This window comes from Thalia democratica, chromosome 2 (genome assembly GCF_965202585.1).
Source record: "Thalia democratica chromosome 2, ktThaDemo2.hap1.1, whole genome shotgun sequence".
Taxonomy (NCBI): domain Eukaryota; kingdom Metazoa; phylum Chordata; class Thaliacea; order Salpida; family Salpidae; genus Thalia; species Thalia democratica.
Window position 1 is genome coordinate 19,557,780 of NC_139166.1, and position 144,179 is coordinate 19,701,958.

The following is a 144,179-nucleotide window of genomic DNA, read 5'->3' on the forward strand; positions in this document are numbered from 1 at the left end:
GTATAGCTTAGAGAAACTATCTTTAAGTTTGTTTTGTCTGTATTATTATAAAAATACTTTGAAATTATATACAGTATTATTAAAAGTTTATAGTTTAAAAAACTAAAAACTTAAAAGCAATTTTTTAGATATTTCTTTTCAGTTTAAAGAGCCGTAGAACGCTTATAATTTATAAGTTATATGTGAAGTTTTTTGTGGTTTTACCAGCACAAGGTTTGTTATTATATCGAACCGTCATTATTTTCAAACAACTTTGAGATACAAAAACTTTAAATTTACTAATGACTACAAATAAAATGTTTAAATCTTTTAAAATATTAAAAAATTGATAATTGTTGTACATGTGTCTATTATAGAAGTGTTAAAACATAATCTCAGATGCCTAGTCTTTTTGTAACCATGAAAGTTGTTTTGTGTTCCGCTCTAATTTTTATTTGATTTAGAACACTTACGTATAAAGTATGAACTTAAGCTAGAAGTAAGCAGCGTACGGTCGGATCCAGCTAATCCGTGTATTTTACCTTAAAAATAGGTTCAAGACAAAAAAAAAAGAACATAATAATTTATTTTGAAAGTATGCTCAGTTAGTTTAACTATCAGTTTTGCAGTTTGTTGAAAAAATTTTTGTTTTCATATTTACTTTTTAAGAGCTTTATTAAATTTTTGTTTTCACTTTTTTAAGTTACGCAGCTGTGAATTTTTCAACACGTCGGACCACGAAGTGCTTATTTTAGTATATCTGGAAACTAAAAAAGTAGCTTAACTCTAACCTATGTAATAAATAATACATGATAAAACTAAACTTAGTTTTTTAACTACATTCAATTTTCAATAATTAACTTTATTTTATTCAAGTAAGAAACTAAATTTGTCAGCATATTAAATGAAATTAATCTATTTTAAAAATTAAACCTACAATAAAAATTCATTAGCAGACTCTTAACTTCAAAAGTAGTTATTAAAACCTTGAACAAGTCTGATAATGCTTTTAAAAACCTTAGATGATAACTGATATATTAGATTTATTTAAAGTAAAAAAAAATTCTATCAATATAAATGTATTTAACTGAGTAAAGCAACAAAATAAACCTATTAAAGCCAAATTAAAATACTTCCCTCTAATAAAGAGGGAAAAGTGACAAGTATCGTCTTCAACAACTGTAGCGATTTTCCTCCCCCCGAAAATTTTCCTCCAGTTCTTCTGATTGAACTGATGTCCTTCTTCGCCACCTTCTTCTTTCGTCCCGCCGAAATCCTCGCTTCGGGATGCAGGTGCTCCATTAGGTCCTTTTCTTATCCTCGACCGTGTTGTCGGTCAAGGAGATTTCGCCGAAAAAGCGGTCGGCGGGGCTTTCTTCATTTTACTAAAAAGAGCTTTATAAACGTATTTGAACAAGAAAAATTTCCTATGAACTTTTTGGTCAGATTTTCAAAATATTTAAATAGCATTTTTAACTTCGGATCTAGTACATCAATAGTATAAAAATAATCTTGTTTTAAACTTAAAAAAGTATTCATTTATGTGCAGCCAGATACCGTAAAAGATTTTGAAGATTATGACTAAAAACTGAACTTAAGCTTAAAAATTTGTCTACTAAAGTTAAAGATATTAATTTTAAACACAAAACTTAATTAATTTTTTTGATAACAAAAAAGTATTACATAATGTTTAAAAGTTATTGTTTAATTATTTTTAGTACCACTAAAATTTGTCGGAACTTAACACTTCTATAAAGAACTCTTAACTTTTTTAATTAAATTAATAGTTTTTGTAACGAAGTAAACTAACAAACAAATAGACTTATTATGATTTTTTTATAACAAACACATGTTATTTATAGTTTTTGATAACTAATTTACTTACTAGAGTTGTATAAATACTAAAAAAAGATACAATTTTTTTATATATAAAAACTATTGTTCAAAACAAACCATTGAAAAATTAATCCTTCACTTCATTAAAAAACTGAATTATCTCTTACTGACAAAATAAATTAAAACATGAAATTTATGTTAACAAATAACTATAAACAAGTTCTATAATTTCCATTTTTTGTTTACTATAACGCTTATCTTTATTTTTGGTATTTTATTTAAAAAAAGTTAGATTTTTGATAGAGCTTTAATTTTACTAAACACTTCAAAAAGAGATGCTTAAATTAATCTGAATATATTTTTATTCAAAAAGAACATGCATATGTATAACATAACAATTCTGTTTATAAAGTAATTGTTAGGATTAAGTTTTAAACTTATCTAAAATATAGTTCTAAAAATTTAAGAAACAATTTTTTAATTTGTGAAAACTTTAAAAATTGTTGTAAAATAATTATTCAGAAAAAAAAAAGCTTTAGAAATGTTATGATTTAAAATTACTAAATCTTTAACTGATATAAAAATAAAATCTTAAACGTTACATACCATTCTACTTATTTAACTAGCTGTTTTTACTGATGAAAGTTGATTTTATCTACAATAAAAATACAGAAACGAAAACATAACAGATCAAAAAAAAAAAAAACACTTTGAGACAAATGATAAAGTTTTCCACTCTTAACTTTTACCAAATTTCAGAAAAAATACTCAAATTTCATAAAAAAATCTGTGTCTTTTATCCGCCACGTGTTGCCTTTTCTAAAATTTACTCGACTAGGTCAATAACAGAAGTCAAAGGTCGCAATAATAATCATCGAAAAACGAATTAACAGTTTCGTATAATGTTCAAAACAAAACTGCATTTATAATTATTAGAACATTTAGGATGTTAATTGTGTTTTAGAATAATTTGCATAAATCAATATATTTGAAATTTTTATCTCAAGCAATCAAATTTAATCAATGATTACAAACTAACAAATAGAAAAAGATAAAAGCTTAACCAGTTAAAGTGATAAAAGCTATTTTTCCCAATTTAATAAGCATTTCTAAGTTTTTTTTTCGGAACAACATCCCATACTTTAGGTAAATTTTGTTTTGGTAAAAAAACATGTTTGAAAAATAAGTTGTTATCTTAACAAATTTATACTTTTAAGGAAGTAAATAAAAGTTTTTTTTTTAAACTTATTTAGTAAGCAGTCTGTTATGTTGACCTACAACAAAAAAATAATAGTTTTCTTCTATAAATAGTTATTTTTTTTCAACAAAAATATACTAGTTTAGTTTATTTAGAATAAGATTTGGCAACGTGCGGCCCGCAGGCTCTGTAATTTTTTTTCAAATTTCAATGGAATCTGACTCGCGAAACAATTTCAAAATTAATAAGTAATCCGGCCCGCCAAAGTCAACTTTGGAAAAATTATGAAAAAATTTGCATCTTAATTTTCACAAAACAAAACTAAAAGAGTTTGACACTGAACACATATTCAAGAATGGCTTTTTAAATTTTGGATAGCTTTAAAACTTTTATCCTAACATTTTGTTTTGTTCCAACTCATTTGATTTGTTCCCCAACAAAGTACTTTTTAAATCTGATAATCTTACATGTTAGTGTAAATCTACCATGTCACTTATATTGTAAAATACAAAAAGACGATAGACAAGTCAAAACTGACTGTCCTTCCCGAACAAAAAGTAAGTTGTTTTTATCAAAATTAAGAAAAGTAAAAAGCTTTTGTTTATCTACAAATAATTGACAACTATTATAAATCAAACTGTTTAACTTTACATTATAACAAAAAACTCTAAGTTTAATCACAGTGGAGTTACTAATAAAAGTTGCTTGTCTAAAATGTCTAGGTGTTAACTTCCACAGAAGAAATTTGCTAAAATCAATCTTCATAAGAAAACCTGTGTCTTTTATCCGCCACGGGTCGCTCTTTCTTGTTCCTCCTAGTGCTCATCCTCCACGCCCAATCGGCATAAATCGTCCTCGGGAGAACTTCGGGAGCGTTCTGAGGCTCCACGACTTCGTACAACTTCTTCTTTTGTCTGATGAAGCTCTTGCGTAATCTTGAAGGTTTCGGGTCAGGGGCTTTTTTGGTTTTTGAGCTTCCAGGCCTGTTCGCAGCCGATTCGCTTTTCGTTCTCGGCCTCCTGCTGGACTTTAAAGTCATCAGGTTTCTGATGGTCTTCACAAACTGAGATCCTTTCGCTTGAAGGAAGTTCTTTGGCGAAGATGACCCTCTTAAATCGTCAAAAGTAACATCCGAAGGGTTTTTGCTGGTTTTGCTTCCTTTACTAAATTTTCTAGGCTTTGGAAGCGGTTTTCCACAACATAACAGGTTCTCCTTGTTATTTGCAAGCGAGTATCTCGGTTTTGGAACAGGCTTGTACGATTGTTCTGAATAAAAAGTTCCAAACAGCTCATCATTGTAACATTGCACAGACTTTTTTCCGTCTTTCACTCTGCTCCTGTTTTTGTTTCGATTCAGTGGCTTTGGCTTTCTTAACGGTTTTGAACCGGGAAACTTACCCTTGTCAGTAAACGCTCCGTCCTCGTTGGTGAATTTAAAATACTTTGAGCTTTGACCCTGTTTTCTGCCAAGCGGTTTCGCGTTTTGGTTTTTGCTGATTTTTGCGATTTTGTTGCCGCTGTCATGGGGTTTGAAGGCGCCCCAGACTTTTGCCGTTTTGGCGGCTTCTTTCACGTTTATTGGCTTTGATCGGTTGTCGCTCATAATTGGTTTGAATGTCTGTTAAAGTATTTCGAGTATTTAGTACAAATCTAATGAAAAAATTATTGCTCTGCTCAATATCAGAAAAAAAGAATCTGTAGAGATTTTTCTCAAGATATATTTATTAAACTTTGAAAAAATAATCTTAACTTAGTAAAATTTGTTCATTGTTTTATACTTTTACAAATCAAGTGCACAGTCCATGTTAAAACTATTCACTGGTTTGTTTTAATATGTACTAAAACCTAAGTTTAAAATAAGTTGATTCTGAATAAGGTTATTTGAACTGAATTTAAAATAATTTTAGCTCACATCAACAGTTTTGCTTAATACCTCATTTAGTATGTTTGTTATAAAACTAGTTTTTTATCAAAAACACAAAGGGTTTCAACAAAATATGAGAACATTTTATTAATAATTTTATTAGATAAAATAATTTATTGTTCAGCTGCTTAATATAAGACTTGACGCAAAAAACTAATTTATTCAGCTCAATAAATCTTAGATTTTAAAATACAAATAAACTTTTATAATAAGTAAGTGACAAAACTTTAAAAATTCAGTTTATTGCAAACAATCGTACTTTTATTAATTTACTTACAAAATATTGTTTAAAAATAGTTGTACTCAAATTATGATTAAACTAGCCCATAGATTATTAGCACCTATAAACTTGTACGTTTTTAAAAGTCAAAAAAAAAGACCTAAATTTTGTTTTTAAAAGCTTTTCTACTAAAAGGTAAATAGCAAGCTACCAAATATATCAATGACATAACTAGACAATAAATTCATATAGAAACAAGCTAGTTCAAAAGTTTTTTACTTTTATTATATTATTTAGAAATTAAAACTTTTGTCTTTATTGTGTTAGCCTATTAGTTGGGAACTAACATAAACAAAATACGAGCATACTTATTAAAACCAAAACTAGAATTTTATCTAGGAAGTATTTAAAATTTAACTTATTTTATTACGTAAAGTTACGTGTTTTTATACATATAATGACAGAAAAGAACATAATATATAAACCGAGCTTTTTGCTTTCTTTAGTATTCTTATTTTTTCATAACCGCTTTTAAACTAAACTGAAGCTTTCGTTAAGCTCTTTTTTTCTTATGAGAATTAAAGTTTTGCATTTATGCTAAAAAACAACCATTAAAAGCATTTAACTTGTTAAAACTAAATAAACTGTAATAAAATAAAGTTTTTTTTTCAAAATCGTGTTGTAACAGTTTATAAATTTGTAATACTCAAAAGTTTGTATAACATTAAACTTTTTTGTTCCTCGATAATTTAGACTTGTTTATTACAAATAAATTTAGAACTGTAATTGGTTACGTTTAGGTTTCTTATTCTTTTTAAATTTAGATTTTACTCTAAATAAAAAGCTTACTAGAAAAAGAATAGTTAACATTAACTCAAAAGTCAACATATGTTTATTTTTGGTAAAATGTAATCAAAAACTTTGAGTAAGTACTTTGCTTCAGAAGCTTAAAAACTCTTTTGTTCTTTTTTGTAGTTTAGAAATAACACTTCTTAAAACTAAGTATCAATTAGACTTATGCTGAATTAACTAATTTTTGAATATACTTTATTCTAGATAGCATAAACCTCTTTGTAATAACAAACTGCATTAAATAAATCTTAAACACTTAAAGCAGACTATACATTATTTAAAATTATTTTAATTAAAGCGTATTACAAATTAAATAGTTTTTAGACTAAAAAGTGTAGTTTGTTCAAGATTTCTTAATTAAGGCTTTTGTTTAGAAAATGATATTCGTGCACTAGATTGTTTTTAGAAAGTTTATGATAAAACAAATCTTAATTAAAATCAGTTTTATTTATATTTTATTTAAAAGTATCAAAGTTTGGAATTTTTAATCATCGTTAAGGAACTTTTCTATTAAATTTAAACTTTTTAAATCTAGAAAATTGAGCTATAAGTATTGTGAAGTTTTTTTAAAACTGTTGTAGAAATATTCTTCTAATTAATCTGTTTTACTTGTGTATGCCGCAGAAACAAATCGTTATAAACATAATCGTGTTAGTTTTGTTAAATTACTGTTTTTTTATCAGTTCTATATAAACACAACAAATATAAATCAAACAAAAACTATATTTTAATGTGTTGTTAGTTTCTAAGCTCTCTTGTAGCTTTATAAGTAAAAATAATCCTGCAGCACATTATTAGTTCTGTCAAGTCGTCAACCTGCATCTAAGCTGTGTATATAAACTTATAAAGTTTAAGCCTGAAGACTTTAACAGTTTACTCGTAAACGCAACAACTGGTTGTGTTTGTTTCTTACTTATAGCTCGTAAAATTTGGTTAAAAAAAAACAAGTCACCGAGGTTTGAAGAATATTAAAATTTATTAAAAAACTGGGTTTTTTTTTACTCATAAACCATACTTGTAAAAAGCTTGAATGGTTTTCTTACTAACAAAAAAAAAACAACATCGGAAACGTTTTCTGTATACATTAATTGTGCAACAAACTTGTTTATGAGACAATATCTAAAACTTTTAAGCCATTATCTAAACAATTTTGTAACATTTTACTTTCGAAAAAAAAAAAAGATTATGGTGTAAAGATAACAACTTTTGTTTTAAATTTTCATTAACATACTTTGCTGATTATTAGTAATAATCATTTTAGGTGTATAGTGTATACGTACTAAAGTAAGTGTTATCTTATAATTCGTTTGTATAAGTACAATAACTTAGAAATAAAACAACAAAAATTGTTAATTACTCAACATTTTTTTGACTTTCTTAAGTAATAGATATTAATTATGCTTAAAAATATGCTTTTTTTTTTCGATGATGAAAGTTTAAACTTATACTAAATAGAGTTAAATCTTTTGTGCAAGTAATTACAAATAGCATTACCAGTTGAAACTAACTGTTAAAATATATTGTAATTATATATACTTGTTTTCAATTGATGAAATTAAACGTTTATTATTTTTTAATAGATGTTTTTATTTTGTTTAAATGTAAGTTTCAATCAAAACAGGTTAGGTGACATGACAATTAATTACACCATTTTAAACTGTTTATAAAATTTAAGTGCAGTTTAGGTAACATAAACTTCATTTTTTTTCATATTTAGTTTCGTAAAAACAGTTAATTAAATTTTTCTGTAACAACAAAGAGGCAGATAAATTTTGAATAGAAGTCTTTCGTATGGAGACCCTGTAAAGAAGTTAATCAATTTAAGTTGTTAGAAGCTTAAAAGCTTAACGTGCTCTGGCTTTTCAGGGTCTTTTTTAAATTATTATCTTTTAAGTTACGCTGCTTATTTAACTAGTTTGAAATACAGTTTTACAAGTTTGAAACACACCAAATGTTTTCGTTTTTTCATTTATGTTGTTCGAACTAAAAAAGTTTAAGGTTTCAATTAAACTAAGCTTTCAGTAATCCTTTACTACGCATTTTTTTCCTTACATATTAAAAAGTTAACAATATTAATAACTACTTTACTTTTATTATTGCTAATAACATTTAACTGCGTCATACACTTATATTTTAATATAAGGCTTTAAATTCGATATATTAATGTTTCATACAGCTCATGCATTTGTAATAAGTTTTCCATTTTATCATTATATAAATTTTATAAACATGTTGTCATTTCACCATTTGATTGAAATGAGTACAACCTTAATTTATTCATGTATAAGTTCGCTTTTATCACTATCTTTTTAGTTTAAATAACTTATAAAATATTCGTTGTACTACTAGAAGTAAATGTAAAATATAAATGTATCTTATGAATTGTGACAACAAGTTTATGATTTTATGTTAAATTAACTTTTAAAATCGAACAAATTTCTTTCCGTATATACTTGCATTTTAGTTTTTACATCTAAACACATGCTGATGAAAAATTTCAATTTATCCTATTTTTGATCATTAATTTTATCCTATTTAAAGTTTAACCGGCTTTTTTCAGGTAAAAGGGGTGCACGGCTATTAAAATTCGAAAAATTTTAATTTGAAAAGTTCAAGTCTTTGAAAAAAAAATTAAGGGCCACAATTCAAAAAGTAATGTATATATTAAAAAAATAAAAAATATGTATGTGATCTTATTTGTATCTACAACCATTATTCTATTTTTGCAAATTTTCAAACATTTTTCGAGATTTGGCTAAAATAAGTTTTAAAATATACTAATTTTTAGTAACTTTTGAATATATCAATAGTTATTAAAAATTTTTCTAAATTTAAAAACTGGCTTGTAGATATTAATTAGACCTACATACGTTTTTTTAAATATTACTTTTTGTGTTATGGTGTATCAAATAATTTAAAAAAAAAAACGTAACTAGAAATAACAGAATTTGAATTGTCATTTAACAAGTGAAAGGTATTTTTTGTATAAGTCTTTTTACAGCTGTTAATAAAATTTAACATAAAACATTTATGCTGAAAACTTTTCTGTAAAATTATTTTCTGGCGTTGTTTTGCACTTATTAATTTTCAGCACAAACACACTATTACTGGTTCAAATTATACTTGTTTGAATCAAATAAATGACTTTTGATAAAAAAATACATCGATCTTGAAAATAGTTTTCTGACCATAACCAGAGTAACTAGTTGTAATCAAAAATACTTTTGATAAAACATTTTTAAAATCACATAAGTTGCTTTGCCGATAATTAAGCAAATAATCAGTTTCAATGCAAGATAAGCGCGGTACTACATCAAGGTTGTAAAAGTTTATTTAAGCTGATTTTGCGAACGATAAAACAAACAGTAAGTTATAGTAAAACAACACATATTTATTTTAAAACAAATATGTCGAAAGAGTGACATATATCACACTTAAATGTTTGTTCTTTGTGGTACTGAACATGCAATATGTGTCAAATATTTAGCATACTGAAATTATATTGTAATGTTTATTTAAATGATTGCTAAATGTTTAATACCGTACAAATTTAAAGCCTATTTTCAGGCAAAGTTGCCATTTGCTTAATTTTATTGCTTTTTTTTGTATGAAGAGATTGTATAAGCAACCTGGTGTAATAAAAAAGTTGCTAACACATTAATAAATGCATATGAATTGCTTTGTCAATAATTAGCAAACAATCTGCATTTAAGATACACATCAAATTTGTGTAATCTCATTTCAGCTAATTTTTCGGCTAAGCAATTAAACATTTTTGTCATACAGCATAATAATTAGGGGCTTAAATGGGGGGGTCTAATATTCATTACAACGACTAATATAAACTTTTAAACTACAACTTAAAGTATGAGGGATAAGTCAGTTTTTAAAGAGTACAAAAAATTCCCTTTATTTTTGAGTCTGTTTAGTTTTGTACGAAGCTTATAAAAAATCCTGTGGATTGCTGTTTTTCATTGTTAGTTTTTTGGAAACTTATTAGTTTACTTAAAGCCTGTCTACTTGTTATTTGGAGCTAAAGATCTCCAATTTTCAGAAAACGTTCCTTAATAGTAATTTTTTTTATAAATAAGTCTATGTTAATAAACTTTTGAAAACTTGAAAAATTTAAGAACAAAAAATTACTATAATTGTTTTTTTATTCAAAACAAACTTATTTAAAAATTCGTTCTAAAAAAAACTTTATTAAGGTTAGACTGAGTAAGTTAAAAAACGACTTCTCAAAAATTGTAGAAGGAGATAAATTTTTGGTAAAAAGTAATAAATTTTGTTTTTTATTTTTCACCTTCCATCATAAATCTATGTAACTGTCAAACAATAGAAGCCTTTATTCCAAAAGTTTTTATCTAAAAACAGTAAAAAGCAACAGCTACCTGGTAACATAGCTATGTTAAAAATAAGACTATTAACCCAGTACAGTTTGATCTACAAATATTAAAATGAGGTTATTTAAATGTTTGCTTTTTGTGGTTTCAAACTAAATATTTATAAGTTTATATAAACTGCTTTGTTGATAACTAGGCAAACAATATATTTTTCACAAAAAATAAAACCTAAATTGAAAAACAAACAAACAAGACGAAATGGTTTTAAATGTTGCAGCACAAATGTTATCTCAATTGATATAAACTGTTTTATGCTGATATTAAACAAACGTTTGTTTGAACGTAAACAAAATGCAATGTTGCAAAAATAAGTAGGTTATTTAAGTTTGTTGTTAAGTAAACAACATGATTTGTAATAACTAAATAAACGATTCAAAACGATAAGAAATGTTAGCAATTGATGATGCTGTCAATTTAAATATTTACTCACGCCATACCACAAAATAATCGTAAATTTTTTAAACTAATTTCAAATGCTAAATTCTGGTTTAACAGTTTATTAGTCAAAGTTTTATCATGTTAAAAAAAAAATTAAAATGGTTTAAAATGGTGTTTTATTTCAAAAATAAAAGTCTCGCGTTAGTTTAAAACAAAAGTCCCAAGTAAAAAAGGCTTTTATTTTGCCGCACACTTTACCAATAAACCGCGCGTCGCTTCTGCTGCATAAAAGAATTGGGATTAAATTGTTGTGGGAAAAGTATCGTATTGAACAAGGCACAATCATGTAACAAGCTATGACAAAATTAAACAATAAAAGCTTTTAAAACTTAATGCAACATTTAACAACAATTGAAAAGCAACCACACAAGTGACTTGGTGCGTAGATTTAACCGTCCTATTTATCACAAGCGTTTTTGTATTTTGTCGAACTTTACAAAAATTCCAGTTGAGCTCTTCAGCACGATTTTCGGCGAAAGCTTGGGTTCCGGCGACTCCTCGTCGATTGAAAGGCGGAACCTGTTCAGAGTCTGACCCATCACCGTTTTCATTTCGTTCATTGCAAAGTTCTGTCCCACGCAGTTTCTGTGCACATGATGGAAAATAATTTTCAGATACGAACATTTGTGAAAAGTAGGTGTCAGTTCTTTTCAAATGAGGGTCGTTTCGTTATTAAACTCGCGACATTTGCAGTTGAAACTAAAGAACGTAGGAATTTAAACAGTTTTAATGTTTAACAATGCAAATAAAACCTTTAAACTTTTCAAAAACATTTTGCTATAATTGTCGTGTTTCCTGTATTATTCATGTATAAATTTGAACAGTTAAGTAAGCATTCATGTAAAAACAGTGCACAAAAAAACCTTGGGCCAGACGAAAAAGGTATGAAGGCTTGAGACGGTATTTTTGAAATGTTTTCAGCAGAAAACCTTTCCGGGTCGTATACCTGCAAGTTTGAAAGATGTACAACTATTTTAGTGTATAGCATGTAGAGTTTTGTTGAGTATATATGTAAGTAAGCAACTGAACTTAAAAACTTAACATTTTTACAAAAGCTTCATGTAACGTATAACAATGTTTAAATACAAATGAAAAGTTTAATTTAAAAAACTGTAGGTAAAAAAAATCAATTTGAAATCTTCTTATTACAGTTTGACATTTTTTAAAGACTAAAAGACAACACATTTAATCATAAAACCCTTACCTACACAAACGAGATTTTATATGTGTTCATCTACTTACACATTCCTGTATTTTTCACTCTTGTTCACTTACTTCGGGGTCCTTCCACAGGGCGGGGTTGCGATGCTGAACGAAGATGCTGGTGCACATCTCGGACCCCGTCGGAAACTTGTTCGTGGCCTTGCTGAAGGGGCACGTGAACTCGAGGTCCTTTTTCAGCTGCCTGCCGATGTTGTACACGGTGGCGTGCAGCCTGAGGCTTTCCTTGATGCACATCGTCATGTAAGTCAGCTTGCTGAGATGCTCTCTGCATGAACGTATGCGTAAGTTAGTTTTTGTTTGAAAAATTTCTGCAAACGGTTTATACAACGCTAAATTTGTTTGAAATACTTTCAAGCACTAGTTACTATCAAAATGTAAGTTTTTACATGATATATTTTTGAAACTATTATGGGCATAACTTTTTAAAGTAAATTTGTATTTAGTGTCAATTTATAAAGCTATATGAAAATTTACGTTTTAATTTTGCCATCATCACTTTCTTTCAACACCTCGCTAACTTCATCTCTGCATTTCTGTTGGATCTCTGGATGCCTTGCTAAGTTATAAAACAACCACCCTAAAGCTGTAAAAAAAATTACTACACTTTTCCATGGTTTTTCTTAAACAAGAAACATGCCGATAAGAAATGAATCAAAATACATAAAATTTCAACAACTTTGTTAATACATCTTACAAGTATTTTTGAACATTGTTGAAAAAGTGCATAACAAAAATGTCTTTAAATTACAATAACCAGAAAAGGTTTAAAAATTCAGTTTTGAATAACATAAATTTTTATAAAACAATGTTATGAATAAAAATATTTAAATGAAAACACCTAAGTATTACGTTTTAAACCTTATATCAACTTATTACATTATAAATTATATTATGAGATACCTTGCCTTTTTTATATAAGTTTAGTTTTAGCATTAAATTTTTACAATCTAGTAGTCCTTCTTCTAATTGCTGATCTGAGCTATTAAGCACTTGTTTAAGTCTAAGTTAAAACACTATTTTTCAAAGCAACAAAGTTACTGATGCTCATTAAGGAATTTGATACATATAATGAATGTTATCACAAACTAGTCGCAGTAGTGTCGTGCCCTGCGAACAGAAAAGTTTCAACCTCATCCCGAATTTCTTTATCTGTTAAACCGTCACCTTCCTCCTATGAAATAATAAAAATAATTAATTATTAATTTCTTATGTTTGTCTAGGGCACACTAGCATAAATACAATAGATATATTATATGAATAACACTGCTTTATACTTTTATACAAGTCGACTTTTAAAAAGTTATAACTTCAGAAGCTTTTATCTAATTTGTTGATACTGACAATATCAAACTACTAACATAAGTTCTACTAACATTATCGAAATTACTTATTTAAATTTTTTTTCACCTAATATCAGAAATTTATACAGGCATAGATTTAGTGTATGCAGTAGTCTATTAGTATAACTATATTAGGTTTAAAGCTTATTATAAGCTTTATTACCTGGGTTTTAAGAAGCATGCCAAGAAAATCTACAAATTCATCCTCATTAAAAACTTTGTTTAACTTTTTCTTTTTTCTTTCTTCAATTACCTAAGTTTTAATGAGACTAAGAGAAGTATTTAACAAAAAATTTTCAGCTTGTTCCTAAAAGCAAAGAAAAGCCATTTCTAAAAACAATTTACTAGATTAATTAACTTAGAGTTTATCATACCATTTTTATGAAGTAAGCAACAAATATGTAACTTGAAATTTATTGTTCTAGAGAAAATAACTATGTACTTTAGAATAGTAACTATAACAAAAGAAAGTTTTGTGTTAAGGTCCTGTATACCTTTAAATTAATATATTACTTCTATAGCACTTTAGTATCTTTTACTATATATATACTTTTAAGTTTTTGTTAAACTTACTGTGTTTATTTTGTTTTTGTGTATATAAGCAGTTATTTTTTAAAAACTTTACATGCACGAGTATTTTTGTACTTTTTTTTTTTTAATTTTAGAAGCTAAAAGTGTTTTCTATAATTTTTTTACACAGAAAACAACGAATGAAAATAGTTTAGTTTGTGTTTTTAAACTTTTGCTGTGTATCTTTGCATTTCGTCCACGCTCTTGTAAAACTGCCTGCCAATGCTGGAGAGGTTGAACAAAAAGTTGAACTTGTAAATCGGGCTTTCGATTCTCTTTGTGACGCAGTAAAGCGCGCTGCTCACCGCTTGCAAATACTCGTTGTCCTTTATACTGTTTAAGAAAAGTACTTTGGTTAATAAAGTATTCATGCGAGGCAACTTAAAGCGATTGGGATTGATTAAAGCTCAAAACTTTTTTTGTACAAAAGATATGTTACATTTATTGTTAAAGTTCAATTGAAATTATTTATCAAAACCTCAAGCTGCAAAGACTTGATTTTTTCGAACCTTTTCAGTTGACAGCCAGAGTTGTAAGAATAAGCGCATATCAGAATGGCGTCCAACGTCATCAGGCCCAAATGCTCGCACACGTCGATGGGTTGTGACGTCATTTTCTCAAATTTCTCAAGCATCACATCAGCGCAGCCCGAAAATGTTTCAGTGTACCTGAACACAGAGTTTAAAATAGTTTAGTTTGTTACAAAATGTTGTGTTTATAAAAATAAAATTTTACATTGAAAAGAATTACTTTTATGTTTGTTATTTAAAACATAACTGATCTATTGCATACTGACTTCAAAAAAATATCATAATTTAATTTTTGTTAATGGTAGAATACTTAGTATACATACCTCGAATAGTTTTTCAACAAAAATTCAAACAAAAACCAACTGTTTTAGTATATTGAAATGAAAAGCAGGTGTGACTAATTTTCTGTGTTTTTTCCACTTTTCTCCGTCCAACAAAGTTATTCCCTCTCCGATCCAGGGCCGAACATAATCGTACAGAAAGTCAGACTTCGGTCCTAAAGTGAGTGTTGATTACCAACTAAACATGACAAGTGTATCACAAAAAAAGTACTAACCTTGCAGTTTAAGCAAAACTTTGTTTATTTCTGGGTGGTACACCTGCTGCATTGACGACACCGGGCCGATCCAAAAGTTGAACAGCGCCGGAAACTTTTTCACGTCTTTCAGTATGCCAAGCATGCCTTTCTCATGCACATCGTACTGTGGTGAAGAATTTTTAAAATTTGAGTTTTAAGATTAGAAAAAAAAAGTTTAACAAAATCTTCAAAGTTTAAAACCTCATTCAGGTGGCCGTACAGCCAGTGTCCCGTTTTCGTGTTGGAAATTTTCGAGTTTTTGACTTGATTTCTGAATGACTTGATCGCAGGCAGAATCGCACTGTTCAGGATCCAAATTACGAGCAGGGCAATGGCGCTTGCGTAGAAAGTCTTTGACGAAAGTTCAAAGTGAAAGTTTAAGTTTTCAAGCATTGTAAAGGCAAACTAAGTCAAACCTGTTTTGAGAACAAAGAATTAGTTTGGTTAAGTAAAAGTAGAAAGTTTATGCAAGGGCTATCAGCTTACGGCTGCAGGAGCTGTCTTCACAAATTTCTGGCAAACTTTTTGATTCAAAAACAGTTTGTGTAAAACAAATAAAGTTGAGATTTTAAAAATAGATGTTTATAAGTTGTGCTTTTATTTTAGTTTTTAGTACAACTAGTGCTTCTCATATCATTTTTAAGCACTTTTTAATGTCTTCAAAGAGTTTTTACTTATAATACATCTTTTTTTTAATTACGCGGCCTTAAAAAAACTTTTTTTAATAAGTTCAGTCAGTCAAAAGCTTTTTCAACAAAATCTGGCTCACCGACTAAAAAAGTGCTAACCTTTAAACTTGTTCAAATAAAATCAAACTCGTATATAAGATTAACATAAAAGTTTTAAAAAAAATATAGAGATTTAAGAAACTTTTAAACTAAAAAAAGCTTCTTTACAAGTTTAAGCTTATAGCTTTCTAGTATACAAAAAGCATTATAACTAGAAGCTTATTCTTTAGGTATAAAATTTCATTAAGAAAGAATGAATCGACTTATCATACTAAACTGATTTTTACAGCTTATTTAAAACAGTTACAATAAATGTTTTTAATCAAAGTACTAAACAAATTGCTACAACGAATAAATTTTATACTAATTTAAACTTGTTTTTCAACTTAACCGTTTGATAACACATATTAAGCTCTAAATGGTATAAAATATTTAAAAAAACACTAGTGGCTACTGACCAGGTAAGCATACGGCTAATTTTTTTTTTTTTTTTCTTTAATTTGAAAGGAAAGTAATACTAAATCGTAGGAAGTGAAATATATTGATTCAAAGTATACTTGTTTTATAGCACCACCTTTTTGTGGTTTAAAATCATCGGACTTTCATCAAACCTCTAACCACAAACTTACCTACAACTTTAAAGTTTATCGTCGAATTAAATTAATCACTCGAAATTGATCTTTTATACAAAAAATTGCGACACGTCATTTGGCAAACATTTACGAGTGCATTGAAAACAGCTAAGTGCGGTAGAATACTTGAAATCCACAAGCGAGCGTTTACCGACAACGCAAGTAAAACTTACGACTCAACTGCAATCAAAAATCTACAACCAGTAGTTGTTTGGTATTTGTTTCAAGATTGTAAAAAGAATATCAAAACAGCGTTTTATTTAATCCTTTAATTCGATCTTAATTTAAGCTCAATGCAACCAACGTACGCAATGTCATTCAGGTTCAATAATCAGTGTTGCGTAACCCACGAACGCTATCGGACTCTGGACAGAACAAAGCTCATGCAAAGTAGGTCAATGGCATGTTTGCTATTTTGATAAATTTTAATTTCGAGGTTATGGAGTCCAAACAGCGTTTGTCTTATCAGCTCGTTGCAATCGATGCTTGCATTGCTGTTTATGTTCGATAATCAAGGCTAGGTGATATTTTAAATAACTAAAATAAACAAAAGCTATCTCACCCAAACCTAAACTGCACAAGTTACACTTTTTAAACGGTTTTCAAACAAAAACATTTATATGTTACTTTTTTAAGTCATAAATGGCCTACATACAAATAAAATTTGCAGTTTTAGACTTTCTTTATAAAAATTTTTTGTTTAAAAAATTAGTAATCTGCTCGGTAACATTTCTAAAACAAACAGCTTAGGCTTACTTATGACTATTATACTTTTGTATAAAAGAAAAAAAAAGTTTATAAGTACCACCTAAACCAGTATTTCCAAAACCGCCCTCCTTTTACGTTAAAATAATATAAAATATTAAATGTACCATTAGTTTTTTTAAACATCTACTACAGTATCTAATTTTTTTTGTAGTTGAAACTTTTAATGATTTATCTTTTTTATAGAAAGTCAGGTTAACTACTTATGCTCTCTTAATTAAGTAAAATTTTGATCAAAGAAAAAACGTTTTAAAATAATGCATTTCCAAAATAGCTATGTTCTATGTTTTGTGATAAAACAGATTATGTTTATTTTTTATTTTTAAGTAACCAACGTTTTCGGATACATACTGTAAGTTTATTAAGCAACCTTAAATTAAAATTGCGTTCTTAAAATCTATTTAGTTTATAAAGTACAGAATTTAGTTGGAATGATATCCAGCACTTAATAAAAGATTTTTTTAAACACTTTAAACTTTTAAAAGTTCCAAACTAAAACAATTTCCTTGTTTAACTTTATAACTCATTATTAAAAAGAGTATATTTTTTGATAATAGACAAAATTCTAAGAGTCTTTGTTTAGTAAACTGGACTACTCTTTCATTTATATTAAAAAAAATATAACCAGGTTTTAACACTAACAACATCTTAAAAACACAAAGTTTTGTACAAATTTTTCTTATAAAAAGATGATTTGTGTTTCTTGACAACTAAGTTCAAGCAAAGTCTTATTATGACGCTTCGGTTTTTTAAGTTCGATTTCTTGAAGTTTGATATTTTTAGAAAAATATAAAATTGTTGGTTGGAAAGTTAATATTTTTAGCAAAACAATAAGAATGCCGAAAAAAACTTCCAAAATTTTTGAGCTGCAAAAACAAATCAAGAGCATAGAAGTTAGTTTATTTCAGTTTTTTTGTATATAAATACGAAAATGTAAATTAAAGATAAAACAAATTATACATGCATATATTTTGATTGTTTTAATGTGTAGTAGTTATTATACCAATTAAACTAAATAAAACTTTAATCTTAACTTCACATCAGTTATAAGTAGTATGACTAATGTGTAGTAGTTATCATACCAATTAAACTAAATAAAACTTTAATCTTAACTTCACATCAGTTATAAGTAGTATGACCACTGGAAAAATTTTTCAAATTTTAAATCTAAAGCGGTTTGTTTTTACATAGTTTTTGTTTTTTATAATTGTATTTTGCTGAAATTAAGAGGTGTTTTTCTAGTTTTTATAACTCTTTCTAAACAAAAAAGTCAAATTTGTCTAAACATACTCATTAATAAATCGGATTATTTTACAAAAAAATATTTCAAAGGTGGAATACGCAATGCACTTGGAAAAAAGCGATAAAGAAATTCAAAAGCTGTGTGAGGAAAGAAACAAGATGCGTAAAAAAACGCAGGAGGACCTGAAAAAACACAATGAGAAGGTGGAAAACCTGGGAAGCATGATAAAGAGGCTGGAAAAAGAGGAAAATGAAAGCATACAGAAGCTCAAGGAGGAAACAATGCTCAAAAACGAGAGCCTGTCCCGAGAAAACGAGAGTTTGAAGAAAAAAGTAAAGGACATTGCAGATGAAAATGAAAAACGTGGGGCTGTCGCTGAAAACTTGAAGAAGGGAAATGAAGTTTACAAAACGGGAAACAAAAAGATGAAAGAGACCAACAAAAAGTCCCAGCACGAAATTTCTGTGGTGAACAAGCAGCAGGAAATTTTCGATAAAAAGTTTAAATCTTTGAGCAAAGACTTTAAAAACAACTTGATTGAGAAGCAGACCCTGTTGAAAAAGCTGAAAAAATCGGAAGCTGAAAGCAAGGATTTAAAAAAGTTGGTTAAAGGTAGTGAAGCTGTAGAGTTGCAAAAGAAGTTAGAAGAAACAGACAAAAGTTTAGAGCTGGTAACAAAAGAAAACGACATTCTCAAACAAAAATTGTCTAAAACTGCCAATAAAATGGAATACAACGACCTAAGAATTAAAGCTGTTATAAAACAGTTAATTTAAACTACAATAGAGCTTTGCTCCACTGCTGGAATAAAAGATAAAATAAAAAGATTTTGTTATTTTTTTAGCTACAGCTACTCTACAAACTTTTTTATGGAAAATTTATTTTTTGCACTGTTTTTTTAAGGAGTTTAAAATCAGCATTCCACCTGAAAAAGTTTTTCTTAAAAAATTCAACCAGGTATAAAGCTTAGCTGAAAAAGGGTTTGATTTGATTTACAATTGAATATTAAAACACAATTTGTAAATTTTCCATATAGTTTCAAAGTGGGCAATATTGCCCCTTAACGTATTTTTTAACCTATCATTTGGCAACATGCAGTAAATTGATGAAATTATCATTAAAACTCTCGATTAGTAAAATAACTGTGAAGCATTGTAAATTACTTTGCACAAATTAATTTAAAACTATGCTAAGATTTTTTGTTTTTGTTTTAATATGCTCTTATTACAAGTTTTATTTTTTACTGATAATGTCATTAAATCTTGCTGTTCATGCCTAATATAAAAACTAGTTTTTATAAATGTATTTTTGTTGATACAGAAAAACTCGGTTTGTACGTTTTATAATCTAAATAACTTTAACTCTATAATGCTGGTATCTTGGTATATATTAAAAAATATTTAACTATTCGTTTTATAGTTCTACAAAAGTGTTTTCAAATATAAAAAGTAGCTAACCTTCTAATAGAATAACTATAGAAGCTACATTTTAAGCATAAAGCTTTTACTCACACAATACACATTAATTCCTTTATTAAGTCTAAAATTTATTTTTTTGTTATGTTGTGATATAAACCTTTCAAAATAGCATAAGCATGTGTTAACGTTTTAAAAGTTACGAATTAATGAAAAGAAGTTCAACTAAGGAAAAGATACAATACGTAAAACTATTTGATATATTTAAACTTTTTGCACACCAAAGAAAACTTTTAAAACCAGTAAATACTGTGGTTTGGTAATGATTAAATTGGTAAAAAAATATTCATATTTAAAAGAAAAAATTCATATAAAAGCATAAATGGCTCCTATTTTAAATATGTTTTTAAGTTATATCAGAGATTAGCTAATACATAAATACTTTATATTTAGGTCTTTTTCATCGATATCAATTGTATTAACGAAGAACATCGTTATTGTATTTATTGTAGAAGTTCAAAGTACTTTTAGACAACTTAATGTTTAAAGATTAAAAGCGATTTGAAACAAATGACATATATATTTTTTTTTTTTTCATCTTAGTAAATGTTAAATAAAATCAAACAACTTTTAACCATTGAAACTTCTAGATTAACAAAACAAACAAGTTTTCTATTTCACAAAAGCTTACAGTTATGTTATTTACTATGTGTTTTGTCTCAAAAAGTTTCAATTTTGCCTGGACGGTTAAGATTTCCTGATTTTTTGTTGAAATACAAAAAAGCACTCAAAATATTTGGTCTAAGGACCTTTCGGTTATCGAGTCGCACACCACGGATACCTTTTAACGTTTTGTTCAGGACAATCGGTTTGGGTTAAGTCAAACAAACACAACCTATTCAGCAATTACAGAGTTTAAAGTTTATTTCGTGATACAATTAAACTTGTACAATGCTTCTATCAAGTTTTTTTACGTAAGTTTTTATGGAAATACCTGCTTAGGCGAGCTAGTTTTTAATTTAAAAGTTTGTATTTAAAGGTCATAATGTAAATGCTAAAGGTATTTAAATTTTCAAAAAAAGTGTTATCTATAAAACTAATACTTTGCTAGCATAAACAAATAGTTCTATTTAAAAATATTTTTCCTTAGAAACAAAAAAAAACTTTGAAATATAAAAATTAGTACTTTGTAAGAAAAATGCATAATTATTCCTTCTTTAATTTCTAAGGTAAAAATAAAATTAGTCATGAGCTTTAAAAAGCGTCTTTTTAAATTTTTTGTACACAGCATTCATAAAAAAACGTTTTCCTCAAGGGCATTATAACCTATAAGTTTTACCTTAAAAATTTTGTGTTTTACTTAAACTTTTTTTTTTTGATGTCTTACTTTGAAAATTTATAAACGTTTTTCTTCAAAGAAGTAGTTAACTTCATAAGAATTAGTTGTAAGGAAACTTAAAACTATTCTAATGTAAATGAACTATGTTTCTATAAATATGTGCTATGTTTTTAAAGTTTAATATTTATTAATTGATATTTCAAACACAGAGTGGTCTAGTTTTAATGTTTTAGAGACACTTAAGTTCAATAAAAGCTTATACAACTAAAGTTTTTTTATTGTTTAAGTTTTTATGGTAACTAAAACTGTATAAATAAGCTGATCAAAGTATCAGTTTAAGTTTTTGTAGATTAAACTATTTATATGTTTTTAAAAGAGACTTATTCTTTTATACAAACAAAATAACATGTAAGGAAAAGAAACTGAGTATAATAAACTAAACATTACAAGTTTATCAAATTTGTACTAGTTGTTAGAGATATATTTTTCATAAATTTTAAGTATTTAAAAAGCTTAGGTTTATAAAAAAAGATTCATTAATTCAACACTTAGTAAAAAAACAATCAAATCTACTATTTAACAAAATTTTTTGTACATCAAAGTCTTAATTTAGATGTTCACGTTGTGCATAGAACAGTTAACAAGAAGTTATTATGTCTTTCAATAAGTAAAATATTCTGTATCATTTCATATTCTCATCTTGTTTATTAACTTTTCTTTACAAATATAAACTTAAAAATTAGTGCAGACTGCAGATACAATAAAAACAAAATATTTTGTGTAAGTTCTTTAATAGCTATCTGTTGTACAAGATTTTTTTTCTTTACTGTGCAAACTGCACGTCTTTATGGTGTAAAATGAATTTATATCTATAAATAAGGCAGAAGTAGTCTCAAAAAGCATAACCATTTGTTTTAATTTAATATTTATAACTTGAAACAAAAAAGTTTCAAACAAATTTAAACAGTAATACTTTCCGAGTATAACATTTTTTTATTCTCAAGTTTTTAGTCTTATAAATAGTAGTTGTTTAATTTGAAATAAAACATTTGCTCGTAAAACCGTTATGTTTATAAAAGTATTTAAAATAAATAGTTATTTTTTATTGTTGTACAAAACTGGTAAGTAATTTATTTAATAGATCTATATAAAGATTTAAAATTAAAGAGCTATTTTTCATTTGTTTAGTAGCTAATGCAAATGTTAATAAACTGTTTAAGTATAAAGTTTTCAGTTTTTTAAAGTTTGACTTTTTCTCACTTATTATTTTTTCATAACTATTTGTACAACGTCAAAGATGTCGGTGATAAAGTTTAAAGATAACTTAATAATGTTTATTGTACGAAAAAAAAGCGCTCAAAATACTTGTTCCGAGGACCTGGTGCACGAAAAACCTTTCGATTATCGAGTCGCACACTACGGGTCCTTTTAAAGTCATGTCCAGGACTATGGTTTTACTAACGTACAAAAATTTATTAAAAAAAACTTAAATTTAGTTTGTGTCAAATTTACTTTTAAAAGTTGATAGTTATAAGTAGTATTTGAAGTTTACAAATTGTTTATACTTCAAACTTTTCTTCTTTTTTTTTGTTTGTTTATTTAAGTTCTGGTTAAAAAAATAAAGCTTGTTCATTGCACATCTCGTTAAATATTATTTGTTTTTAATTAAATTTCAAACCACTAAGTTTCTTGATATACTTAATTATATAATTAAGTTTCTTTACAAACTTAATTATATACAATATAAGTTGTTTAAGTGTTTGTTATTGTTTTTAATAAAAATAGCGGAAAGCTTTTATTATATCAATTATATCAATATCAGTTAATAAAAAGTATTACTGAGTATCTAGATTAATTCTCAGTAATCTAGTCTTCTAGATTAATTTACAAAAACATTTGAACAAGAAACGTTACTTTTCTTTATATTTACTATTATTGATTTTTAGGTGAAACACTCGATTGAAAATCAAATTTTGGTAAATAGAACAAAAGACTTGTAGGAGAAAAACAAAAAAAAAATATTAAGAGGGTTAGCAACAAAGTTGTACAAAAGAACGACTTTTTGCTAAAAGAACGTTAGAAAAAAAAGTTTTTATAAGCGAAGAATGAAGCAAATGAATTGTTGAGAGAAAATTATAGAGTTAAGTTTATCAACAAACTGATGAGGCTTAAAGTGAAAGTTGTGTTGAAAGTAATGAGTTAAAAGACATTATTGAATTTTTTTTTGATATTGTTGATTGTTTGAAGAAGGAAAATACAAAGATACAAAGTGAAATACGGTCAAAGTAAAGAGGTCATGGAAAATCTTCAGCAACAAATACCCACTGTTAATAAACAACACGAAGACTTTGATAAAACAAGTTAATTAAGACTTAAAAAGTAATTTGGTGGAGGAACAAGGCCTACTGAAAAATATGGAAACTAAATATGATGGGTTGAAAAGATGGTTGGAGAAACTGAAACTACAGAGTCGGTGTTGCAAGATGAAATAGCAGAAAAAATAGGAATTTAGAGATGGTGTTCAATAAAAACGATTACTTAAAAAGCAGTTATCAAAAAAAAAACACAAGAAAGTATAGACTATTTTGCTTCTAAAGAATAAATGTTTTAATGTAACAATGCAATATAATCTAAACTCTGCACTTACTTATGCATTTTAAAATATTTTTTAAACAATGAGTACGATTTTTTACCACAACACTTCTAAACTGTATGTTAAGCCTTTACTTTTTTATGTTAATTAAGTAGTTGAACGTATTTTAAATATTTGTAACAAGTTAATATTACATTTAAAAAGAATGTAGTTATGTGGTTTAGTTACAAGAAGTTTAAAAAATACTTTTGTTATACAAATTTTACAAAAATGTAATACATTTTAGAGCCAATCAATTTAACTTTATACTTTTAATCGTCGATTAAAATGTTTGTGAAAAACTAAAAATTTTGTTACATAAAACTACTATTAAATATAATAAAAGTTGAGATAGTAATTAGTAAAAAAGAGTTAGTTGATTGTAAATTTATTTTTCTATTAAACTACGAAAAAATTAAATAGCTTTAATTTTTACAGTTTTACTGATACAACTAAACATACCAATACTCAATTAAATGCGATGAAAGTTATTTTCAAACTACTCTAGAACTGCAGGCAAACGCAAAATGATAAATATTTCCATGCAACTTATATGGTTAAGGTTTTTTGAAAATAGGAGCTTAAGTTTGTAAACTGAATTGTGTGAGAGTACAAAAACAACTACATTTCATTATAAAATTAAGATTGCGTCAAAACAGAACTAGTATTGTTTATAGTTACTTGAAAAATAATTATCCAACACAGACTTTTGAGCTGAACTATAATACTTAAGCTTTAGGTTGAATAAAATCGTTGCAATTCAAATTCAACGTTGTTCAACTTAATAGTGAACTAATATTGTTAGCTGTTCGTGAAAGTAGCGTTTTAGATAATAAAAGTAAACACTTTTTAAATGTTATGTCATGCAAGATCATAATTCACTGTTTTAAAAACCAGCAACATATGATAATACTAATTTGTACTTTGGTTGTGAAAAAAAATTATGTTGACAACATGCAGTATAAAAAACCCGCCATGTTTTTGAATTTTTACTTTAAACAATGCAAAATGCCTCTACTTTTACAAATAATAATGTAAGTCCGGTAGAAATTTTCATAAGTGTTACATTAAAATATAATCTTTGTTGTAAATTTGTAGTTGTATTATGTTTGACTACAAATTTAAAAACATATTTCAGTATTAAATAAAACTGTGAATGTGTTTAAACTAATTTGTAATAACTTTTACTTGCAAGTGAAAGTTCTGTGCTGTTTAGTTATTATTATTTTAATTTAAATAAAATAATAATTTAAAAGTTTATCTCTGTAAATTTTAGAAAAATAACATGTAAACAGGTTAAGTAGTTTAAAGTTAACTTAATTTTAATCATAATGATTAAAGTTTGGTATATTGTTTTTCTTTCGTTACAGATCATTAGGTAAAGCAAAACATTTACAAAAAACTTTTTATGAATACAATTATTTGTCAGTAAATCTTAAATTGGTATGAACAAGTTTTATTTTTTTTCTGTAATAACTAATGTATAAATTAAAAAATAATATACAGTTATAAATAGTTATATAACAATAGCTGGTAAAATTACCATTACTGATGTTAAGTACAGCATAGATTAAATTTACATAGACAATTTTTTGTAGAAAAAAATGATTATTTTACAAGTCTTTTATTGTTATTTTATGATCTACATTTCCTATATAAGTTTAAAAAATCTAAACCAATGGTATTTATCAATTATCATTATAAACTATTATAACATTATTGAAGTATTACAACAAACAATTAACTCTATATTTTATTCACACGCTTTAAACAAGAAACTATATTATCTAGATAATGTCATCTAACAATATTTACAAAAAAGTAACAATAACAAAGGTACACAACATAAACACCACAAGATAAGAGTAAACAATTTGCTAGTTTGTTAAAAGTTTGAAACTGAATGTAAGTATTCACTATGTATGATTCATGTGCTGGTGAATAAACTAAAATAAAACAATTTACTTCAGTACGGAATATTTAACTTAATTTTTTATTTTGTGGAAACTAGCTTTGTAACAGCAAATTTATAACAGATTTGTTTAGTAAAAATTGAATTGTAGTTCTTTTCTAAAACAATATACTAGTCAGACTTTGTAATCAGGTAAAAGCAAGTGTTTATTTTCTACATATGATTTTCGTTTTAATTAACTAAGAAATATAAAACTGTAAGACCTTTGGTTATGGAATATTTAAATCAAAAACATCTTTATCTACTTTTATTTTCAATCGAAAAACTGCAATTATTTCTGACAAAACTTTTACACTTTCAACGACATAAAAACACTAACAAGCTTGTATAAGCACATAGTTTGATAGATGAAAAAGAGCAAATTAATTCGCTAATTAAGATCTATTTCCAACAATAAAGCATTTTTGTGAAAGAAAATTGAAAACGTGAAACATTTTATAACGCAAAACTCAGTCAGATTTTTTTCTCGAGCCAAACTGTTATGATTTAAAATTTACTTAGAACGCAGTTCACTACTTGGATTTAAAAGAGGCACCTATTCATTTGTTTTCAAGCAGAGACTTTTTTATTAAAACAAAACCAAACGCTGTAGAAAAATTCTATGTAAACTTATTTCAAGCATTTTTGACTATACAGCAAGGCCGCACCAAAAGTTTATACAGCATAACTCAATTTAACACTCGGTTGTCAAATGAATCTATAACATATTTGAGATTCAATTTCAACTTAGTTTGTTTGGTTTAATAGAGTATAAAGAACTGTAAACAGAGAAGTTGCTCAAGAAAATTTACAAGGTTCAAGAACAGAGGCAAATACCTACGTTTAAACTAGAATAAAGCAGTAATTAACTATTGATAAGCATCCCTGTTTAACTCGACCGCCAAATATATTTTACATCTTAGAGCTGGTACATTTAGCATCAAGAAAACAAGAAGAAATAGCATTTCAAGAAAGCATTGACTAATGAAAAGAACAAACATACTTTTGTTTGATATTAAAAGTAGAGCATTCTTTGACTTGTATAAAAAATATATTAAAGTTGCTTTAAATAAAATAGAAAAATATAACAGTTGAAATTATTATAGTTTCATGCACGCTTTCAATAAAAATTGTTCTCAAGCAAAAAGCATTTTCTAAAACTGACAAAGAGCCTAGTTGTTGTGTTGGGAGAAAATACGTAGGCAATGGTCTAGAAAGAAAGTCTTGTTCTAAAAATTATCTAGAAATTCTCTAACCGCGGAGAAAGTAAAGTTCTGTAGGTAAAGTTTGGTTCTAGCATTTATGAGATACTTAAAAAAAATGGAAAAGTTTTTTAACCAAAACTGATTGATCAGTAGCAAAAGTAAATTTTTTTTCAACAAGGTAGTTTTATTTACCCTTTTATCTAGTGGTTTATAGGCTTGTCATGCTAAAAGTGTCAGATAGGTCCATTAAAATCAAAAATAAATTGTCTAACATTTTGACTATAGGAAGTGTATGAGAAAAAATAACGCGCAAATAAATTCAAGCTAAGTCGCCAAATCGATGTAAAGTCTTGAAAATGTTGAGATAAATCAATAAAATGAAACATAATATGCTTCGAAAGTACAGTTTGCACGAAAAAATTCAACTAGCGAAATAACATAAATTAATACACTACGTTAAATAACATACGCATATGTCATGCTCACCTATTAAGGCTGAGACCGAATACTTCACCACGCAATTTTCTATCTGTCTATTGAAATTTTTCTCTCGCATTTTTTTTCTTTCTTCTTTGAAGCTTTCACAACCTTAGAGCCTATTCTTTCCTTTATTGACTTGGATCCTTTGACCTCGCCAACCTTCGAATGTTTTTCTCTCAGCTTTTTTCTCAAGTCGTTCTCGAGCAGATGCTTGTGGTGATCTCTGCTGATGGAGTCCCCGGACTCGCAACTGCTTTTTGAAACCTTCTGACCAGCCATGGTGATCACTGAACTCAGTTTCTTTTCGTTGTTTTCAACCATGTACTCTGACTCGTCAAAATCGCTCTTGTCTACCGAGTTGTCTCGTGAGGTCTTGTTCTTGCGCTTTTTCTTATCAGCTTTGTGTTTTTTCTTGCTCTTCTTCTTGCCCCTCTTCTCATGCTTTTTCTTCTTCTTCTTGGTCAACTTTTTCGAGACCTGGCTGGCGAGGCTACTGAGCGAAGAACAACTTTCCGACCTCTGAGCTCTAGAAGCCGACCTAGAGTTTCTCTTCTCTCTCTGGTCGCTTCCTCTGGAAACAGACCTGCTCCTGGACATCTTGCTGCGCCTGCCGACTCTCTTACCTTTTGACTTCTCTGTTGACAAAGAGCGTCTTGATTTTCTACATCTAAACACTTCTCTGGACTGTGACCTTTTCTGGACTCTGTTATCAACTGATTTCACATTTCTTGATTCAGTTTTAGTGTTGCCTTTTGATCTACTTCTAGATCGTCTAGACTTCGTATTATCTCTTGAGACGCTTCTAGAAATGGACCGTCTGAATACTTTATTTCTTGAAGAGTTGCTTGATCTCTGATTTGCGTCTATTAATTCAGATCTTATATTAAACCTTATGTTATTGTCAAATTGCTTCACATCTCTTGAACCAGATCCTTTGTTACTTTTAGATCTACTTCTAGATCGTCTTGACTTCGTATTATCTCTGGAGACGCTTCTAGAAATCGACCTTCTGAATACTTTATTTCTTGAAGAGTTGCTTGATCTCTGATTTGCGTCTATTAATTCAGATCTTATATTAAACCTTATGTTATTGTCAAATTGCTTCACATCTCTTGAACCAGATCCTTTGTTACTTTTAGATCTACTTCTAGATCGTCTTGACTTCGTATTATCTCTGGAGACGCTTCTAGAAATGGACCTTCTGGATCTTTTTTCTCTTGAAGAGTTTCTTGATCTATGACTAGATTTTTTCACAGACATTCTGCTTCTTTGATTATCTCTCCCAACGTCTCTAGACTTGGACCTGGCTCTAGACGCCTTTGGATCTCTGGACTTTGACCTGTAATAGTCACTAGACACAACAGTTTCTTTTGAGTTTGACCTATAGTACTCTTTATTTTTACTTTCACAATTCAAATTGCTCACGACCCTGGACTTTGACCTGTCATTTTCTCTGGACCTGCTTCTGCACATAGACCTCCCAGATCTATTGTTATCCTTTGAAGGGTTTCTAGATCTTACGCAGGAGCTTCTTTGAGACATCCTGCTTCTTTGAGGTGACCTTTTTCTTGCAGAGCTTCTGAAATCATCGCTGTTCTGACCCCTGCCGTTCTGATTCCAGTTTTGTTGCATGGCGCTCTGCTGCTGGTAATAGTTGGCCCACTGATTCATCTGCTGCTGCCTGTAGTAGTTCTGCTGCACTTGAATGTACTGCTGCTGCCGCTGATGCTCCAGCATCTGCTGGTCAAGCAGCTGCTTCTTCTGCAGGTAGTAGCGCCACTCGTTTGCGTAGTTTGTCCTCACAAAAGTGGAGTTTTGATTTGGGGGAATTTGGTTGTTTTGTGATTGCGCGTTTGCTTTGCATTCTTGTTGGTTTGTTGTTGTAGGTGCATTTTCTTGCTTGTCGTCTGCTGCTTTGTCTTTAGTTTCTTTGCAGCTAACATCTTCGCACTGTTGTTTGTTTGTTACTGGTTTATGCTCTGTTTCTTTGGTATTATCATATCCAAGATCTGCAGACGATCCATCTTCACCCGTCTTGCTCTGACCACTTTCACCCGCGTCGCCTTCATCGAGAGCCTCGATGACTTTGCTCTCCATGGAGTCCGGCACCAGGTGCTGCTCGCTCTCGATCTCCTCCGCGCTGTCCTCGTTCAGCTCCAGCACGGACTTCGACACCACGATGTTGCCGTCGTCGACCTCTATCGTGTCGCACTCCAGCAAGTCGTTGTTGTGCAGCTGGTAGTTTGGAGATATTCCCGCGGAGGAAGGCACGTTGGAGTCCTCGTACGCGCAAGATGAGTACTCCGAGGTCGGGCTGACTGACGCGTTGTCCTTGCTCGCGTCTTTATTGCTACTGACCACATTCTCACATGTTTTGGCGGGAACTTTGGCTTCAACGAAAGTCTTTGTCTTGGCAAAGCTCTTGATCGCCTGCTCAATGTCGGAGTTTTCCTCGACGCAGCTCCTGCTGCTCTCGAAACCCGAGCTGGAGGACTGGCTGCAAGTGGACAGCTTCCTCTTCTTGCACCGGTCGTTCCTCCTGATGTGCCGGTCCACGTCGAAGGTCGACGAAGTGCTGACGACGAACTCCTTGCCCCTGACGATGCGCTTCGATTTGGTCGGCAGGTAGATGCAGCCCTGGTTCGCTTGTTTCTTTCTGTTGGTGTTTTTTTTGTAAATAAACTATTGTTCAGTATTTATTAAACACTTGAGCTTTGATAAAACTTTAATGAATAGTTAATCTTATTTATGCACATACATTTAATTATATATCTTAATTATACAAAAAACAACTTATTTTCGATTTATTTACTATAGATTAAGGATTTTTGTGTTTCTACAATTTTAAGCTAGTCTTAAATGAATAAGAAAAACCAACTAAATTACGGATTTAAATAGTATTTGAGGTACTTTTGTTCTTGAAAACTGTTGGTTGACTAATAAATAGTATACTTAAATTCACTTTTTTCAATGTATTTTTAAGTTATTAAAAGTTTGTTCAAAAGGAATTTTTAAAGCATTTAGGGCGGTTCAAGCAAGCTGAAAATTTATTTTAAATTGAGTAACTTCAGTGAAAGATTAGGTAACAAAAGGAAATAAAAAATGTTGAAGTTTTTTAATTGATTTAAAGCTTCTAATTATTAATATTGATCTTTTAATTTCTAAAAATATAAATATTTAATGCATGGTTTGTTTGTTACTTTTATGCATCAAAATAAAAAAAAAATTTAGTTTGCCAATACACAATTTTAAATATAGGAACGTAATATGTTTGCATACAATTATTAGTTGAAATAGTTAAAAAAGTAAAACAAATTTTAGACATAAACACTCAAAAATAATAAACTTAATTGATGAACTACTTTGTTTCAATATTTTTCGATCTAGTAAAACGTTTAAGATATATTTAGTTGTGTCAATAATCTGAGTAATATAAGATTTCACCACAAAAAGTCAAAACAAAAATATCAATATGTGATTAAAGTATTTATTTCAAAACTTAAACAACGGAAAACATTAAAAGATTCATGTAATATCAATTTACAATTATTCATTTTACTATTTAATACATTATGATAGTACTAGCTGTACCACAATACTCAAAAAATATATAAGTTTCCAGACCATTTTTTTATGTTTACCTTATTTTTAGGTAGATACTCAAAATCTCACTATATTTTTTTTAGTTTTTTATTTTTCATGCACTAATTTAATAATAAAATTTTGTAAAAAAGATTTCCAAATGAAAAAAAAAACTATATGAACAAAAGAAGGTATTTCAAAAATACCAATGTTTTTATTTAAAACGAAAGAAATAGAAATAGCTAAACTTTAAAAGTTTGAAGAAAACTTGTTAAAAATTTTATCAAAAGATATATTTGTTACATAATAGTATATTTCCTTTAGTATCAAACCTGTAAAATTTACTAAGTTTGATCCCTTATGTTATAAAAGCATTTTTAATTTTATAAAGTTCTAGAAAAAGTCTGGTAGCTGACATAGACTTTGTAAAGTAAAGCAACTTAAAAAAATAGTAAAATTCCTATCTGGTTTAAATAATAAGTAATTTAAATGCATTAGGGGGAAATGGTCCTTTTTTTTCAACTTAACTTAACACCGGTTCTTATATAAAAGCTACAAATATAAACTATAAACCAGTTTTTATACAATATGAATACTTTAATTAGTTTTTGAGGTATAGATGTTTAAGTAAAACAATATGGACCACAATTTGTTATTTCATATTTCTCAAAAATTTGAAATTTCAATAAAAATCTATCTTATCCTTCATTTTTGAATGAGCTACAGACCTTTTGTTTTCAGAAAATGTTCCTTATATAGTTTAAAAGACTTTGAATGTTGTGGTTTTTAAATTATCTAAAAATAAAAAACTAGATAAAAAAGACAAAAAAAAGTGGGTTTAGTTTATAAACAAAATTATCATTCTTAAAATTTTTTAAATTCCCGCATCCAATCAATCTAAATAAATTAATGGACTTTATGTGAAAATTTGAAAAAGATCAGCTAATAAATGAAGAAGAAAATAGGTTTTTATTAAAGTATTTTTTTTATGTTTTTGGTTTGCGCCTTCCATTAGGAACCTGTTGAGCACACCAACTTCGATCGCCTTTATCACAAAATTAACTTTGAAATTTTTGTCGCGTGGGGTGGCACACTGAAGCTGTAATTCCACCTAGTCAAAAAAAAAAAAAAAAAAAAAAAAAATTGATTTATTTCTTTTTTTTTTTTCATTGAATTTTATGAAAATTTTATTTGTTTTTTGAGTTTTACTATTGATCTTCAAATATTTGGTAAAATGGAGCTGCAAGCTCAATCTGTGTCAGCTGCATTTTAAACATATACAAATTTGCCATACAAAATGTTATTGAAAAGCTTAATTTTAAAACTTCATAAACTGTGAATTGAAAATTAAGTTTTAGAACAGTATATATTGAAAAACCTTCTGAATGTAAACTAACTGATCATACTAAATGTAAAGTTTACTCTCTGAGTTGAATGTTGCAGATTCAAAACCAAGTGGCCAACATATATTAAAAAACTATCAAAGCTAAAAAGTTATAACAAGTTCTTATAAGGCATTTTTGTTAAAAATTACAAAACTCTATAGTTTTGTGTGTGTTTCATTGACAAATCTTTTAGTAGTTGTTCATAAAAAAAATAATTATCTTTTTAAGATATCAATATTTGTTTATTTCAAAAGTTTTAAATAATTAGAGAAAATAAAAGCTACCTAACTTATTTACATATAAAACTTATTTATTTTTTTAAGACTAATTAACTTTGTTTTTTGGTAAATTTTAATATTCTAATAAGCAATATGTAGCTAACAAGTTACATGTAAGTTTTAAACGTATTTGCTCTATATTGATAATACAAATTATGTAATAAAAAACTTCAAAAAAAATATTTAATAAAATTAAGTCTGGCATTCACTTAGTAGGATAAATTCTATGTTGAAAATTAAGGCTAAAGAGAGATTAACAACCTTGCATTAATTAAGGTAGGGTGGTGAAAAAATTATTTTTAAGTTACTTTATAAATCTTTAGCTAGCCTACAAACTCATTTTACTTACTTAAAAAATTCAAATTAACCTTTTAGATAAGGCCAGTCAAAGTAAGAGCCGCTTATCGGAGGAGAAAACAAAACAAAATTAAAAATTTTTAAAACCTATCTCTTCTTTTATAATTTAAGCTAGCAAACTAAAAACTGCATGAAGTGTTTCTAGCTTGATTTAAAAACAAAATCTTGACATAAATTGAAAAATTAAGGCCATAGGGGGATAATCGATGTTTTTACAAGTTAATCTTATTTCATAGAGTTTTTTCAAGTTGCTTTTTACCGTTTATAAAAATGGGTTCCTTATGGGAAGGGAAAAATAAAACAGCAAAAAAAGATTATTTTATTTAAAATCTATCTCCTCCTACATTTTTCAAGCAATCTTCTTCAAACTTTTACAGTCTAATCTGTATACAAAAACAAAAAAACGTTATTTCGGAGTTTCAAAATTTTTAAGTAAAAAAAAAAGATTTTTTTTTATTTTTGTCCAAAATTTTTACAATATAAGGAAAATTTCCTAAAAATTTGAAGTTGATTGCTTAAAAAATGAAGGAGGAGATAGATTTTTAGTGAATTTTAAAATTTTCAAGAAAATTAACCCTGAAAAATTTGCAGTCAATACATTTGTATTGGAAACCTTTTACAAAAAATAAAATATTCCAAAACTTAAATGATACTTTGAATTCTATAAAAACTGGATCGTATTTTGTACTTAAAGCTTTCATATAAGAGCCAAAGTTAATTTTTGTAAAAAAAAAGTATTGGACCCTCCCCATTTTCAGCTCTCAAAGTAAAAAGCTTATCTGAGAAACACTAGGGGCCAATCAAGACTTAATTAGTGGTTGAGATAGTTTTAATTTGAAGGTATTGGAGAGGTTTATTAAAGCCAAAACAAAAAAAGCCATCTACAACATAAAATATACCAGTTGGCACAAAGCAGTTAGAAAATTTTTGGCATAAATAATTTTTGAAGTCTCTAAAGTTTAAAATCAATCTTAAAAGATAAAAAAACATTTAAAAGCTTATTTTTAAATAAAAGATTCAGATTTATTCTAGTTGATTAGTAATCAAGTAAAAAGCTAAAACATAGTTAATGAGAAGCTAAAAATAAATTTTAAGTATATAAGTTATTTTTGTTCATAATCATTCAAACATTGTGAAAAACTGGTCAACATCAAATTATAAATGTATATATCAAATTAATACTGTGATTTTCTTAATTAAATATCAGAATTTTGTCAGTATTAGCAACTTTTTTTATTTAAGACTATATTTATTAAATGCTTAACTCAAAAAAAAAATTGAGATATAGCCAGTCAAAGTTGGAGACTATAATAGGTTCCTTATGGGAGTTGCTAACTAAAACAGTGATTAACTAGAAATCACTAAAAATGTATCTTCTCTTACGTTTTTTGAGATAACCACCTCAAATTTTCAGGAAATGTTTCTTGCAATATTTAAAAATTCTGTCAGAACAAAATTTTAAAAAATTCCCTGCAACAGAATTTTCTAAATAATGCAAGGAACATTTTCTAAAAATTTGAGGTAGTTATCTCAGAAAACGTAGGAGAAGATACATTTTTAGTGAAATAGTCTATTTTAGCAGTTTTAGTTTGCGCCTTCCATAAGGAACCTATTGTTGCCTCCAACTTTGACCGGCTATAACTCAAAATTTATTTTGAATTTTTAAAATTTGCAAAAAGCATCTTGTAGCTTATTTAAAACTATATAAAATACAATCAAATTAAGAAAAAAGTGATTAATCTCCCCCTACCCCCCTAAATAAATAATCTTTCTTGGTTAAGTTTATTCACAAACTAATTACAAGAATGACAAGTCTGTTAAACAAAATATAGTTAAAACTAGGTAAATACTTATACATCTCCCCCGCAGATTTTATCTACAAAGGAGATAAAACTATATATTTACCTAGCAAAATAAAACCATTTCAATACAACTTAAAACAACTTAAATACAGTTTTCAGGTCTAAAAATCAACAAAACTAAACTTAAAGACAAAAACATTGAAAAGTTACAATTAAATTAGTTTACTATTTAATAAAAATGTTGAAAAAAACTACAGTTTAAACAAATATAATAATAGTATAAGAAACTCACAAGCCTGTCTTTACTGCTTTGTAGACGAATGTAAACTTCTTTTTGTCTGCTGAATCACACACAAAATGCTTTATTGTTTTCGATTTCTTTGCAATCGACTTGCCACTGTTTAATTTAAAAGGCCTGGACATTTTTTATTTCAGACTTTACCTACTATTACTACATTCTGCAACCATATACCAAATTATTATTTTTAAAATAAAACCATACAATGGTTTCTATACAAACAAATTCCAATATTATGCTAATGCAAAACAACATTTAATATAGTATTTAGTGTTGCCAAAGGTTTTTTGAACTCTTTTTAGGTTTTCTAATTTTCTTCCAGGTTTTTAAAAGTGTATTTTTTTTGTTTATTTTAAATTAAGTTTATAGGCATAGGGGAGTCCAACTTTATTTTAATAAAAATAACATTAGCTCTCATATGAAATTTAAGTAAAAACTAAAAGCCAGTTTTTATAGAATTTAAAACCTTATTTGACTTTAAGGATATTAAATTTTTGTAAAAGTTCTCATTAACAACATATGATCCACAATTTTCTTGGAAATTTAAAAGTTCTAAATATATATCTTCTCCTTTATTTTTTAAGCTTGAGACATAGTTTAAAGAACTTTTAATATTAATATCTTTATAATATCAGGAAATAAATATTTTATATAAAAAAAAAATGGTGGTTTTTTTTTATTAAAACTTTATTCTCAAAAATAAAAAAAATCCTGCAGCATATATTTTTTAATTTATTATTGGACTCTCTGTGAAAACTTTAATAAGATTGGTTAAAAAATGAAGGAGAAGAAAGATTTTTAATGAAGTAGTATTTTTTGTGTTTTTAGTTTAAGCCTTCCATTAAGAACCTATTGAGGTCATTGACTTTGATTGCTTATATCTCTAAAATTACATTGAATTTTTTAAAGCATTTAAAAATTACATTGAATTAAAAATGTCTGATAGCTTAGATAAAACACTGTAAAATTATATCAGCTTGTAAAAATCAGGTGGACCCCCCTTTATGCTCTTAAGGTATAAAATATGTCTTAAATAGTATAAAAATACTGAAAAGATACTTTAAATATTTTTTAAAATAACTAACAAATAATTATTCTAAACAATAAAAAAAATTGTATAAGATTCTTTTTTTTGTATTTAATCAAAATTTTATCATTTTATATGTAAAAATGTTTAAAACTTCTGGAATTTTAGTGTAGTTTGTTCAAAACTTTAGGTTTTTCTAGTTTTTATTATGTTCCAGGTTTTTGACAACCCAATAATCAGAACATGTAATGTGTACATAAATAAATTAGTTTAGGTTGTTAGTTGAAATTGCTCCTGTAACTTACTTTTAAAAAAACAAATATGTTTTTTTTTGTATCTTAACTACTTAAAATAATAAACTTATTAGAACAAAACGTTTGGTATTCTTATTTTATTTAAAGAATGCTGAATATATAAGCATACATTTATCAATTTTAGTTAAGGGCATAGAGGGGATAAATCAACTTTTTCACAATTTGTTTATACTTTATTGAGTTTTAACTAAGCTACATTTTGCTTTTGACAGATTTTTTAAACCAATATATTTTTTGAGATATAGCTGGTCAAAGTCGGAGACTACAATAGGTTCCTTGTGGGAGTATAATTATTTTTTTTTAATTAAAAATTAAAAATTTATGATAAAATCCGAAAAAAACTGTTTTATTTTTGTTTTTTTTCTAATTTATATTTTTCAACTTTTTTCAATAATTTTTGACAGAATTTTCTAAATATTGCAAGGAACGTTTCCTTAAAGTTTGAGGTAGTTATCTCAAAAAACGTATAATAAGATATATTTTTAGTGATTTCTAGTTATTTGATGTTTTAGTTTGCGCCCCCTATAAGGAACCTATTGAAGTCTCTGACTTTGACCTGCTATATCTCAAAAACTATTTTGAATTTTTCAAATCTGTAAAAAGCAACTTGTAGATTAGTTAAAACTCAATAAAATAAGACTAAATTGTAAAAAAAAGGTGATTTACCCCCTATACCCTTAAAAAAACATATTAAGATTTAATTACTTTTTATCTATAATCAATTTGATAAATAACAATTGGTAGCTTAGGTAATTATGTAAAAAAAAGGTAAGTTTTAATGTTTTGACTACAACTGCAAAAAACAAAGAATAGAATAAAAACAATCTGATGAACATACATATAAAAATTAAAACATACATGTAAAAAACTAAAACATAGAACCAGAAACACTCCAATATTTTAAATTTTCTGAAAAGAAGTGCATATAATTCTTAAATATAAATAAAATTTATAAAACCAAAAAAAAAATGTTGGTTATATTATCACAAAAATTTCAATCACCAACCAAAAAAACGTAATTTCTAAAGATTTTCACATACTTATCAAATTTTTCTATGGATTTTTAAAGTATTGCAAGTTTATAGGGAAGTGGGATCTCTGTTTTGATCACAACTGGTATGTGTAAACTTTTTGAATAAATATATAAAACAGTCAAGTTTAAATAAACTAAGAAAGAATATTTTATATCAAAAGTTTAAAAAGTATGGTAGAGTATGAGACTAATATTTTGTGAAATAAAAAAAAAAATTTAAGTTCAACTCTATATTATTAAGTTTTAAAGAATATTAATAAACTACTATTAACTAATTTCTAAAGTTTTGAACTAAACATAGATCATAGAACATTTACAAATCTATAAAACAGTTAGACAATTTTTTTTTGCTCTATTTTTATTTACCTACAAACACATATACTAGAAATTTAAAGACACTTTTTTAAAATACATGGCGCTCTTTAGTTTTATGACATTACTGAATTTTTTATGTATACTGACATTACTAACTCTCCCCAGTTATTCAATTTTCAGATACCTGTTGCATTTTTTGGGGTTGCTCTTGTAGAAAGGGTAACAAGAAAAATGTGAATGTACATGATCATAAAAATAGAAATCTAGGGGAGGAGACGGTGTGGAGCCCATGGTAGACTATGGTTTCCATGGTCAATATTGGCAGTAATGGGTTAAAAAAGGGTGCTTACCATTTTTAACTTAAAAAAAAAAAAAAATTGTATATACAGTTACTTTCAAAGTTTTTGTTTTTTTTTATATTGTTTTAAAGTTAGCTCAAAGAATTAGTTACAAGTAAATGGTGTGCAGCTCAATGACCGAAAGGTCTTTCTCCACACCAATCCATCAACCTTAGTTGTGAGCGTTCACATTTTTCTTTCTTTCTAGTCAGTTCTTTTTTATTATTAAATTAAAAATTAATAAAGAACTTTAAAGAGTTATCACTTAATTAATTATAGTGTGAAGAAAAACTTCTTACATGATTAAATTAAGAGTAAATTAATTAATTTATAAACATTAAACAATAGTAGTTGTACTTTTCCACATGTTCAAAAAAACAATAGATTTATTTAAAATTCAACATTTAAATTCAAGTTTTAATTCCAACACTAAAATAAAACCAAAGACAAATACAACTATTATTATACGATAGTTTTCCTCTGTTATTTGGGATTAATAGCAACAAAGATTGTGTTTTTTCAAATATATTTTGTTTAATTAATCTCTACTTGTTTTTAATAATGTTTAAAAGTATTTAAATAAGTTTAGTAACATACTTTACAAAGTAAACAATCAAATCATATTAAGATTAGAATTAAAAAATAATTTAAAAATTATTTAGTTTGCACATATTTTGCTGCAGCAATTTACTTTGTACCATTAAAATAATTTTTTAATTCAAATTATGCTATATTACTTAACAGTTTTAAATAAAAAATTTAAATATTAGTCCTGGACAAGACGTTAAAAGGTATCCGCGCCTTCCGTGATGTACTAATCGATATTCAAAAGGTTTTTTTGTGCACCAGGTCTTGGGACCAAATATTTTGAACGCTTTTTTAGTCGTTTAATAAACTTAGTGTAAGTTTCATAATAGTAAGCTCCATTATTAAACGAGTCTTGTTGAAACGTTGGTGTGTTTCCCCAAAATTTGCTCAGTCAGCAAATAAAAAAACATGCAGCAAATCATGATTTTATTATTTATGTTATTGAAAATCTTTTTTTTAATAAATTTATTTATAATAGTTAGGTAAGTGGTTTAGAAATAAGGGTAAAAGTTTTTAAAATTTAAAATAAAACTTTGAAAAATTTTACTGACTCATAAAGTATTACGGGAAACACCTTAAAAATACAATCAGACTATAATTAAGTCTGTTTACAATGTTTTCATGCTAATAATTAACCAATAGTTGGCCAAACGTGCACAGTTTTTTAATTTTGTTTTTTTATTGTATACATTTCAAGCACACTAAAAAATAGCAAAGCAACAAGCTTATAAAAGTCATTCGATTACAACTTTTATATTGCTACAACGGTATATCGCATGAATTTACACATAATATTGTTAAAAGTCGTAATAAGGTTCGCCTGAAAGTAATTAAAAACTAGGAATATTTTGTTTGAAAAAAAATCATCAGTATTAATTCAATATATTTTTTAATTTTTTAATTTGAATTAAAGAATATTTTTTAAAGATAATATTAATAAATTATAAAAAATCATCAAACATAAAGACATAAATAATTCAAATCCTAAAAACAAATTAAAAATTGAAAAATTAAAAAAAAAATTAAAAATTTTTGTCAAGGAGATTTTTACATAGTCAACATGACAATATGACCGTATGCTTCCAGTAAACTTTGGAAGTAAAAGTTTGCCATGACAACAGCAACGAGTTTGCAGTCCAAATCAAATGATCCAACATTCAGCGTAAAAATCTAAAATTCTAGCAACCATATTTGGTAGGAATGTGTATAACTGTCTACAAGGCACGTGGTGAAAATCTGAGCTATCGCGAGTTTGTAATGCTTTACGTTCAAGTATGCAGTTGTAAAAATTAAGTTAGGTTTGAGAATTTAGTGGTAGTTTATGGTGTTCAAGGTACATCTAAGCTTTTGAAGTTTTTGTTTCCATTGTTATCTCTGTAAACCTTTTTTTTGGCAAATGTAAACTTTAAACTTTTTTTAAAAAATATAAATTAAAAGTTTATAAATGAGCGTTTGTGGCAAATAACTGTGTTGTGTCTGTGTGATCATAGCGCTTTTTTTTTGCGTTTATCAGTAGAATATAATCTCGTACATCTTTAACGTAAAATATAGTTATAGTAAAATGAGTTGAGGGCTCTAATTTTTTCTTTTTTTAAACAGCTCAAGATAGCTTCAAGATAAGTTAGTTATTATTAACAATTTTCTTAAATGTTGCTACTTTCTCTTTTATATTACAAAAGAAAACTTTCTTCACATTTTTTTCTTGATCTTTAATGTAACTTTATACTTAAATTAGCTGTTACCAGATTTTTATTTATTAAATTTTTACTTAAAAACCTGTTGCACCATCATTTTTGAAAAAACCGTTAACATTTTTCTACGAGCTATTTTAGTTGTTACTTAAGCATGTATAAACATCTTTAAGTTGTTTAATCATTTATATTTCACATTAGTTGTATATTTCATTATAGCATTATTAAAATTGTAATTGAATGACTTTTATGAGCTTGTTGCTATGCTATTATTTGATATATTTGAAATGTATAAATGTCCCAAAAAATTTTTGGACTATAAAATCTAAATTAGAAGTAAATATAAAAACACAAAGTATATTTTGGTAAAGTCTTGCATTTAGTACCAGCAGATGCATTTGTAAACTTTATGAAAAATTAATTAAGGAGTCAAATTGACTGAATTAATACTACACATCAAATATGCAAAGTGTGTACTTTATTTTGTTTGCGGTATATCATTGCGAGAATAAATGAGCAAAATTTATAAAAAATATTATTACTTTTTAACTTTTATATTTTATTTTTAAATATAATAATTAATTTTTTAACTTTGTTTATACTTTAGACTTACTATTCGTTTCAATAACTATTGTTGTGATTAGTGAATACTGAAATTCAATAAAATTTCTATCCAGGTAAAAACTGGTAAGGAATAAAGTTATGTTGGTCAAAAATATAAAAAATGTATAATTATTTTTTTATTTTTAAAGTTTTATAAACTAACTTTGTTATGAAATAAATAAGGTAAAAACATTCTAGTAAATTTATAAACTACAAAAAAAGTTTCAAATGATTAGTATTGTATATATTTTGTCAGTTTTGAGTTGATGATATATTTAACTTTGTTTATTTGTAGTTAAAAAAGCATGTTAAGTTTATATCATAGTCTTCAATATTTTATTACATGACCTAATCAACTATAAAGTTAATCCATCTTGTTTTTATTTTTCTTATTACAACCACATATGAAAAATATTTGAAGAGACTATTCAAAAACAAACTTTGCTTTTACAGGTTCATGTTCATACTTGACATCTTGTGTTTAATATACCAACTATAAAATTAATCCACCTTGTTTTTATTTATTTTATTACAATCATATATAAAAAAGATTCAAAATAAGACACTATTCAAAAAAAAAATCTTCTACAGGTTGCCTTTCTTGTTTGATATCATAATAATTAGTGAATGTTTATTGTTTCTCTTGTAGATAAAGTGTAACAGATTGTAAAATCACAAGCAAAGGGGAGAAATGGTAAGGTGCCCATGTTAGACTGGTAGACTAAAGTTTCCATGGTCATCATGTTAGTGGATATAAAACTGAATGCCTACCATTTTTTGAACTAAATTGATTCAAAAAAGATACATTGATTAATATATTTACATGTAATTTTTAAGTTTTATACTGCTTTTAACATTTAAGTAGCTTGAAAAATTGTTTAAACACCAAATAATTTAAAACTTAATAACAAAAAGGTCTTTCTCTACAACAATCAATTAACAAAAGTTGTGAGAGTTCACGGTTTTGATTCTTTTTTATAAATGATATAGATAAACATCTAAATACAGTAAAAACTTATCTTTAAAAAGTTGGTGTTGAAATAAATAATTAATTAATTAATATTTTAAATTAAACTTATTTTAAATCTTAAAGGGACAATAAAAGTATCAAATGTGGGCCAACCTTTTACAAAATTTATTGCTATAGAAGGAGATGATGTTTTTTTGATTAGGGTTTAGCTAAGGTGAATCCTTATCATAGTTTTATTCTTCACAGGAACTTGATTTTCAGAATACCAAAACTTGAAATTGCTTAATAACTATCAACAGTGTTCATACAATTATGAAATTTGTCTTTTTAACTCAAGTTGATGGCATTATAGTGTAACTTTACAAAGCAATTTTAATAGACTAAATATGTCGTTATAAAAGTTATACTTTAGCTGCTAACCCACCCCAAATAAAGTTAAGAGTAAACTGAATTTGTATATTTAAAATATTTATTAAGACTTAAAAAAGATTTTAATAATTAGTGTAAATTTTTGATTAAATACAGAAATAAACTTAATCTGATTTTTTGCAGCATCTGTATGAAACTTAAATTTCCTGTGAAAACAATATTAAAATAATCATAAAAATTGAATGATCGTCATTAAATTTTAACCTTCAGAAGTAAAGTAATGTCCAGAGTTCTTATTGTACAACAGAGATCTATAAAAAAACTTCCTTTTTTAAACTCCTTAGTTTCTTTTATTTTAAACTTTGATTAGTTTTTTGTTCAGGGTGGTTATTTAATCTGGAATAATCCTAAATCAAAAAAATCTGGGAAAATCATAACTTTGATACTTATAAGATTGAAAATTCTCCAATGTTGAACAATTTTACATGTGAAATAATGAATTTTAGATTGTAGAAGAAAAACACAAAAAAAATGATTAACAATTTTAATTAATATAAAATATGTTTAAAATTAAGTAGCATTACCTTAACATTTCATTTTAGTTTCCAGAATTTAGCCAGCTGGGAGCCACACATATTAAAACAGAAGCATTCTGGCCACTCTGCTTTTTAGTAATTTAAAACACATTCTTGACCTTTTTAATTTGCTACCAAAAGTAGACAAAAAATTTGTACTTATAAAAATTAAAATTACAACTTAAATTAATTAAAAAACAACTAAGAAATTTCTCCAGTATCCACTCTTCTTGTTTGATGTCAAATGAGTTTGAATTTATTCAGTTTTAATTATTTTGCATTTTAAATATGTTCTACTATTTATTTTTTGTATTTTGTCTTGATTTTCTTGGAAGAATTTGTATGGGTTGCCATAAACTCAGGATAACTTTGGCTAGTTTAAGATTTTTGAAAAAATAAGGCTGACTCTAGATAGTTTGATTTTTTTCAAACCTTATGCTAGTTTAGACATTTTTCCCAACTGTCAGGCCAGCTTTTAAGCTTGAAAATTTTCTTAACTATTATCTTAATACTATTTTTGCAATAATGTTATTTTAGTATTATTATTGTAAAACTTGTTGTTTAAACTATATTAACAGTAAATTTTTAATTTTATTGTCATGTTTTTTATTCTAATTTTTATCAAAACCACGACCAGCTCAGGCTTTTGATTACTTTTTGCCTTAAATTCAAATTGTGTGTGAAAGTACTTTAAAAAGTCATAAAAAGTAAGTATATACAAGCCAAGTAATTAAGATGCACTGGTTTTCAGACAAAAAACTGTGCACAATAAATTGCTGAAAAAAGTAGATGATTAATAAAAGTTTTATCTGGAGTACAAAGAACAATAAAAACTGTTATTCACAGAAAATACTTTTTAAAGTTCAAATGTTTTCATAGTTGCCTAAAATATTTTAACTTTGCAGTAGCGTGATAAAATAAAACCATATTTTTAAACTATGTACTTTAAAATATTTTATATGTCTGTAAATATTTTTCAGTGCACAATAAAATAGAATATATCCACACAGGCTACTGTGCTACTGCTTTATAACTAAAGTTTTATTTTAAGTTATTTAAATTAACTTAAGCTTACTAAACCTACTTTTATTTTGCTCTGTCTTGATTTTTGCCTCAATAAATGGCAACCAAATGTTAGTTTTCTTAAAAGTTTGTAATGCACTACAAGTTTATATACTACTATTTTAGCTTTTCAGGTAGAGTCCTCAGTTTTTTAGACAACATTTATTTAATAGTCTTGTAATAAAATATGAAATATAAATATTTTTGATAAGAATGAATACAAAAAAAAGTTCACTTATTAATAGTAATAGACTACTGTAAACATTTAATAAGTATTACTAAAATATTGAAGAAGATATATTAATAGTGAAATTAGTAGTTGTTATTTTTTTAGTTTTTGTGCTTTGTAACAAGCTTATTAATAAAAACATTAAACTTAGACTGACTAGTACTAATTTGTGAGTTTTCTGTAAATTTTTTTTAGCATATCTACCAGATTTAAGTAAATTCAAAGCCACATGTATTTATGTAAATGTATATTTGTGTTAATTTAAAAATTTTGGCAACACTTGTTTTTGTTACAAATTTGATTTGCTTAAATTTTTTCTAAAAATACAGGATTGGTAAAAATTTTGGGATCCTGAAATTGGAAATTTTTGCTAAACTTTGAATTAAGAAAAACTTAATAAAAATATCTGGAATTCTTAACAAAAACTAGTAAAAAACTTGTAATTTTAAACAAAATTTATATGTAAAGTAAAGAAATTTTGATTTGACTCAAAACATAAGACATGTAGATAGTTTTTTTTAAGTCAAAAATAAAACATTTAAAGTTGCTTTACAGTATCTTTTAAGTTTTGTTTTCTAATTACTTGGTTATTTACCTTAAACTTAGTTTTATATTAAAAATAGACCTAAAAACTTGTACTTTTGAAAACCTGGAAAAAATTAAGAAATAAGAAATAAATTTCTCAAAAACCTTTGGTAGTTTTGATAATTTTATTATGTTTTTTAATTGAGACTGTCTACTTAGTTTTAGTTCATGTGTATTTTTAAATTTCAACTATTTAGTTAGCTCTTCACCTTGTTACTAGAACTATCTAGAAAAGTTATTTTCATGTTCAAGTATTTAAAAAAATTAAGTATTAAGTGGGCTTGTAAATCAAAAAGTGTATGATGCTATATAATAAAAAAGTAAAATTAAGTAAATAAAAAGTATTAAGCAAAGAAGTTAAAAGTTTTATATGGGTTACCATACACTCAAGATATTTTGAAGTTTTATGAAATCCCAGGCTGACTCAGGATATTTTTTATTTTATTTTTGAACACAAGCTGACTTAGGGCAGTGTTGTTTTATATATAAAGAACTCCGGTTAGTTTTAAGATTTTTAAATAATCTCAAGGCAGATTTTTTCATGGCTGTTATTTTATAACCAGTTTTGTTAAAGAACTTGATTTTTACTAACTTTTAAAAGCTAAAAAAACTTTTTGAAGTACTTAAAAAAAACTCAAGATGACTTAGGACAGTTTAAGGTCACTCAGGATAGTTTTTGGTCACTCAAGACAGTTTTTTGCCTCTCTGTTTATAATTAAAATTTGTTTTATCTAACAAAACAACAAATCTAAATGAAGTTATTGTACAATGAATGTTATCATTTTCATTTATAAATAAGAATATAGATTATTGTCTATGTGCTAGTGATTTTTACATTTGTAACAGATAAATTTTCTTTTTCTTTTTTTAAACTATTAGGTGTTTCTAATAGTTTCCTGAGCTTTGATTTTATTTCCTAAGTCCTAGCTTTTACATTAACATTATTTATTAACTATCATAAATTATGACAGCTAAAGAATTATAAAATTAAAACTAATTCAAATTGTTGTACAACTAATGCTGAGATTTTTTTACATTTTAAAGAAAACTTTTAGTCTTAATAAATTAAGTTTTTGCTTTTATCAAAAGATTTGTCTATTTTCAGATTTTTTTATGTCTGGTTCTTTAAATTTTGTATTTTATAAATAATCCATTGAGTATCTACCAAGTAGTAAAAACTATTTTTATTATTTGAGATACTTCATATAGTTTTTCATTTAGTGTATTAAAACATAATATATTTAAGTATGGTGTTTTTACAAGTGCTTTATAACATTGACTAGTGTTATGATTTTATAGTTTACCTCAAAAATTATAATAATTGCATTGTATGTTTTCAGGTAAGTAAGTTTTTATTTTAAGTATGACCATCAGTTTAGAATCATTAGACCAGAACAGTTTAGCAATAGTCCAAAAGTTCTCAAAAGGATTAGCAGCAAATGAACTAAATGTCAGGAATAAATATTTCAAAATAGTCAGGGAATGGCTTGTTAAGAAATCAAACAAAGATGAAAAATTAGATAAGTATGTTGTAATTTTTATATTATAAGTAAATTTTTTCAGAAATATATGTTTTGGGCATAGAGGGGTACACTTTAAAACAATTTGATCTTATTTTATATAGTCTGTACTAAGCTACAAGATGCTTTTTGCAGTTTAAAAAAAATTCAAAATAATTTTTGAAATATATGGTGGTCAAAGTAGGAGGCAACAATAGGTTCCTTATGGGAGGCGCAAACTAAAACAGCAACAAAATAGACTATTTAACTAAGTATCTATTTTCTCCTACGTTTTTCGAGATAACTATCTAAAAATTTCAGAAAATGTTCCTTGATTTATTTAGAAAATTCTGTTGGAAAGAATTTTCAAAAGATAAGAAAATAAAAATTTTATATAAATAATAACCAAAAAAAAAAGTTTTTTTTTTGTTTTTTGTTATAAAGTTTTTTTTTTTTAGATTTTTAAAATATTACAAGAAACATATCCTGAAAATTTGAGGTAGTTATCTCAAAAAACATAGGAGTAGATAGATTTTTAGTAATTTTTAGTTGCCAGTTTTAGTTTGCGCTTTCCATAAGGAACCTATTGTAGGCTCCGACTTTGACCGACTTTATTTCAAAAATTATATTGAATTTTTAAAATCTGCAAAAAGCATCTTGTAGCTTAGTAAAAACTATATAAAATAAGAACAAATTGTGAAATAAGTGTTTTAACCCCCCTATGCCCCTAAATTAAGTAATATTTAAATAAAACTGTTTAATCATAAAAACTTTAATTTAAGGCGTTTAACAATATATTTTTCAAAATTTTAATTAAACTATTAGTTTAAGTGTTTTTTTGAATAGTATGTAAGAATAAAAAAAAAATACTTCCTCTAAGTTATTATAATTTGTCTGCATGTGTCTAAAGCTTTTAACTATTTATAAACGATTCAAGTATGGTGTCTACTGAGTTAAGGTGTAAAAATAAATTTTAATATAGACTAAGGCAATATTTTAAATATTTTTTTTTTTTTGCTCAAAATAATTTGTTTTTGACCTATTAAGTGAAAAGTTTTTTGTGTGACAGATTGACTCGAAAAGTTTGTTTTTATGAATTTAAGACAATTGTTCAAAAGTGTAGATGTTGGATAAATGGAAATTTGTATCTGGCCTACAGGCTTGTTACAAAACTTGGTTTAACTGATATGTGGCTTTTTTTTAAACATTAGTTTTTGATTTTTCAACATAACCCTTTCAAATAAATATGCCTACTAAATTCATTTTCCTTAATAGTTGTTGGGTCATATGTAATTACTTTTAATTTACTGTACAGTATATCTTTATATTTAAACTATCACTATACTTTTTCTTAATTTTAAATAAATGCTTAATTTTACATCAAGTACTATGTTTTATACTATTTTTTCCTCACCCAACATGCAATCTTTCCTGAAGTATTGACAGAGTGTTTATGAAGCTTTTAATTTTATGTATATTTTATGATTTTTAAACATAAGAATTGACTTTTAACATTTTGTCCGAACAGAGAAGTCTACCTGGGAATATGGAAAGGATTGTTTTACAACATGTGGCACTCAGACAAGCCCCTGGTCCAGGAAGAACTGGCTAATAAAATGGCAGATGTTTTGTTAAAGTTTGTTGTTGTATTCTTTTATCGTATACACAGCAATGAGCAGTATTTTTTACAAGTTTTGAATACTTAACAATTAATAAAATAGGCTAGTAAATAGCTGTTATCTCTATGTTAAGAAAATATATATTTTATTATTCTTTAAAAGGTAAAAATAAATATTTGTAATTTAGTAAAGCTAACATATTCTATATATTTTTAGACTATATGTTTCTACACTAACTAAGTCAAATATTTTGTTGTCTAAATAGAGTTAGATCTTATGCATAACGGGGGGGAGGGTTTAAAGTTTTAAAAGACTATTATATATCTATTATTTTTTCTAGATATAGTAGAAGAAAATGAGGTTTAATCAAAAATAAATAAAAATAATAAATTGAAGAAACAAAAAACCAAAATAAATTCGTTTAGATAATTTTTTTTGTATGTTTCCAACGAATTACAAAGTGCAAGTAAATTATTTTTTTAGATAAAGAAATTAAAAAAATATAATAATGCGAAAATCATTATATATTAAATGCGTAGAATTTGCAATACATAGTAAAAAATATATGTTTAGTAATTTTCTTTTACCAGATTAGAAACAGAAGAAGCAAAGAAGCTGTTTTTTGAAACATTCCTTCAAACAATGATGCGCGAATGGATCAAAATAGACAGGCTGAGAATGGACAAGTACTTCCTGTTGGTCAGGTTCATGGTGCACAGATGCTTTCAATTCCTCCAATCTAAAAATGTTGACGACAGTAAGTTATTAAAATTTAAATAGTTTTTTAGTGTATGTCAGAGAAATAACTAGCAACAAGGTCAGTAAGCTGTAAGGATGGTAGTAAATTGATACACCTTGCTTGATTTGTTTTTAATCTTGACTTGAAAATGATAAATATTTTCAGCTTAATGAATTAATTTCTAAGTAGATACTTGAACGAATTTAAAACAAATCTTAGTTAAACAAAGTTAATTTCATAATTTGTAGGCTAATTTTACAAACAGATTTTTTTTTACAAAAATTAACATTGACACTTATTTGAAACCTTAGAGTATATACTATAAGATTTTTTTATTAAAAAAAATTTAACTAACTTTTAGAAACTTTTAGATATAACAAGTTTTATAAAAAAATTCTTTATAAACAAATGGGCCTAAAAATTTTCAAGGCCAATTTTTGTGGAATCTAAAAAAATTCACTAAAAATTTATTTTCTCCTTCATATTTATAGATATTGACCTCAAATTTTAAGGTAATGTTCATTGCATTGTAAAAAAAAACTCCTATTGTAATGACAAAAAAAGTTTTATGACTGAAAAAAACTAAAATTTTTCTTAAAAAAAAAATTAATAGAATTCTTAAAAATTCTTGCAACAGGAAAGTTAAGATTAAACTGAAAAAGTTTGAGAAATATTAACAAAAAAAAATGCAGGAGAACCCAGAGTTTTAAAAAAATAGTATTTTTTGCCTATCTAACTTTACTGTTCCATTAGAATCCTGTTAAACTTTTCGACTTTTTCCCTTAATGATTTATATCTTAAAAACTAATTTTTGTTATAAGAAACGGTAAAAAGCAACTGTTAGCTAAGTTGAAGATCTTTAAAGTAAGAATAACATTCAAAAAACTGCCTTTAATCTTTTGTATTAATAAGATCCATTTAGTTTCTAAACAAGGTGTGTAAAATAAGGAAACTTTAGTTATACACAAAGAGTATATATGTATATATATACAGTATTTTTTTGCATCATAAAGAATTTTGTTTATTTTAAAACACATTTAAAGTAACATTACAGTCTCTTTTCAACATTTTTATAATATTTAAGATATTTTTAACCTTAAATTTAACTATGTGCTAAAAATGAACATAAATTTTCTTTGAAAACCTAGTAAGATTCAGAAAAGCGGAAAAAAAAACCTGATTAGTAACTTAAGTTTAACATTTCACTAAAATGGAAAAACAATTTTATTTTTAAAGACCTGGAAAGATTCAGAAAAGACCTGGAAAAAAAATCTGTAGCAACCCTGAAAACTAAAGTTTTCACAAGATACATGTCATAACAGTAAACTTATGATTCAAATAATGTATTAATTATGATATACTAAAGTATAATTCAAATATTCTGTTATTTAATAACTACATTGATTGTTGCTCTGTTTATCACAAGCCTTTTTAACCAGTCTTACCTGTATGTATTTTATCCGTAAAAGTTCACACATATATTTTAGTGTAGTGAACAATTTATATATTTTTATTTACCACCGAAAATTATGTTTAATCCCCAGCGTTTAACAGGGTAGTCACAAAATCTGGGAAAACCTGGAATTTGACAATTTGTGCTAAATAAAACCTAAAAAACCTGGAAATTGAGAACTTATGAAAAAAAAAACCTAAAATTTTAAACAAATTTTACAAATTAAGTGATAAAATTTCGGTTTAACACAAAAAATATATCGTATAGATATAAAAAAATTGTTTAATCATTTTTTAAAATTAAAAACACAATTAAAGAAGCCAAACATTTCTTTTCAATGTTGTTGTACTATTAAAGACATTTTTTTAATTTAAACTTAATCTTTAACCACAAATAGACCCTAAAATGTGTAATTTTAAAAACGTGGAAGAAATTTTGAAATCCCGGATAAAATTTGCCAAAACATTTGGCAATCCTGATTTAAACAATCTATTCTGAATAAATATTTTTCAAGTTTACCATAGGGGTTGCTTGTTGCATGCTAACATGAACTGCATACACCTAAATTAAAGCTGATGCAACCAATGAATTCAACAGGTTTGCTGGAATGGTTCAACGGCACGCTGTCGAACGGGGCGCTCAACCCGACTCTGAACAACCCGCTTCTTTGCCCTTTGGGGTTCAAGTACCACCTTGTGGACGTGTTCGTCAAGGAGCTTGAAAAGTGCAGCTGCGACGCCCTCACCGGTGATAAAGTGAGCATTAAATGTTTTAAACTAATTAAGTGAAGTTTTGAAGTAAAGTGTTTTTGTATGTGTTGGTCAAATGACTCTAAAGCTGTGGTTGGGTTGATTTTATAAGTAAGTTGATTTTTACATTTTTTTTAAGCTTGTGCAGAATTTATGTTATTAATCTTACAACTTTGTAGTTTCATTTTTTTTACAACTTTAGCTGCAAGAACTTAAAATATCAGTGAAGCAACAATTAAATATGGATATGGTTATAATATATTGTTTATACACTACTTCTTCACATTAGAAATATGTACAATCTATACTGATCTTATAAAATTAAAAACAAAAAAGTAAATTAGTTTTCATTACCATGTTTTTTATTTCTTTAAAAACTTAGTCAGCTTTTTATTAGTAATTTTGTTTCAACTAAAAAGGAAAAGATTAAAACCGTTTCAACTTAAAACTAGCCATTTTAGGCTTCACACTTTGAAAATAAGTAAAAATGTTGACATAAACTTATTTATATTTTTCACAGTTAACCAAACTTCTGGAGCCATTTATGCTTGTTCTTCAGCAATCAAACAAGTATGAGCTTTGCGACAGGATCAAGGAAAACGTATTTCAAGTGAGTTTTGTGAATGTTGGTTAATACAAGTCTATTTTGATAAACAGTTGAAAATTTTGCAATTACATACAAGTTTAGAAGTTAAAAAATACTTTTTGATTTTTGAATAACTAGTTGGGTACAAAAATGAAAGTGTAAAGGACAATGTGTTTTAGTAGTTATTTGTAGTCATTGCGATAAAAAAACATAACGTGAGGCATAAATGTAGCAGTTTGTGTTATATAACGTTACCAACAAATATTATGGTATACAGTTTTTTGCGAAACAAGCTTGGTTTATGACGAAATACAGTTGATTTACTGTAACCCAGTGCATCCATATAGTAGGTAAAGCATACATTGCCTAGTTGTTGCTTTAAGAAAAAAGAATTTTTATTGACAAGGGCCTCGGGTAAGGCAACTTATAAATATAAAGGTTGGATATTATATTGAAAATGGTTTTGTCAGGCAGAGTTTATCATGCAAAAGTATGGTAACAATGATATTGATCAACAAGTTTTGCAAATAAGCTTGCTTTTACTAAGTATGTTGCTTCAAAAAAAACTATAAGCAGCCTATTTTCAATGGCGTCAAAAGTTATTGATTGTTAGTAAATGTTGCATTTATTCAGGGTTGTCAAAAAATCTAGAGTCTTGGAAAAACCTGGGTTTTGACAATTTGGGCGAAAAACAATTGAAAAACGTGAACTTAAGAAATTTTCAAAAAAACCTGGAACTTCAAACAAAAATAACTAAAAACCTGTAAATTTAAACTATTTTCACATGTAAAGTAATGAAGTTTCGTCTGATACGAAAAATTTGTCATAGGATTTAAAATATTTTTGTATTACTTAAAATTTTTTAGCAAAAAAACACATTTAAAGTAGCTTTACAGTATATTTTCAGTGTTGTTATTCTATTTAAGACAGTCTTTTTACCTTAAGTTTAATTTTATACTAGAAATAAACCTAAAATCTTTTTGTAAACCTAATAATTTTTCTAAATACCTTTGGCAACCCTGTTTATTTTAATTTTCCTAACTTTCAAAAAAGTCAGTCATGATTGGACATGGCAAAGCTTTTCGTACAAAGCTACATAATCAATAGAAGTTTAGAAGATTAATAGCTACATGTCAATTGTTGAGAAAGCTTTGTCAGTCAATCCATGAAACTTATATGAAAAATAAAAGTTTGTGATTACCTTACTATATATCATAGGTTTGCATACTATAAGTCACATATAATAAAAAAATTATATATTTTTAAGTTATAAAGCTTTAAAAAAAAGACAAGTAATACAAACTTAGAAAGTTTTGTATTGCTATAAAAAATAGTTGCAGTTTTAATTTCTTCACTTTTTACAATCAGAAAAAACTGAAAGTCAACAAGTTATCAAGTATTATATTTTGTTGCCTACAGAAAGTGGTACGCATACTTATTATATTAATCATGATAATGATTTTATTTAAACGCATTCTGAGACTGGTCGGCAAAGTTTTCATACTGACATACTTTTTTCTTGCTGTAAATAGTTAATATTTTCCAAAAGGTAATCGAAGACAAGTCGGCGCACGCGGTGCAGCTCTTCTTCGAGTCGACCGGGCAGGAAGTGGAAGCTCTGAAGCTCAACTTCGACTACAAGTCGCTGAGCGACAAGCTGCTGGAGCACACCAAGCAGGAGGGAGTGAGGGCCAAGAACAGAAAAATAGTTAGTTGTTTTGATGATTTATTTTCAAAAAGTATATGTACTATTTACTTACCAAAAAAAAAAGTTTTCAGTTATTTTATACAAAACATTTTTATCAGCAGACCTTACCCACTCACATAATTTTAGAATCTTAAAATTTTATAAGGGCTAAAAACAGAAAAATCGTTAGTTGGCGTTTTTGTTTACTGGAAAAAGTGTAATAAGTAAAATACAACCTAAAAAAGTTGTAATTAACCTGTTAAAACTTCACGATAAACTGTTTAATGAATTAGTTCAAGGTTTCTAACTTGAAAATGCAAAGGGCGGTATACATGTTTTATTGTTTATTGATATCTCTTTAAGGCGTCATAACGGTTTACACCAGGGTTTCCCAAACTTTTTTGCAAATGGCCCCCTTTATAGAAAATTAAAAAGCAAATGGCCCCCTTCAACAAGATTACTCATAAACTACGATAAAAAACACCGAAGACCTTTTTTTTTTTTTTGCTCTTCATCTGCAACTCAAGAATATCTAGTGTAAATTTCTAAACTAACATAAAATAAACATGAGACCTTTTTTTTTTGCTCTTCATCTGCAACTCGAGAATGTCTAGTATAAGTTTCATGTTATGGCCTCATGGCCCCCTGTGGCTCCTTTACTGCTCATGGCCCCCCTCTTCCCCCTTTGCTGCTCTTGGCCCCCTGAGTATCTGTCATGGCCCCCTAGGGGGCCACTTGGCCCACTTTGGGAAACCCTGGTCTACACAATAAATATTTAAATTTGATATGATTAGCTGTTGATTGAAAGAAAATTAATTACATTTCAACTACAAAGCTGTATTTTTTTGTTGAGTGTATTATAAGTTTTCTAATTTTGAATAAAATATTTTTTATTCCCATAATTTATCACTAAAATATTCACACAACTGGAATTAAATTCCATCTTATTTGAGGTCATTCTGTCATTATACGTTTAACTAATGCCACATTGTTTTATAATTCCTTCTATTATTATCAACAACCTTGATTGATAATCAATTCCTAAATAAAAATAGCTTTACTTTAACTTTTGTTACACACAAGAGAATATTTTTTTAGTATTAGAATAGTTTCTTCTGGTCTAACTCAAACAAGAAATGTTTCAATTTTGTAAAAACTTTTACAGCTGTTGTTTACACTGTAAATTTTTTTTTTATAACTTTTTTATTTAAAACAAGTATGACTTTTTTCTACACGTTAACATTTTAAGGAATGGATCAGGAAAGTACGGGTGACAATTTAGCACGGTGTGAAAATTTAGCACGGTGTGAAAATTTAGCACGGTGTGATAATTTAGCACGGTGTGACACTTTTGCACGCAGTGTCATTTTAGCACAGAATTTATTTTGCAGTTTTTTGTTTGCTTAAATCACATTAGGTACTGTATTGTTTAAAAATCTAAAAACGAACTATGCAACATGTAAACTAAAAGTTAACAAGCTTTAGATTAGTTAGAAGTTTAAGCTTTAGTTAAAACTTAAACAAGAATAAATTAAAAAACTTTATTAACTTGTTTTACTATTTAGTTTTAGATGAAAATATTTTGTACTTTAAAGTTTTCGACATAAAACCGTTGCAATAATACTAGCAAGCTCAAGGATTATTAAAAAAAATTGTAAATGTTTTAACTAATTTTAATAAGGCTAAACTTTAAGCGTAAGTTTTAGATAAAAAGTAATATATAAAAAGTTTAAAAACTTTTATATTTCATTTTAAGCCTATATAAAAACTTAATTTGTATTTTTTTTAAAACAATATTTTTAAAAGTGTTAGAACTAATTTTTGCAATTATTTGTTTGTTTAGTTAATTATTTTAGATAATTAAACATTATGTAAATCAACATTTTAAAATATTTAAGATTTTTACGTGCAAAAATGTCACTCCGTGCTAAATAAACGCCGTGCCAAAGTGTCACTCCGAGCTAAAGTGACTCTAAGTGACGCCGTGCTAAAGTGTCACCGCGTGCTAAAGTGACTATATGCTTTTCTGACACCTACCCAACATTTTAAGCATTGCAGTCATTTTTTATCCGTCGCACATTTGGATTTTAACATAACTAAAGTTTTCAAACACTAAAGTTTTTGAGAGTTTTTTTCACCAACTTATCTACACCACACTAAAAGAACTATATTAACATTAAATTTTACAAAAATGATGTTGGTCTTAAAGTGAGTGACCTACATTGCTAGTTATTGCATTGCAATTTTGTTTTTTTACGTTGTTTACACTATTTTCGATGTTGACTTCACATAATATAACACCTGATAATTCGTTCGTGAAATGCAGATTGTTCCGCTGGCAACGTTTTTGCGGGTGAAGTTCTTTAGAAGGTACTTTTATAACACAAATATAAATAAATATTTTAAAAATTTTATGAATAAAATTTGAAAAACTTTATTGTGTTAAAACTTGAACACGTGAAAGTGGTAGTGAAGTAACAATGCAAAAACGTTGATTTTTTTTTTATAAAACATAAAATTTCTTGAAACTAATAAAAAGTTATAAGAACATAAGAAATAGTTGTTGTTGTTTTAAATAGAGCGTAGAGTGTTTATTATTGAACTCGTACGCTTTACTTGGTATAATAAGATAAAAATTAAAATTCCCATCATTAATAATTCTATTCAGTATGGAAATAATGTATCAAAACTAAAGAGATAAAGTCTTTTTAGATAAATTTTCTGTTAGTAAAAAACTGTGTCTGATATACTAAATATATAAAATTTTAATTTCTACAAACTTACTTAAATGCTGGGAAACTTTTCGAAGACATCTAACCATTGAGATAAAATATTAAAATAATAATAAATACGTTTATTAATAATGTCAAATGTGTGTTTTTTGTTGAGCTTTACTTATAAACTTCACTTTTTCTTACACGTTATCAGTGTTTTAGATTAAATTTACATATATTTTATTCGTGGTGAAGTTACAACCTTAAAATTTTTAATAACATTTATGACTGTCAATTTTATTATATTCTTCTTTGCTTATATAGCTTAAAATATTAATGAACATGTATTTTTTTAATATTTTACCAACATGTTTACACATTTGGGATTTAATTTCAAACACAATGTCATGCTGGCATAATACGTTAAATATATGTCACATTTTTTAATCATTCTTTTTTTTAATTTTTTTAACACCTTGATTAATGGTCAACTCATACGTGATAACCACTTTACGTTAACTTTGGTTCTCAAACACATTTGGTGCTCAATAAAAACAAAAATGGTTAGGGACCATTAAAAAACCGATGTCTCAGTCTTTCACGAAACATTGAAAATATCTTTCGTTTATTAAACAAACGTTATCAGTACTTATCCAAATAGAAAAACGGACAAAAAACTGTCCAGCTTTCAAAATCAAAAGAGGCAGACTACCTTCATCATTTTAATCCGAGAGCATTCGTGAACATTTGCTTTTCTATGCAGATCTACGCGTACGTCAGGAAGTTTCAGAAACCTGGAAAAACCTGGAATTTAAGAAATTTTGAAAAAAAAACTGGAAAAACCTGGAATTTTTAACATTATGTCAACTTATACGTGAAGATTAATTTACGTTTACTTTTTGTTCTCAAATTTACGCATCCGAGAACATTCGTGAACATTTTTTCTATGCAGATCTACGCGTACGTCAGGAAGTTCCAGTCGCTCTCGGAGGACGTGCTGGCGCTGGACGAGTTCCCCGACGTGATGGAGGAGGACGGGCTGGAGGAGAACGAGGAAGCGGAGAAGCGGGTCGCGGAGGAGTACCTGAAAATGTGCGATGACGACAGGAGGTTTGTTTGATAATATCGCTTTTTACATGCTGTTCATATTTCAAATTAGTCCTATATAAAAGTTCTATTGAATAGTTTGAAATTTTCTAATTGGGTGTAATCTTGATAAGATTTAACTATTAAATAAAACTCATAAAAAAGCAACTACAAAAAAAAATTAAAAAAATGTTTGAAATAAAGGAAAGTTAAATTTAAGTTTAAAATATTTTTTCACTGTATCTAATCAATTTAACTTCTATAGAAATTGAGGCTTAAAATTCTGCATCACAATAATTGGTTTTGTTAATTTTTGACCAATCTGACCTGGTTTAGTCTATAACTGTTGCAATGTGTAAGAAGTATATTTATGCCTGATATGCCGAAAAAATCTACTAATTTATTAACTTAAACTAAATTTAGTTTTCATTGATTTTAAATGTTTTGTTTCAACGAGATAAATATGTACATTTTTTATATAGAAACTTAGCCTTGAAGATGTTATAAAAATTATTTTTTATTTTTCAATTATTAATTTATAAGCTTAAAAGTGTGAAGTCTACTTAGTTTTTATGATAGCCAAAATTTATCTCAATATTGTTATTAGACTTGAATAGTAAAAGTAACTTGAACTTTCGATAGCAAATTAAAAAGTTTTACGAAATTTCTTTTCCTATAATAATTCAAAATGAAGTCAATAGATAATATGATCATTTTGAGTTAAATTTTTAATTCAGGTATGTTGTAAACTGGCCAGTTAAATTAATTAATATTTACAATTTTACATCGATTAATTTACCTACAGTATCTGAAGTTATATTGATGGTTAAATTATAAAATAAAAACATAAAACATAATTTTTTATTTTAGTGAAAAGAGAAAGCGTAAAAGAGAAGCTAAGAAAAAAGCTAAAATGTTGAAAAAACTTGATGCAATTGATGACAACTATGTAGAAGATATCACAGTACCTGAAAGTTTGTATTATTAACGTATATTAATAATGTTTTATATTTAAATCAATTGTTTATTTGATAAATATAGTAATAGAAAATTAAGAAAATACATAATATTTTGCTTTTTAAACCAAAAAAAAAGTTTTTAAAAAAGTATATTCAAAATCTATATACAGAGTGTAATAGTAGTTTAACTTCTAATAATTAGTTGAAAATGTTTATAAAAAGTGAGTATTTAAGTAGTTTTTTATCAAAAACAGCCTTTCTTAGAAAGCCAATAAATAATACTACAATAATTTATTAAATATGTTAATTGATTTTTCAATAAAGCATGTTTCGTTTCATTGCTTATAAAACGCATACTTTTTTATTGCTAACGGTATAAGAGTTAAAAAGTCCCTACATATTTTATGATTTTTTAAGTAAAAAACATAAACTTTTAAAATTTGCTATTATTTAACACTAGTTTGTTTATCATAATATAATTATACCTATACAGTTTTATGACCAAAAAGTCTTGTCACATTATGTAGAAACTAAAAGTTTATAAATAAATTTTAACTTCTGCCTTTTATTTATTAAAGTATTAAGCAGAAAAAATCATTTAGTTTATATAGTTTAAAGCAGCAATAGTGTAAAACAAACAAGTTGATAAAATTTTAAATAATGACTTATCATACTTCTAATCTTTATTAAAAATATTAGCAAAAAATAAATTGTTGAGGTTTTTAACAGTTTAGCAGGTTTAATGCAGCTTCAAAGATAGACAAATCAATAAAAAAAGTTTTAAATAAAGTATTATTCCAAGTATTTGTCCAATTGTTTCACACAGATGCTCTTAAAAATGTGCTTCTAACATGCAGCGGTTCTTAACTTTTTTTATGTTTTACCCTTTTTTAGGGGATTATAACCATATTTTCTCGTTTTTGGATGGTAACTATCAAATTTATCTCCAATATATAGAATAGTTTCTAATTTTAAGAAAAAAAAAACTAGAATTTATGAACTTTGAGCCTATTAAAAATCGTAAAACTTGAAGAGTTTATCTAACTTAAAAAAAAACAGTTTAATACTATGTTATAAGCTAAAAAAATATTTAACATGAGTTTACATAACTTGCAATAAAGAAAAAATTTACCCTAAAACTAAATTTAATTTATAGGTAATTTATCCAGGGGTAAGTTTAGCCCAGGTTGAAAATCGCTAATTTCAACTGAAAATTTATTGAAAAAATTCAAAAAAAAAACTCTACAGGCGCCACCGGACCCGCCACCCTGCCCAAGCCCGAAGAGCCCGAGGTGAAGATCAACCTGGGAGACCTGTCGAAGATGAAGAAGCTGAAGAACAAGAGGAAGGACAAGAGCCTCAGCAAGAAGACTGACAAGAAGAAGCAGCAGTTAGGAGAGAAGCGAGTGGAAAGCGAGGAAGTTGAAGGCGAGGCCGGTGACTGCGACGCCGAAGAAGCCGCGGAAGCAGACGAAAGCGTCAGCGGCGAGGAAGTCAAAGTCACCGAGAAGGCGAGTAAGAAGGCCGGGAAGAACGTGAACCCCGTGCTGGCCGAGCTCATGAAGGGAGACAACGCTTCGAACGCCGCGCCGAAGCGAGGCAAGTTGAACGCCGCAGAGAGGAAGAAGCTCAAGAAGCTAAGGGCGGATGCTAAAAAGGCGCGGGAGGAAGCCGCTAAGAAGGTTGAAGCAAAAGAAAACTCGGTTGAGCAGGAAAAAGTTAAAAAACAAGTTGCCAATGAAAAGGAAGCCGAAGCAGCCCCGGTTACTGCGCAAGAAAAAGCGGTTGTTTCCGAGAACAAAGCGGAGAAAATGCAAGTAGAAGAACCGCAAGCTCCTGAGCAAAAAGTGAAGACTCCCGTGAAAAAATCCCCCAAACCGAAGAGCAAGATGAGCGCTTCCGAGAAGAGGAGGATGCGCAAGAGGAAGAGCGCGGACAGGAAGGCTCTGAAGGCGGCCACCGGAGAAGCTGGAGAGAAACCCGCGAAGGCTGAGAGTTCCGCAGTGGAAACTGCCACTAAAGAAGAAACCGCTCCTGTTCCTGAAGTCGCGGAGAAGAAAGCAAAGATTGAGGCGTCAGCTGAAACGCCAAAGAAAAAGTTGAAGAAGCGAAAGAGCGCAGTTGAAAAAAGTGAAGGCGCCGTAAAAGCGACTGAAGCCGGTGAAAAGAGCGATGTCGTTGAAAAGGTGACTGAAAAGGCTGTAGAAAAAATGGAGGTCACGGAGACTCCTAAAAGCAAGACGAAGAAAAGGAAAAGCCTGAACAAGGCGGCGACGCCTTCGAAAGAGGAGAAAACCCCAGCAGTGGTAGAAGTAGCAGAAAAAAAGCAAAAGAGCGAAGAAAAGGCGGGAGAGACGCCGAAAGCGGGCAATAAAAAGAAGAGGAAGTCTGAGAGCAAGCAGCTCAAGGAAGAGGCGGCGAGCTACCAGGCCGTGCTAAAGGAAATGAAGACGGAGGTCGTTGAGAAGAAGGCTGAAGCGAAAGAAGGTGCCTCAAAGGTGGAAGAACGCTGGAGCAAGAAGGAGACGCCTCAAAAAAAGAAGAAGGCAAAGAAAATTTCCGAGGAAGCTGAAGTAACAGCAGAAGTTGCTGATGCGGCAGCGGAAGCCGGAGGTAATTCTTTTTTTTTATTTGGTTTATATCTTGCACCTTTTATATATACACGTACAATGTTTTTAAGTATATTGGATTTTTTTTTAATTTTTGTAGAGTGTTTTAACTTCAAGGCGATTCAGAAATATATTTATTGGTGACTTGCAAAAAGGCTTAGTCTTGAATCGATTATTCTCAACGTTTATTACCTTTCTTTAATAATTTACTGTACACTTGCCTATCCTCTGAAACACGTATTACGAGAACCAAAAAAAGAAAATAAGAATTAACTTAATTAAAACACTTTTAACAACTTAATTTAGTAAAACCCAAAAACTTTCAGCGGTCGAGCAGAAGTTGTTAGCGAAGAAGAAAAAGAGGCGCAGGAGCTCCATGGGGCAGCAGGAAATCCAGCAGAGCATGGGTAGGAACCAGCAGCCCCGAGACAATGCAGCCCCGAACCAGCAGCCTGCCGCGCCCGAGTTCCCCATTGGTGATTGGGGCACGCCGGAGCCCGCGAAAAAACCGGAGCCTAAAAAGAGGAAGGTTTGTATATTTTAATGCTATCAATTGTAATTATACTAATGTATTTCAATAAGTTTATATGATTTCATACTGTAAATTTGTTTCGCAAATTTGAGCTAGCTTTCAAAATTAATCTATATCCTTATTAATCGCAACATACGCAACCAGTTTGTTAGTTTCAACACTTTAGTGAACAATTATGAATTCGATAATTTCCTGTTGAACGACTTCTTTGTAACATAAAATGTTAAAAAATCAACTGAATGCGCTTTTTAGTTATATGTTTTCCAAGTACGTTTTTGATCAGAAAATACCCGCCTTCATGCAGCACTCGCTCAATAAAAACATTGATCAGGCGATCAAGAACGCCGGCAGGAACGTGCAGCTGACCACTCCGAAGAGGAGGAAGGGTCCCAGCCCCAAGAAGCTCACCAGGAGCGCGAGGAAAATCAACATCGACCTCGGCAACAACAAGGTTTATTGACTTTTTTGGTTCATTTTTATTTTTGACGCCTTTAATCGCAATGAAGTTTAGATAAAAACACTATTTAAACACTCATTAGCTAGTTGACTACAATATGTAAGATTTTTTGATTTTTTAAACTGGTTCTTAAGCACTGTACTAAAGTTTACTCTATATCAAATAATGATTTATTTAACATAAAGGTATATGAAAAATAAACCTCTGCCTGAGTAGTTTTAAATTAAAAAAAAAAAAGACTAATTCTTTTAAGTCTATTTATATAAGTAAAAGTTTGGTAAGCTTTTGAAAACTGTGCAAAGTGTTGAAGTCTCTGAGCTCACAGAGAAAATTTAATTTACTTAAAATATTTTATACTTTCAAATTTACCTCTTTCTTTGCCCTTGAGTCCTTTGTTTTTAGCATTAACTTTTAGGAACTGCAGATGTTTAACATTTTATTACGGCTTTATATTACATAGGTAACTTTAATTACTTATGTTTTTTATATCAATGTCAACGGTGTGAAAAGAATACTTGTTTTTACCAATTTTTACCAGAGTTTCAACAAACTGCACTCCAGCACGTTTAAAACTCATAAACATAAAACAAACAATCGAATGAAAAATAACCACTTCCAGATAAAAGAGTTCAACAAGCTGGACAAGCCGCTGAAGGTGGGGCAGAAGGGCAAGGTGGCGTTCGACCCGGCCAAGACTCCGGACCAGGGCGCCCTCAAGGGGTGCAGGAAGATGAAGAGGCCGTCGGCGGCGGATTTCTTCGATTAGAATTACCGTGGAAGAGTTTCTCGCGTTTGATAGTTTTTAGTCGCTGGTTTTCGAACTTTGCTGGCTTTTGCTTTTCGACACGGAGAAATTTTTAAAGTTTGACTTCGTTGATTGTCATTATTGTTGAGTTAAAATGCTACTTAGCTTGATTTTTAAGTATAGTTTTTAGGGAATTTGAAAAGCTAGTTGTTTTAAAATTTGATATTTATATTTTCACGGTTAAAAAACACTTTTGAAGTAATTAGAATTTAAAAAACACTTGCTTTAAATTTTTCAACTGTTTCGATGCATCACAAGTTTTTTAAACGGTTTTAGCTTTGTGCATTTCACTAAGTAATTTCGAGTAGGTTAATTTTTATTATGTCCCTTAGATGAATTAAGTTTTGTGTAAATAAATTAGATTTATACGCTATTTATATTTTTTAATAAACTTATTACGTTTTAGCACATGTGCATTTTTTATAAAAACTTTAATAGTTTCAAAATTAAGCTAGTTGACATCATCAACTAAAAAGCTAACTACGTTGAAAAATGTGCTACAAATTAATTTTTTTTAATTTAAAACAAAACTTGGGAAGGGATGCCTTAGTTCTTAAATACCAATAGTGAAAAATTGTAATATTTGAGTCTATCAAGGCGTTTTGACTCTCTATCAGTAATTGATTAAGAATATTTAGTTTTTAACTTATTCCGCTCAAACTTTGGTTATATTGATTTGTCAAATTGGACTCAGTTAGAAAGGAAATATGCTAGTTCCAAGTTTTTTTCCTACACTTCAGGTCATTAACAGCTGTTTTGACAAAAGTTGAAATCTCCATTCTAGGTAGAGACAGTATTTTTACCGCATGAGTATTCTTTTACCATTTTAAATTGATCTGCCATTAGTGAATCAAATATACTGGACGTTTTTTAGACTAAAATCATTGATGCATACAGATTAAGTTTAACTTAATGTGGTATTATATATTTATTGGTAAATTATTTGCTATTAGTGAATCAAATATAATGGGCGTTTTTTAATAAAAAACTTACAGACAGAGTTTATATTCATTAGAGTTAACTTTACGTGGCGTTATCTTTATTGGTAATTTATTTGCACGTTTTGTTGTGGTGAATATGGCTGTTACGTCTCCGACGTACTCTGAGAGTAACTTTTTGTAAACTATGCTTTATCGATACAAGGTACATTTAATATGTTTTTGTAATCTAATTTTGATTTTTTTGTTATCTAATTTCTCTTTATTGCTGTAACTTTAAAGTTTATTTAAGTCTCAGCTCTATGTAATAACTGATTTCCATTTTCTTAAGAGGAACCAAACTTATTCAAAATTACGCTAGTATTTATTTCTCTTGTGTGAACCTGAGATGTTTTGCGGTTCAAAGTTTAACTTTTTATTTGAAATCTGATTTTTTTTTACAAAACTCATAAATCAAAAATACAATGCTGTAATATTTAAGTGAAAGTATTTAAAAGGGTACATCCTTTCAAAATTCAAAGAATGTATCTTCAAAATATTGTAAGTACAAAATAGGGTTGTCATTCCAGCGTTTAAAAAATATTTAACGATTAAACTTAATTACGTTCTAGGCATAAAAGAAATGATTAGTGAGATACACAAAATTAAAAGTTTAAAATAGTGTAAAATTAATAAAATCTTAAAAAACGAAGATAATAATTAAGTTCATATTTAAACAGAAAAATAAACTTCACATTAATTAATTTTGAATTAATAAGTTTCTCTACTAATTTAAATTAAACAGAGCTACGGCATAAGAAACTTCATTTTGCTTACCGATTTGTTTTCAAGTAGATTATTATTTCTTTAATCCCACTTATTCATCAAAATATACATTAATGATCATTGTTGGTGCAAGCGGGGGTGCAACCGTACTTGCCTACGAGCTGCCGGATCATTTTACAATGCTGGAAAAGGCCCTCAATTGCTGATTATGACAAGTTACTAATTTTTTGTTATATTACTTGTTTGTTAGTTTGCAATCATGTTTACTATGTCGTTTAGATTTCTTAAAAGATGAGCTGCAACAAAACTAACACAGTGATCACTCTTTTTAAGTTTGGAGTATCACAACTTGCTTATAAAATCCCTGTTATTGTTTCACAATGTTTCATGTTTACCTTTATCAATTTATCTACAGTTTTTTGTATGTTATAAGAGGATGAGTAGACCATCGATTTTATAAACCTAAGTGAATAAACAGTTATGTGTGTTTTGCAATTACCGTATAATTTAGCTCTTGAATTTCCGAAGTTGAATATTTTGTTGAAAGTTCTTAAGGTATATTGTTTTCTAACGAACAATACATTGACTTTTTTGGTGTCGAGGATTATCTACAAGTGTTTATAGAATACCTGGTTAGTCTATTAGTTTTAGGCTATAAGAAAGTTTTTCGTTCTCATTATAAGATCTCAGTATAAAACTTCTATTAATAGCTTATATTTCGTCTGTGTCAATGCGTTTGACAGTAAAGCGTTCTTCAATTGTAAGATTTTTGGTAATAAGGTTAATTAATAAGTCAAGGTCTATGTTTGAACCAAAATTATTACAACATAGCATTGTGAATAACTTGAATTTTTTATATTCAATTTTTTTAGAAATTGTTTTATTTTGTCATTTCCAGGGTTGAAAACTTTTGTACAATTTGCAATCTAACTTGTGAGAAACCTATAGAAATTTTATCGTCTAAATGTAGTTTTATTGTAAAGAATAAAATTGTTTAAAGTTTTTGTTTATCGGTAGTTTGATATTTATAAATTTAAGGTAGACATCCAGACTTGAACATTTTTTTCAGAAAATAATGTTGAGTCATAAGTTTTCATATTATCTGATAAAACCAACCTGTAAGCCCTTATTAATACAGTTGCGAATTGAGTTAAAGTTTCTTACAATTGAAAATAAATTATTAGATAAAATGACTATACTTTGAGATTTTGAAGTGACTTTTAAAGTTGCAAAACAAAGTTTAGATTTTTCTTGAAGTTAGTAGCTAAACGAACTAGTACCTAAAATCTCGTTACTAAATAAACCCTTAAACAAAAGAAACGAACTGATAACCCAATGACCGTATCACCTGAATCAATATTTACAGATTATTATTTACATAGATGAAAATTTTGTTAATCTATCAAATAAATTGTGCATGCATTATAATATACCAATTATTAGTTGTAAATTATTATTATTTTTTAATAAAATTAAGTTATTAGTGTTTTATGTTTTTATGGTTGTATCTTAACTAAAGTTCTGTGGTTTTGTTTTTTTAAATTTTGTTTTACATTCAAAATACAACTCTTATCGTATCTTTTCCTTAGAAGAACTTTTGATAAAAAGCTCTTTTCTTCTGCATCATAACATAGCTATCTCAACCATACCAACAATGTTCACAACTAAAAGTATTTGCTAAAATTTTCACTTTATAATGTTTTGTCTGTTTTAAAAAAATATTTAGTTTCAATGCCTATGGTTCAATTGTTTGTCCTTTTTATAGCTTATAATTAATTAATTTAATCTTTTTAAGGTTTTATGCAATTAATACTTTTAATTTTTGTTTCCTAACCTTACTATCTCAACATAAAACTTAAATCACGTAAGTTTTATATTATTTGTCGATTTTACCATTATTATTTTATTACAGATTTAAAATTTGAAAATCTGCTTTGCAGTGAAACAGTGTAATAGTTTTTTAAATGTTTAGAACAAAATATTTCAAACTTACAAACAAGGGTCAAAACTCATTAGCAACGAAACAAACTTTGCAGTTACTAAGCTAAAACTTTAATATTTGGTTCTGAACATTTTGCTTTATTAATTTCATTCTCAGACAGTCGAAAAATAACTGCAAAAAATAAATCTAATTTAATCTTATAGTGAACGTTTGCCTGCAATCAAAGTATTTTTAGTATGCATTAAATTCTTACCACAACAATAAAAATGTTATTCTTGACTGATATTATACAAGTAACTTAGTTTTACTGTTTAGTATGTCGTTTATAGTCTTAAGATATTTATAAGTCCTGTGAAAACTTTTTCTCCGTTTTGATTGAAGAAACTTAGAAGTTCTAAATACTAATTAAACTTACAAGTTCGATCTAATATGTATAATGTCTGTTTTAGATGTTTAAATTTACTGAAAAAATACTTTCCTTTAATTTGTTATTAACACGTAAACAAGTATTTTATGCTATAAAAACAGTATTCTTATTTAATTTGATGAAATATTTACATCAAAATTAGAATGAAAGTAAGTAAATTATTAGATAATAGTACAATTATTTTCGTTAATAATAGTTCTACTGTTATAGGTTTTCGACACATATATTTAGTGATCTAGTTTAAAATATAAGTCAACTTTTTGTGCTTTGTTTGTTAATTAAGTTTTTTAATGTTTTTAGCTCGAAGCAAATCAGTCAGTATAAAACAAAAAGATAGTTTGCATGTAAAGCTAATTTTGATCATAAAATATGTTTTTGTGTAATAAAAACTTTAAAAGTTATCAGAAATAAAACATAAAATCAACTCTACTTCTAGTAACTATGTAGTAGATAAAGTTAATTTTAAAGCAAACTCCGGCCAATAAAAGTTGTCAACAAATGGAGCTTTCACTTCGTGTATATTTGTTTCTAGCTTACATTTGTAGTGGTGAAATAAGTATGTGTCGTACAGCATAAGTACAATTGTTGATAATCATATTTATGAGGCTTGCGAGCAAAATTAACATTTTTGGCTTCTTTTATCTATCTTTCTTTTTTTTTTAATACAACATTTTGGATACTTACGGGTTATACGGCTGCTTTTGACAACTTTGTTTGCTGATTAAATTTGTTCATATAATACAAGAGTTATATTAATTTACGTACTTGAAATAAGTGCGTATAGTTTTTAAATAAAGTGTTCGATTACATAAAAAATAGCTTTTCAAAATAGAAACCATCTGCTAACTAGTCAAAATATTATATTTTTGTACATTTTTTCTATATCAAGTTTTTGTCATTCTAGTAGTCAACCGAGTAGACTCCAAGAAAAGAGTTGGTGTAAAGTAATAAAAGCGTAATGTTTTCATGAGTTCTATTTGAAAAAAAAAAAAAAAATTATTTAATCAACGAACGAAAAGCCTTTTTTCATCTATTAAAGTTATTATAAAGCTTATATAATAAAGTTAATAACAGCATTTACTAATTATAAGCTATAAATTTACATAAGACAACTCTTAAGTTAAATTCATCTAAAATAAAGTATTTTATTAAAAAAAAAACAGTATACTAACAACTTATTCACAAAACAAACATAAAGATCAAAAAATTCAAAGAACTTTAGAAGATAACTCTAAATTTAAAGAAATAGGGAGGTATCTTCATCCGGGACATAGGCATTCAGCTAATTTTGTACTACAAACTGTACTTAAAAGATTTTACCATTTCCTAAATCAATGTATCAACTTGCTTTACTAAGTCTTTTATTTCTCTAAGCTAGACTTCTTTCAACAAACTTAAAGAAAAAACTTAAACTTTTTAGTTCATCTCAAAAACTATATCATTCCGTTTATTTAATTACGTTTGAAATCAACATATCTCCGTGAAGTAAATCTTGATCCAAATTTTGCTTTGTATACTCTTTTTAATCAACAATTAGATCAAAAAAAAAATTTTAAAACCTGTGGTGATCGACTAAGTCTGATTCAATTTTGAAAATATACTTATCCTTTCTTTATTATGCATACTATACCAGTATGCATTAACTTCAATACTTCTTTTCGTATTTTAACAAGCAAAATAGAGATATTCCAACTTTTTCAAGAATTCTACTTTTAGCTAGACTATTTGTATTAACGTATACTTCCTGAATCGCCGCGTTTAATTATTACTAATAATACTACGACTTTTTTCAGCTTTAATTGTTCTCTTTCTGAAATTATTATATAAAGCAAGAATATTATTTATTCTTTTTTTTATAACTTTTAACAAGTCCTGTATTGAAACTAGCCCATTTATAGTAAGTTTATAGACTTGATGAAATCACCTTCTGAACCCTATCTTTCTTTTTCTTTTGAACCCTATCTTTCTTTTCACCAACTGAAGAATTTTCAGTGTTTCAGTGCGCCATGTGCAGTTTGGTTTGGATTTTTTGACGCAGTACCATTAGTAGATATCCCTTCTCAACTTATCTGTGTCACAACATCGGCACAATTTTTCTTATCACTGAATTTTCTAGAATCTATGAAGCAATCGTGTTGAGGATCATTCCCACTCTCAACTATAATTTTAAGATTTTCATCCTCTGAATGTTGGCATTATAAATTTCAGAGGAATTGTTCACAAAATTCTAGATGTAATTTTTTCCAGGATCATTCTTAAGTTTAACTCTGCTATTAATATTTTCAATCTGTAAATATTTTATATCACTGATTTAACATTTGGGAGCAAGGAGCTACAGAATAATCTTTTGTGGATAAACTGGGTTTTACGTTTGTTGGCTCGCTTTTAATGACACTGTTTTAATGGTTGATGCTCGTTTAAAATCAAACTAAAATTTTAGGTTAAAAGTACATTCTTCATCTTTAAACTGCAATTTTTATTTGGTTTACCATCGTTCTTTTGGTCCTTTGTAGAAAAACAACCAACAAAACCAACTGTAGCCGACAAACCAATAACTCCAACCATCAGTTTGCGAAAATTGATGTCAAGATAACTTTTTGAGAGTTATTATAACAATTAATACAAAAATACTATTTCAAACCTTAAAATTAGACTGAACAAGTTATAGAAAAGCAATAGTGATGCGTAATTACTTAAATTAAACCCTAGTTGCAAACTTTGACCACAAAAAAAATGTTTTCTATTGTTTTTAATAAGTATGTTTTGTGCTGAAATGTAACTCGCAGGCCAACTGTTTTGACTCCGAGGGCCGCAGTTTGCCGACCCCTGAGACCATGGTTTCGATGTTTTAGAGTCTAAAACATCGAAATCATGGTCTTAGCTCTTTAAAAGAAGAATAGTAAAATTATATATATTATTAATGATTACTGTCGGAGTATGTTGATTATAAGAGCACAAAGTTTAAGCTAGCCAACTTAGATGCTATACAGTGTTTCCAATGTTCAATAAACTGATATTTAAAAAGTTTATTTAGCTGTTTTATTTTGTTTACTTTGACAAAAGTTGATTTTTACAGTTCTAGATGATTTATTTCTGACTAAAATTTATAAAGATAAAAGGTTTTTTAGTTCTCAAACTAGTTTAGTTAGTTATTCAGTGTAAAATTTCTTATTATAAAACAAAATAGTAAACTTGTAAGTTATTAAAAGTGTTCAAATGTAAAAACAAATCTATACATAAACTTTTTGATTTCTTAAAGAAAATATTATAGCTTCAGGTTTAGTTTCGTAGTAGCTATAGTATGTTTTTACATAACAAATTACTTAAAAAAAAAAGTGTTAACAAAACTAGAACATTTTATAACTGAGTTTACACAGTCTTAATAAAATGTTAAGAATTTGTTCCTAAAATGTAAAATAGCTAAAAACTCTAAGGTCGCATTTTTGGGTCCCATACAGCTTATATTTGGCTTATTTTTAGATAATTAAATGATCCTCTATAACATTATTTTAAAATCTGATAAAATTTTGCAAAAGATGTTTTTGTGATATCTGATAAATAAAGTTAACTTTTCTAGTCAAAAACTTTAAAGATAGAACTTTTTATAAGTATTCTAGACAATGATTTTCCAAATTCGGCCATGACAGATACTCAGGGGGCCACGGGCAGCAAAGGGGTCAGAGGGGGGCCATGAGCTGTAAAGGAGCCACAGGGGGCCATGAGGTCATAATATGAAACTTACACTAGATATTCTTGAGTTGTAGGGGAAATGCAGAAAAAAAAGGTCTTAGGTGATTTTTATTTAAGTAATCTTGGTGAGGGGGGCCATGGCTTTTATAATTTCTTTTAATGGGCCATTTGAAAAAAAGTTTGGGAAACCCTGTTGTAGACTATGGTACAACTGTACACTTATTTTTTTACGTAGCATAAAAAATAGTTAATTAATGCTTACAATTAAACTAAACTAGGTGTTAAACTGCTTATTATTAAAAATGTTTAAAATATCAATTATCAAGTCTAGTTTATAAAATTTTGAAGTTATTGTGTTTAATTAAGTTAATTTTGTTAAAATTAAATCGAATTAATTTTATAAAACTTAAGCTAACGATTAAAGTAAAGTAGATGTTAAAGCAATTTTTATAATTTCCTAAAAACTTGTTACCAACATTATAAACGTTTTTAAACTTTTGTGTTTAACTAAGTTAAATATAAAAAATATTTTTGATCTAAAGAAAAGTACAAAATAGTACTTAGCAGCTTTCAAACAAAGATTTACTTGAATAAACAGCTATTAATTTAAAAATTTGAGATTTTAAAGAAACCTCAGTTACAGATCCTGGTTTGTAAACAAGCCCACATGTCAACTCATTAGATCCTAATGATAACTTATCTAAGTCTAAAGTGGTCCTGTGGTTTACATGTACTACAAAAAGTTGTGAGGCTTAACACAAGGTTGCAACACACACAGACTACTCAGGATAACTCATTCTAGTTTGAATATTTTTCTTGAATCTCAGGCCTTAATTGTTCTATTTTGTTTTGCTTTCCTAAAATTTTTGATCCTTTGAATTTATCTTGTTGTTAAATTAAATTCTAATTGTTTTAATATTGATAAACAGTAGGAATAACTTTTTAAACAAGGTCTAATTTGAAATACAAACAATTAAAAGGTGACTCACTGTTCAAAAATGTAAATATTGTTTAACATTTTTGAAATTTTAAAACTCTAGTTTTTAAGAAACTGTTTGCAAAACAGTGTGCAGAAAAATTTAACTAAAAGAGAAAATTAGTGTGAAATTAAGATTTTTTATGTAAACATCAGGGTTGCTACGCACTATGGCTTTCTCAGACTAGTTTAAAATTTTTCAAAAACTCAGACTGACCCAAGTTAGTTAAATATTTTATAAAAAATATCTGTTTAATTTAGATATTTTTGAGAAAATCTGTTTATTTATTGTAAAATTAGGTTTACTTGATTTAGTTTTTAATATATGTTGTATTTTAGCTTGTGATCTTCTATTTGTTGTTTGTTAATTTCATTTAATTGATTTGTATAATTAGGTACAGATTTTGGCCTATCATTACCTGTACTTTAATTTTAATATGTGTTACCTAATTTTTATTAAAATTAAGAATTATGTTGATAACATAAACAACTATGATTAAAATTTTGTTTTTGTTACTAAGTTAAGAATATAGGCTGGGGTCTTTTCTTGCAGAGGAAAACTAAGCTTAAATTGCTGTTTACAGCTTTTAAATATAAAAATATTTTTTCAATATATAAAAGGTTAAAGTCACAGAGTACAGTAGGTTCCTTATGACAGAAAAAAAAAACTAAAGCAATCAGTAAATAAAAATCACTTAAGATATACCTCCTACGTTTTTTTAAATTACTACCTAAAATTTTCAGGATATGTTCCCTGCAATGTTAAGAAAAATCATTTACATGGATTCTTTAAGTTTTAATTAAAAAAATACTGTTGTTAAAACAAATAAAAAGATATTTTTTTTGGTGTGTGAATTGGTCACAGATTATTTTTTAATTGAAAAAAATCTTACAAAATATTTTTCGAAATAAAATAAAATAACTTAAGAATTTGAGTTTTTTAATCAAAAGGAGAAAAATATTTTGATACATTTTTATTTACTCACCATTCCTATTTTACTCTCTGATTTTAGCTGGAATTCCTCAAAAATTTGTTTGAATATTATTAAAAAGCTTTTTAAGGCCATAGGGGGAGTCCAACATTTTTTTTTACAAAAATTAACTTAAGCTTTTATATGAAAGCTTTAAGTACAAACTACAAGCCAGTTTTTATAGAACTATAAAATATCATTTAAGTTTTGAAATATTTTATTTTTTGTAAAAAGTTTCCGATACAAACGTATGAACTGCAAATTTTTTTGGGTCAATTTTCTTGGAAATTTTAAAAATCACCAAAAATTTATCTTCTCCTTCATTTTTCAAGCAATTTTCTTCAAATTTTAAGGAAATGTTTCTTAAATTTTGAGAAAAAACGTTGCTTATGAGTTTTAACAACTTCAAAAAAAAAAATATGACAAAAATTAAAAAAAAAAAAAAAAAAAAAAAAAACTTACTTTAAATGTTTATAAGTCCAAGGTAACTGTTTTTTGTTATCATATAAATATTATACTGTGAAAGTTTGAAGAAGATTGTTTGAAAAATGTAGGTGGAGATAGATTTTAAATGAAATAGTCTTTTTTTACTGTTTTAGTTATCCCTCCCCAACTTTGCAACCTACTATGCAGCCCGACTTTGACTGGTCATATGTCAAAAAATATTTTAAATTTTTCAAAACGATAAAAAGCATCTTGATGCTTACAAAAATCTCTATAAAATAAGACTAACTTGTAAAAAAACATGGTTTAACCCCCCTATGGCCTAAACTCAATTTATAGCTTAATTAAAAGTCTTATATTAACATCAAGTTGTAAAACTAGTGATTTTCCTCTTTGACCTTTAGATAACATATTATTTTTTAAAAGTTGAACTCAATTTTTTATTTATTTTTTGTTAAATTGTTATATTTGTTTAAAAAACACTTTTATATATGAGTAATTCTTCAGAACAAGATTAAAAAAAAACAGAATACTCTTGTTTCTGGGTATAAAGTTTTAAAATACAATAAAAATAATATGTTAAATAATAATAAAAGTGCCTATATACTTACAGTCATGTTTTTAGTAATATTTTGATTAAATGTAAAAAAGGGGAAGTTAATTCTTGACACGATGAAAACCTTGAAAGTTGTTTAAAGCTTCTTTATGAAATTAGTTAATCAAAACAAGTTTTAGTTATCAAATTTATAATCTTTTTAAAATTGTTTACTAAATATAGAGTTTTTATGTTGAAAGTACACTTTTTTATAGTCTAATTTTATTGACCAATGATTTTTTTAATCAACATAACTTACAAATGTTACTTGCAATATTTAGAAAATTCTGTCACAACAACTTAAAAAAATTTCAAAAACAAAAATTTTATAATAAAAAACAAAAAAAAGACTGTTTTTTTGTTTATTTTTTGTATAAAATTTTTGTTTTTAATTAAAAAAAAATTTTTACGTCAGAATTTTCTAAATATTGCAAGAACATTTCCTAAAAGTTTGAGGTAGTTATCTCAAAAAACATAGGAGAAGGTAGATTTTTAGTGAAATAGTCTATTTTTTTCTGTTTTAGTTTGTGCCTCCCATAAGGAACCTATTGTTGCCTTTAACTTTAACTGGTATATTTCAAAAATTATTTTGAGTTTTTAAAATCTTTAAAAAGCATCTTGTAGCTAAGTAAAAACTATACTAAATAAGATCAAGTTGTGAAAAAGTGTTTTACCCCCTATGCCCTAATTTAGGGCCTAAAGTAAGTATTTTGTTATGAATAATTAACTATTGAAATTGTTTTAAGTCTTACACCAGTTAAGCTAAATTTGTTTTTTAGTTTTAAGTAGGAAAAAATAACTATTTATTTTTATTTATATAGAAAACAAGTATGAAATTACAAAATTTTTTAAAAGTGAATTTGAAGCTTATATATGTGCAACACACCAAGCAAAGAGATGGACTACATTTACAAAGCTGGCAGTGGGCTACACTTCATTGAGGTAAAAATAAAATTACTAACTACCTATTATACAATTAAAAAACTGTTTATGAATAGTTTTGATATTTGTTATTTTTGGCATAAATAGTATCAAATTACCAGTTCTTTTTTCAAAAAAAAATTGGCTAATAACTGGTTGTGAAGTAATAAAAATAAAAAAACTAACAACAAACACAAATTCTGTGTTTAAACACAAATAAGGTAAGTAAAAAAAAGTTAGCAAATTTTTGAAAGGTAACTAATTAATTATAGTTTTTCATGCTAAATCACTTTATAAGAGAATACTTACATTAAGTCAGAACTTAAACCTTAACCTTGACAAATATTTTTTCTTGCATGATTGCAATACATTGCACAAATAACAGTAAACATTAACTTTCAAAAAAAACCTTGAGTCAAACTAAAATAAAGCCAGCAATAAGCTTTTTTTTTAACATAAATGAAACAGTCATAATAACAGAGTTACCAAAAAACCTGGAATCCTGGAAAAACCTCAAATTTGTCAGTTTAGGCAAAAAAAAAACTAAAAAAATAACAGTGGAACTTGACAAATGATCTAGAATTTCAAAAAAAATCACAAAAAAAACAAAAAACCTTAAAGTTTAGTAAATTTTTACATATTAAATAAAGAAATTTCGATTAGATACTAAAAATCTATCATAAAAAAATAAATTTCATTAGATTTTTTTATCAAAAAATACAATTAAGGTATCTTTACATTATGTTTTCAATGTTCTTATACTACTTCAGACAGTTTTTTACCTTGAATTTAATTTTATACTAATACTTGACCTAAAAACTTGTTTTTGAGAAAACTTTTGGTAATCCTGAGAAAAATAACATCACTTGAGGTAGTTTATCTTGTTGTACCTACGCTACTGGTAGTGACATTATTGTAGACATCATAGCTTTTTGAGGAGGGTAAAATTGGTCTTAAAATTTATAGAAGCTTAGTAAAATAACAACAGCATTTTTTTATAGTTCTCTGTAAATAAGTAATTCAATCAACAGATAATAAACAAACTTTTGGTTTAAAAGTATCAATTTGCCTGAGGGCATAGGTAGAAGCGGGGTTTAAATTTTCATCTTTTTTTTACATAATCAGATAAGCTACTTGTTACTTTTTACTACTTAAAAAAATTTAAAGTAACTTTTGAGATAAGAGTTAAAAGTTAGAGCGCTCAATAGGTTCTTTATGGGAGGTGCGACCTAAAAGGGCAAAAATAGACTATTTCACTAAAAATCTATCTTCTCCTTCAGTAGTTCAGCAATTGTTTAAAACTTTTCATAGTAATCTTAAATAAGTTTTAAATAACTTGTAGAAAACATGTTTTTAAATTTTTGTAAAAAACAAATTATAAAAAATAAACAAAAAAAATTAATTAAAAAAAAAATTTTGGTCATAATTTTTTAACAATTGCTTATTATTTTCAAAATTACGCTTCCTAAAAGTTATTTGTAATATAAAAAGTACATTTTCTGAAAATTTGAAAATTGCTTTAAAAATAAAGGAGGAGATTATTTACTAAAACTTTCAAAATTCCAATGAAACCAACCTTCAAAATTTTTCAATCCATATGAATGTATTGGAATTTTTTTAAAGAATTTGTTATATCTCAAAAGTTGTCTTGATTTTTACAAGTTTATTTTATTTTGTTGAGTTTTATCTTAGATAAGAGGCATTTTTTACCACTTAACAAAATTCAAAGCTATTTTTGAGATATAAGTGATCAAAGTTAATGAGCTTAATAGGTTACTTATAGAAGGAGTAAACCAAAAACAAAAAAAAGTTATTCAATGTAAGTATATATTCTCCTTCATTTTTCAACCAAACTTCAAATTTTTACATTACTTATACTTAAACCTTTTCAATGCAGATTTAAAAAATCATTTTGATGAATAAAAATCTTACTATAAAAACACTATTTTTTCTGTTTTATTTGATCTAAAACTTATATTTTTCAACATTTTTAAGATTCCAACATTCAAATATTTTAAATTATAAAAGGAATATTTCCTAAATACTTGAGGTATCTAGCTAAAAAATAAAGGATAACATATACTTAGTACTAAAAAATAAAATACTAAGTAATATATAAATTCGAATTTTTTGAACTGAATTTTCAATTTAGTTCATTTGTTTATCATATTGAGTTTAACTTTGTGTTTTCATTTAAATTATGTTTGTATATATATATATATAATTTATCTTAAAGTTTTGAGTATAAGTTTATTTTCTTTTTCTCTTTTTGTGTGTCCTGTTTAAGTGGCTCAGGTTTTGATGCCTGAGTCCAACATTGCACAATAAACAATATAATAATAATATATTTTTACTGAATTTTTATAAGTCTGCAAAAATTGACAATGAAATATTATTATAGAAACAGATTTTTCAACTTAATATAAATTTGTTTCAAAGAGTATTTCAATTAAATAATATTCATGTTTTAGATTATGTTAATGTTTTCCATATTATATATAATGTAAGTAAAAAGTCATTTATTTTTTTTATAAAGAACAAAATAGGTCATGCTAGTACAAAGCGCAGAAAAAAATAAACCTATTTAAACTTACTGCATGATATATTGCATCATGAATTTCAATTGAAGGAAGATAAACATTTCTTAATGTTTTATTTGCTTGCCAAATGTGCTGATATTAGGTTATGTAAATGATCAAAATATTAGTTGATAATAGTGTTTGCATTGTTACCTAATTAAAATTTTAAATAACAAATTTATTAAAACTACTGATAAATATGAAAATATAGATTGTATTCAAGGTGAAAAGTTTTGCAGAATACAAACAAACATCCCACTTCAAAAAATAACTGACTTTGATTTAGTATATAAACATCTAAAATCTCATTGTCTGACATAAATGTAACTGGCATTGTTATAATAATACCTTCATGGTACAAAATATATTTTAACTATCTAGTGAGTCTTGTATAGTATTAATTTATCTTTTGAATGAAAAATAGCCATAGTGACATTGTTGTTTTATATGTAAGTATATAAGCTTAAGGAAAAGTTAAAATTGATTTCCAAAGTTGATAGAAGTGTTTTAAAGAAATGATAACATTATAATAACAATACTTTTTAAATAGTTCAACTCTAAGCAAAGTAAAATCAACTATCAGAAAATAGACACACCTTTTTCGGCAAGTTGTTTAGAAGTATCAGTTTTGTATATACCTAAACAATAAATAACAAAATAGTGAAAAGTTTGATAGTTCTGTTCCAAAGCAAGTTTTTTACTGCAATTTACGCAGTAGTCTGCATATCAATGTTTCCAAAAAATTTTCAATGTAGCAGAAAGAATAAGTATTTATATGTTTTTGATTTCATTTAGAATAACATTTTTTTGATAACTCAAAACAAATTAACTCATTTTTTCGATATATTATATACCAATCAGTTCAAGTAATTTTTTTTTTATTCCACAGTATTTACACCATAATTTTTGTGCAGAAAATTTCTCAGTAGCAATCCTTTCTGCACAGCTTTTAAAACTTAAAGTAATAACTGTAGTCGTTAGTATAGGTGTATTGTGTTTTTAATTTTCATTTATTAGTTTGTTATTTTTTTATTTAAAAATATATTATCTTAGTTTGTTTTTACTTGTAATTTGCTAAATGTATACTTCGTTATAGTTTAAAAATAGTTCTAAGCTATTAAAACTTTAAATTATATGCTGAAAATAGTAGTAAACTGTTATTAACATAAGTAAAAATATTTAACTGCAATTTAAAAAAATTGTTGTAATTATTTTAACGATGTAGCTTATAACAGTACACTCTATAAATTAAAGAATCAGCTTGTATTAAAACTGATTCTAGCACAGTTGTCAGTTTGTAATTTAATTTATAATATTGCATATATAAGTTTTGACAATATGTGTTCTAAATCTTATATGTTCACTAAAAACTGATAACGTCAAATATAGTTGAATGTTGTTGACCATGACTAGACTATATAAGTTTTATATTTTAATTATCACTTAAACTAAAATTTAACTATGTTTCATTTTTTATCAATTTCCAGCTTTACAAGGGCAGAGATGGATGTAAAAAGTCCTACTATGTGTAATATGATCAGTTTCTAATAAGCATTAAAAGTTTATAAGTAAATCTTGGCCAGTACGAATTCTTATTAAATTTAAAAATGCTAATCTTCTTAAAGTTATTTACTAAAACTTGTTTCTCCCTTCTCAAAAAACTATTGAAAAAAAACTAGATTCTATTGTTTTTAAGATTAACGTTTTTTACTTTACAGCAGCACCATATTCAAACATGCTACGCAAAACTTTTTTGAAAGCCTTGGATGTCCACAGCAGCTGTCGATTCGCTTCAGCAATTTCAAAGTTCAACGATTACGTGGACAGTAGACTTGATGACGTCAGCAGATCAGGTCTCTGGGTGAACGAACGCGTCATCACTTCCCTTGACGGTGAACTTTTAAATAGTTTAGCATTATGATATAAGTTCTAAATTGAACAATAATGGTTCTCTACTTATGTAAATGCAAAAAAAAAGAATACTTAGGCAGAGAATTTTTGGTTTACAGCGCGTGTCATTTTTTTTTCAAGAAATTATAAACAAAAAAATAGCATTTGTTGCTGTTCCAAAATATGTTTTTTTATTTAGTTCAAATTAAACATATTGAAAATGCGCAAGTCGCTGAAGCAGTTGTGTTCGTTTCAAGCGACATTTCAATCACTTAGCTGCTTGCACGCTGTATTTTTATAAACAACGAGAAACTAATTTTTGTGTTGAAAAAAAACAATTACTCTCTTTCAACTAACTTTTCTGTGAAGGACCGCATATTCAGGTGAGGGGCCGGGAACGCAAAGTGTTGAACTTCTGCGCGAACAACTTCTTGGGCCTGTCAAACCACCCCAAAGTGGTCAGGGCGGGTATGGACGCAATTGCGAAGTACGGGGCGGGACTCAGCTCTGTCAGGTTTGCAATTAATTGTGTGTTTGGAAAATAAATTCTTTTTGATAAATGTTTATAACCTCTGTGAGGTTTGTTTCTATCAAGTTATGTATGTCTCTTTGGGTTATTAAGTCATTTGAAAAATATTTTAAATATATATGTATATAAATTTATACTAAAAGTATAATCGGCAATGGGAAGATAAAAGACTGCTTTCTAATTTGAATAACCAACTATAAAATTGATGCATGCAAGTGAAGGGTATTGATAAAGGTTGTCATGTAATTTTTAGCTAAAATTATACTTTTTAAAGTTATTTAAATTTTGTTTAACGTAAATCTGACAATTAGGTTATCTAAAACTACTTCAAAAAATTGCGGCCCACGAGCAACTTTTCATAAGAAAATTAGTTCTAAACTTATAAAAGGCTGCCGACCTGTGAACCGTAGTGTAAGATTCAGAATTAATCAAGCAACTTTATGTATTCACAATTTTTTTAATTTTTTAAGTACATAAAAGTTCATATGAGCTATTTTGCAAATTTTACTGATAAAGCAAAAATCGATTATGTCACACAATTAACCTTGATTTAAATCAGGGTTTCCCAAACTCATTTACTAAATCGCCCCCTTTTCAGAAATTTGAAAAATAATCGCCCCCCCCACGATTTCAAAAAGTAGTTTTTCTCTTGAGTACAAACTTTTGAGCCAAATAATTTGTGTTCGAAATGTAATTTAGTCTGGTATTTCTTATGCATGCACTTTTGGGCTGTGTTCAAAGTAGTTTACAAGGCTTGAGAAAAAAAGTGTCTGTTGTTTCCTTATAAGCCCAGTAAAGTGTATTTAAATACTTGAATATTAAAAAGCCTTGTGTAATCAATCTTGAATAAATATCAATTGTTTTGAAGCTAATGAAACTTTTAGGGTAGTGGTGGAAAATTTCTGTAGTCAGCAATTCATATTTACTAAAAAACCTTTTCTTGTTTCAACTCGTTAAAAAAATGTAATTGCGGGCTGCATAATTAAAAAAATAAAATATAGAAAATAAAAAACTCGAGCATAATTTTAATAAAATGATTTTCTATTATTGTCATCTAGGAAATACTGTTGTGAACTGAAAACCAAATTGAAAGTGTATTTCAAAATCATAAGCATCTAAAAACTAAATTTTGTTTATTTTGCACAAGTAGTTTTCAAATTACTTAGCGGGTCAAATTTGATTGGATCTGGACCGTACGTTACCCATTTGAAATCTTAACTGAAACCTGACATTATAACTATCTCTCATTTAAGGAATTTCGGACATTTAGAATTGAATACTAAGTAAATTTATTTAGTCCGCACAAAATACTTAAATTATTTTATAGATAGGCATATTCTAAAATTAAATACCAGAGATTAAAAAACTACAAAAGAATGAACAGATTATTTTACACATAATAAAATAAATATTAAAACACCATTTCTAATCCAGTTTTAGAAAGTTTTACCGACTGGTTGATAATCTAACATGAAAAGTTGTTTTATGAATAGCTTCTGTTAGTGCAGTAAAATCATTAATTTCAATGCTAAAATATACTATAAGATGGTTAGTTGTAAAATTAAAAATTTAATTTTAAACTATATGTTTTGTAGTAGAATACCATCAAATAGTATTTGACTTGGAATAACCTTTAGGAAACTAAACCATAATTTTAACATTTTTTTCTTAATTTAAATTCTAAAAAATCAAATGTTTTACAGTTAATTCTGTGAACAGAAAGTAATCAATTAAAAATTCTTTTAATTATGTTTAAACTTTGTTTTGTAACTGTAACAGTCTTTTTGATGGCTTATTTAATACTGTTTAATTTTATTTATTCTCTAGTTATTAGTCTACAATAATTTACCAGAGAATATAGTGAAAAACTAAAAACTAGTGTTGAACTATTAAAATAAACAACTTATTCTAATTGCTACTATATTAGAAAATGAGATAAAACAAAACAAAGTTGTATGAATAGTTTAATATTATTTAATATATAGATTTTCTAACATTAATAAATCAAGTTAGAAAAAAAATTTGAGTTTAATAATCTTTTAAATGAAAAATTTGAAGTCATTTCAAATAGAGACATCAAATTTATACTCTTTTAAAACCGAAAAATAGTTTTAAAAATAAAAACTTTATCGTTTATCAATATTTTTTTACTTATACAGATTAAACAAGTATTAACAAAAATATGTCAAATAAATTTCTTTTAAACAAATACTTTAACTACTATGCTATAAAAACTTTTAGTGTAATGTAAATCGACAAATATAAACTGAAAACTAACCAGGTCAAAACAAAGTTGTTAACATATTTAAAACATAAACCATTTTATAAATACAGTAGACTTCCTCTTTAGTTCGCGCTTTGAACAAAATCAAAAAGTTTAAACTCAAAAATTATTACCACTATTTTTACAAAATGATAAATTTAAATATCTTATATGCAATAACGTTATGAATATACATGAAATCAACTAAAATATAAAACAAACATTCATAAAAAAAGAGATCTATATAAGCTATTAAATATTGTGTATTTTTTTTATTACTTAGTTAGTAGTAGACTTCATTTAAGTTAAATTTAAAAAAATATAAATTTGCATTTTTTTTGGTTAAAAATGCAAACTCAATAGGAAGTCTACCGTAATTAATATTTATTAGGCATTATGCAAATCTGTTAAAGAATAAATAACTTATAAGAATTTATAATATAAAAAGACTACCTAAATACAATACAAACCAGGTTAAATAAGAAGTATTTTAAAAGAACAAATAAACAAAAAAACATCATAAAATAATGTCTGCTACTGAATTCTAATATAATGCGAAGGATGAGGTTCATGAATGCTTGCAAGTTTTTCTAATCTGATTCTAAATCAGTCATATAAAGCCTCAAGTCACCTCCTTTACAAATATCTAGATTAAATATTTTTCTCAAGATGATGATAACTAAACTGAAAGCTTTCTCAACAACGTAGCTAGAAGGAAAAACTATACACAACAATCTAAATTCCTCTCCAATGATTGAATACTTTGCCTTAGTTTTTGTTGAGTCCAAAAGCTTTCATATCGTTCTTTATAAAAAAATAATTTAAGTTTAAAGTCAGTTTGTAAGTCTGAGAAGGTTTTCTGTGAGTCGTTTCTTCAAAAAGATCTGGCACGAACGGATACATATTTTTATCTATCTGATAGCTTTTTTGTGTCAATTCAAAATTTTACTACTTAATTTGTTGAAATTGTTAAAAATTACAGATTTTTGAAATTTTTTTTTGCCTAAATTGTCAAATTCCAGGTTTTTCTAGGTAAATTGGCAACCCTGTTTAGTTTTATTTCTTAGTCAAACTTAATGAATTTTCAAAAAACAATTGGAAATATCATTAGCTGATAGTTAATATCGATAAAATAGATTTTTACAAACCATTTATGATCCTAAATAATATATATGTAAGGTTGAAAATAGTGAGAGAATTTCCGATCGTCTATGATCAATGTAATTGTTAAATAAGAAAATATATAATTGAAAATATGTGATTAATTTAAAAGTAGTAGTCATAAGTACTTAATTTCTCTATATTTTAAATAACATAAATACAATAGACTTTTTTGTTTAAGTTTACCTCAGGCTTAAATATTTAATAGCAAGCTAAAATTAGTAAAATATCAAGATAAAAAGTAAAAATTTTATGACAACCCAAAATTTTAAAATCGCCCCCTTTTCGCCCCCTTACTAGTTATCGCCCACCCTTTCGCCCCCTTACTAATTATCGCCCCCCAAATAACTAAAATCGCCCCCAGGGGGGCGATATCGCCCACTTTGGGAAACCCTGATTTAAATACTTGTTAGATATTTTGAAATTTTCTTGTAATGGTTATTTAAATGATTGGTATTATAGTTATTTTGTATTGAAACTGTCAATTGTATAGTTTAATGAATTTTATTATGTAAACAGTTTTATGAAATAAAGAGTATTTTTTCTAAAGTATTTATAAATTCAAATAAATTGCTATGTTGATAACTAAGCAAACAATTTGCATTTAAGATATATTATCAAGTTTGTATAACCTCGTTTAAGTTATTTTTTGGCTAATCAATAAAACATTTTTGTCATACAGAATGATCATTAAAAACATAAGTGGATGGAGTCCAATATTTTTTTTCAATAATTAACATAATATTTTAAACTGCAGCTCGAAATATGAACTTTAAATATTAGTAGTTTTTTTTTAAGTAAACACTTTCATTAATTCTTGAGACATAGTTAATTTTGTATAAAGCTTCCAATACAAACCTAAGGATGGCAATTTTTTTATTGTCAATTTTTGGAAACTCAAGTTTTCAGGAAATTTTCCTTGCAACTAAAAAAATTTATCTGAATAAAATTTTTAAAAACTTGAAAAACTTGATAACCAAAAAGTTATAGCTGTGAATTTTATGTTTAAAAAAAAATATTGTAAAACTTAACAAAAAAAAGTTTTAAGATTTGACTGAGTTAGTTGAAAACGACTGCTCAAAAGTTTCAGAAGGAGATATATTTTTAGTACAAAACTCTCTTATTTTTCTCTTTATTTTGCGTATCTCACAAGGAACTTATGAAAATCTTAAACTTGGGTTGCTTGTTTTTCTAACTAATTTGAATTAGAAAAGTTGTTAAACCAACTCTGTAAAATTATTGATATAAAAAATAAGACTATTGACCCAGTATGACTTTGATTTGCTAATATCAATTTACTTAAATGTTTGCTCTAAAAGGTGTCAAACACAAATATTTATAGGCTGATATAAACTGTTTTGTTGATTGTTGGGCAAACAATCTATTTTACACACAAAACAAACATTGACCTGAAAATCAAAAAAATAAGCCGAAATAGTTTTAGATACTGCGACACAAATATTATGTAAATTGATATATGCTGACGATTAAACAAACATCTGTTTAAACGTAACCCAGTATAAACAAGTAGGTCGTTTGAGTTGTTTTCAGCGACTGTCCTGGACAATACGTTAAAAGGTATCCGTAGTGTGCGACTCAATAACCGAAAGGTTTCTTCGTGCACCAGGTCCTAATACCAAATATATATTGTGATTTTTTTTTTGTCTTTCAATAAACTGGGTTAAGCAAGCAATGATTTTTATCAAACGAAAACACATCAATTTAAAACCAAATAAACAATTTGAAATGATAAGAAAATTCCGTGTGTTTGCTGTTAATGATGGTATCAGTTTAATATTTACTGACGCTTAACCACATCATACTTGTATATCTTTTTAATCTATTTCAACGGCAAATTTATGATTTCACGATGTTTTTGTAAAAGTTTTTCGAAAGTGTTAAATTAAATACTTTAAGAAATTTTTAATTGAATTAAATACAGCATCATGTATGAGCTAAAACTTTACTTTATTTTTTATGATTCCTTATAAATATAATCAGTAAAAATAAGGTTTTAAACCCCCCACGCATGGAAAATATCACAAAATAACTTGATAGAACATTTTTTTAAATTTTTTTCAAACTCACGCTTGCAGGATAATGTGCGGCACGCTGCAGATTCACCGGGACCTGGAGAAGCAAATAGCCGACTTCCACAAGCGCGAAGACGCCATTTTGTACTGCAGTTGTTTCGACGCCAACATAGGAGTGTTTCAAGTATTGCTCACCGAAGTGAGTTTCGTATTTGTTCGTACAAACTATCACAAAAAGTATGGAGCACAACTGAAAGCATAATGTAAAATTTCGATTTGACGCAAAAAATATAGTGTATAGATGAAAATTTTTTGTCACCATCAAAAATTTTTTTAATCAAAAAACACATTTAAAGAAGCTTTAACATATCTTTCAACGTCGTTATACTATTTAAAATATTTTTTCTCTTAAATTTAGTTTTAAACTAAAAATATACCATAAAACGTGTAGTTTTTTAAACCCAGATAAAATTTGCGGAAAACATTTGGTAAACCTGTAAAAATTATCATATAAATGTTAACTGCAACTCAAAGCATTGGGAACGGGCAACAAATGCTCAAAGCGTCACTTTTTTCCGAGCTTTAACTGTTGCTGTTAAACAACTTTTATAAAAGTAAAGTTTTAAACGAAGTAAGTTTCACACAAGCTATTATAATATAGCAGGGGCGGCAGTATTATTTGCGTTAATTCATAAAGTGTAGAGTACAAGTAAAATCAATACGACTACCAATTGAAATAAGCTGGTCGTTCAGGAATTTTAGTTGTTAAAGTTTATTGTGAAAGTTCGTAAAATATTTCAAAATAGTACATTTCAACTAATGATATTTTCACACTAAAGGTTAAAATCAAAAGCTTCATGATTGAATACGGTGAAATAGTATGCTTGATGATAATATTTTCACAGGAAGACGCAGTGATATCGGACGAGCTGAACCACGCGTCGATAATCGACGGAATCAGGTTGTGCAGAGCGAACAAGTACCGCTACAAGCACCTCGACCTCGCCGATCTCGAACTGAAGTTGCAAGATGCCCAGGTTTGCTGTTTAAATTTTGAACAGTTGGCAAGTTTGAGCTGTGATATGTTTTATTTTTTTACTTGACTTACTTGGTGTATGGAGGTTTTACTTAAACGTTTTTAAGTTGATGCCTTCGAGTATCAATTTCGATTGTAATTTTAATGTTTTTTACTAAAATTACGTAAACCACAGGGTGCCCAAGTTTTTTGTAAATGTTTAGTTTACCTGATAAGTTAAAGTGACAGCAATACTGTGATAAGAATTAACAATTAGCAACTGAAAGCATCACAGGCTAAAATACAGTACTGAGTATTTAACTCTTTGAGCAGCCAATCTGTCTTCACAAGTGATTAAACTGGACATTTAAGTAATTCAATATATATTCAGCCACTGTTGTTGGTGTAACCTACAAAGATAACATGGATAAGCAAGCACTAAGCTTTGTCCGGATAAGTCCGGATAAGTGAATAAGCATTGTACTAATAAACCTAATTTTTTTTACTTGTCCGGATAAGTGAGCGTCCGGATAAGTTAGCGTCCAGATAAGTTAGCGTTCGGATAAGTGAAGTCCGGATAAGTGAATAAGCATTGTACTAATAAACCTAAATTCTTTTACTTGTCCGTATAAGTTAGCGTCCGGATAAGTGAATAAGCATTGTACTAATAAACCTAAATTCTTTTACTTGTCCGTATAAGTTAGCGTCCGGATAAGTGAATAAGCATTGTACTAATAAACCTAAATTCTTTTACTTGTCCGGATAAATTAGCGTCCGGATAAGTGAAGTACGGATAAGTTAATAAGCATTGTACTAATAAACCTAAATTCTTTTACTTGTCCGGATAAGTTAGCGTCCGGATAAGTGAAGTCCGGATAAGTGAATAAGCATTGTACTAATAAACCTAAATTCTTTTACTTGTCCGGATAAGTTAGCGTCCGGATAAGTGAAGTACGGATAAGTGAATAAGCATTGTACTAATAAACCTAAATTCTTTTACTTGTCCGGATAAGTTAGCGTCCGGATAAGTGAAGTACGGATAAGTGAATAAGCATTGTACTAATAAACCTAAATTCTTTACTTGTACGGATAAGCGAAGTACGGATAAGTGAATAAGCACTGTACTAACAAAGCTAAACGCAAACAGCGATGCAGGAACCGGCTGATAGTGACGGACGGTGTGTTCAGCATGGACGGAGACGTCGCCCCGCTGCTCGATATTTGCGATCTGGCCGACAAGTACGACGCGCTGGTGTTCATAGACGAGTGCCACGGGACAGGGCTGGTCGGCCGAACTGGCAGGTTGTTTGTCATTTGTAATAAGTTTTATGATAACTTTTTTTTACTTGTAACTTCGGTGTACATTTGTATCGTAAATATGCTAGGCTTTTGTAAGATTCTTCGGAAATTTAGTTTCCGTTCAACATGTTATTGCAACACCTTGTGAACAAAAATATATTTTCAGGATGATTGGCGGGTTGTTTATACTATCAATTATAAAGAGTTGTTATTTTTATTGTTTTTTGATGTTACTTATCAGTAACGATTTTGCGCGTTTTAATGAAAATGTTCGAGTTTTTATACGTCGATTAATGGACTTTATTTTTATTTAAAACATTTTTACAAATTTTTTTATTAATAACGGTCTTACTGGGTGATACTAGATTAAATTAATATTTTTTTAAAATATTGACTCAAAATCCGGTCTAAATTTGATACGTAGAAGAGACGGCTGAAACACTTCAAGTCCGTTCTTCGAATCCATTTTGTTTGAATGATGCTTTAATAAGGAGCTAAAATCAACAAGCTTTCATCCGCAGGACGCTTAAATACAATTTTATTGAAAAGCTTCACGATATGCTGTTGTTGCTGTTTCCGGTTTTCTTGGCACTTTCGGCTCACTAATCCGGTTACTCGGGTATCTTAACAGACAATTGAGTGTGAGAGTTTTAGGTTTGGCAATTGCGGCGACGCATGTCATAGAAATCAGCTTGTCAGTCTGCAGCCATTTGCTAACACCAACAGACAAAATAGGAAAAGATTTACGGCTGTGTGCTTCACTGAGCAGCCAAAAATTCCCTTTTTAGTTTTGTCATTTAAATCACCTTATTAGATTAAGCGATTCATTGAAGCACTGACTGACTTTTCTCTCTGTAGTTTTCCAGTACTTGCTTAGCATACCGCACGATTGTAAAGCTTTTCCTTGTCAGAATGATCAAACTTCAACGAGGTGTTGTTGCGTGAGTTGCATTGTGAATGAGAGTCAAAGATTTAGGTTTAGCTGAGAAATTTCCTATTAAAACAGGTATTTAAAACATCCTGCTAGGTAGTCAGTCTAATCTCGACCCTTTACAAATTTTATAACATTTACTTGTGTTTCTGAAAACTAATACAGATGTATTTAAGATATTTCAGATGTTGTTGAATGTTATGATGTTTTAACACAGAGGCACCGACGAATTGTTTGGGGTGACGGACCGAGTTGCAATTGTCAATTCCACTCTCGGTAAAGCGTTGGGTGGCGCAGCAGGTGAATATTTTTACTTGTAAAAAATGTAGATTTTAAGATTGTTTTTAGCTTGTTTAAAATTAACTGGTTTAAAATACCCTACTTGACCTAAAAATATAAAATAGTTTTGAAATACCACTTATTTCTCGCATAATTTATCTATTTAGCTGTTTAAATTTAAATATTTTGCTTTAACACTTATTCCTTTTTACAGAACTGATATTTCTAGTTTACAAAAACTACTACAATTTTTTTTTGTGTCGACAAATTAAAGTTATCAAGCTTGGTTAAACAACTACAACGGTTTAAATTTTCAAACTTCACAGGCGGATACACGACAGCATCTCGACGAATAATCGAGTTGATCAGGAAAACTTCGCGTCCGTACCTCTTCAGCAATTCTCTACCGCCTCCCCTGGTGGCATGCGCCAGTCAGGCAATCTCGCTTATTTCAACAGGTTTGTAGTACGTTTGGAAATTTTATAAATGCCTTAACGGTTATTAAAACAGGGATGCCAAAAAACCTTCAATTTGACAGTTTAGGCTAAAAAAACCTGGAAAAACATGGAATTTGTGAAAATTTGAAAATAAACCTGGAATTTTAAACAAAAATCACTAATAAACCTAAAAAAACCTTTAAATTTAAACAATTTTCACAAAAACATATGTAGTAAAATTTTAATTTGACACAAAAAATCTATCATATAGATAACTTTTTTGTCATCATCAAAAAAAAAATTTTATGAAAAAACACATTTCAAGTAGCTTAACAGTATCTTTTAAATGTAATTATACTACTTAGCACATTTTTTATTTAAAATTAGCTTTAAACTAAAAATATACCCAAATTAATGTACTTTTAAAAACCTTGAAAAAATTCAGAAAACCTGGCAGAAATTTCTCAAAAAAATTTGGCAACCCTGTTAATAAAACCACGACGATTCAGTATGTATAGTGACATATATGATGCGTTTATTTAAACCTCAATATGATATTGGTTATTAACGTTGATATCATTTTCTTATTCTTGATTATTTAACAACAAAACTTCACCTAACAGGCGACAACACTTTAGTTGAGGACACGATGAAAAAAACGCGCCGTTTTCGGTCACGTATGAGAGAGGCTGGGTTCCGGTTGAACGGAAGTGAAAATTTTGATCATCCGATTTGTCCGGTTATGTTCGGCGATGGCAAACTGGCCACCGATATCTCCACCGACATGTTTAAAAAAGGCATGCAAGATTTTGTAACTAAAATACAATTCAACTAAAGAAATCATTTTGTGTTGAAAAATATGAAGAGATTTAAATTTTTTTCAAAAGATATACGTTCTAGCACAATTTCGCTTATATTCATGCAAACCTGCACTTTAACAATTTTTAACACCACCAACAGGAGTTGTGGTTCTTCCAGTCAGTTATCCGGTTGTGAGTCACGGTAAAGCGAGGATTCGAGTGCAGATTTCATCGAGTCATACGATCGAGGACATTGATTACGCAGTTGACAGCTTCATTGAAGTCGGAAGAAAACATGGAGCTATACCCTAACTTAAGAAAAATGCAGTACTTTGAAAGTACTAACATTTTCTTTCATATTTTTGGTTTTTAAATTAGTTTTTACTAGATTAATTCTGAAAAGACTTTTTTTAAATAACTATTATTTCAATTAATGTTATCTTTAAGTACTGTTTTTTATATCAGTTTTCTTAATACATATAGTTTAGCTCTACGTACATTTTTTATTAAATGCTTTATAATTTATAAACGTAGATTCATATTGTTAGCAATCATTACATTTTTTCGGTAAATATCAAAATATGAAATTCTAAATTTTTCTATGCAGGGGTCCGCAGCTAAATAAGTAACGAGTCAATTTTTTATAAAAGATTGCTAAAAACGAACTTAATAAAAAAAAAAGATTTTTTTCCGACTCCTGCATGTTTCAAATACTTTTAAACAACGATGTTTATGAAATAAGTTAATTTCTTTGATGTACATGAAATTACTTTAATTCATTTGTTTATTTTTCAAATCAATATCGTTTTAAAGGTGCTTACTGTGTTTTAATGAAAGCATTGAAAAAGTTTAAAAGTCCGAAACAAACATAATTATGTCTTTGTTTATTATTGTTGTTTTTGAATTTTTACTTCTAAACATTTGCTTTACCAAGTTTTAGAAATTAACTGTGATGATAAAACTTGTTTTTAAATTGTAAATTCAGTACTACATATTTATATTTTTTATGAATAAATCCTGAAATAATCTAGTTAAAATTTTGTAATACACTGAAGTCTTCAATAGTATTTCGTTTGGTGGTACATAATTTTTATTTTATTTTACACTTTTCCACTAAAAATGTAAGAAAAAGATTTTTTTTACTGTGATCGAAAACAATGCAAAAGTTTAGAAATACAAATACATTAATATAAAACTTGAACCCTAGCACAGAGTTTTTGTGAATTTTTCAAATTGTTTCTGTCGGTTTTTCAACAGTTGAGCTGACTCAGTCGATCTGTTGGTCCAAGTTTAGCTGTACGTTATTTTCTGACAAAATTTATTGTTTTAGCCAGCCAAAAGCTAGTATTAAGCTCGTTAGTATCAAAAGCAATGGAGCCGAAAGTAAAGTGTACCGAATTCCAAAAGTTCTGCAGTAAATGGTGTGAATTCAAATTGTTGAAAAATTTTAAGTTGAGTTGTAAGTTTTTCATGTAGTAGAGTTAATAAAACTAAATTTAGCATAACTAAATTGTTTTTATTTCAGTTTGCCTTCAGAATATCTAGTTTTTTTTAGATTTACAACTTTCAAAAGTTGCTAACGCATAGTGTATATTCTTGTTTTTAACAATTTTGATAAATTATTTATATTTTTTTCTGCTACTTATAATATATATGAATAAGTCAAAAAAAATTAAGTAAGTCAAAAAAATCTACAAGTCTTTGTTGAGCTCATTATTTTTGACTGAAGTACATACTTTTAAACCGTCTAAAGTAAGAAAAAAAAATATTATAAGAACAAAAAAATATATGTAAAGCAATTATAAATGGTATGATAAAGTAATAATATAAATTATTTAAAATCAGTTTTATTACACAAGTTTGCTAAATGTGTGTCTTTTAAATTTAAAATAAAGCTTTAAATTGAAAAAATAATTATTATTTTCAAAGTTTCGAAAATACTAAACAGAACTTAAGTTGTAAACTTATAAATTCAACAAATTTAGGTTTTTTCTACCCATATAGGAAACTTTTAAACAACTACTTGGTATTAAAAATTAACTATAAAAAATTCTTAAGTAAAACAATTCACTTCTATATTTATTCACTTAAAAAATTATAAACACTTTATTGAGTTAACTTTTATAAGCACGAAGATTAACTTCGGAATTTTTGTATTCTATAAAATTTTAAAACCATATAAGCTTTAAAAAAAAGATTATATCAGCTTTTTGAAGCATAACAACATACTCATGAATATCTATAAATTAATTTAAAGAAAAGCCAATTACGTCGTGCTTTTTGATATAAGTTTTGGTTAGTTTGGAACTGTTAAAACAACAGTTGTTAAAATATTTCAATACTGCTAGTGTGTAATATGCCTGTTATAATATAGACCGTATAATTGAAAAGTCATCAAAGTGCACCAATTTATAAATGTATTGAAAAAAGTGTTCATATGAACAGTGTTTTATTGTGATATTTACAGAAAGTTTAAAGCATGGTTGTCTAAACTCAAATTTATAAACCTACTTTTGGCGGAAATTTATAAAATGTTTGCTTTATTTTAAAAAATCGCTTTTTTAGCAGCTAATTACCCATTTACTTTTTCGACGCCTTATTAATTAATATTCCAAATAAACAAAAACTCCCTAAAGGGGTTTGGGAAACCCCTGGTTTAAAGTATAAGAAGCTTCATTTTAGAAAATGTAAAGTTTTGTTTATATCTATTTACTTGAACAAGCGTATTCCTGGACAAGACGTTAAAAGGTATCCGTGTGGTGCGACTCGATAACCGAAATGTTTCTTTGTTCACCAGGTCCTATTACCAAATATTTTGATCGTCTTTTTGTCGTTCAATAAAATGTAATATGAGCCAAAAAAAAGTTTTAATTTAGTTTTGAAGATAAATTTTTGAACAATCATATCACTTAGTATGCTAGGAGGTAATTTAATTACTTATTAACAAAACATTACATTCCTATTTATATATTTAGTAAAACTTTAGAATATAGAAATAATTAATAATTTATTGACGAAATTGCAACCTTACTAACCCGGTTTCACCTAAAAAAGGATCTTCAGAGCCTAGGTAGCAATAAAAATGAAGCACACTGATATATATAGAAAAGAATAATCAAAATTAATTGGTACTAATTAGACTAATCAGTACAAATTAGTCATAAATTAGTAATTAAGTAATTTATAGATATTTTTAAGTGAAATTAATTAATAACTTTATAAAAACTTATTATGTTTAATTAGTAAAAATTATCATAAAATTTATAAAAGTCTAAAAAAATCAAAGATTAAGTTTAACATATAAGATGGTAAAAATAGTAAAAATAAGACACAACAAGCAAACGATAAATCAAAAATAACAAGACTTATAATGGGGACACATAGCGGTTAATTCTTTTCTGATATTTAATGATTTGATTCTATCTGCTTCGGCTATAGCCATTCTCTCCAGATTGCAGATTGAACAGTTGTCAGCTTTCTTCGGGACTGAGCTATTAACTTTGTATAGCACTTGCCATTTGATTTCGGCAGAATTGATATTGTTTGAAATGGCAAATTTGGATAAAGTAGTTGTTTGTGATTTCTTGAGTACGCTGTATTTGTGCTGTTGCCATCTTTTTTTGAAAGATACCCCTGTTGATCCTATGTATTCCTTATTCCTGATAGAAGCCTTATAGATACCTTTTAGTAAGCATTCTCCTTTAAAAGGGCAGTTGGATTTGTCCCTACAGTTGCAAGTCTTATCTTTTTTGTTTGAATCGTCTAAAATCCTTTTCTTATGGGTATTTATTACGTTTTTTAGGTTTGGAAGGCAACTATATGAAATTTTAATGGTGTTCTTATTAAAAATCTTGTGAAGTTTGTTATTTTTTGGAAAATGAAGTCGTACAAGATCCAAAAATTTTTTACCAATGTTTGTTTTTACAGAATTGCAGAATGGGGGGTTGAAGTAAATAATTTTCCTGGACTTTCTGGTCTTTCTATTGGGCTTTGAGATAGTTTCGTTGTAGCTTTTGAGTCTGTTGTATCCGCTTATAGTTAAGGTTTCATTGTAGTCTTTTTTGATGTTATTGAAAATCTTTTCGCTATTGGAAAGTTTACCTAATCTGTTACTAACCATTGGGCCTATACTCTTTCTTATTAGTTTAGGGTGATTTGATTGGTTGTTTATATATCTTATATGCGAGTTTTCTTCGCAGAATAGAGTATTCTAGCGAAAAGATTTTCAATAACATCAAAAAAGACTACAATGAAGCCTTAACTATAAGCGGATACAACAAACTCAAAAGCTACAACGAAACTATCTCAAAGCCCAATAGAAAGACCAGAAAGTCCAGGAAAATTATTTACTTTAACCCCCCATTCTGCAATTCTGTAAAAACAAACATTGGTAAAAAATTCTTGGATCTTGTACGACTTCATTTTCCAAAAAATAACAAACTTCACAAGATTTTTAATAAGAACACCATTAAAATTTCATATAGTTGCCTTCCAAACCTAAAAAACGTAATAAATACCCATAAGAAAAGGATTTTAGACGATTCAAACAAAAAAGATAAGACTTGCAACTGTAGGGACAAATCCAACTGCCCTTTTAAAGGAGAATGCTTACTAAAAGGTATCTATAAGGCTTCTATCAGGAATAAGGAATAAATGGGGTCAACAGGGGTATCTTTCAAAAAAAGATGGCAACAGCACAAATACAGCGTACTCAAGAAATCACAAACAACTACTTTATCCAAATTTGCCATTTCAAACAATATCAATTCTGCCGAAATCAAATGGCAAGTGCTATACAAAGTTAATAAATAATTTCTTTTCGGTACTAACTTTATATAAAAATTTGAGACAACAATTCATTTTGCAGTATATTTTATTTTTGTTAACTAAAAATTTTTCAATCTACCCTTTTCAATAGTTTTTGTAGATAACTAAATAGATTTTTCTAAAATAGTAAAATTAATAAAATTGTAAGATTATGCGTCATAATAGGTAAATAAAATTACATGTACTAGGCGATGCTAATATAAAGTTGTTTAACAAAATTTAAAGTATAAAGCTTCAGTATTAGAAATTGAAAGTATTAATAGCAATTTTAATAAGAGGAAACCGACTTATTTAAACTTTCTTAAAATAAAATTAAACAACAAAAACAAAACTTAGTAGCGAATTTACAATAATTTAAACAAATTAGAGTTATAAACAAATTTTTGTTTGCATAAACTTGGCTTATTAGTTTTAATAAATATAGACTCTAAAACACTTAAATGATACATGTTACGTCCTTTACAAATAATTGAAAACATATTATCGTTATAGTTTTTTGCGCATTCTAAATTATTTAACAGATGTTCACCTATTGCCGATTGACTTTTTATTGGCTTATTAGTCCCATAGATCATCCAGTTTCGCAATGCGTTGGTCACGTGTTGGTCCCTTCTTATGTGAAATCATAATTCACATAATTATGTGAAATCACATAAATTCTTATGTGATTTCACATAAGAAGGGACCAACACGTGACCAACGCATTGCGAAACTGGATGATCTATGGGACTAATAAGCCAATAAAAAGTCAATCGGCAATAGGTGAACATCTGTTAAATAATTTAGAATGCGCAAAAAACTATAACGATAATATGTTTTCAATTATTTGTAAAGGACGTAACATGTATCATTTAAGTGTTTTAGAGTCTATATTTATTAAAACTAATAAGCCAAGTTTATGCAAACAAAAATTTGTTTATAACTCTAATTTGTTTAAATTATTGTAAATTCGCTACTAAGTTTTGTTTTTGTTGTTTAATTTTATTTTAAGAAAGTTTAAATAAGTCGGTTTCCTCTTATTAAAATTGCTATTAATACTTTCAATTTCTAATACTGAAGCTTTATACTTTAAATTTTGTTAAACAACTTTATATTAGCATCGCCTAGTACATGTAATTTTATTTACCTATTATGACGCATAATCTTACAATTTTATTAATTTTACTATTTTAGAAAAATCTATTTAGTTATCTACAAAAACTATTGAAAAGGGTAGATTGAAAAATTTTTAGTTAACAAAAATAAAATATACTGCAAAATGAATTGTTGTCTCAAATTTTTATACAAAGTTAATAGCTCAGTCCCGAAGAAAGCTGACAACTGTTCAATCTGCAATCTGGAGAGAATGGCTATAGCCGAAGCAGATAAAATCAAATCATTAAATATCAGAAAAGAATTAACCGCTATGTGTCCCCATTATAAGTCTTGTTATTTTTGATTTATCGTTTGCTTGTTGTGTCTTATTTTTACTATTTTTACCATCTTATATGTTAAACTTAAACTTTGATTTTTTTAGACTTGTATAAATTTTATGATAATTTTTACTAATTAAACATAATAAGTTTTTATAAAGTTATTAATTAATTTCACTTAAAAATATCTATAAATTACTTAATTACTAATTTATGACTAATTTGTACTGATTAGTCTAATTAGTACCAATTAATTTTGATTATTTTTTTCTATATACATCAGTGTGCTTCATTTTTATTGCTACCTAGGCTCTGAAGATCCTTTTTTAGGTGAAACCGGGTTAGTAAGGTTGCAATTTCGTCAATAAATTATTAATTAATTTGTCTCTCTGTTTCAAGATTGAGCACTATTACTCATTTGGTTTCCAAATTGTAGAATATAGAAATATATAGTTTTATAATAATTTTTTAGTTTAGTAATTGAAAATTATTCTTCTAGTAGTAGTCATATAAAAATTCCAACTATGTGTTGTTAATGTTTATAGTAAACAAAATTGAAAAACTAGCTAAAGAATAAAATCAAAGTTTTTCATTTATTTATTGATAACGAACTGTCTGTTAAAATTATTTTAATATTTCTTCCCCTTAATTTTATATAGAAACTATTAGTAAGGAACAGTGTTATAAACTTTTAAAACTTAACCTAAAAAATATGCAGTTTTATGAGAATAAGTATTTTTTATCCATGCTTTTATCTACTTACTGTAATTTATGTACTGTAACGTTCGTACTGTTTTTTATATATAAAGTGCGATAAATTTAAATTGTTAGCAATCTTACAACTAAAAATCTCGAAAAAACTATTTCATTTCGACGTTTCGCTGCCAACAACATTCGAAAAGCTTTGCCGTTTGTGTAATTAATAAAAGGTACATAATAACAATGAATACAAAATAAAAATGTGTACAATACATAATACATGTACAAAGTATGTTGTATTGTTAAAGTTTAATTTTAAATGGTTTTAATCTTTGTAATTAGTTTTTTGACAATGGGTTATGTAAAGAATAAACCACTGTCACTGTTAAAAGTAAAGGTTTAAAATTGAAAGTAGTGTTTAAAAAATTAACCTACATACCATAGTAGAATATTTAAAATATAGTATAGAGTATTTAAAAAGACATTTGATCTATAGATTTTATAGATAAAAGTTACAATAAGTCATTAGGCAGGTATATTTTACTTAAAGTGTTTGTTGGTATTTATTAAAGCTGTTGCACATATTAGATTTGGATTTTAATACTTTTTAAAATAAAGACAAAAAACTAGACCTTCAAAATCTCCAAGCATGAAACAAAGTAAGGAAATCTTAAGTAATAAACGGAAAATAGACAGTATTACACAATACTTTTGAATTAATTAAAACAAAACAAAAAACTGAGTATCCTTGCTTAAACTATCGTTGAAAAACCTTCTGCTCAGTATGAACTATTCTAGCAAAAAAAAAAACACGATTTATTTATTTTTTTCTTACGAGCTTACAACTAAATTTTAAAGATAATAACAGCATAAGATATGAAGGATATAAAATACTTGTTGTTTGTGAAACTAAACAAAATCGATATAACTAAAGTGTTATTTGAATAAAAATCGTTTACTGTAAAAATAGTTGCAGCAGAAGTTACTAAACATTAAATATGGCTAAATACTTATAATAATGTTGTATACTACAAAAAATAATAAGTAGTTAACGAAATTAAGTATTATTTATTCGTTCCAATTTATTCCGTTTGATTAGTACTTGTATTTTGACATGCAAAACCAAATTTGTGGCTAGTGGATTGAAGAACTTTTTTGAAGTTTTGGTTTGATTGCAGCTAAATGGAAGCAGTTAAATCATTACTTTTTTTTATGGTAGATTGGATAAAATTTGTTATTCTTTGATTTAAGGGTTATTAGTATGATGTGTATAAATATGAATTTATATTGTTGTAAAAAATACTTAATTAATAAAATTATTAATAATAAATGTAATTTTAGTATAAATATTGTGCAAAATGTTTGTCAATAACTTTAAAACAAGTTACTGAAAACTAAATTGATGGTTACACAACATTTTAAATTCGAATAGTTTATAATAAGGGGACACATCTAAAAAAATGTAATACATATCAAAAAAATCTTGTTTTTCTAACTGTTAAGATTAAAATAATAGTGAAAAATAAAAATAAAAATAAGAAATAAATTTAAAAGTTACTAAAAACTACTTTATTTAAAAAGTTACTTTAGCCATAACTCAAAACATTGTTTTATATCAAAAAAAACTCGCATGTAGATCTAATAGAAAAGATTATGGTGGTACAAATATCTCTCGCGAATCTACGCACATTGTGTTCGCATTAAAAGTGCGTAAATAAATAAGATAACGTAACTAGACGAGAGGTAGCAAATATACCTACTACATTAGCTGTTTTCTTCTAATGCATTTGATTGAATACAGTTTGAAAACCAAATTTTTTGTTTACAAATATAGTTTTTGATCAAATTGTATATATATTTAAAAAGTTTTTTAAATAAAAACTGGTTATGTGTAATCAAATTTTTTTTTTACTCTGTTCCTTGCCCACCCAAGATTAAGCTTATATAATACCATGCAAGACAAAATTAATTTTAAGTAGGCAAGGAAAAAATTAACTAAAGATAAGTGATTTATTGAATTGAAATGAATCTTTGTGCCATAAATATTGTGAGGATTTGTACCCTGGGAGGCTAAAACACCTAAAATATAAAGAGCAAAGCCATAGAGTCCACTGTACACTGGGGCGCAATTAAACGTTTATCGAACCGCCAAGAATATAATTTTACAAAGTATAAACGAATATAGAGAGGTTTTACCATTTATTATGTTGTTAACTCAACATACACCATAAAGTTACAATAAATACAATTGAAAAATAATTGTATTGTATTTATTTTGGAATTCTAAAATACATAACTAAACGAGAGTGCGTAACCAAACAAGTCCGTAGGATTGCGGAAGGTGACTGCATTAAAAAAAAACTTTTATTAAAAAAGTTATGAATAATAACACAGAGTTATTAAAATTTTAATTTTTGGAACTCGAATTGTCCAAATTAAGGTAAAAATTTATACAAAATTTTACTAAAATAAATTTGAAAACAAAAATTTAATAGTATGGTATAAATGTATCAAAGGAACAAAGCACTGTCAATGAAGGTATCAATAAAGTAAGACTTAAAAGGTATAAAAAAAAAATTACAAATTAAGTAATAGAACATATTCAAAGAAAAACAACTTTCATTAATTATAAAACAAAAAATACTTCAATATACTAAGCTATATCTTGTACTTATAGCTCATATTGTTGTATACCAAATCTTTTGCACAAATAAAACAAGTTTACTGTCTTTAATACTTTAATAAACTTCAAACTCAATCGTTACACTCTTTAATATTTTAGCGTCAAACTAGTGAGGTAGTATAAATTAATTCAATAAATGGCTTTAGCTATTGAAAAGCAGTAATAGATTAGAAATAAAAAAAACCAAAATAAATATAGACGTAGTATTATTTTTGGTTAAATTGTATGTATTATTCTTTTTGCTCAAATACGATTTATTCTAGCTTTAAAGGTAAATTTGTTTATTTACTATTTCATTGTTTTTTCAAATGCAATATTTCAAATAAACTTGAAATGTGATAACATAGTAAGGTAAAAAGGATATAAAACACGAAGTGTTGTAAACAAAATTATACTTTGAAACTTTAAAGTCGTCGCGAAACAGGCTAAAGCAGGCTAAATTCGGCTTGGGGGCCGTACCGTACATTGCTGTTTCCTAATACAAAACAACGAATTAAGTATACTATGACATATTGAACTCCATTAATGTTAACAACAATACAACAAAATAAATAAAAAAGATTTATAAATCGCGATAAGAATGAGGTAATATTATTAAACATCTAGTATGCTTTTTTTTTGTTGTTTTTTAAATGACTATATGAGATGCAATTTGATAATTCAACTTTAAATATTTAATTGAACTTGATAAGCAATCAAAATAATTATGCTTAATGGGTTGTTAAAGCTTGTGTCTTATAACTGATTTTTTGATAAATACTTAGATTTAATATCATTAAACTATAAACGTATCGTTTCTTAACGCTATAAGATTAACTAATTTAAGTTTAAACCTTAGCATTAGACACAAAATGTCACTCTTTCTATAAACTGCGACAACTTAAAAATAAATATTTTATAAGCTTCTGAATTTCCACTCATTAGTAATTTGACTTATAGCTGTAAAACTTTTTCTTAAGTATTACTATTTATCATGCAACAAGTTATTAATAATAAATAAACTCACACTTTCTTATAAAAAGCTAACAAAACACGTCCTTAGTTATAACAACATTTAAGAAAATCATAAGTTGTATTCACTTAAGCTTACTTAAGAGAATGAGCAAAAACGTCAAACTTAAAATTATATATTGTTTTTAAGCAGTGAGTTTTACATTTACGAACTTCCTCTAAGTATTGATAAAAATGTTTTAAGAATTAAGAGTTTTGTTGATTAAACATGAAAAATAAAGTCTGTATATAAAAAACTATATTTCTCTTATTTATTTAAATATTATACAACTTTTAAACTTATTTTATTTTGTTCAGAGTTATCTAATAATTAAAGGTATAACGAGCATTATTATTTCATAAATAAAGGCAATGGAAAAAATGGTTCAGGTCAATAACTGGCTGGTACAGCTAATTAAGACAAATATTACGCTGTGTAGCGCGAGTAAACATTCAACGCGTGGTACTATAAAAAGCAAATAATAAAGACACCGTTCTGCTGCCATACAGGTTTGTTTGTATTTTAAACTAATGTGTGTTGTGTAACATCTATTGTTTGCTTAACCTCAATAAAAATAACTTAAATTAATTTTAATAAATTTTATGCAGTATTTCTTCACGTTATACAGCTAATTGTTTGCCTAACCTAAATAAAAATGATTAGAATTAATTCTATTAAACATGAGAAAATGTATTTATATTTTAAATGATGGTTTTTAAAAAATTCAGTTGTAAGAGTCAAACAAATGTTATTTTAAAAATTATATATAGTTTTTTTTATTGTTTTAGTGACTTTTGGATTATAAAAAAAAAATGTTTTTTAGTTGAATAATAAGTGAAATAATACTTTATATTATAACTCAATGTTGCTATACATTAAGTTCTATTTAGAATTGAAGAAGTTTATAACTGTATAACATATACAACGATAAAAATTAAAGCTGAAACAAAGTTTTTTAAAGCTTAAATTGGTAAAAGTTTTGCGAACTATTGAAAAAATCAAATAAGGCATGAAATTAACTAGGTTATTTTATTACTAAACAACGTATTTAAGTGTTTTGAAAACTGACTTTTAAAAACTAATATTTATGTAAAGTTTATACTTCAAAAAGCTTATTTTTTCTAAAATAAGCTTTGTATATATACTTAAGTATTTTGATTGCAAAGAATTCTGAATAATACTAAAAAAACAATAACAAAAATTATTGAGCACGTCAGTTAACATTCGTTTTAGTCAGATCTCTTATTTCTTTTTCCACCCTCAAGAACATCGGATGCGTCTGGATAATTTCCAAGATGCCGCTGTTCTGTTTGTTCTTGTGCGGGAACGGAACATCGGGAACCGGATAACCGAGGAAGTCGCATAGCGGCTCCCAACCGTCTTCCAAGTCGAATATCAGCAGCCGATCTTTTGGCGCGTTCTGAAAAACTATGATGTAGAAATTTTCGTTACAAAACTTGTTTATGAAAAGTACTTAAATCAAAGACTCACGTAGAAATAAAAAAATACAAAGAACTACTAAAAGAAAACATTAAATACTAAAATAAGAATAAAAAAAAGTTTTATTTTAAAACGAGGTTTTATTAACGACTCAGGTAAATAAACACTCATTCAAAGTTCTAAAACAGTTTGATCGACAATCAAGTGGAAACTGCTATTCATCTAAATAAAATTAACCAACCGTCATCACGTGAGCGTTGTGCCTATTGTAAGCCCCCTTGGCCAATGTTTCGTTCAACGTTGAAGAAAGTTCGGGCCAGTGTCCAAACACGCGGGTATCTGTTGTGACGTCATAACTAATATTTGATAGCTGCAACAACTATATTAGCAAAACTTTAAACGTTGAAACTTGTTTTCATAAATCAAAATAAATGAACCGAAAACTGGATTGTTATTATTGGAAAAATGAATTTAAAACTTTAACTGATCATAAACGTATTCTAAAATAATTTGTATTTTTATGTGCAAATTTTTGTACGAAGAAATTTTGAAATCACTTAACATCAACAGTAGACCCATAATAATTATAGTTTATTCAACGACAATAAAAGTTACGCTCAAATTATTTGGTCCTAGAACCTTGCGCACGAAGAAACTTTTGGTTTTAGAGCCGTACACCACGGATACCTTTTAACATCTTGTCCAGGATAATAAGAAATTCAACAAACTAACACATTTTTTTAAACCACGCGTGAATTTTCCTGTTGGAAGGAGAAGTCATCCTGTCTGGGGTGAAAAGATAGTCAACATTTTGCATCAGTTTTTTAAAACTTTTAAACCAAGCCTCATCTGAAGGCCTTTTTGTCAGTATTATCTGTATAAAATACATATGTACAGAGAAATATTTTTTTTTTTTGAATAAAAAATCATCAGCGTATTAGTTTGTATTGGAGGCTTTCATTAGTTTATTGTAGACTTTTCGTTAGACAAAGTTGTGTTAAAGTAAAAAGGATTATTAGCTTGTAGTATAGAATAGTTTTAATAGTTAGTTTTGTCTTCGCTATAATACATTTTATCTTAGAAAAAACATCAAATATCCAACTACAAACCTTGGCGTCGGGAAAAGCCTCGATGATTTGCTCCCAGAAGAAGCAGGCGGGGTTGTCGGTGACTGAATCGTACTTTTCAAACATCCGCTTGAAGTCGCACTTTCCCGCCACTTCCAACTCCATCATAAAGTCGTCGTACATCTCCGTGAACTGATCGGGAAAATCGCAGTTGACGAGCCCCAACTGCTCGAACGCCGACGCCATGGTTTTCGTGCCGCATTTCGGGAAAGAAGCTAGAATCACTTTCATTTTGGCGGGAAAAAATTATAGTTTTAAATGTATCTCTGTATCATGTTTTTAGACTAAGTAGTACACATTAAGTATTTAAAATGTTGTAAAATGTACTCAGTTTTAATGCATATATAATTATAAAAACCTGAATCTTTGTACTTTTAGTTGATTTTTAAATATTTAATTGCAATAGTGTGGGTTTTTAATTTGTTTACTGGTAGAACAATATTTATTTTAATTTATATTTGGTTGAAAATCTACTTAGACTTAAGTATGTAATAAAAATTAAGAAAAGAACCTAAACCGATATACACTGAAAAAATTGAAATAAATAATAAAGTTAAAACTAAAACAAAATTTTAACATGATTAAATAATCTGAAATTCTCGTACTAAAACAAATCATTGGGATTGGATTACAATGATGTGTTGTATTACTAAACAAAAATAATGTTAAAACGTTTAATGTAAAATAAGGCGCAACCTACAAAACTTTTAATGAACCATACGTGCAATACCTCCAGTTTCTTATTTCACTTGAAAAGTAATTTAGCTTGGTTTAATTAAAAAAAATCAATGACTTGACTACTCTGTAAAATAAAATTGTAATTGCAACAAAAATAAAACTAAACAGAAGCAATTGGTTGGTTAACAATTTGGTTTTACAGGATTATCGTTGGTAATTTTGTCGTAATTAGCTTTAGTCTTTAACGTCTTTACCGTCTTACAGCTTTAATCGCTTAAACGAATAAAGTTTGCTTGCGTTATCTCGATAAATTTTACGTGCATAAAACTGTTATCTTTCATATTTTTGTTGTAGTAAAAGCACAAAAATAAGAATTTTTATTTTACCTTTAAAAATTTGTATCATTAGACTAAAAGTTGTCATATGCAACATACCAATGTCGCATTTAAATGTTCATACAAACTTGCCGTCCAACTTCAACAAGGCGACGATAAGTGTAAAGTACTTTTATAAAATTTATATGTAGCCACGTAATCCGTTTTAAATATCAGGTTACACCTCAAGGCAACATAGAGTTGAACAAAGTTACATTCCTAACTCTCTTCAACAACTTATCACTTTATTTACTAGTGCTCTAGTGTCTGAATTTGCTCTGGTGTCTTTTTTGTTCACTAATTTAATTTTTAAGTTTAGCCTGCCTCAGTGTTTTTAAACTACCTTGGTACCTCATGCTAAACTCAAGTAAATTATTGCGTTTGTTATTATAAAGTATAATTTACACAAAAGTTACTGATACAAGCTCTGTTAAAGCTAACAAGGTTAATAATTAAATAATTTAAATTAACTATTTTAAAACTTTCAATAGTTATGCTTTGTAAGATACGTTTTTAGAGTCATTGAAAATTTTACAGTATTTTAGTTATATGCTTATATAACAAACTTGTGCTATCACCAAATAGTTTTTGTAGAAGTTGGGGTAAAAAATCAAAGATAGCACGACTTAAAACTTACCAGGAACCAGTGGCGTATCGTGGTATTTTGGTCAAGGGGTGCGCAATTTTTTTTTTCAAAAAATCCCCTAAATTAAAACTTTTGGGCCGCAAATTTTTCGGGGTCAATTTTCTCGGAAATTTAAAAAATTACTAAAAATCTATCTCCTACTTCATTTTTCAAGCAATCTTGTTCAAATTTTAGAAAATGTTCCTTACATTACAAGAAAAAAAATTTACTTATGAATTTAGATAATTGAAATAAATAAAAATTTTATAAAACAATTAAAAAAAAAAGTCTTTTTTTATTCAAAAAAAAAAAATTTACTACAAATTTTTAAATTCATAAGTAATGTTTTTTTGTTATTGTATAAAGATTAAACTGTTAAAGTTTGAAGAAGATTGCTTAAAAAATGTATTAGGAAATAAATTTTAAACAAACTAGTCTTTTTTTGCTGTTTTAGTTTTCCCTTCCCATAGGGAACCTATTATGCGGCCCGACTTTGACTGGTCATATCTCAAAAAATAGTTCGAATTTTTAAAAGCAATAAAAAGCATCTTAACGCTTAAAAAAATTCTTTAAAATAAGATAATTTTCTAAAAAACATGGATTACCCCCCGCCCCCCCCCCTATGGCCTTAAACTACAAATAAATAGTTAACTAAGTATAACAATTAATACCTAAAAACATTTTTCTCTGTGCATTTTCTAAATAATGTTCAATATCTATTTTATATCAGCAAAAAAGAACTGTATTAAACTCAAAGTAACTCATACTTTTAGTTTGTTGCAGATTTTAATATACTATTTTAATCTTATATATAAATATGTTAAATCATCAGTATTAAAATTGAAAGTTTTAATTTTTAAATTTTTTGTAGAAGAAATCTAAAGCTCTAGTTTTTTTTAACTTCTACATTTTTACTTATATTACAATATAAAACTGTAAAAATAAATCTTAACAAATGAAGAAAATTTATAATATAAACAAAATTAAAATTAAAAATTTCATACCACTTGAACTGCAGTCTTGAGTAATAGCAATATCTGATGTTGTCCTACTATTTTTCAATTCAAGCTTTTGAACTTCAGATAATTTTACTATCTGACATATTTTTAGACTCGCAAAATTCGATACAATATCACTTTGCATATTTTTTTAAATAATATACTAAAAATTAATAAATCAAGTTTTACTTTTTCTTTAGTATAATAAAACATATTTTACAAAAAAAAAAACAAAAACAATTAACTTTGAAAATATCAGGATTGCCTTGCCACTCTTTGAGTCAAAATAACTGTCCTGAGTTAGTTTTTTATGTCATGTGTTATCATAAGCATTTCAAATTCTTTTAAAGAATTTTTTTATTGTTTTTAAACTTATAGAAACTAGGCTATATAACAAAGCTTTTAAAACCACTAAATCTACCCTGAGTTAAAAAAAACAAATCTATCCTTAGTCAGCCTGAGCTTAAAAATACTTAAAATATTCTGAGTTATCCTGATTTTTACTGAGACATACTAAAGTTTTCCAAAACTTCATTTAATCCTGAGTTATCATGAGTGTGTGGAAATATTTTACCAAATTTTTTTTTGATACAAAACAAAATGTTTAAAAGATAAATTTTTTAAGGTCAACTTTTTCAATGCTTTAAAAAATTCACAAAAAATATAACTTTTCATTTATCATAAAATCAGTTTTTCTAAGATCTTTAGGGAATATCATTTTTTAAATACTACAAGCAGTTGGTAGATAGAATTTTTTTTTAAAACTAAATAAATTTAAATTCAAAATTAATCTGTTATGTCTTTTAGACTAAAAATTGATTGTAAAAATTTTGTTTTACAAGTTGCTATAAACTATTTCATGACGGAATAAAGAAATTTTAAAATAACTTGCTACAAAAATTGTTTAATTTTTAAACTTTATGGTTGATAGAATAACAAAGTTTGAATTGGTACTTATTATATAATTAATAAAAAAAGAAACTATTTTTAATAAAAGTTTTAAGTTTAAATAATTTAAACAATACTTTTTGTATAGTAAGATTAAAACTGAATCACAGTATGAACTGTTTGTTTATTATTTATTTTAATTTATTACTTTATTTTTTTCTGTTTTTGTTATTTTTCTTTTAAATTATGTTGTTAAAATTTTTTATTTTTATTATCAAATTATTTTTATTTTATTAGCAGTTGTTTATTGCTATTTTTACTACAATTTGTTTATTCTTATCACTATAAAACAGGTTTAGCTTCATGGTTTGTTAACAAAATGTTAACATTTGTCCTTGTAAAAAAATCTGTCATAAGGTTATACTACTGCGGTGCACTAACTAGTTGCGTACTCTAAATTCTTATGAAGTTAATGAAGTTAGAAATTGTTGCCTTATGGAGTTTTTCATCAACATCGGTGCGCATTTGCAATTACGCACCGAATCAGTACATTGGGTAATTTCCCTAACTTGTCACTAATTGGTATTCCAAATTTCGTTTCACTTTTCAAATACTAAAAAAATATAGTTGAAAAAAGGCAAATTAAGCAGAAAAAATAAACAATAAAGGATAAAGATATTGCATTTTTTTTTACTTCTTTTTTCGGGTGGCACGCATGCGCCAGCGTCCCTCCCCACGCTACGCCCCTGCCAGGAACTACAAACAATTTACTTACTAAAACACAACTTTAAAAACTGCTTCTGTAAAAAACTCCAAATAAAAATTTTATATAAGCTAACAGTCGTTACTTATACACGTTGTTACTATTGATCAACCAAGCAATTTTTTTTTAAACAATTTAATGTGGCAAAAACGTTTGCACATCAGCACACTAATCATCGCTCTATTGATACATGCATAAAGAGAAGCCCTTTTCGAATCAAGTTTCCTAAATAGGACTTTGCTCTTAGATTATTTAAAAAAAAAGTTTTTGTTTTAATTGTTTGTTTTAAGTATAATGACGAGCACTAAACTGCACCGCTTGGCAAACAACAGCATTGAACTGATAAGACAAGTTTTTAACTGATACCGAAAACTCTTCGGTTTTGCTAAAAATATTCAAAGTATTGCTGTTTTTAATAAATTTTAACAAACAATAGTTTCTGATCTAATCATGCTTTAGTTAAAACTTTTGAAGGCGATCGAAAACCGTTGATCACATATAAACCGTTGTAATTCGCACTTGAAAACTTTTAAATTAGAAGTCTACATAAGTTCTTCCGTTTGACACCTCTAAGTTAAACCTATAAAATGCTAAAGTTACTGTTGTTATAGTTAAAACTATTAAAATTTGTTCTAATATTTTTTTTTTAAACCTTATCAACAACTAAAATGCTTTTGCCACTTCAAAAACATTAAACCTCACTACTTCAAACCGTTATTCTTGTCAATAAAGCATGCAAACTTTATTTGTTTTATTAGCAAACATTATGCGGTGAAAAAAAGATCAAACTTAAAATTCTCAACACTACTTAAACACTGCATTGTAAAGCCTGTTTTTGTGCTACTAGTTTGACGCATATTATTTTAATTTGTTTTTTTTGCTTCATTTTTTTTGTTTTACATAATCATTAAGTTTATTGAGCAAGCTAAAAAGATGAAAAATCATATGCCGATTTCAAAAATCTTGCAATATTTAATTAGGTTGTCAATTGATGTTAAAGACAAAGCTTTGTGGTCAGTTTAGTAAAATGTAAAAAGCTAGCTTAGTTTTAAGTAAATGTTACTAAGATAATAAAATGTATAAGTGTTATGCTACTGAACAGTAATTGTCATTTTTTACAACTTAAAAGTCATAATTTTACTAATTAGGTGTTTCTTGTGAGCGAATAAGTTCTACAACCCTTCACTAGTCACTGATTAGCTGTAAAAAAATTAATTTTCCTTTAAAGTTACTTATTAATGTTTTAAGTACTTAATTATGTTTATCCGCAGTAATTTTAAAAATATAGGATGTACTTCTCTATCCAAAGCAAACATATCTGTTTACCAGTATTTTTATTTTAGAATAACTAAAAAATAAAAGTTGTAAAACCACTTTTTTATTAACGAGCCGTGGTTACATAACTTGATGACCACAAAAAAGTTGTTTTTCTAAAGTTAAACATGTAGCAACATGTGTAACCATTCAATACAAAGTTTAGTTGATATAAACCGGGTGTTCACGTCACAATAGAGCTCACAAGCAGCTAAACCGTAGTATGTTGTCGGTGTTAGATTGTGGAGTTTTGTACTGAAGCAGTTTTTAAAAGTTGTGTTTTATTAGATAACTTGTTTGTAGTTCCTGGTAATTTTTAAGTCGTGCTATCTTTGTTTTTTCACCCCAACTTCTCCAAGTAATATTTGGTGATAGCACACGTTTGTTATATAAGCATATTGAAAATAGTGATGTACCGGACTCACTATCCGGGTCCGGGTCCGGCCGGATATTGCCATTTTTGTCTGATATCCGGATCCGGCCGGACTCTAATTTGAAAAAATAGTCCGGATCCGGTTCCGGCCGGATTCTAATTTGAAAAAAAAGTCCGGGTCCGGTTCCGGCCGGATTCTAATTTCAGAAAAAAGTCCGGATCCGGGTCCGGCCGGATCCTAACAGAGATCCGGCCGGACCCGGATCTAGTTAGTAAAAAAGAGCATACTGAAAAGTATTTTTTTCAAAAACAAACCCTGTAAAAATTAATAAGAGTGATTTTCGTCAGTTAAAATTAGACACCTACCGTGATTGGCTCATTTTGTACACCTGACTAATTGACATTTGTTTACATTTAAACTATAAATAAACATTTCATGAAATGCAACTCTTTACATATGTTGTAAAATTGAAAACTTTGGAATGAATACTTGCATTATTTATTGTTTAAAGTTGAGCTCAGAGAATATTTAGAGTTAATACGGTTGAATGTACCAGTCAATGAAAATCATTCGACAAAATGTGTCAAAAAAAATACTGATGCAACAAAACATCAAAACATGACAGGCAGTTTATATGTAAGCAGTTAGTTAGTTTGGTGTGTAGCTTGAAACAACAAAATATCTTGAACGTTTTTGTGAATGCTTATTGTAAGTAGTGTTTTGTCTTAAAAGTGAATATTTCAACAGGTGTTTAGTTGTTTAAATATTTAAGCCAGGTTTATAGTTTATTAAAAATTTTAAAGTTTCTTGTTTACTAAAAGTTTTATTTAATTTTTAGTTTTTTGTTTTAACTCTTTTGATATAGATTTAAATAGCTTCCAGTTTTTAAAGTGTTACCAAAGTAATTAATAATTTTTTATATGCTAGTATTTTTTGTTGTGTTTTATATAAAAGATCCATCACTCAAAACTGACGTGTTTAATTATAGAAAGTAGTCTCAGTTAGAATTCAGTATTTGTTAGATATTAATTAAATAAGGTAGGATTTAATTATGATAGGTAGTACTAATAAGTTAAGTGTACCACTATCAGTCTACAACTTTACTACCAAATTGTCAACCTTTGCTAGCTGTTCTACTGATTATTAGATTGAAGTATTTTTTTCAGTTTTTAAAAACCTTTTTCTGACTCAGGCTTGTTTATACTCACTCTAGCTGGTTTTATTGAATTAAACACTGGCAACCCTGCTAGTTTGAGGATTTGGAAATTTTAGAAAATCTTGGACTGCCTCAGGCTAGTTTAGTTTTTTTTAAAAACTCAGGCTAGTTTTCTTTTAGATTTTGAATGAGTTTGAGCTGATCCAGTTTTCAATATTTTATAATTTTCTAGTTAATTTTGTTCAAGAACTTGATTTCAGATTTTCAATTGTAAATAACACCTAAATTTGTAAACCTTGAGGCTAGCTGTTCTACTTATTATTAGATAAAAGTTCTTTTTTTTCAGTTTTTAAAAACCTCATTCTGACTCAGGCTAGTTTATTCTAGTGATGTACCGGACTCACTATCCGGGTCCGGCCGGATATTGCCATTTTTGTCTGATATCCGGATCCGGCCGGATTCTAATTTGAAAAAAAAGTCCGGATCCGGTTCCGGCCGGACTCTAATTTGAAAAAAAAGTCCGGATCCGGGTCCGGCCGGATTCTAATTTGAAAAAAAAGTCCGGATCCGGTTCCGGCCGGATTCTAGTTTGAAAAAAAAGTCCGGATCCGGGTCCGGCCGGACCCGAAATTGTGGGTCCGGTACATCACTAATTGAAAAATTATTTTTTTCAACATGTTTAGTAACATTAAAGTACTTATATTGTAATATTATGTACCAGTTTATTGCTAATATTTTTTTTTTCATCTAAACAGTTTTTTAAGCAATGCTTTCAAAATTTAACTAATTTCCTTTTCAAAACAAAATAAATACTCACAAAAAATAATTAATCAAAGAAAATACGTGCTAATTTTTATCTTTTGAATTTTTTAGAATTCTTAAATGCGTAACTAAACGAGAGTGCGTAACGTAATGAGTGCGTAAAGATGCGAGAGGTTACTGTATACGCCACTAAATGGGTTTTAGTTTAGTAAAATAACACCTTACAACAAAGTAAGCAACTGGATAGCACAAAGCATTCAAACTCCAGTGTATCTAAGACCTAAACTAATTAAGAAGTATTTAAATAAAAATATTTAAAATAAAAAAAGCTTATACTTTTTGTGAAATTGATAAACTAAAGAGCATTAATTCGTATTTAAAACACTAAAAATCAGATCTTTATATATTGATACTTTTTGTGATATTAAAATTTCCTGATCAGATTAAAAAAATAATAAGTTTATCAAACATATTATTATGCTTTAGATAACCACTTTAACAAACTTAAGTTTTACTTATTTCTACACACAAGCGGAAATCTCGTGATTAAGACATGATAATTGAACATATTATAAACAGTTTAGTTCATATGAAATTGTTGTTATTCAATTATAAACTGAACCATTTAGCTACATAACAAAGGTGCATCAAAATTTACACTACTAAAAAACACAAAAATGTTATTGTTTTTTTATAAAATGGCTTAAATAAATGTTTTACTTATGATTTTATTTTATATTCGTCATGGTATGTATCAAGTTTATCTGTTATTTTTGTGTAAGCCTAGAAACTACTTTTAAAATCTTTGTTAAATCTAAAGAACGCAATTTATTGCGGGAGAACCTTTTTTGTCCGAAAGTGTAGTTCTACAATGAAATAATAATCTATATTATATGCACTCAAAGTTAATACTAGTGATCTATTGGATCCAGTATTAAGTTTAATAAAATTACGAAGTGCAGTTTGTAAAACATAGACTCCTTTAGTGGTAAGTTTTAAGTAGAAATAACTTAAATATATAATAATGTTTATATATTTTAGTACATAAAAAAATGTTCACCGTTTTCATCCCTGTGCACACAACTTTTTGTATGAAACAAACAAGTTTCATTTTATATTTATAAATAGTTTTTTTTTTCTGTAAGTTCCACGGAAATGCAGCAAAGAGAGTTGGTTTTGAAGAATAGTGAAAAATATCCGAAAGTATTTACTTTTTGTAAAATAAAAAAAAAAATTAGATGTTATACACCATTTTGTTTTTGATTTTTATTAGTTACTAAACAAACAATAAACTTGGCTTGTTAAGAGCTAACCAGTATGACATTTTTAATTTGCCTTTTCATAAAACACATTAACAAAATTAAACGAGTTTTGTAAATTGAATAAATTTACTCAATATACTATAATCGAAATTCAAACTCTTAAGATTATTTAAGATTACTTAAGATACTTTTGTTTTTGTTTTCATCCTAAAAATAGTTTAGATACATTTAAACTAGTTTTTAATATTAGCTACACTGAAGTTGAAATGACTTGCAATGTTATTTTATATAGCCTTCATCAAAATTTAAACGAGACAAGTTTGTTTAAATGAACAACTTTTGTAGATTTCGATTAGAAAATAGAGCTTTTTGAAAGTATTTTTACCATTTTAAGTTTTCATGAATATTTATAAAACTAAATTACGTCTTAAAAAAGTAGTATACAAAAATTTATTAAGTACTTGTGTAAGTTTATAGTAACAAAACTTTTACTTATTTTGATGTTCGTAAAATAAAAAGCGTTAAAATTATTTAGCAGATTTTAAGAAACTATAACTATATTAAACATGATAAAATTATAATCAAAAAAAAGTACTATAACAAACAGATGAAACCTACGTTTCACTTACTTCTAAACACAAGCGGAAGTCATGTGGTTATGACGTGATAATTGAAACTCAGTACCAACAGTTTAGATCTTATTTTATGAAGTTATTGTAATTTAAAAATTTAAACTAAACCATTTTGCTACATAATAACGGTATATAAAAATTATAAAAAAAAAGAAGAGATCTTGTTACTATTTATTAAACTAATTAGAATGATATTTTTAAATTGATAAAAAAATTAAACTTTTCTTTGTCATGGTATGTAAAAAGTTTTACTGTTAAATTTGAGTAAACTTAGAAATTGATTTTATAACCTTTTAAAATCTAAAGTAGGCATGGTATTTGCAGCTTAAACGGTTTTATCTTAACGTCCTAATTGTCCTTAAAATCGTTGCTTATAGTTAATATTAGTGATCAATTTGATCCAGACTAAAGTTTAATAACTTTAATAAGTCCAATTTACTACTCCTATAGTGTTGAGTTTACTTACAAATAATCTAAACAGAAAATATATATATTGATAAATAAAAAAAAATATATTAAGATTTTTGCATTCATCTTTTGACATACAATTATTTGTATGGAACAAACAAGTTCCATTTATTTTTTTCGTAAATTAGTTTATTTTTGGTAAAATTTTTTAGAAACATAACGTCAAAAGTTTTTTTACACAAAAACAGCTATTACCTATTTAGAGTTTTTTAATTTTTTTTATCAAACTACTTCTTTCTTATAGTTAAATATGTACATACGCTTTTTAGTGACTACTTTGTTATATGTTAATTTACTTGTATTTGTACTATTTCTTATTAAAATAACTATAGATACCATATGGTTGACACCAGAATCGTAAACTGTTTTGCAGTGGGAATTTTAAAAGATACTTATAATGTAATAAATCAATAAAAACAACTTCGAGTTTAATTAAAGTTTTCAAAGTTTTACCAATAAATGTTTAAATATATTTAATGGAAAGCTTAAATGCTACATTATAAATAATATTAATTTGGTTAACTTCGTTATTTTCAAGTTTTTCAGTGTTCAATTCGACTAAAAGTTGCTATCTATAATAGAAAATTATAAACCCATACTGTTTGTTTATTTTAAATGTAAAATAACTAAAATGTACTTTAAAAGTTAAAACTATTTACCTTGTGTTTTAACAAAAGAATTTTTTACCATTATTGACAACAGTTAAACCTTTTTATAATGAAAAACTGTATTGTCCTATCTTTTTGGTTTTCTTTTAGCATTCATTGTGTGATTAATAAAAAGTTGAGTGGCAGTTAGGTATTTTTTTTTTAAATAAATAAGTAAGTAGTCACGTCAAACTAATTAAACTATTATCTAAAAACTGTTCTAAGTGCTAGTGTAAGTTTGTAGCTACAGAACTTCTACTTATTTTTATGTTGAAAAACTAAAAGCCGTTAAATTGTATATAAGACAATCAAAAGCAGACTTTTAGATTTTAGTAACTGTTAAGTTTTTTTACAGCAGCTACTAAAAATAATTAAAAATATTTTTTAAACTTTATACAACTAACCTTTAAATAATCACTATAACAAACAGATATAACTAAAGTTTTCTTAATTTAGTACACAAGCGGAAGTCATGTCATTATGACGTGATCATTGAGCTTAGTATTAATAGTTTAGATCATTTAATAAGAAATTTTGGTTATTAAATTACAAACTAAACCTTTTAGCTACAAAAAAAAGGTATATCAAAATTTTCACTACAAGGAAAAATGAATTAGATCTTGATTTTATTTATAAATCTGCTTAAAAGGATATTGAGATATTCAATAAGAAGGTTGAACTCAATTTTGATTATGTTCGGCATCATATGTATGAATAAAGTTTTACTGTTAACTTTGTATAAACTTGGAAATTAATTCTATAAATCTTTTAAATCTAAAGCACATATTGTATATGCAGAAAAAAAGTTTCCTTTCTTTAATACATTTTAGTCTTTGATTTTATTACTAAAAGTTAATATTAATGGTTTAAAGGATCCAGCTAAAGTTTAATAAGTCCTATTTTGTACTCCTTTAGTGGTGCCTTTTGAATAACACCAATTTAAACAGAAAAAATCATTGTGTATTTATACAATAAAGTATTAAAATGGTTTTCTTCACATTAGGTTTTCGGTGAGCAACTATTTGTATGGAACAAACAAGTTTCATTTGATATTTTGTAAATTAGTTTATTTTTGGTAAAATATACGGAAATTGAAAAGCAAAAGGTGGTTATTATTTAGTATGACATTTATAGTTACTTTTTTTTAATACATAAGTAGAAGATTTAGGGTACGTAGAAGTTTTTTCAGTTTTATAATGTTTCTTGAAAAAAGTTAGTTTTTTTATTCTCAACTTTTTTTCAACTGTTAAGACATATATTATTATGACTAATTGATTACTAACTAATTACTAATAAACTACTAGATCTTGCTATATATATTTGTTTGCTTCGTGTTATTTTACTGTTGCTTAAAAAGCTCTAAAGACTCTTTTAGGATAAACAGTTTTATTATTATATTATTTAATTTCAAATAACAGTATAATCTTTAAACGTATTTAATGCAATTAAAATTTATCCGTCTATAATTATATGATAAAATAATGTTTTATAATAATTTGGATTTTTTAATTAGATTGTTTTAAAACTAAGTTCTTAATCTATATTGTAGTCGGAAGAATATTCATTGCAACAAATACGTTTAAACTTGTTTTATATAAATTATTATAATATTATTAATATAATTTAAGGGTTATGCACGAAGGGATACTTTAGCACGAAAGGTTATTTTTGCACAATGCCAAAAAATATTTATAAAAAGTTAAAAAAAAGATAAATTGATAAAAAAACAAAAAAATAAGTTACCGGTCGTGGGTAAGGATTAGAGGTAACAGTGTTAGTAAAAATTAAACAAACAGTAATAACTAATAAAAACTAATAAATAAAAAAATAAATGAAGAAAAAAAGTTACCGATCGAGGGTAAGGGCTTGGGGTAACATTGATAGTAAAGATGAAACAAATAAAACGATAAAATTCGTACAGAACAAAATTAATTAAAAATTTTTTCAACTGTGCAAAAAAGACTCTTCGTGCATAAAAAATTCTTATAACCTAATATATTTATTTTTGTTAAAATTTACTGAAGTATTCTCAAATAAAGAAAACATTTATTGTATATGAAATTTTTTTTTTTAATACAAATTACTCCTTTAAAGACCTTTGCAATAAAACAAAAACAGTTTTCTATTTGTTTTTTAGAACTTTTTGTTATCATTTGTTAATGTGGAAAATAACTGTATGCCACTAAATTGATTTAAGTTTATAAATTATTACTTTTAAATAAGGTCTAGCAACTAGATGCCACACAACAATTCAACTAAATGTAGCCTATATCTAAATCTATTTTTGAATTGTTTAAAATTTTTCCAAGATAAGAAACAGAAACATAATGTTTGTTTAAAATAGTCTTAAGGGTCTTATTTTTAATTATCGTGTTTTAAACAAACTAGTATTCTTTCAAAAACACTATAAACCTAGTTAAACTTCTGCTTAACGTCTATTTTTAAAGCGAAAAAACAAAATGTTATATTGAATATAAATTTTAACATTTAAAAGCAGTATTGTCATTTTACTACAAAATCAATTGTATAATTTTGACAATTTCTCAAAAGCTTTATTTTTTAAAATTTCAAATCGTTTCACTGTTAATAAACTATTTCAAAACATATAAAATGAAACTTATTTGTTTCATACAAATGACTTTCAGTCTACAAGTAAAGCGCAGAATTAATAAATATAATATTTCTATAATGATAAGTACATACAACTATTTTCAGCTTAAGTTATCTATTACTTAAAACTCACCACTAAAGAAGTCAATGCTCAGCAAACTGTTAATACTAGATTTGTTAAATTTAAAGTTTGATACGGAAGACCACTTATATTAACTAAAGTAACTATATAAAAGAACATAATACTATTGTAGAGCTATAATTTAAGACAAAACTGTTTTAGCCTGTATTACGTACAAATAATCTTAACAGAAAAAATTATATACTTATATATAAAAAAAATATAATAAGATTTTGGTATTAATTATTGACATACAATTATTTGTATGTAACAAACAAGTTCCATTTGCTTTTTTGTAAACTAGTAACTAGTTTATTTTTGGTAAAATATATGGAAATTTTGAAAAAATGTTGGTAGAGTAGTAAAAAATATCCCGCAGTTTTTATTTTTCAGAAAACAAAAAAACCTTATTTAGATGTTATTATTAAGGGTAAAACGTTTAACTTGAGTTTATAAAACATACTTAAGTAGAGGTAAAATAATTTTTATTATGGTTTGAAAAAAAAAACTAGTTTTGTAAAAACACAACATTCAAAACTAAAACTTTAAAGATTGTTATGAAGATGCTTTTTGTATTTGTTTCTGTTCCTGAAAGTATTTAAAAAAAATTTAAACTAGTTTTAGATATTAGCTACACCGAATTTTAGACTAGAAACTGCATCCTATGATAGATATTTTTAAATCCATACTATTTGTTTTCAAAGGTAAATTAGTTCAAATATACTCTAAAATTTAAAACAACTTACCTTTTGTTAAAAAAAAAAGTGTTTTTACCATTATTTAAACAATTAAACATTTTTATGTTGAGATAACTGCATTGTCCTACCTTTTTTGTTTTCTAGTAACAATGATTGTGTGATTAATAAAAAACTGAATGGCAGTAAAATAAATATTATTAATTGCACAAGTAAGTAATTGCGGCAAACTAATTGAACTAATATACAAAAATTCAACTAAGTGCTAGTTCAAGTTAGTAGTTACAAAACTTCTACTTATTGTGATATTAATAAACTAAAAAGCATTAATTTGTATATAATGCAATAAAAAGCAGAACTTTACATTTTGATACTAATTCAAAATTTTAAGCAGAATTAAAAACTCATAACTTTATTAAACACGATATAACTATAACTAAAACAAGTATAATAACAAACAGATGAAACTTAAGCTTTACTTATTGCTAACACATGCGGAAGTCATGTGATTATGACGTGATTATTTAAATTCAGTATTAACAGTTTAGATTAAGATTATATGAAGTTATTGTTGTTCAATCATAAACTAAACCATTTACCTACAAAATAAACGGTACATCATAATTTTCACAAAAAGAAAAAGAGATCTTGTTTCTATTTATAAAACTACTTATAAGGAAACTTTAAAACTCATGTAATAAGATTAAGTTCAAAATTTTACTTTTGTTAATCATGGTATGTATAAAGTTTTACAGTAAGTTTGGTCTAAACTTAGTGATAAGTTTGATAAGCTCTTTTTTCAATCTAAAATTCAAAAGAACGCATTGTAGTCCTTTTTTTGTCTTAAAGGCATTATAGTCCTTAATTTTATTGCTTAATAGTAATCTACTGGATCAAGCCCTAAATTTAACAACTTTATTAAGTCCAATTTACTATTCCTTTAGTGGTTAGTTTTTAGTACAAATAGTTTAAACCAAAAAAAATATATACACAATTACTAATACACAAAAAATATTTTTTTTTGCTCAATAATAACAAACAAGTTCCATTTGCTTTTTTGTAAACTAGTAACTAGTTTATTTTTGGTAAAATATATGGAAATCTTGAAAAAATGTTGGAAGAGTAGTAAAAAATATCCCGCAGTTTTTATTTTTTCAGAAAACAAAAAAACCTTATTTAGATGTTATTATTAAGGGTAAAACGTTTAACTTGAGTTTATAAAACATACTTAAGTAGAGGTTAAATAATTTTTATTATGGTTTGAAAAAAAAAACTAGTTTTGTAAAAACACAACATTCAAAACTAAAACTTTAAAGATTGTTATGAAGATGCTTTTTGTATTTGTTTCTGTTCCTGAAAATATTTAAAAAAATTTTAAACTAGTTTTAGATATTAGCTACACCGAATTTTAGACTAGAAACTGCATCCTATGATAGATATTTTTAAATCCATACTATTTGTTTTCAAAGGTAAATTAGTTCAAATATACTCTAAAATTTAAAACAACTTACCTTTTGTTAAAAAAAAAAGTGTTTTTACCATTATTTAAACAATTAAACATTTTTATGTTGAGATAACTGCATTGTCCTACCTTTTTTGTTTTCTAGTAACAATGATTGTGTGATTAATAAAAAACTGAATGGCAGTAAAATAAATATTATTAATTGCACAAGTAAGTAATTGCGGCAAACTAATTGAACTAATATACAAAAATTCAACTAAGTGCTAGTTCAAGTTAGTAGTTACAAAACTTTTACTTATTGTGATATTAATAAACTAAAAAGCATTAATTTGTATATAATGCAATAAAAAGCAGAACTTTACATTTTGATACTTATTCAAAATTTTAAGCAAAATTAAAAACTCATAACTTTATTAAACACGATATAACTATAACTAAAACAAGTATAATAACAAACAGATGAAACTTAAGCTTTACTTATTGCTAACACATGCGGAAGTCATGTGATTATGACGTGATTATTTAAATTCAGTATTAACAGTTTAGATAAGATTATATGAAGTTATTGTTGTTCAATCATAAACTAAACCATTTACCTACAAAATAAACGGTACATCATAATTTTCACAAAAAGAAAAAGAGATCTTGTTTCTATTTATAAAACTACTTATAAGGAAACTTTAAAACTCATGTAATAAGATTAAGTTCAAAATTTTACTTTTGTTAATCATGGTATGTATAAAGTTTTACAGTAAGTTTGGTCTAAACTTAGTGATAAGTTTTATAAGCTCTTTTTTCAATCTAAAATTCAAAAGAACGCATTGTAGTCCTTTTTTTGTCTTAAAGGCATTATAGTCCTTAATTTTATTGCTTAATAGTAATCTACTGGATCAAGCCCTAAATTTAACAACTTTATTAAGTCCAATTTACTATTCCTTTAGTGGTGAGTTTTTAGTACAAATAGTTTAAACCAAAAAAAATATATACACAATTACTAATACACAAAAAATATTTTTTTTGCTCAGTATTCTTTGGCATTCAATTATTTGTATGGAACAAACAAGTTTCATTATATTATTGTAAATTAGTTTATTTTGGCATAATTAATGGAAATTAGTAAAAAAAAAACTTGTGTTTTTGATGTCATTAGTTAGTATGATTTTTTAATCAACCCTTTCTAAATACATCAGTAGAAGTTTTTTAGTTTTGTAATGTTTATGAAAAAGCAGTTTGATTTTCTATTCTTAGTTTTCTTTAAACTGTTAAGATAGAAATTATTATCTAGTTTCTTTCTCATTACTAGATTTTAATAGCTTACCTAAAGCTGACCAAATCCAAATAATATGTAATAATCTTTAGTTTAAATAAATATATTTTAGTATTTTCTTTAGTTGTAATAGTTTAAGAACTTTGTAGTAAGACCTACTTGTTTAGAATTAATTCAGAAAATAAGTAACATGAGTAAAATTTATTTGTATTAGAAATTACCTAGTTTTTAAAACTATTTTACTAAATGTCAGCGTAAGTGTCAAATTGTATAACATTAGAAACAAGTTTTAATTTTAGTAAATTAAAATAAAAATCGTTATAATGTAAAGAGCTCACGAAATAAGTAGTTTAATTCTAGTATCTTAACATTACAACTTAGAAACTAACTTTTTTTTATATTTGTTTTCCGATATAAATATATATTTTTATGGCTGTAGAAAACAGATAAACTTAATATATATGTACATATATATAATATAGTGAATCAAATAAATTGTATAAGTATTATTTTTCTTACATAATAAGTGCACCTCGATAACCATATTTTCCTAAGTTATGTGTTTAAAGTTGAAAAAAAAACAGAAATCAACTGTATCTTTATTATCACAGAATATAAGTATATTTAATTTTTAGCAATCATATTTCACTTTCATTTATTTGTATTAAACTAAAATGTTTCATTCTATATTTCTAGGTTTATACAAGCAAATGTTAATGCCCATTTTCTTTTTTTATTTGAAAAAAAAATACAAGCTTAAAAATTATAAGATCAGAGAATTTTTTTTTTGTAATTGATTACCTTATTTTTCGATAAATATTAAACCAAATTTAAAGTTTTTGGTTTTTTTCATTAAGTATATCACGTATTTTTCTAAAACTTTCTGCGAGTAATTTTTTGACAAAATTGATGATAAATAATATCATATTTATTTATAAAAAAAAAATAAGCTTTTTTGTCTATACATATGACAGGAGATTGCAAAAAAACTAACACATTTTTTTGTACTGTTAAATGAACAGCTATTTTTCGTTTAGATTATTTGTATTCAATAAACACTATTAACGGAATCTATGCATGAAGATTAAATTTTTTGCACTTAAAGTCAATATTGTTATAAAAATTGGTGATACAAGTTTTTAGTTTCATTATTCATAACTATTATTTAGAAGGAGTTTATATGTTTTCTACAAACCTATATTTGCATTTTTTTTTCGTGGATCAAATTAAAAAATATATTTATTAGCTTTTAAATTTTATTATGAAGATATCAAAATTGACTTTACTTAACTAAAAAGCTTTTTTCTATATAGCGATTTTGTTTTAGTTTACTAAAATATAAAGATATTTTTACTGTAATGTGAATTTGCTCTTACACTGATATTTAGTGAATAGTTTTGGTGTATAGCTAACTTTTTTATTGTAAAGAAATCATAACATATTACTAATTTTTTATATCTATTCAAAACAAAAAGGCTTACTACAAAATTCGTTAGCTCTTAAAACTAAAGTGTAACAAATATTTAAGCCTTAATATGATTATTTGCTATACGGTTTAGATAGGGTTTAAATAAACTTTAAATATTTTTCAATATAGTAAAATTTTTTGAACATACGGTGAAAATAACTTTAGAACAATTTTGTTTTAATATAAAAAACTAAAAATTTCATACACTTTAATAGCCTTGTAAACTTAGAATTTTGGTCAGAGCAATATAAGATATATAAGCAACAAATAGAACGTTTTGTTATTTTATTCATTGTAAAATAAGAGCATTGTTTTCAAACGTACTTGTTGCGATCAATACTTTTACTTTTATAACATAGATAAACATTTTTTATAACAATTTGGTTTTTTTAATCAAAATGTTCTAAAACTAATTTGTTAGTCTCAAATATAAATTGAAAAATATCGATTGATACAAATACATTTAAATTGTTTTATATTACTTTTTAGTTTACATTTGAATATGTGTAAAATAAATATATGCCACTGAATGGATTTTAATTTGATAAAATATTACTCCAAAATAAGGCAACTAGATGCCACAAAGCAATTTAACTTCAGTGTAGCTTATATAAATCTGTTTGAAAGTATTTAAAGTATTTTCACAATAGTTACAGAAAAAAAAAACTTTTTTTTAAATTTCACGGTCTTAAACTTTAAATATCATGTTTGAAGAAAACTAGTATTTCTTCAAAAACACTAAAAAACTAGTTAAACATCTGCTTAAAGTGTATTTTAAAGCGCAACAATAATGTGATTCTAAATATAAATAATAACTTTGAAAAAGCAGCATAGTAATTTAAATGACAAAATAAAAAAGTCGTCGTATACTTTTGACTATTTTTTAAAAGCTTTTTTTTCTAATTTTCAGTTAATTTTACTGCAAATAAACTGTTTTACAAAATATAAAATAAAACTTGTTTGTTTCAAACAAATAACTAGCAGTCTACAAGTAAAGCGCGGAATTAAGGAATATAATATTTCTATAACACTAAGTACATACAATTATTTTCAGTTTAAGTTATCTATACTTAAATCTCACAACTAAAGAAGTCAATGCTCAGCAAACTGTTGTTATTAGATTTTGTAAGTTATAGGTTGAGTACGGATGACCACTGATATCAAATTAAGTAACTATATTAAAATATTATTGTAGACCTATAATTTAAAGCAAAACAGTTTGAGCTGCACTTCCAATGCATTGTTTAGTTTAAAAAATATTATAAAAGTAACATCTAAGTCTAAACCAAACTAACAATAAAACATTTTACATACCATGACCAACCTTCTTATATAAATTTTGAGCATTTGACATTCTGCAAGCAAGGTTTTGACAAAAATTATAAGAAATTTTGAGCAGTTTTTACACTGTAAAAGGCAAAAGCTTCCCAGATTTAAATTTACATAACTTCTTTAATACTTGAAGCAGAAAAGTGACAGAACCAATTTTGAAACAAATAAATCAAATTCATTATAAATTTATTTAAAACTTAGTTTGACTTTCTCTTCACAATTTTTTTTTTAAGTCAATGGCCGCTTGAACTCTGTTTTCTAGCCAATTGTAAATTGCTGTAATTTCAGTAAAATACATTGTTTGTTAGTGCAAAGATAAAACACCTAATTAGAAATATTAAAGGTTTTTTTTACACAAAAATACTTATTACATGTTTAGAGTTTTTCAATTTTTTTTAATCAAACCACATTTTTTCTTATAGTTAAATAAATAGAGACACTAGTTTTTAAAACTACTTTGTTTTATGTTATTTTACTTGTATTTGTACCCTATCTTATCAAAATAACTATAAATACCAAATGGTTGACACCAGAATCGTAAACTGTTTTGCAGTGGGAATTTTAAAAGATACTTATAATGTAACAAGTCAATAAAAACATTTTTGAGTTAGTTTATGGTTTTCAAAGTTTTAACAAAAAATTTTTATTTATATTTTATAGAAAGATTAAATGCTACATAATAAATAATATTAATTTGGTTAACTTCGTTTTTTTCAAGTTTTTCAGTGTTAAAATCGACTAGAAGCTGCTTTCTATGATAAATATTTTCAAATACATACTATTTGATTTCAAATGTGAAACTATTAAAAATACACTTAATGTTAAAACAATTTTTTAATACAATTTTTTTTATACATTTATTGAAAATAACTAAAAATGTAATTCTTGAGTTTATTTTATTGTTTATTTAATTTTAATTTTTTTTGTTTTATTATAACATTCATTGTGTAATTAATAAGAAATTTAGAGACAGTTACGAAAAAAGTATTAAATAAACAAGTAAGTAATTACAGCAAATTAATTGAACTAGTATACAAAAATTTACTAAGTACTAGTTTATAGTTACAAAACTTTTAACTTTTTTGATGTTCGTAAACTAAAAAACGTTAAAATTATTTAGCAGATTTTAAGAAACTATAACTATATTAAACATGATAAAATTATAATAAAAAAACGTACTATAACAAACAGATGAAACTTACGTTTTACTTACTTCTAAACACAAGCGGAAGTAATGTGGTTATGACGTGATAATTGAAACTCAGTATCAGCAGTTTAAATCAGATTAATGAAGTTATTGTAATTAAAAATTTTAACTAAACCATTTAGCTTTATAATAAAAGTATATCAAATTTTTCAATAAATGAAAAAAAAGATCTTGTCCTATTTATTAAAATAATTAGAATGATATTTTTTAATTTCAGAAAAAAATTAAACTTTTTTTTTGTCATGGTATGTATAAAGTTTTACTGTTAAATTTGTGTAAACTTAAAAATTAGTTCTATAACCTTTTTTAAATCTATTGAACGCATTGTATTTGCAGCTAAAACAGTTTTATCTTAACGACCTAATTGTCCTTAAAATTATTGCTTATAGTTAAAATTAGTGATCAATTTGATCCAGACTAAAGTTTAATAACTTTAATAAGTCCAATTTACTACTCCTATAGTGTTGAGTTTACTTACAAATAATCTAAACAGAAAAAAAAATATATATTGATAAATAAATGAAAATATATTAAGATTTTTGCATTCATCTTTTGACATACAATTATTTGTTTAGAACAAACAAGTTCCATTTATTTTTTTTTGTAAATTAGTTTATTTTTGGTAAAACTTTTTAGAAACATAACATTAAAGGTTTTTTTACACAAAAACAGCTATTAACTATTTAGAGTTTTTATTTTTTTTTATCAAACTACTTCTTTCTTATAGTTAAATATGTACATACGCTTTTTTGAGACTACTTTGTTATATGTTTACTTGTATTTGTACTATTTCTTATTAAAATAACTATAGATACCAAATGGTTGACACCAGAATCGTAAACTGTTTTGCAGTGGGAATTTTAAAAGATACTTATAATGTAATAAGTCAATAAAAACAACTTCGAGTTTAATTAAAGTTTTCAAAGTTTTACCAATAAATGTTTAAATATATTTAATAGCAAGCTTAAATGCTACATAATAAATAATATTAAATTAGTTAACTTCATTATTTTCAAGTTTTTCATCGTTTAATTCGACTAAAAGTTGCTATCTATAATAGAAAATTATAAACCCATACTGTTTGTTTATTTTAAATGTAAAATAACTAAAATGTACTTCAAAAGTTAAAACTATTTACCTTGTGTTTTAACAAAAGAATTTTTTACCATTATTGACAACAGTTAAACCTTTTTATAATGAAAAACTGTATTGTGCTATCTTTTTGGTTTTCTTTTAGCATTCATTGTGTGATTAATAAAAAGTTGAGTGGCAGTTAGGTAATTTTTTTTTAAATAAATAAGTAAGTAGTCACATCAAACTAATTAAACTATTGTCTAAAAATTATTCTAAGTGCTAGTGTAAGTTCGTAGCTACAAAATTTCTACTTTTTTTGATGTTGATAAACTAAAAACCGTTAAATTGTATATAAAACAACCAAAAGCAGACATTTAGATTTTGGTAATTGTTTAATTTTTTACAGCAGCTAACAAAAATAATTACAGCGTTTTTAAACTTTATACAACTAAGCTTTAAGTAATCACTATAACAAATAGATATAACTTAAGTTTTACTTAATTTAATACACAAGCGGAAGTCATGTGATTATGACGTGATTATTGAGCTTAGTACTAATAGTTTAGATCAGACTATATGAAATTTCGGTTATTAAATTACAAACTAAACCTTTTAGCTACAAAAAAATACGGTATATCAAAATTTTCACTACAAGCTAAAATGAATAAGATATTGATTTTATTTATAAAGCTGCTTAAAAGGATATTTAGATACTCAATAAGAAAGTTGAACTCAAAATTTTAATTGTAGTCGGCATCGTATTTATGTATAAAGTTTTACTGTTAACTTTATATAAACTTAGAAACTAATTCTATAAATCTTTTAAATCTAAAGCAAATATTGTATATGCAGAAACAAATTTTCCTTTCTTTAATACATTATAGTCTTTGATTTTATTACTAAAAGTTAATATTAATTATTTAAAAGATCCAGCCTTAAATTTAATAAGTCCTGTTTTGTACTCCTTTAGTGGTGCCTTTTGAATAACAACAATTTAAACAGAAAAAATCATTGTGTATTTATACAATAAAGTATTAAAATGGTTTTCTTCACATTAAGTTTTCGGTAAGCAACTATTTGTATGGAACAAACAAGTTTCATTTGATATTTTGTAAATTAGTTTATTTTTGGTAAAATATACGGAAATTGAAAAGCAAAAGGTGGTTATTATTTAGTATGACATTTATAGTTACTTTTTTTTTTAATACATAAGTAGAAGATTTAGGATACGTAGAAGTTTTTTCAGTTTTGTAATGTTTATGAAAAAAAAGTTTTTTTTTTTATTTTAAATTTTCTTTCAACTGTTAAGACATATATTATTATGACTAGTTGATTACTAACTAATTACTAATTAATTACTATATCTTGCTATACAAATTTGTGCGCTTCGTGTTATTTTCTTGTTACTTAAAAAGCTGTAAATATCCTTTTAGTATAAACAGTTTTATTATTGTGTTTATTTTCAAATAACAGCATAATCTTTAAACGTATTTAATGCAATTAAAATTTATCCGTCTATAATTATATGATAAAATAATGTTTTATAATAATTTGGATTTTTTAATTAGATTGTTTTAAAACTAAGTTCTTAATCTATATTGTAGTCGGAAGAATATTCATTGCAACAAATACGTTTAAACTTATTTTATATAAATTATTATAATATTTTTATTATTATAATTTAAGGGTTATGCACGAAGGGATACTTCAGCACGAAAGGTTTTTTTTGCACAATGCCAAAAAAATATTTATAAAAAGTCAAAAACAAAAATAAATTGATAAAAATACAAAAAAATAAGTTACCGGTCGTGGGTAAGGATTAGAGGTAACAGTGTTAGTAAAAATTAAACAAACAGTAATAACTAATAAAAATTAATAAATAAAGAAAAAAATGAAGAAAAAAAATTACCGATCGAGGGTAAGGGTTTGGGGTAATATTGATAGTAAAGATGAAACAAATAAAACGATAAAATTCGTACAGAACAAAATTAATTAAAAAACTTTTCAACTGTGCAAAAAAGACTCTTCGTGCATAAAAAATTCTTATAACCTAATATATTTATTTTTGTTAAAACTTACTGAAGTATTCTCAAATAAAGAAAACATTTATTGTATATGAATTTTTTTTTAATACAAATTACTCCTTTAAAGACCTTTGCAATAAAACAAAAACAGTTTTCTATTTGTTTTTTAGAACTTTTAGTTATCATTTGAATATGTGGAAAATAACTGTATGCCACTAAACTGATTTAAGTTTATAAATTATTACTTTTAAATAAGGTCTAGCAACTAGATGCCACACAACAATTCAACTAAATGTAGCCTACATCTAAATCTATTTTTGAATTGTTTAAAGTTTTTCCAAGATAAAAAACAGAAACATAATGTTTGTTTAAAATAATCTTAAGGGCCTTAATTTTAATTATCGTGTTTTAAACAAACTAGTACTTCTTCAAAAACACTATAAACCTAGTTAAACTTCCGCTTAACGTCTATTTTTAAAGCGAAAAAACTTAAATTAAATATAAATTTTAACATTAAAAAGCAGTATTGTCATCTTACTACAAAATCAATTGTATAATGTTGACAATTTCTCAAAAGCTTTATTTTTCTAAATTACAAATCGTTTCACTGTAAATAAACTATTTCAAAACATATAAAATGAAACTTATTTGTTTCATACAAATAACTGACAGTCTACAAGTAAAGCGCGGAATTAATAAATGTAATATTTTTATAACGATAAGTACATACAACTATTTTCAGCTTAAGTTATCTATACTTAAAATTCACCACTAAAGAACTCAATGCTCAGCAAACTGTTTTACTAGATTTGTTAAAATTAAAGTTTGATACGGAAGACCACTTATATTAACTAAAGTAACTATATAAAAGAACATAATACTATTGTAGAGCTATAATTTAAGACAAAACTGTTTTAGCTTGAATTACGTACAAATAATCTAAACAGAATAAATTATATACTTAAATATAAAAAAAATGTTAAGATTTTCGCATTCATTATTTGACATACAATTATTTGTATAGAACAAACAAGTTCCATTTAGTTTTTTGTAAACTAGTTCAGTGGTCGGCACGGTGTACATTGGTGCACACTAGTGTACATGAAATTTCTTTTAGGTTGCACGAGATTTTTGGGGTGCATGAAACTTTTTTTTGGGTACATGAATTTTATTTTCGCACAGAAACTAAATTAAAGTTTTTTTTTAACCTTTCTACATTTAAGACATATTTTACCATGATATTTAATTTACCATTTTGTTGTTAATAAAACGACCATTTTTGAACTCTCCTAGTTCTATTCTTTTACCTTATGTAAAAATTCTTCCACCTTTAGCTGCCCAAAGAAAAACCAAAGTGAGCAAATCTCATAGGTCCTTAAAACTAAATAAAACGGATAGTATTCTATTTATGTTTAATTTTATTAACTCTTATTGTTTAAAAGCGTTTTGCTACATTAAAAATCACTATATCAATCAGCTTAATAGATATTTGACAAAAAATTAGTTAGGCGAAAAAAATTCAACTATGTTTTACTTATAATAAAATAAAAGTATAGAAAAGGTCAATAATATCAGGGGTGTCAAATACTTAGCTCTCTAAGAATAATTAAGTCTAGTTTTAAATCATGAAAAACCTTGACCAACTGAGGCTAGTTTTAATATATTTACAAAAACTCAGCTTGACTGAGACTAGTTATAAATTTATTAAAAATATTGGGTTTATTTTGATATCTTTTAAAAATCTTAAACTGTTGCTATAGCCTAAAGTCTTTTTTTGAAAATGCAAAAGACCTGTTGTTAGATTAAGTATGAATACTAAAGAAAAATTAAGAACTGGTGAAGTTTCTGAAAACGAACCAACTACGTCGAAAAATCTTCCTACGTCTTAACAACTTAATCGAGGACCTAAAGACTTTTATGTTGTTTGAAAACCAACTTGAAGAGTTAAGGAATTAAAAGTTCACGGATGAAATTATTCAAAATTTGAAAAGGAACAGACTGTAACAACTAAATAATAACAGAGACAAGTCAATCAAACGAATATGCAAATCTGGAGTCAATGAAAGTAACAGTTTGTATATTAATTAAGCATTTAAGTTCGGTCTCCTCACCACGAGCTTACCCCTATACACTTTCATCAAGCCGACTACTAGAAATTTGTTTGTTTTTAAAAAAATACTTTTTTAATCGTTAATAACAATTTGTAATACAATATAACACTTCTTTATAATAGTAAAAACATTTAGTTAACTAATTGCATTTTAACTTTGTCTACTGGACCCATTTATAAAGACTTTTAACTAAGTTTATTGCAAAAACAGAATGCGAAATAAATAAAAAAGTTGTTTTAATTTGCCAACATTTAGCTTTTCAGTTAGAAACATAAAACTTTTGTTTTCTTGAATTAGTACGTATAACTAGAAAAATGTATTCATATTTTGTATTCTTAGGTAACAATATAATGTTATTAAATCTAAAATCAAGTTTCTTTAAACAAGACAATTAACATAAATTAAGTATAATTTTAATTTAAACATTAAACGATAATGATGCCAGTTGTGTTAATTGGAAAAAACATTGCAATCCAAACCAATATGTTAAAAGTAATTGCAAAGATAGTTGTACTAGTTGCTAGATATAAAACTTTATATTTTGATTTTAGTTTTTGAAAAATATCGCTTTCTAGTGTTTTAAATTTCAATGTTAAACTAAACATTTTCTTGTTCAACAAGGAAGTTTGTATAATATGTTAAGTTTCAAGTTAAGAAGCATAAAGTATTTTTTTTTCAAATAAGAGCATTTATTTGATTGGTGTAGCAGAGCTTTCGTAAGCTACTGTACTTACTAGCTTACTTGAAATTTTTGTCCAAACTTTTAGCTGTTTTTGTTTGTAAAAATTTTAAGTTTATTTGTCTATTTTAAATATATAACTATCTAAAACACTATAAAGTTATTGTTCAAATCTTGTTTAGATATATAACTTTTGTCTTACTTAAAAAAAAATATAAAAATTTGATTAAAACGCATAAAAAAAAGTTAATATGAAATTTTAATATGTTTATACTTTAAATTAAAAAAACTTAACAGCAAACAGTTTACCTTGTAATATAATCATACAAACATTTTTTTGTTTGTGCTACCCATTACAGCTTTTTCTAACATTTAGGCCTAATGAAAACAAACTTAAATAATTGTAAAACAGGTGAAACAAAAAAACCTAATTAACTTTATTAGTGGTTGTTAAAGTTTGTAAAATGTAATCGTAAATATTCTAATACTTGTATAACTATGAAATTTTTTTTTTTGCAGAATTTAATAATCAGAATCTCAGAAAACTTTTCGGCATATATCTTTTCAAAATTTGTAGTAAATTTCGCTTATCTTAGCACTCGTTTAAATATACTTTATACATTTGAAACTTTAAACCGCTTGTTTATGTTCAATATTTAGTTTAATAAGTTAGTAGACATAATTTAACGGAATTCAAATTTTTGATTTTTCAAGGTTGTATACTTACTTGCTTAGTAAATGAATGTTTTTTAAGGGTAATGTTTATTCAGTAAATTGATGGAAACAACAATTTGTTTAAGATATTACAACAAAACTTTCAATACAAGAAAACAAAATATTAAAAGCATAAAAATTTTCAAAACATTTTTTTGGTTATTCAGTTAATTTTTTTTCAAACCATATTGGACTATTTCAAGGGTCTAGATTTAAAATAAGTAGTAAAGTCGACTAATAGCAGCAGCATGATACTAACAGTACTTTTTATTTTGCTTCAATATAGTAAATAAATGTAAATAAGTTTTTTTAACTGAACTGATCTAGTTTGCGGTCAAAGTTGTAAATAAGTTGCACTAAACTTATATATACTGAAAGTATAGCAATGTAAGTGAAAAACAAGTTTTAATTGCTACGGTTTGTTGGAATATTTACTTGTAGCATATGTATTTACTAATAAATTACAGCACCTAAGTCTAAAAATTACAATACGTTTTTACTGTCTAATATGGTATATAGACTTTAAAGTTTTGCTAACAATAAGTACCTTTAGAAGCAATAAACATTAATTGTAAGTTATATAAATTGTTTGAAAAAAATTCTAAAATAACTTTGTAAAAAAGTAAACAACTGCCTCAGTTATTTCATAAATAAACAAACAAATGATTATAAAATTACAATGTTTTAAAGTTTAATACTCAAAATCACAGTGTACGTGTTATTGCAAGAATATACATATTTTTAAAAAGAAGTAAGTTTAGAATGGTGTAAATAAATTAAAAGAACACAATTTAACACTAATTAGTCATAAGAGAAAAAATAGAAGTTCAGTCTAATGATCAAATTGAAAAATAAATTACAGAAAAAAGTTAACTTACCGATCCTTTTTTTGAATTTTAAAACTATTATTTTTTAAATAAGTAAACTTGGAATTAAAAAAACAAACTAATTAAAAGAGAAAAAATCAATCTATAGATTCAATCTTAAAGTAATCTTAGAAAAAAAAACATAAACAAATAGTATTTATATAACCTGCAAAAACAAAAAAAAATTACAGAAAAATAAAAATAAAAGTAGTGATCCATTATTTCATTGAATTTTTTGAATGAAAATATTACAGAAAAATCTAAATAATATTTTAATACTTTTTCCAAAAGTTAAACTTTTTTTTTAAAAGAAGTAACTGTAGAATAAAATAAAAATGAACACAAGTTATTACTAATTAGTTATAACAGCAAAAAAATCCATCTACAGATTTGATTAAAAAAAAAAAACATGAAAGAGAACTTTATCTAACACTGACGAGCGAAAACTAACAGAAAAATCGAAAAATCAATCTACTTTATATTTACTTCGAATTTTTCCTATTCAACAGGGCACTTCAGGCTCTGAAACCTGAACCTGTGCTGGACCCTGTGATACCTCATGCTCCACATCTGCTCCACTTTCCTGTAATTTCCTACCGCGTGGCAGAACACCGAGCGCATCTTGCTGATCGGTCGAAGTTTTAAGTGGAGCTTCTCACGCAAGATGCCCGTCACAAAAACGTCGTCCAAGTACAACTGTTGAAAGAATGATAAAATTGTAAGTAGATGTTTTTCGACTGTTCACTGAGATTTTGAAGGAAAGTTTTGTTTTACAACTTTCGCGAACAAATCGAGAAAAAATGTATTTTTTGAGTCAACTCACACCTTGATTGCTTTTATGCTTAGTATTTTAATTAAATTATTATTAGATTAAAAGGAATACTAAAAACAAGTATACAATTTTCTCTTTTGATGTACGACTAAATCACAAGTAAGATGACATTTTCTTGGTGATAGCTGTTAGCTGAGTTTTTAAAAAGGATTTCTATTTGACCTTACATAAGTAAGTAAAAAAAAATGTAAAACTTTGAAACATTAAGTATTAGATCTTAGCTTAACGTAAGTAAAACAAGCGCAGAAGTAAAATTTGAAAACTTAAGATATTTAAAACACAAAGCATTTGAGAATATTATATTACAAAGCAAGAAGCTAATGCTTACTTTAGAAAAAAAAAACCTCCAAAAACTTGTTTTTTCAAACCTGCGGGGTATAGAGCGATTCGTTGTAAAGCTTGACTATGACGTCACTGGAAGCGATCCAGAAACCACCGAAGCAGAACGGAGGCAACGTGTCCTCACGGTACATTGATTTCGGAACTCGGTACTTTCCCGTTCTTTCCACCGGAACCTGATCGGACACCCGGCACAAAATCAAGTTTTCCTTCTGTTGGTCTGAAAGAAGAATAAAAGTAAAATTAAATTAAAGTGTTTTACTCATTAAGTCTATTGTTGTTTTCGAATAAACTTTTTTAAGCTTTTATATTTTAAAGTTGCTAAAAGTTATTACTTGCTCAGAGAGTACTGGTTTTAAAAAAATTATTGATAACCTGTAAATTTTGTTATCACAATTTAGTTAATATTTTAATTTTATTCATTGTGTTAATAAAAGAATGGAAAGGCGAAGAAAAAAGAATGAAAAGAATAAATGAAAGAAAGGAAGATCATTATGAGAGTTTGAAAAAACTTAAAACTTAATGTATAGCATCCAATTTCAATCCCAAACTAGTAGAAGACCAATTTAAGAAAAATTTATTGCAAAAATAAGAATAAGAACGTTCCAATTGAACAAAAAGACATAACTAAAAACGAAAATGTATATTGGTCTACTCAATTTAAGAAGCTCCTAAGTTTCACTAAAGAGGAAACAAAACTTTTCCCTTTAGGTAATATATCTTTTACAAAACCAGCGAGTCTAAGAAAACTTTTAAACAATTTTAGTCAGATTGCAAAACAAAAACAAACGAATGCTAAATTAAGCAAAAAATGTGAAAAATGCGCACTATGTGGAAATCATGGCAAACATAAAAACATGGTATTTGATAAAGAAATTTTAAACATTCAGGGTAAGACAATAAATTTTAAACCAAATCTGAACTGCAAGAGTTATGGAATTTACGCAGCTATATGCACCAAATATAATAGCAACTATGTAGGACAAACTAAAAATAGCTTCAGTACAAGATGGACGGCACATAGATTTAGTTGGAATAGATCAAAGTCAAATTTTAACCCAAAAGATATAACAGATGAAAATGCCTTATATAGACACTACTATTTTAAACACAAGAACGATCTACAGAGAGTTGGTTTTGATGACGAGTATGAAGTTGCTTTTTTGGAAGAACCAGATTTTAAGAATCTTGACTATAAAGAATATTTTTGGATAAATAAACTCAAATCAAATATTAATTTAGCTACAACACAATACAGTGATTTATAGGGGTAGGTTAGTTAAAGTACATGTTGTTAGATGCATCTTTTTTGTATTTTTTTGTATATCTTTGTGTTATTTAGTAGATCTTAACATACATTTATATATTAATGTACATATGTAATTTTATAAAACAAAACTCTTTTTAATATTATAGGAATATAGTAAATGTGTTTTTTATTTAGTAAAAATTTCTTTATTTAAAGTGTTTTGTTTGCTGTTAATAGATGTCATTTTATCAATTAAAAACATTTATATATATATATATTTTGTATTTTAATTTTAATTTTTGTTTTTACAGCCGTATTTTTGCATTGAAAATGTTCTAAGTAAAGGACGAATGCTTCGCAACTAAAGTTTTTTGGTTATTGTTTCATTAGACAGCTATTTAAGGGCTATTTTTTAGCTTTTTTGTATATGTGTTAATAACTAAATATTTTCTCATTTTTTAGAAGTTAGGAGATATTTACTTAGAATGATCGTTTTTAAACTTCATTAAATAGTGAAAATAAGTGGTAATTGAATTATAGTGGTATCACAACTACTAAAACATTTATTTAAAGAATGTATTTTAGTTTCATGTAAAACCTCTTTTTTTTTCGAAAAACTTAAAAGAACAAACTTTTATAAAATAAGTTTATAAAATATTATCAAAACTTTTGTTTTTAGCAATTTTACTTTTGAATCCTAATTAATCTAATAAACTTGTTTTTTATATCTAAGTTGTACTGAATCTTTTTCATTCATGCTTCAAGTTTTGTTCTATTGAACTTTTTAAATTTAAAACTTAAGGAAGCTGGAAAACTTGTTTGTTAAAAAGAATATTTCCATCAATTTTGTTTTTACAACAGTTGCAAACGTTGATAAAGACTTTATTGGTGTAACTGACCTTTTTTTACAATAATTGCAAACGTGGAAATAACTTTCAACCTGCTTTACTCAAAAACCGTAACAACAATGAAATCTGACCGCGTGCTGCCAGCTGCTTGAAAACAATTTGGCTTTTTACGAACATGTCGTCGTCGCTTTTGCAAACAAACTCGAATGCTGGGCAGCGAGTTGCAACATACTTCATGCCCATCACCGCCTTCAGTGTTATGTTCCTTTGAAATGAATTTTGTTATTGAATTAAACTTTTTTTTTTGTAATATGCCTAAATCGGCCATGCGTATTGTGGTTGGAAGAAATTAGATAATAATGTGCAGAAAAAAGCAGCAGTAAAACAAAATAAAAACACAGTGATTCACTTATTATAAATAAAATGAATCAATACGCATAAAATTAAGTTTTGAAACTGTATGTTTCTGTCATGAAAAAATATATATGGAATATAAATATTCTTTAATAAACACCAACCTGTATGTTTCCATAAACGTTTCCTGGAGAATATCGCCGTAAAAACTGCTTTCCTGCTCAATGTATAACTGAATGTCTTTGTCAACGGGAGTGCCCAGTAGAAAGACCAGCTATTTTTAATATATCATTATATAGTTGTTACAAACTATTTTACCTAATAGTCTGCCTAGCATAACATAGTAATTAGTAGAAACATTAAATTCCTTCAAGTTATTAAAAAGGTTCACTAAATTTTCGAGTTCTTATATAGTAACTTTGTTTTACTGCTTTGCTTTTATTGATAACTCAAAAATAAATTTATTGACATTCAACTAAATCAAAAATAAATTTAAGGAGGATTTTTCATAGAGATTTTACAACTTTTACAAGAATTAAGTTGCTTATTTTTATGTCGTTATAATATTTTTGTCTAACTTTTTATCAGTTTAGGCTCCATTAGCTTTATAAGACTTTTAAATAGTACGTTGGGAGTTACAGTCACTATTTTTTTCAAACATAACATAACAACGTGAAACTTTTGTGTGTTTCTTCTCAACAGCGCCCCACGTGTTCCTTATCGCGTTTCTGTGCTGAAAGTTTCCACACGCGCTGTGCACCAACACGAGAGCAAGCCTTTTGCTATTGGTCGGTTGGGAAGCACTGTTTTGTTAAACACATCTGTTTATTGAACGACAAAATAAAGCTCAAAATATTTAGTCCTGCGATCAATAATAACCTTTCGGTTATCGAGTCGCATACCACGGAGACATTTTGAGGTCTTGTCCAGGACACAAGTTTTAAGTCAGTGCTTTTATATTTTTTACACTGATTCTGACGTACTGGTTAAATTTTTAAAATTTTTTTGATTATTCAAAATTTTAAGTTTGTGTTAACTGTTTATCTATAAGTCTTTGAAAGACTTTGCACAAAACTTGTAAAGTAAAGATGACAACACTTTTGCAAAAAAGTAACAAAAAAAAATCAATTAAGTTTAATCTTAATTGTTTAAAAAAAAATGTATTTTTAAAACTTTAAAAAATTATTAACGAATAATTTTAAAAGTTAAAACATCTAAGCTAAAAAGTAAAATTAGGTTTGAACAAAACAAACAAACTCTACATTCTGAATGTTAACACACATGCAATTTTTAACAACTATACTTATAGAAAGCAAACAATCTGTACTTTCTGCAAAATAATTTTTAGTGGCTTATATTTGAACAAAACAACAAACTTTGTGAGGCATCTTTCATCCGGCTTCGGTTCGATTTTGTACTTGAAATTGTGAGGTGAAACCACGTGGTCGTTGTGTTCAGTGAACCGTAACGGAATTTCCACCGAGAATCTCTTATATATAAATAAGGATAAGTAAACTAATTATTTTAATATATTATTTTCACTAATATCCCTTACAAATTAAGTATTTAAACAAATTATTAATGTCACTAAACTTACTACCTTTTAAAAGAATTTCTTAAAGTTTATTCACTTGGTAATATTAACTTAACATACAAAAATAGTTTTTTAAACCTTGAATAGTTAGCTAAACATATCATAGTTCAATCACTTCTATTATTGTTTATTTCTGAAATACATTTAGAACCATTAGACTAAACTTTTCATTTGTTTCTTTAATTTAAATATTTTTACTTTAAGAAACAAGCTTTTGAGTTAATATATATATTCTGTTTATATATAACGCAAACGCCTAAAAAAGACAAAAAATTTACAAAACAAGTTAAAAAACTATAACACTTACGTCAACAATCTCAGTTTTGTTTAAATTTTCCAAAATAAGACTGTATACTTCTACATCCTTCCTAAAACCAATACATATGATTAATTCAGATCAAACAAAAACATAAAAAAGTCAAACAAGACCTAACTTTTTGTGAAACTTATTGTAAATAACGACCAAGTTTAAAGCAGCAACAAAAACCAAAATTTTAAATAATTTCTTCACATTTTCGTTGAGCATGTTCACAAAAGCTTAGCTAAATACTTGAAGCGTCAAAGTGTGCGCATAACTTCATGACCCCAGGCTGGTTTATGTGACTTTGACCTTCGTAGTGAAATAATGGTAGTTAAACTTTCAAATAATCTGTTTAATCGTAACTAATCCTACCATTACAATTAAGCTTGTGTGAAATTACTTTTAAAAATGAAAAAAAGAAGAAGTGTTTCCTTTTACTATAAAGAGTTTTTAAAAGACACGTAATATTATGCTTTGGTAAAAGATATATCATATATAGAGTTAAGATATTATGAAAACAAGTGTGTGGATAATTGAAAACTGTTAAAAAAAGCTTTTGAAATATAAGTATCTAAAGGTGTTGCAGCTGTTTAAAGTGTTACTGTTCTATTTAAGTGTTTAGAAAGTTTTAATAAAAATCATGTTTTTTAAGTATACATAAACAATTAAAGCTTAATAAACACTAAATGCACAATAAATACACTGAATAGGTATTTGTTGTATATTATGTGTATTGAACATTTAAATTTAGTTTAATGACAACTTAAAATTACTAATTAAAAGTTACTAAATGTTCAACAGTTTGTAAGATTTATAAAAAAAACTGGAATATATTTTTGTTCAATTTGTTTAATTTACAGTAAAACTTTCAAGTAACTGCTTGTAAGTAAGTTTGTACACACAAAGCCCAAAAGCAATACTATAAACATTAAGCAGTTAAATTGTTTTAGTTTCTGATTAATTTTTTTTGCTTAAAGTTAACCTAAACTTCTTTTATCTTTTTAAGGTGTCAACTTATGATTTTTTCATACTTATAAGCAGTGCTAGAAGAAATTACAATTATTATAGTTTTTAAAGTAAAAAAAAACTGTGTATTTAAATAATTTTTTATTTCAAAAATTTTTATCAAATTGTAATAACATACAATAAATTGCCGGTCTTTTTTAACGTATAATACATAAATTATGCGGTTATGTTTGTTCAAAGTACACGTTGTAATGTTTTCCCCTAAAACAAATATTTAATAAAGTGATAAGTGACATAAATTCTAACTTCGCAAAGTTTGTACAAACATTAAGTACTAAGCAGTAGCTTATTTTAGTTTAAACGCTTGTTTTAAAATAAAGCTAGTGATTTTTGAGTTTTTGAGTGTAATTTTTTATTTTGAACTATTTTTGTTTTAATAAAACTATAAAAGCCTGTGTTTAATAAAGGTCAGTAGTAATTTTTTTTTTATGCTCAGATAACAAAGTTTTATTCTTACAACTACTTACTTAAAAACAACTAATTCGTGTAAAACAATTTAAAGAAACTTTGCACAACACTAATATAAAACTAACTTTTGAAAACTTTTTTTTATATAATTTTAGATGACTAAAATGTTTTAAGCCTTGAAAAAAGTACAAATTGTATTGGCTCTTAAAATAATTAAAAAAAAAAAAATTATAATTAACTTTTTTAATCGTTTTATTACTAATACTTTTGACTTAAGCCTAGGTTGAAAAAGATAAAACATAATTTTAACACTTAAAAACTATAATGTTGGTTTGTGTAGTATATTTAGTGTTATGCAGATATATTAATTACGTTAACTAACAAATAAAGCAATTTAAAACCTGTAGTTATTTAAACCTTTCAAAACTTTAGGTTTTAGATTAATTTCATCATTGCCCGTTTTACAGTATGTTTCATGCTTAATTTTTGTAATATTTAATGATATTACTTACACTTAAAGCGTGTTTCACTAATAGAAAATTACTTATTAGATATAATACAATAGAAAGTAATAAATTAAGATAATTTTAAGTGGACAAATTTTATTTTAAAGAGTTCGTAAGCTTATAAGCATATTCTAATTTTTAAACACAAAAGTGAAAAAAAAAACTAAGACAGTTATAAAACACTTAATATAAAAACTTGTTTAAGCAGTAAAACTTAATTAAAACGATCGTTATAAATAAGTTTCTCACGTTTAAACTTTTAGGTTAAATTATTTAAAACTAATGAGAAAATTATAAAACAATATTAAAGCTAATAATAATAAAAATGGTCTTCAGCTAAATTTAATTGAAATTAATAATAATATTTCTAACTGGCATAAGTTTATTCTGTTTAAACAAAACTAAAAATAACTGTTAGCCTAAAGCAAAATTTTTATAAATAGCAGTTTAAAGTTTAAAATTTTTGTAAGTTTAAAACAAAGTTTTTGGAAAGTTTAGGCAAAAAACTATTCACGAATTGTTAACACAAATTTGTTTAATAGTTTATATATTGTCTAAAAAATAAATAAAACTAAGTTATTTTAGTGGATTTTTCAAGATGTTTGTTTTGTTACCTAAATTAAACATATTTGAATAAAACAGTGATAATTTTTCTGACAGTGTTTGTTTCGCTCTGGTATAATTTAAAGTCAGATTAAGTTGAGTTTAGTTTTTTTATATTTTTGTTTTAAAGTTTTTACTCTACTTAGATGCTAAAATTTTCTTTAAACATTTTTGTTAAAGTAATTTGTATTTGTATTTATTAGTAAAACATTAAATTTATTTCATGGTTTTATTTTAAACTCAGTGCAGAAAGTTATAATATAAGTGAAAAAACTAGTTTTTATATGAATAAATATTTTTTTTAATTAGGTTTGTAGAAATATTAACTGTTGCAAATGACTGATATTATAATAAATAAAATAGTAAAGATTTTTAAACGGTTTAAAACTTTATAATTTACTTTAAATATACCTAGCATATAACAATTTGTTTTTATAAATATTTGTTTTCTAACATGTATATTAAAAAACTATTTTAACCTCTTAGACATTTGTTACATAATCATAAATTTGTGAATATATTTATTGTTGTACAGTTTTTTTATCACAGAAAATCAAAAATAACTCTAGCTATTTTTTCTCAATTTTGAACTTTATACTGAGATAAGTTTAAGAAAATACTGCAAAGCCTGTTTACTTTTAAAATTTATATTTATCAAACACGTGTGGCAGAATAAGGTTTGTTTATTTAAGTAGGCTTTTTTACTAAATCAATAAAAGGTTTATTTTTGTATCTGCTTGTGAGTGGTAGAGCTTTAAGGTAAAATTTGCGCCTGGGAAGTAGCTTGCTAAAATAACTTTTTGGTTTGAGTTGTATAATAAATATTAACTTTGACATGTTTTATAACCAAAATAATTCTAAATACGACATCATGCATTTTTACAATGGGTATAAAATAAATTTTAAGAAGTCAACATATCACCACTGCTAAAATGTTTGTTGAAATATACGTATAGTCAGTACAACTGTATAAACATTTTCTACAAACATGTCTTAACTTTACTGTAATATATTTTGTAAAACTTTTGAACATTTTCATTTTTAAAAAACTACATATGCAAATTCAAAAAGTTATCGACTTGTATTATTGCAAGGGACCTTAATTAAAATTTAGTTACATAAACTTGGTTTAAAAAAAAAAATGTAAACTTTAAAAAAAACTGCCACCAATTAATCAAACATCACGCGTTGCAAAATAATAAAAGAAAACCTGAACTCATTTGAATTTGTTATCACAGCTTCCATCGGAGCGTTAAATAAACTTTTGAGTGACAAAAAAAGTAGAAGCATCTCTTTTGACACCATTGTTTTGTCTGAACATTTTGTCTGTGCGCAATTCAGTTTCGTTTCAACTGTGCAAAATGCTCACTTGAAAAAAATTGCCATCAGAAGCTACTGTGAAGTTAACAGCAGTTCTGAGATTGACAGCGCGTTTGAAAGTTGTTTATAAGCAAACAGTGTTGATTGATTTTTATTGGGCGACGAGTGAAAAGCAAATTAGCTTTTTCAGATAGCGTTGCAATCGTTTTCATCGTTTTTTTTTACTTTTTTATTTGTTTAATGTTGAGCAAAAGAGTTTATATTTTGGACCTAACATGCTTGTTGTGCGTGAATCTTTAAAACTTTTTTTTAGGTTTTAATTTTGAAACTCAATAAACTACTACAACAATCTTATTAATTTAACGTTTTATAAATAAATTTTGAAAGTACTTCAAAGCTTGCTCATTTAACTTAAGTAAGCTACCTGAGCTGATAAACACGTTTTTTTTTTACTTACTTTGTTTATTTTTAGAAAGTTTTAAAGGTCACTAAAGTTTTTTTTTAATTTATAAAGCGTTAAATTTTTTTTTTAAATGTTAATAAACTACTAAAATTAACTATTTTTAATAAAACAATTTAAACTCCACTTTAAAATTTACTTTTTAATACCTAAGTTAGAAAAAGTAAGCTACCTCAGCTGAGATTTTAGAAAAAAAAAAAAAAACACGAACAAATAAGGCAATATACGGCAGTTTAAAACTCACAAGTAGTGTTTACACTCTCCAATAACCTTCACTAAAGCACTTTTAAGTGGAAAGTAGCTTTTGTTTATATTGCTGGAATTTCTCTTTTTGCGGAAGAATTCCCGTGACATTATTTTTCATTTGTGGTGGAAAATATTTCAATTGCTGCACAGTAACTGATACTTATAGCTTTTTTACAGCGTTTTGTCAGTAGATTGTTTTAATAAAATAATTAAAACTAACTATATGGATATAATTATTTGTTTTTTATTGGTTATAAAAGTGAGATATGTTGTTTAATTTTTTTTATTTTAGAAATGCAAATTCTCAAAAAGTTTTTTTTTAGTTCTAATTGTGTTGTAATAGGTTGAATAACAATTTTTAGTTTCAAATAAGATTTAGATCATAGTTTTTATTAATTTTATACTTTTTAAACCTTGTTATACACGTTGCAGAGTTTTTTTTTTTTTTTTTAAAAAAGATTTTTTTCCAGCTTGAATTACATACTCTAAAAAAAGAAAATACTAGATGTAGAAAAAAAAACATACTTATAAATGCAATGTCATATTCTGAATATGAGCTTTACAACAAACTTTTTGAAGAAAGTCATATTCATAATTTGTAAGTTGTAAAGTACTATTGTTTTCCTTATACTAAATTTGATTTATTTTATATTTCAGTAACATTATATTAAATCAATTAAATAAGTTTACTCTTTAATTTGACAAAAAATACAAGAAGTTAACGCATTATAACCAAATATCATAACGATACGTTTATAAACAACTGACTTAAAAATTTGTATTTAAAGCAGGGTTTCCCAAAGTGGGCCATGCCAGATACTCAGGGGGCCACGAGCAGCAAAGGGGTAAGAGGGGGGGGGGCATAAGCAGTAAAGGAGCCACATGGGGGTCATGAGGTCATAATTTGAAACTTACACTAGATATTTATGAGTTGCAGATGAAGAGCAAAATAAAAAAAGGTCTTTGGTGTTTTTATTGTATAGCTTTGGTTATGAGTAATGTTGTTGAAGGGGGCCATGGCTTTTTCAATTTATTGAAAGGGGGCCATTTGCAAAAAAGTTTGGGAAACCCTGATTTAAAGCTATACATCTAACTAATATTTAAACTTTGTGTAAAAAAAGTAACATCGACACTTTTAAGTTTAACGAACAATAAACTATTAAAGTATTATAAAACTTATTGCCAGCTTATAAACAATTTTCTATTAAAAATAATACTGGCTTTTCTTTTAGTATTGGCCTCAGATGTTGGATACACTAAAAACACAAAACAAAAGTCACAACTCGTTATACCAAATGAGGAAATAAAAGCTTTTTCAGCAAACGTGAACCTGATAGTTAAGTTCGCAAAATACCAGTCTGTTGTCAGTTTGTATTATAAAAACGAAATTGTTCCGCTATCGAGTCAATTTGTTACTTTTGTTAGTTTGATTGAATTGTTTTTTTTTATATGTTTGTTAATAGTGCCAAGTTTTTTGCGGTGTGTTTTATAAAGTTTTGAACTAAAACTTTATTTTTTTATTGTTTTAAATGTTATGAATTAAATATTTCGATAAAAATGAGTTCAAATAAAAAATATTTATAAAAGTATCTAAGTGAGATGTTAAACTTTATACTAAGTTAGTTATCATAAACCAATTTAATCTGTCCTGGACATTAAAAGGTATCGAGGTGGTATGCGACTCGATAACCGAAAGGTTTTTTCGTGCACCAGGTCTTAGGGCTAAACATTTTGAGCGCTTATATTTGTCGTTCAATAAACAGTATGTATAAACAATATTTATTTTGAGTGTACCTTAAAGCAAGTTAAAAGTAAACAAACTTAATTTCAATATCACTTAAGTGAAACATCTTTACGAACTGATATAACTTTAGTTAAGTGCTTAGTTTATATTTATTCAATGAAGTTTCAAATTTATTGTTTGATAACTAGAGTTTTTTTTTTAAATTGAATTTGTCTTGCTTGTAAACAAAAACAAAGTTTACGTAGTTTATCAACACTTTTTTGATAAAGCTGTAATTCTGTATTTAGACATGTACTAAGTTATTCCACAACTTTTATTAAAACTTATTTGGCTATAGTATAAGACTTTGAAATTTATTAAGTTATTTTGCTTATCTTTTTTATTGCTACTCGTTTATCTATACAATATAAAGTGTATAATTTGTACTACATGTAAACATTTTATTCTAATTCTATTAATTTTAAATTTAAGGATCTTTAATAAAGATATTGTAAATCAATAGTAAAACTGTTTTTTTCAACTTAAAACTTTTATAATTTGATTTTTTATATTAGTTTGTGACAACTGTTTTTAAACAACCAAAAGCTAAGTACCATTTTAAGCCTGTAATAAATTTTAGTGATTTAAGTATTTAATACGAAAAAAATAATTGTTATAATATTTTAAACAGACAAAGGATAAGACCCTGCTGATTTTCGATTGTGGGTATTTTTTGAGGGTCGGAACTTACACATTTAAGTATTATGAAAACTCTAAAACAGGTAAACTAAAAGTAAAGCTGTAAGTTTACTAGAACAAAAACTCTAACTTGCGCTGTACCACAGGTCTACCTCAAGACATAATTAGTTTTGAAGTAAAACCCCCCGACGTGAAACTAACTTTTCAATCTTACGAAGTCTTATTCATGTCGGATAACCAAGTAAACAACTATTTTTATAATTAATAAGTCAGATAAGTATATTTACATTAACACTTTAACCTAAGTATGTATCAAACAAATATATTGTTATGTTCAAGATATTAACAAGTAAGAAACTTAAAATATTTTTATAAGTTTACTGAAAAAAAAATCTCAATAAAAAGCAGTCATCATTCTATCTAAGCTATTTTTTATAAAATATATAACAAAACATTTTAAAAATAGGTTAACAATTGTAAATAGGTCAGTTTAGAATTAGATGAGAATACAAATAGTTGTAAATCACCCTTGTTGAAGTCGTACACTAGCCAACTATCAGTGATTGGAAATAAAACAAGTACTTTTTATCGCATTTGATAGTTTTTCTTGTATTCCTAAAGTTTATAAACGAACCTGAGTTTGCAACAAACATGAAGTAA

At 26.8% G+C, this 144,179-nt stretch overlaps 7 protein-coding genes across 11 annotated transcripts in view; 3 read left to right on the plus strand and 4 right to left on the minus strand.

Annotated features, from left to right (window-relative positions):
- Positions 1-11,254: 11,254 nt before the first annotated feature.
- On the minus strand, positions 11,255-15,484 carry LOC145850109 (cytochrome P450 4F2-like). The gene is made up of 10 exons (XM_082955255.1): positions 15,293-15,484; positions 15,071-15,215; positions 14,878-15,010; positions 14,494-14,652; positions 14,155-14,317; positions 13,161-13,245; positions 12,549-12,657; positions 12,126-12,339; positions 11,714-11,796; positions 11,255-11,435 (listed from the first exon to the last, which is right to left on the minus strand). The coding sequence occupies exons 1-10, from the start codon at positions 15,482-15,484 to the stop codon at positions 11,255-11,257; spliced, it is 1,464 nt and encodes a 487-aa protein (XP_082811381.1).
- An 11,671-nt stretch (positions 15,485-27,155) lies between these two features.
- On the minus strand, positions 27,156-35,325 carry LOC145829429 (uncharacterized). Its single transcript, XM_082937211.1, has 2 exons — positions 35,178-35,325; positions 27,156-30,137 (listed from the first exon to the last, which is right to left on the minus strand). Exons 1-2 carry the CDS (start codon positions 35,306-35,308, stop codon positions 27,527-27,529), a joined length of 2,742 nt encoding a protein of 913 aa, XP_082793337.1. The 5' UTR covers positions 35,309-35,325; the 3' UTR covers positions 27,156-27,526.
- Positions 35,326-46,228: 10,903 nt separating this feature from the next.
- LOC145849882 (uncharacterized) lies at positions 46,229-62,781 on the plus strand. Of its 3 annotated transcripts, none has more exons than XM_082954976.1 (12): positions 46,229-46,406; positions 47,910-48,017; positions 48,591-48,757; positions 50,790-50,947; positions 51,462-51,551; positions 53,077-53,235; positions 56,881-57,038; positions 57,885-57,988; positions 59,222-60,586; positions 60,909-61,111; positions 61,398-61,565; positions 62,191-62,781. In XM_082954976.1, the coding sequence occupies exons 1-12, from the start codon at positions 46,246-46,248 to the stop codon at positions 62,335-62,337; spliced, it is 2,988 nt and encodes a 995-aa protein (XP_082811102.1). In that variant the 5' UTR covers positions 46,229-46,245; the 3' UTR covers positions 62,338-62,781. The 3 variants fall into 3 exon arrangements, with proteins under 3 accessions (XP_082811102.1, XP_082811103.1, XP_082811104.1); XM_082954977.1 differs by having other exon boundaries at positions 61,419-61,565; XM_082954978.1 differs by having other exon boundaries at positions 61,446-61,565.
- An 11,201-nt stretch (positions 62,782-73,982) lies between these two features.
- LOC145829249 (2-amino-3-ketobutyrate coenzyme A ligase, mitochondrial-like) lies at positions 73,983-89,657 on the plus strand. Its single transcript, XM_082936992.1, has 10 exons — positions 73,983-74,066; positions 78,343-78,516; positions 78,884-79,028; positions 84,564-84,699; positions 85,406-85,537; positions 86,663-86,817; positions 87,963-88,045; positions 88,351-88,482; positions 89,085-89,258; positions 89,422-89,657. The coding sequence occupies exons 2-10, from the start codon at positions 78,360-78,362 to the stop codon at positions 89,571-89,573; spliced, it is 1,266 nt and encodes a 421-aa protein (XP_082793118.1). The 5' UTR covers positions 73,983-74,066; positions 78,343-78,359; the 3' UTR covers positions 89,574-89,657.
- An 11,429-nt stretch (positions 89,658-101,086) lies between these two features.
- On the minus strand, positions 101,087-102,671 carry LOC145850111 (uncharacterized). Its single transcript, XM_082955256.1, has 4 exons — positions 102,423-102,671; positions 102,046-102,187; positions 101,555-101,652; positions 101,087-101,293 (listed from the first exon to the last, which is right to left on the minus strand). The coding sequence occupies exons 1-4, from the start codon at positions 102,669-102,671 to the stop codon at positions 101,087-101,089; spliced, it is 696 nt and encodes a 231-aa protein (XP_082811382.1).
- Positions 102,672-131,509: 28,838 nt separating this feature from the next.
- LOC145850112 (beta-1,3-galactosyltransferase 5-like) lies at positions 131,510-141,205 on the minus strand. Its single transcript, XM_082955257.1, has 9 exons — positions 141,122-141,205; positions 140,282-140,397; positions 136,535-136,595; positions 136,010-136,122; positions 135,313-135,436; positions 134,798-134,907; positions 134,411-134,544; positions 132,212-132,402; positions 131,510-131,707 (listed from the first exon to the last, which is right to left on the minus strand). Exons 1-9 carry the CDS (start codon positions 141,203-141,205, stop codon positions 131,510-131,512), a joined length of 1,131 nt encoding a protein of 376 aa, XP_082811383.1.
- Positions 141,206-141,566: 361 nt separating this feature from the next.
- The window catches only part of LOC145829464 (uncharacterized), a 7,902-nt gene continuing 5,289 nt past the window's right edge, over positions 141,567-144,179 (plus strand). For all 3 annotated transcript variants that reach the window (XM_082937264.1, XM_082937266.1, XM_082937265.1), the window contains exons 1-5: positions 141,567-141,695; positions 142,330-142,517; positions 143,512-143,602; positions 143,666-143,760; positions 144,004-144,097. In XM_082937264.1, the coding sequence (XP_082793390.1) occupies positions 141,629-141,695; positions 142,330-142,517; positions 143,512-143,602; positions 143,666-143,760; positions 144,004-144,097 (535 nt within the window). In that variant the 5' untranslated portion in view covers positions 141,567-141,628. The remainder of the gene's footprint in view (positions 141,696-142,329; positions 142,518-143,511; positions 143,603-143,665; positions 143,761-144,003; positions 144,098-144,179) is intronic.

Bases quoted from the DNA above. Each gene is read 5' to 3' on its own strand.
- LOC145850111 (XM_082955256.1), bottom strand. From the start codon at position 102,671: ATGAAAGTGATTCTAGCTTCTTTCCCGAAATGCGGCACGAAAACCATG. The intron at 102,188-102,422 runs GTTTGTAGTTGG...TATTTTATACAG, and splicing joins AGGCTTTTCCCGACGCCAAG to ATAATACTGACAAAAAGGCC. The intron at 101,294-101,554 runs GTTGGTTAATTT...ATAGTTTTTCAG, and splicing joins ACAACGCTCACGTGATGACG to AACGCGCCAAAAGATCGGCT.
- LOC145829249 (XM_082936992.1), top strand. From the start codon at position 78,360: ATGCTACGCAAAACTTTTTTGAAAGCCTTGGATGTCCACAGCAGCTGT. The intron at 78,517-78,883 runs GTGAACTTTTAA...TTTTCTGTGAAG, and splicing joins CGTCATCACTTCCCTTGACG to GACCGCATATTCAGGTGAGG. The intron at 84,700-85,405 runs GTGAGTTTCGTA...ATATTTTCACAG, and splicing joins TTCAAGTATTGCTCACCGAA to GAAGACGCAGTGATATCGGA.
- LOC145849882 (XM_082954976.1), top strand. From the start codon at position 46,246: ATGACCATCAGTTTAGAATCATTAGACCAGAACAGTTTAGCAATAGTC. The intron at 48,758-50,789 runs GTAAGTTATTAA...TGAATTCAACAG, and splicing joins ATCTAAAAATGTTGACGACA to GTTTGCTGGAATGGTTCAAC. The intron at 51,552-53,076 runs GTGAGTTTTGTG...ATTTTCCAAAAG, and splicing joins TCAAGGAAAACGTATTTCAA to GTAATCGAAGACAAGTCGGC.
- LOC145829429 (XM_082937211.1), bottom strand. From the start codon at position 35,308: ATGTCCAGGCCTTTTAAATTAAACAGTGGCAAGTCGATTGCAAAGAAA. The intron at 30,138-35,177 runs GTGAGTTTCTTA...AAACACCAACAG, and splicing joins AAAGCAGTAAAGACAGGCTT to AAAGAAACAAGCGAACCAGG.
- LOC145850112 (XM_082955257.1), bottom strand. From the start codon at position 141,205: ATGTCACGGGAATTCTTCCGCAAAAAGAGAAATTCCAGCAATATAAAC. The intron at 135,437-136,009 runs GTTTGTTGTTTT...TTAACAAAACAG, and splicing joins GATGAAAGATGCCTCACAAA to TGCTTCCCAACCGACCAATA. The intron at 132,403-134,410 runs GTCAGATTTCAT...TTCTTCTTTCAG, and splicing joins CAAGCAGCTGGCAGCACGCG to ACCAACAGAAGGAAAACTTG.
- LOC145850109 (XM_082955255.1), bottom strand. From the start codon at position 15,484: ATGCTTGAAAACTTAAACTTTCACTTTGAACTTTCGTCAAAGACTTTC. The intron at 14,653-14,877 runs GTTGGTTTTTGT...CTCTGTGTTCAG, and splicing joins CATTTCAATATACTAAAACA to GTACACTGAAACATTTTCGG. The intron at 14,318-14,493 runs GTTCGAAAAAAT...TTTCTTAAACAG, and splicing joins TCTGGCTGTCAACTGAAAAG to TATAAAGGACAACGAGTATT.